The following is a 143,204-nucleotide window of genomic DNA, read 5'->3' as shown; positions in this document are numbered from 1 at the left end:
TTTAGCAAAATAAACCGTAGTCAAACACACCCATAGTAAAAGTTTATTATTAGTTTATATATTTTTGAAAGTCTAAAATGCATGATATATTTTTTGTGAGGAAGTACTATATGCATATTCCTTTTTTTTTTAAATGTCCATGCCAACCACAGGTTGAATTGCCAATTGATTATACCCACTAACAAACGCTGCAGTTTTTTTTTTTTTTTTGGCTAAATAGTACTGCAGCTAGTGTTTACTAAAATCAATTCCACTTTGACAACAGTATAATAATGATGCAAAAGAATAACATTCAAATTAAAGAGACTCATTTACAGTAGTTAGTTATTACGGTATAATGAAATTGAAAATTTTCTTCAATCAAATTTGAGTTGAATATAGTAATTTAAACCAAGTTATATATTGATCTTAAAGAAATTAATTATGTCAAGACTATTGTCTTCTCAAAAAAGAAAAAGTTAAACTATTTATAAGGAATAAGGATAAATTCAAATATAAGTACCCTAATGAAGTGACCAATCCTTTTATTGATCAACCATCTCTTTTCTCTATGATTTTTTTTTTTTTTAATAATTCAATAGTTGGAGAATGATGAATTTGAATTTTTGATGTTTTCATTAGAAATATCATAATTGAGTTACAAAATTCCTAATAGAAATAAGAAGCTAGGAAGTCATTTTTTAACTTCCCGGTGACTTTAAAAAAATTTCTTTAAGCTTTAATATAATTTCTTATATATATCTAATTTTCCAAGTAAAAAAAAAGTATATCAATTTAATTGTAAAGGTTCCCTCAAAAAAAAATTAATTGTAAAGGTATAAATTTTAAAATTAGTGAAGTATCGACGTGTGTTGGCAATGTTATTCATATTTCTCACATGTACAACACATATTTTGAAACGCAAATCGAAAAGCGAGCTAAAGCACAAGGTACACGTTGTTACAAGTGGAAAATTTTGTGGTTGAATGACCATTTGTTTAGACTTTGTGTATGTAGACAACAATCATGAAAGTTATTCATAATGTGAAACGGAAAATCAAAAAGAGATCTAACGCACACGGTATTTTTTTTTTTTTTTTTTTTTTTTGAGAAACTTTTAACTTTATTAAGATGAAGATAAATTTAATACATCATGAGTAATAATTGACTCAATCAACAATGGATTTTTTTTATCCATGTTACATAACTATCAATATTATCTATTTCTCTAGCATGTTTAACCAAGCACACAGTACATTTATTTTGTCACTTTCTAGCTATATATTCATGAACCTTGAATAAATTGTGGTATGTCCTTTTGTTTTACTTTGTGTCGCCAACCTTCATGATATTACATGTGCAATAGACAAATTAAAGAGGACTACATCAACAAAAGCACATTGTATGATGTGTGCAATGCGTACATCAAGCTACATAGCTTAATCACAATGTCTAAAATTAAAAATTAAAATACATTATAAAAATAATTGTAGATAAATAATACTCATTTTTAAGTTTTAAAAAAAATTATGAAGATTTAATCAGACTAATATATTAAACTCCTTGAAATTTCAGTAACAAAACTATACCAATAGTAACTTATCATCAAAATTTTAATGAACTTATATAAGTCACATATAGCAAAAGCACGTTGTATTACATGTGACACTTACATTAAGCTACATTGTATGACAACAACATGTAAGACCCAACTTTTAGTATGTAACATTAATTATATGGCTTTATCATCATATGTAAAGTTTTTAAAAATCCAAGAATAAAATTGGATTGAATGAGAAAATAAATAATAATAAAAATAAATTACTTCAAGTTATACAATGAAATTTCCTCAAAAAAAAATTATACAATGAAAATAGCAAAAAAAAAATTCTAATATATCATAAATAATTTAAATACATAATGAAACTTCAATTATTAATTTTAATCCAAATAATATTTTAGAATCCTTGAAAAAATAATTTTAATTAAAGTATTTTTCTTAAAGTTCTTCAATTTCATTGAAAACAATCTATGTTAATACTTGTGATGTAGTTATATACGTCACATGGCAAAAACATGTTAGACAATGTACAATACTTACTCTTTATTTTTATTTTTTCATTTACATTAAGTGAGGCAAGTGGGATTCAAATCCAAGTTTTCCTCCATGTGAGAATAAGCGGAATTATCTAAGTTCTTGTTGAGAACAAGTAATACCACTGATCAACTACAATACTCTTGACATGTTAGACAATATGTACAATACTTACTCTTTTTTTGAGACGAGCTTTTGAGTCTTGTACAATACTTACGTTAGAACATAATATATGTATTCAATGTAAATGTATGCGTGGTCGATGAACAGGCTTACAAGCATATCAACTGCACAGGGACGTCTCTAGCTTTGGCCTGGGGGCAATGGTCCCCCCCCCCCCCCCCCCCCAAATTTTTTAAAAAAATATTATTATTATTACATTGTGTGTACTAATTTTAGCAATTTTGTTCTATAAAAGTTATACTCACAAACTTTTTTACAACATTTTTACAAACTGTTTTGGTAGTAAATTCTTATTGGTTCGCACATAGACCCACCACTCGCATCATTTTTTTACTTACTAGTAACCACTTATTACATCAATAATTTATAATAAAAAAAAGTTTGTAGTGCTAATATTTTCCTCATTTTAGTGACTATAACAAAAATTTATAGATCTAAAATCTAAAACAAAATATGCAAGCCCAAAAAAATAGTTCAACAACAAAAATTACCAATAGTAAAACTTTAATAAAAAAAAATTAAGCTCAATTAACCAATTTTATTTAAAATAAACAACCCTGCCATTTAAAAAATTCTAAACAAAAATAATTTTGTTTTTACCGACACAAAAGAGAAAAAATAAATCAATCTCAACCTCTAAGTAGTAAGTACTAGCAAAGTCAAATATTGAAATAAGTGCACACGACCAACTGTAAAGCCACCTCCTCTACTCAAAACTTGGCTCTGTTCCTGCAACTACGATTAATGCGCAAAAGAACCTTTGCGAATTGGCTTTGTCATCATTACGACCTTACCAACCCCGGAGAATTATGTGGCATAATCACTTATTATATAACTCCATTGTCACACCACTTCAACGTTGTATATACACTATAGCATTGTGTCCGTTTGTCGTAGATATGGTCGGATATGAGACTTATAACTATCTTCCTTTTTTGAAGTTAATGACTCTTGCAACTCTAAGACGTTCATTTATTACTTTCTTTCTGTTTAGAAAAAAAAAAATATATATATATATATATATATATATTTTATCTATAATTTGATAGTTGGGACTTTTTTTTTTTTTTTTGTTGAGACTTGGGAGTAAGAGATTAAAACCCTAAAATCTAAGTTGGAAAAAACTCTTAACTACTTTTTTTCCTTCTAATCTTAAAAAAAAAAAAAAAAAAAAAAAAAAAAAAAAAAAAAAAAACAAAGGGTCATGTTTATGAATGCTCTTAGGACAATTGTTAATAAAATATTTTTAAAAAGTTTTGACACCATTTCCATTGAAAATATAAAAAGCTGTTAAAATAATTAATTTTTTTATTTTTCCATAAAACTTTTTTAAAAATACTTTTTAAACCAATATTCTTAGAACATCCATTAACTTTAAAAACAAAATAAGGGAACAATATTCTTTGAGTAGTTGGAAATGTATCAATTCACTATATGTGGCAGTAACCAGTTTCCACAAAATTAATTAATAACAAGTGGACATTTATTATTTCATCTCCAGCTTATATTGCAAAATTGTTGAATAACCTAATTTATAGGGTATAAGAAACTGCAGAAGTGAAAACACAAATGAACACTTCCACATTCTAGTAAATATCTTAGTCAAAAGGTTGAGACTTACTCCTTGCATCAAAGTGTTGTTGATGGCTTGATGCCCTAGATTGTATGATTGTTATGTTTAATACATCTAATTCTAGGAAAACACAAAATCAAAAACCAGAACTAGGAGGGCCGGCCCAATAATATTTTACAGCTGAGAAATTGAACCTAAAAAATGAATAGCCTAATCTATTTACATTTTTTTTTTCCCTTTTTTCTAAGGGGAAAGAACTTTCTTTAGTTATTATTTATTACAGTAAAAAATTACAGTTTACCCATACCACCCTAAGATTTTATGCCTTGAATTACCACAATTTGACTACTTTGAACCGAGACATGTGTGAATGCTAGCTTGACTAACTATATGTAGTGTAGGATATATTTTATCTTTGACGATCTGATATAGCAGGGCCATGGGTGAATTAATGATGTTGTCAGAAAACTAATTCTTTAAGAGAGTAAAGAAGAACCACTAAAACAAATAACAATGTTTGAATACTTGAGGTCGTTTCTCAAAAAAAAAAGAATACTTGAGGTCAATGACACATTGCGTAGGTGAATTCATTTATTTGGGGAGTAAGTGACTTAATGTTATAGGGTCTACAGTAGGTTACGCAATCAATGATTTAGCATATAGGAAGCGAAAAACAACACGGTCAACACGGTAGAGTGGGAGACCCGTGGCATAACTACATAAGTGACGATCGAGTACACTGTCCTTCATCGGTCACAACCCAAGAGAGTGTTTTTTGTTCTGAAAATCTTAACAAAGGATGCATTGAGACATTTGTTAAGGGACAAAATTTGGGTACAGTATTTTAGAGGGTTAATTTTTAAGTTTTTTTTATTTAAGATTCAGTTATTTGACTACTTAATTATAAAATACATTTTCATTCCATAAAAAAAAATCAACACTGTAAAATCTTAAAATGAGAACCTAAAGAACAGCATTTAAATATTGTACATAAATCTTACTCTTTGTGAGCTAATATGTGAAGTTGTGCACCCTTTTAGAGGATTGACAAAAGCGAGTGACCCCTATGGGCTCCACAAAATATGTGGAGATTATAGTCCATATATCTCCATTGCCCCCACAACAGTCTCCAGTGTGAACCCCGCTCCACATGACAATATAATTAATACCATGTATATCATCAAGACTTTGATAAAATTATTATTATAGACTCAACACATTCGTTAAAGTGTCATTGCTCGAACCACTCGATTTTAGTTAAGTATCATGTGAAGTGATACAAGAATTTCTACCACCCAGTCACACCTCATGGTGGTAAAATTGGCACATTATGTGAACCAAATTGCTTGATAATTGATACAAGTGCAACGCAAAGTTTAGCTCCTTTGTAGGTCTGCTTTGGCATGTTAAGGAGGAAACAAGCTACTACTTAGCTAAAGTTCCATGCTAGATTTCTATGAATAGCATTAGGACATTTATTGTGTTTTTTAAGGTTGAAATTGTATAAAAGAAAAATAAGGATTAAAAAAAAGGAAAATAACGATGCAAAAGTTTTAAAGAGGAAAAATACAAAAGAAAAATTGTTACTCAAAGTGTTAAAAATTCAAATTGTTGATGTAATAATTTATTGTTTTTTTATTATAAAAATGAGTGTAGGGACACAAAATCTTCAGCGGCCCATCAACGTTGTTGGGCTCGCGCAAGGAAAATCCCTCACAATGATATTTGTAGAGAGTGGGCTTAACAAAAGGCCAGCGTTGGGTCGAGGGGCGGCATCTCGGGCCGGACTACAGGCATACCGACATGAGGAAGAGCTTCGGGCTGGATATTCAGGCCCTTCAATCTTGTATCTAGGAGGATTTGGCTCCTCGGATATGATCCGAGGCGTGAGGGCGCTGTTCCCGGTCACCCATCGGTGGGATTTTAGGTGATGTCCGGCGTGTCTTATCCAGACCCTCACTTTCATCAAGTCTTTCTCCAGAAGCCAGATGGGAGTCCTCTCTTTGGTCACATAACATTCTCTTTTATACTAGCCTACGTTAGTTGTCCTTCGTCCACGTGTAGGGTCGATCTTTCCGGGACAGATATCTGTCCCATCAGTCTAGTCCCAAATTTGCTGTAGATGATCCATAAAGCCTAAGATCCCGGCTTTATTAGGGGCAGTGTTATGTCAAGGAAGGGTATTAAGGACTATTTCCATGAGATATTTTCTGACCTCTCAAGCTCGCCTGTATCCCATTTTCGTCAGTGGGGTCCTGGGCTTTCCGAGGACGGAGTGGTCCTCGGACGTGTCTTTTGGCCATATCGAGCTCACTACTTTCGGGCTTGGGACCTGGCCTCCTTTAGTTTGGGGGCCTGTGGATTCCCTATAAGTGAGCGAGCCGGGCCCGTAGATTCTTGGGCCCCCACAATAGCCCCTCGAAACCCTGCTGTCCAACGTCCTGGTTGGAGAGGTGGGTTTCGGTAATTCCGAGCCTTAACTGCGGCTCATTTAATTTCGGCCCTTGATCAACGTTGGTGACTCTTCACCTCCCCGAGGAATGCGCCGGTCTACGAGTCGTTTTTCCTAGATTTACGTACGCTGCCGTTATGCCGCGCGGTTATCCGCAACGTGCCTTTAATCCCTTGCCATTTACGAGACCTTCCAGATGTAACGGTTACTGATGGTGTGGGAGAACGAAGCGACGCGTCGTACTCTGGATTTCCTTGAGGGTCCGAATGTGTCACATACCCTCTTCTTCGTCCTCTATATAAAGAGAGAAAACAGGGGGTGACCTTTTCATATCAGAATCCCTCACGTTCTTCCCAGAGTCCATTTCCTCCTTCTGGTTGCTCCCTCTTCTATAATACTTATTTCTCAGTAATCCACCATGAACAAATCCTTCTTTTCCCAGAAACGCCATATCCCAACAAAACTCGAGATGGCTCGGTCTGGGCAAGGATGGCGGAGGCTTAAGACTGGCTTCCCTATTCTTTTAGCCAAAATCCGAAGCAGGGACTCGTCACACCCCAGTTCTGGTGTGACTGAGTCGAAAACTTCCCTTGTCATCTCCATCTGCTCTCTCACGAGCATACCTAATAAGGCTCCCCTTCTCCCTCTTTTGCTCCTTTTATTTTCTTTTCATTGCTTCACTCTTCTTCTCCTCCTTCCCGCTCATATCCTCCATTTTCTTTTGCCCTTGCATTCTTCAGTAACAAGAGCTTGCTGAAGTGCTTCCATGTGTTCCAATTCTTCTTCCTTCTCCTTCATTATTTTTGTATAAGGATCTTCCCCTGATAGGAGCAGTACCGAGGCATAGATTTCAGAAAGACTTTGAAGACGAATGCAGAAGGCACCTGATGGTTTACTTATTTGTATTACGGATATTGTTACTGTTTTAACAGTAAAAAATTTTTTATATAGGCTTGTTTGAGCCCTTCTTTGTACGTTGTAACAAATTTTCATAATAATAAAAGTTAGTGTTACTCTATTTCTTATGTCTTATTTGTATATTTTAACAAGTGTGAAAGCGCTGCTCGGCATAATAGTATAGCATTTCAATCTATAATAACTAAGGCCAAAGCAATCCTTGATAAAAAGATGCCACGATAACTTTAAAGAGATTACTATTCATCATAACAATCCAACCAGCGAAGAATGAGACTTATCTTAAAGTTAGCAGTGATGGGTGTTGAATGCTCGATAAAGTGTGAGAGGTATTTTTCCGAGGACATGTTACCCCTCGGATGAATGGCCCCCTTAGGTTGACGATCATTAGGTTGGCCTGCCATCTTCCTGACATGCGAGCCTTAACCTTTTCCAGTGTTTAAACCGAGAAATTTCTTCATTCGGGCAGTCGATTTCCCGCGAAGCCTGAGTCCGAGGACTTTGCAAGACCTGGGTTTTGTCCATGACTTATGCGTTTTATCTTATGTGCTTGATTTTTCCCTTTGGCTTGAGTCCGATACTTGTGTCTTTATCGGTACTTGGTTTTCCCTTTTAGCTTGAGTCCGAGGACCATGCAAGCCTCAGATTCTGTCCGAGACCAATGTCTGCATCAGCACTTGGTTTTCCCTTTTAGCTTGAGTCCGAGGACCATGCAAGCCTTAGGTTCTGTCCGAGACCAATGTCTGCATCAGCACTTGGTTTTCCCTTTTAGCTTGAGTCCGAGGACCATGCAAGCCTTAGGTTCTGTCCGAGACCAATGTCTGCATCAGTACTTGGTTTTCCCTTTTAGCTTGAGTCCGGGGACCATGCAAGCCTTAGGTTCTGTCCGAGACCAATGTCTGCATCAGTACTTGGTTTTCCCTTTTAGCTTGAGTCCGAGGACCATGCAAGCCTTAGGTTCTGTCCAAGACTTTGAGTTCAGATCTTCCCTTTCATTGAGCATTTCCCGAGGTGCCAAACAGGGTGTCCCTAGGCCTTCACGCCAAGAACCCGCGGATCAAGATACATTTCTGCAAACTCTGGCCACGCAGTACTTCTCTGACGCCCCAGGGATCGAGGCGCGCCTTCACGAGGCTTCTTGAGTCTCTAGACTGCAGTTGACGTTGGAAGTTGAGCCAAAGCCACTTTGTCTGTAGTGTTCCTTGGGACACCGCGTGAGTTGACTGCCATCATCTTGTCTTTTCAAATAAATAGGAGGGAGAGAGGGTTGCTTTATATATACACCCATCCTTTTATTTTTCTCTCATATCACGCTCCCCATATCCGTAGCTCTCCTTTCTTGGCATAACATGTGGAAAGCGAGGGTTGGGAAGAAAGAACCTTCTCCGCCGCAGAAGCGCCGTGTCCTCATGAGGCTTATAACAGTAAGGTATGGGCACAGGAAGCACAAGTTCAGAAGAGTACTCCATCTCCACCGAGGGGGAACGGCGTCTCTCCCTCTTTTAGTCAAAATCCGAAGCAGGCTCTGTTCATGCCAGCACTTTGGTATGTCAGAAGAAAGATTCTCCGCCATCAGCGCCTCTGCTTAGCAGCAGGCGAATATTTAGAGAAAGCCCCTCAGTTTCCCACTCCCTGCATCTTTCCTTCAACGGTGCCAGGCTCAAGTTGGGTTTCTTTGGCTGCCTGAGTTATGGGCATGTAGGAGCGCGGGGGAAGAATAAGGTCTCGGAGCTGTAGCCAACCTTTCCTCCGACATACCTCCTCGGCTTTCTCCAGCTTTCTTGTATTTTTCTTTTTCTTGCTTCTGTAGTAAGCTTTGACGTAGGCTGATTCCAGCTTTTCATTGTACTCTGTACTATTTCTTCGTTGTAATAAAAATGGAAATTGACTTACATGTTTTAAGCGTTGATCTATTGGGCAATACCACTTTGTGAACGAATGTGCTCTATGTATGCGTTGTTTTGAAAATATTTGTAACAAAGCTATTTTGAAGTATAATCTAACCAACTCTCATCTACCAGCACTATCAGGTATTACATCGATAATTTGTAATAAATCGAACTTAGGAAACTGACCGAGATATCAGTTGTGTATTCTGTGATGAGCGCATGAATATCGTCCAAGGCTGATGATTTCTAAGCAATCCATCTGAGCAATTGACTGGGACATAGGGGACTCCGATGACGCTTTCTTGTATTCGGTTTCCCCATAGGCTTCGGTCCGAGGACCATGCAAGGCCTTGGTTCTGTCCATTACTTTTAAGATGTCCTCTTTGTACTTGGTTTCCCCACAGGCTTGGGTCCGAGGACCATGCAAGGCCTTGGTTCTGTCCATTACTTATAAGAGTTCTTCGTTGTACTTGGTTTCCCCACAGGCTTGGGTCCGAGGACCATGCAAGGCCTTGGTTCTGTCCATTGCTTATAAGAGTTCTTCGTTGTACTTGGTTTCCCCACAGGCTTGGGTCCGAGGACCATGCAAGGCCTTGGTTCTGTCCATTACTTTTAAGATGTCCTCTTTGTACTTGGTTTCCCCACAGGCTTGGGTCCGAGGACCATGTAAGGCCTTGGTTCTGTCCATTACTTATAAGAGTTCTTCGTTGTACTTGGTTTCCCCACAGGCTTGGGTCCGAGGACCATGCAAGGCCTTGGTTCTGTCCATTACTTATAAGATGTCCTCTTTGTACTTGGTTTCCCCACAGGCTTGGGTCCGAGGACCATGCAAGGCCTTGGTTCTGTCCATTACTTATAAGAGTTCTTCGTTGTACTTGGTTTCCCCACAGGCTTGGGTCCGAGGACCATGCAAGGCCTTGGTTCTGTCCATTACTTATAAGATGTCCTCTTTGTACTTGGTTTCCCCACAGGCTTGGGTCCGAGGACCATGCAAGGCCTTGGTTCTGTCCATTACTTATAAGAGTTCTTCGTTGTACTTGGTTTCCCCACAGGCTTGGGTCCGAGGACCATGCAAGGCCTTGGTTCTGTCCATTAATTATAAGATGTCCTCTTTGTACTTGGTTTCCCCACAGGCTTGGGTCCGAGGACCATGCAAGGCCTTGGTTCTGTCCATTACTTGTAAGAGTTCTTCGTTGTACTTGGTTTCCCCACAGGCTTGGGTCCGAGGACCATGCAAGGCCTTGGTTCTGTCCATTACTTTTAAGATGTCCTCTTTGTACTTGGTTTCCCCACAGGCTTGGGTCCGAGGACCATGCAAGGCCTTGGTTCTGTCCATTACTTATAAGAGTTCTTCGTTGTACTTGGTTTCCCCACAGGCTTGGGTCCGAGGACCATGCAAGGCCTTGGTTCTGTCCATTACTTATAAGATGTCCTCTTTGTACTTGGTTTCCCCACAGGCTTGGGTCCGAGGACCATGCAAGGCCTTGGTTCTGTCCATTACTTATAAGAGTTCTTCGTTGTACTTGGTTTCCCCACAGGCTTGGGTCCGAGGACCATGCAAGGCCTTGGTTCTGTCCATTACTTATAAGATGTCCTCTTTGTACTTGGTTTCCCCACAGGCTTGGGTCCGAGGACCATGCAAGGCCTTGGTTCTGTCCATTACTTGTAAGAGTTCTTCGTTGTACTTGGTTTCCCCACAGGCTTGGGTCCGAGGACCATGCAAGGCCTTGGTTCTGTCCATTACTTTTAAGATGTCCTCTTTGTACTTGGTTTCCCCACAGGCTTGGGTCCGAGGACCATGCAAGGCCTTGGTTCTGTCCATTACTTATAAGAGTTCTTCGTTGTACTTGGTTTCCCCACAGGCTTGGGTCCGAGGACCATGCAAGGCCTTGGTTCTGTCCATTACTTATAAGATGTCCTCTTTGTACTTGGTTTCCCCACAGGCTTGGGTCCGAGGACCATGCAAGGCCTTGGTTCTGTCCATTACTTGTAAGAGTTCTTCGTTGTACTTGGTTTCCCCACAGGCTTGGGTCCGAGGACCATGCAAGGCCTTGGTTCTGTCCATTACTTATAAGAGTTCTTCGTTGTTGATAGTCTTTTCTCTATACTGACTTATTCCTTGAAGGTCAGCCCCTAGACCAGAGAGGGAAGAGTTGGCTCGAGGCCGCAAGCCCCTAGAGCTGTCCACTCCGTTGGCAGTGCACGGCGCAGCTCCTAGCGGTGGCTCATGGCGGAGTAACAACCGTACGTCGCCGGGAATGGGAAAAACCCGTGAGCCTCTGTTTGCTGGAGAGCTGACTCGTGCGCCACCCGTGCCAACGCGCAAGCCCTTTCCCACAGACGGCGCCAATTGTAGGGACACAAAATCTTCAGCGGCCCATCAACGTTGTTGGGCTCGCGCAAGGAAAATCCCTCACAATGATATTTGTAGAGAGTGGGCTTAACAAAAGGCCAGCGTTGGGTCGAGGGGCGGCATCTCGGGCCGGACTACAGGCATACCGACATGAGGAAGAGCTTCGGGCTGGATATTCAGGCCCTTCAATCTTGTATCTAGGAGGATTTGGCTCCTCGGATATGATCCGAGGCGTGAGGGCGCTGTTCCCGGTCACCCATCGGTGGGATTTTAGGTGATGTCCGGCGTGTCTTATCCAGACCCTCACTTTCATCAAGTCTTTCTCCAGAAGCCAGATGGGAGTCCTCTCTTTGGTCACATAACATTCTCTTTTATACTAGCCTACGTTAGTTGTCCTTCGTCCACGTGTAGGGTCGATCTTTCCGGGACAGATATCTGTCCCATCAGTCTAGTCCCAAATTTGCTGTAGATGATCCATAAAGCCTAAGATCCCGGCTTTATTAGGGGCAGTGTTATGTCAAGGAAGGGTATTAAGGACTATTTCCATGAGATATTTTCTGACCTCTCAAGCTCGCCTGTATCCCATTTTCGTCAGTGGGGTCCTGGGCTTTCCGAGGACGGAGTGGTCCTCGGACGTGTCTTTTGGCCATATCGAGCTCACTACTTTCGGGCTTGGGACCTGGCCTCCTTTAGTTTGGGGGCCTGTGGATTCCCTATAAGTGAGCGAGCCGGGCCCGTAGATTCTTGGGCCCCCACAATGAGTATATTGTAATGAAATTTGAAAATATATAATATAATATTCACAACTTGATATTGTTTTCATGTTAAACTTTAAGGTTTTAAATGATGGTTACTATAATATAACATGTGATTTTAAATTGTTTTAAATACAACAATGCTTACCCATATAAAAAAATCTCAACTAATAAACACAAAATAATGAATATGCTATATTTGTATAGGGTTTTTAACATTAAAATATTCATATAACTAGCATTTTATTGTTCTGATTGGTCTTAAGTAATTATGTACTATCTGTTTGTTTCAATAGAAAACTTTGTGTAAAGATAATTTTCCATGTGTTCCAGTATTTGGTAGTATAAGAAAAAGTAAGTCAAAGTAAAACTATTTTTGGTCAAAAGAAAAGGTATAACTTATTTTTAGAGATTGTTTTCAACCTTTTTTTTGGGGGGGGGGGGGGGGAAACAACTCTACTCACAGCAAGCTAAATAAGGGAAATTAGGAGATTTTTTTTCAACTCATAAGGTCGGTACCAAACATAGGAAAATAAGTTAGTTTTATAAATAAATAAAAAGTACTTTTAGAAAAATAACTCAATTAATTATACAATGAAAATAGCAACAAAAAAAAATCTAATATATCATAAATAATCTTGTAGGGGTGTTGGGCCCAAGAGCTCATTATCTATGTATATAAGGCCTAGGGCCCAATCCGAGGACGAAAGGTCATCCGAGGAGGAGTGAGCATTGTCAAGGGAATCCGTATTAGTAAATGAGAAAGTAGTTTTGGTCATAAGGGCCTAGAAGGGTGGGCCAAGAATGAATGCCTCTTCGGCTAACCAAAACCGAGGTCCGGAGAGATGGTCTGCTGTCCTAAGGAACGATCTAGGAAATTCTGTTGATACGGATAAGCATTATAGAAACATAGAATAGGGGGGGGAGTCATAAAATATCTAAGGAGAAAGTTGCTACCATTGCATTTAATGCTCTACAACTAATCCTCTGGCCGCATTAATGTGGAGGTGATACCTGAACAGTGGTCTTCAGCCTTACGACTACTACATAAAGACTTCAAAAGGAATTGATGGGACAAGTATCAACACCAACAATCTGGTCTGCACGTGGAGGGTAAAGATGAAAAGGGAAGACAGTATAAAAGGAGAAAGAGGCAATGAGAGAGAGAGATTAAGAAATTAAGAGAAAAACACTATAGCAATCAAGAATTGTATCTGTAATCAAACTTGAGATATATATATATATATATATATATATATGAACTGATCTCCTCGAACTGTGCCGAAGACAATTTTCTTTAGTTTAAACTTGTTTATCTTCATTCTCTTGTCATCTGAATCCACTTTAGTGGTTATCTGATTCATTAAAGCCCAGTTTTCCAACTCACTCTCTACAAATTTATTGTTTTGGGCTTTTTGGGCCTTAGTCTATCCATCTTTTGGGCTAGAAACTCAAATCTAGTCCTTACAATTAGCGTCGTTTATGGGAAATTCTGGTGTTATAGTGAGTCTGACATCCAACTATGGTAAGTTCAAATCCACACCAAACAGAATCTATGAGGTCCCAACATGAAGATCATTTTGTCAATCTCGAGTGAAGAAGGGACTAGGAGGCGAGTGTGCATACTACCCATATTAGTAGGAGCTAGTCTCGGGGTGAGAGCCGCATCTCTCATGAGAAAAATGATAAGAATATGCAGCTGGAGATTGATCATTTAAAAAGGAAGTTGCGCCACGAACGGAGAAGGTGAACTCCCTCCATTTCTGACTTCTTTTTTAATGGTGAAAAGAATGGTAGTTATAGACGCAGATTAAGGACTCCTCCTAGTGAGTCTTTCTTATATGATAAAGACTACCATCATGAGCGCAGAAACAGAAATTCATCTTCCAAAGACTTGGGAAATGATGCTATGAGTAGAGCACTCAACCAAATTTTCAAGTCACCCTTCACGCGCAGAGTTGAGGGAGAGAGACTTTTTCGACAGTTCACCCAGCCCACATTCACCATGTACAATGGTCGAACAAATCATATGAAGCACGTGAGCCACTTCAACCAGAGAATGGCTGTGCACTCCAAGAATAAGGCTTTGATATGCAAGGTGTTCCCCTCCAGTTTAGGGCTTGTGGCTATGAGGTGATTTGATAGCCTAGCTACAGATTCCATTAACTCCTTTAAGGAGCTCACCTGAGCATTTGAGTCTAGTTTTATTACGTGTAGTGGGGTTCCTCGGCCCTTAGACTCTCTATTGTCCATGTCCATGCGAGAAGGTGAAACCCTCAAAATGTACTCGGACAGGTATTGAGAGATGTTTAATGAAATTGATGGGGATTTTGATGACATGGCTATAAGGACCTTCAAGTTCTGACTGCCTACCGAGCATGATTTGAGAAAATCCTTGACCAAGAAACCGATAAGGAGTGTTTGTCGGCTTATGGATCGCATTGATGAGTACAAGCAGGTCGAAAAAGACCGATAGCAAGGCAAGGGTATAGGTAAAGTTATCCCTCAGGAGAGAAGGGATTTCAGGTTGGACAGATACAATAATAACAGACCCTGAAGGGATTTTGTGGGACAACCTAGATCTACAGCTCCTCAGGTGGTTAACACTATATTTCGAGAACTAGTGCATCAAGTCTTGGAGAAGATCAAGAACAAGCCATACTTCAAATTGCCAATCAAAATGGGAGGAAATCCCTTAAGGCGCAACCAAAGCCTCCATTGCCAATACCACCAAGTGCGGGGGCATACCACCGAGAACTACAAAACTCTATGGAACCATCTGGAGCAACTAGTTAAAAAGAGAAGGTTACAACAGTTTTTATATCGGCCTAACAGGCAAGGAGACCAATTAAGGTCAGGGGCTCAAGGGAATGCTTCTTTAAGACCCCTATTAGGCACAATTAATGTCATCTTTGCTGCACCTGAGAGAACTGGTTCTTATCTTTCTAGGGTGATGTCTGTAGCTCGGCTACCAGCCGAGGACTCTAATTCTAAGCCAAAGAAGGCTAGAGTGGAGATCCGACTGGCGTTGAGTTTTTCGGACAAAGATAAGATTGGAACCATCCAGCCACATGATGATGCTTTAGTGGTCACCCTCAGAATAGGAGGGTATGATGTAAAAAGGGCGATGGTAGACCAAGGCAGTGATATAAAGATTATGTACCCTGATTTGTATAGAGGGCTAAACTTAAAGCCTGAGGATCTGATAGCCTATGATTCACCTTTGGTAAGTTTTGATGGGAAAGTTGTCATCCCAAAGAGTTAGATTAGGTTGCTCATGCAGGCAGGTTTAGAGGTGGTTGAAGTGGACTTCATTGTGGTGGATGCATACTCTCCCTATACGGCCATTGTGGCCAGACCCTAGCTTCATGCCCTAGGGACCGTTTCTTCAACTCTACATTTGAAGATGAAGTATCCATCAGGGGACCAGATTGAGGAGCTTGTGGGGAGTCAATCCATGGCTAAGCAATGCCTCGTGGCTGCCATCATGCATTAGCCTACGACTGAGTCCTCGACCTCTGCTAAGGGGAGCTCATAGCAATCAAGGATTTCGGTCCTATCTATGGATGCGGTGTCAGGAGAGGTAAAGTGCGAGAGGTTAGAGGAAATTGCTATAGATGGCGATTCGGAGAAGTTTTTTCAGGTCAGAGTTTAGTTGCCTCCTCAAGAAAAGAAAAAACTGTTAGCGTTTCTTAGGAGGAATATTGATGTGTTCGCTTGGAATGCCTATGAGGCTCCTAGGGTAGATCCTAACTTCATTTGCCACCATTTGAATGTCAACCCAGCTGTCCTCCCTAGAAAGCAACCATCTCGGTGTTCATCCAAAGAGCATTCTAATGCTATCAAGGAAGAGGTGAACAAGCTTAAGTAGGCTAGGGCTATCAAAGAAGTATTTTATCTTGAATGGTTGGCTAATACAATGGTAGTAAAGAAGAAGAATGGGAAGTGGCGAGTGCATGTAGACTTCACAAACTTAAACAAAGCCTGTCCAAAGGACTCTTTTCCCATGTCTCGGATTGATTAGCTAGTGGACGCAACTTTAGGCCTTCCTCGGATAAGTTTTTTGGATGCCTTTCAAGGGTACCATCAAGTACCTTTAGCCCTGGATGACTAGGAAAAAACAACTTTTGTCACTTTTACTGGGAATTACCACTATAAGGTGATGCTCTTTGATCTAAAGAATGCAAGGTCTACCTATCAGAGGATGATGACTAGGATGTTTGAGCCACAGCTAGGGAAGAACATTGAGATTTATATAGACGATATGGTGGGTCAACCCTAAGCCCATTCTTTCATTAAGGGCATCTACACTCCCTAAAATTCTAAACATGTCTAGGGCACACTGGGTGGGAGCTAATCTATGAGCCTTAAGGTAGTCCCTAGCTATGGTGCCCATGGGTATTTTTATCCCACCCCTTATGAAGGCAATCATTGGGATCACTACTTCTTCCTCTTACCTTTTTTCATGCCACTCTCCCTCCTTACAGTACCTAACGAACGCTTCTAGAGGAATCCTATACAGAGCTCTAAAACTCTTTATTCCCTCCTCGAAGTCTACCAAATGAGCGAATCTACCCATTCCTAAGAAAGACTTGGATGTGCTAAGAAAATAAAGAGATGAAAGAAGAGCCGAGGAGGAAAAGACACAAAGAAAAGAAGCATGTATAGAAAAATAAAGAGTAAAGGTTTATGAAGACTTACAAAAAGAATAAAAGTGTCATTGGACAGGCTTTTGGTATTTGTAAGGGCACGAGTGAGTTGGGAAAATTTACAGGTTTAGTGTATGTGCGCTAAAAAGAAATGAATACTAAAGTGAGATGAGTGATTGATTTGAGTGGTATTTATAGAAAGAGAAAGTTACAAGCAAGAAAATTCCCGCCTAGGTTCCAACAGAATTCTTAGTTGTTGGCATTGCGCCATAGAACGTGGGGAACATGGAGCCATAAAAATTTGATAAGGGAGAGAGTCTCGAATGCCAAAGCGTCAAGAGCAGGCCTTGAGAAGTTAAAAATGGCATCTGTACTGTTAAAGGTGATGTAAAATGGGCGCGGAGGAACTATCATTACATCGAAATCCTTCTTTCTTCCCGAGGAGCCAGAAAGAAGAATCTCGAAGGGCTATTCTAGGGGTGTTGGGCCCAGGAACTCATTATCTATGTATATATTAGGCCTGGGGCCTAATTCGAGGATGAAAGGTTGTCCAAAGAGGAGTAAGGATTGTTAAGGGAATCTATGTTAGTAAATGAGAAAGTTAGTTTTGGTCATAAGGGCCCAGGAAGGTGGGCCACAGATGAATGCCTCCTTTGCTGACCAAAACCGAGGTCCGAAGAAATGGTCTACCATCCTCGGGAACGTTCCAGGAAATTCTGTTGATACAGATAAGTATTACAGAAACATAGGACAGGGAGGAGTCCTAAAATATCTAAGGAGAAAACTACTACCACCGCATTAAATGCTCTGCAGCTAACCCTCTAACTGCATTAATGTGGAGGTGATACCTGAACAGTGGTTTTCAACCTTACAGCTACTACATAAAGACTTCAGGAAGGTGCTGATAGGACAAGTATCAACACCAACCACCTGGTCTGCACATGGAGGGTAAAGATGAAAAGGGAAGAGAGTATAAAAGGAGAAAGAGGCAATGAGGAAGAGCGATCGAGAATTTAAAAGAAAAACACTGTAACAATCAAGAATTATATCTGTAATGAGAGAGAGAGAGAGAGAGAGAGAGAGAGAGAGAGAGATATATATATATATATATATAAACTGATCTCTTCAGACTATGCCGATAACGATTTTCTTTAGTTTAAACTTGTTTATCTTCATTCTCTTGTCATCTGAATCCACTTTAGTGGTTATCTAATTCATTAAAGCCCAGTTTTCCAACTCATTCTCTACAAATTCATTATTTTGGGTTTTTTGGGCCTTAGTCCATCCATCTTTTAGACTAGGAACTCAAATTTAGTCCTTACAAATGTAAATACATAATGAAACTTCAATTAATTAATTTTAATCCAAATAATATTTTAGAATCCTTTAAAATATAATTTTAATTAAAGTATTTTTCTTAAACTTCTTCAGTTTCTATGAAAACAATCTAATGTTAATACTTGTTATGTACACAATGTACAATACTTACTCTTTATTTTTTTTATTTTTTCATTTACATTAAGTGAGGCAAGTGGGATTCAAATCCAAGTTTTCCTCCATGGGAGAATATATAAGCGGAATTATCTAAGTTCTTGTTGAGAACAAGTAATACCACTGATCAACTACAATACTCTTGACATAATGTGCTTTTCTTTTATCTCTTTTTCTTTTTTTGAGATGAGCTTTTGAGTCTTGTACAATACTTACGTTAGAACATAATGTATTCAATGTAAATGTATGCGTGGTCGATGAACAGGCATACAGGCATATCAACTGCAATTAATGCCCAGATGAACCATTGCGAATTCGCTTTGTCATCATTACGACCTTACCAACCCCGGAGAATTGGATGGCATAATCACTTATTATATAATTCCATTGTCGCACCACTACAACGTTGTATCTGCACTATAGCATTGTGTCCGCTTGTCGTAGATATGGTCGGATATGAGACTTATAACTATCTTCCTTTTTTGAAGTTAATGACTCCTACAGCTCTAAGACGTTCATTTATTACTTTCTTTTTGTCTAGAAAAAAAAAATCACTAATTTTTTTTTTATCTATAATTTGATGGTAACTACTTTTTTTCCTTCTAATCTTATAAAAAAAATAAAACAAAGGGTCATATTTATGGATACTTTTAGGATAATTATTAATAAAGTATTTTTAAAAAGTTTTGACACAATTTCTATTGAAAATATAAAAAGCTGTTAAAATAATTAATTTTTTTATTTTTTCATAAAACATTTTTAAACCAATATTCTTAGAGCATCCATTAACTTAAAAAAAAAAAAAAAAAAAAAAAAACAACAACAACAACAAAATAAGGGAACAATATTCTTTGAGTAGTTGGAAATGTATCAATTCACTATATATATGTGGCAGTAACCAGTTTCCACAAAATTAATTAATAACAAGCGGACATTAATTATTTCATCTCCAACTTATATTGCAAAATTGTTGAATAACCTAATTTATAGGGTATAAGAAACTGCAGAAGTGAAAATACAAACGAACACTTCCACATTCATATGCTAACTATTGAGGCTAAATTTAAACAATTTCTTTACACAACAACATAATGGAACCATAATTTCTTAATATTTATGTGCGAGCCACAAAAAAAAAGTTTTACATAAAAACACAAAAGAACAGTTTAACTTTCAAGATGTTGCAATGGAAAAACCTCAAGAAGGTTATTTTGAACTTAATAACGATGCTACTGTAAGAATTACTGAATTAGAAGTGCTCCGTGTCTGGGTAGTCACTAGTCAATACTCTTTGAGGCTCGGCTTATCAAATTCCTAAGTGCTCCCTCGAAGTAGCAGATAGGAATGAACAATTTTTTGGTCAATATTCCTGATGGATCAAGAAGTGTGAATGATTATTTTGTTAGAGTGGAAATCACCAATACTCACACACAGAGATAGAGAGAGAGAATAAATATAATCGTACTGAATGAATGAGGAGTTTCAATATTTATAGACTCATTCATATCTCTTGGAAAGAGATACCTCTTCTCTAAAAATTTGTTTTATCTAAGAAATATAACTCTTTAGTAAATAAGTAAGATTAGCGTTTAATTTCCTACTGTAGATTGGTGAAGCAATATCATTCATCAAGTAGAAATTATTTTTTAAGTAACGAAGTACTATATTATAATGGGAGATCACCCATCACTTTTTTACACTAACAAACCTTAGAGGTAAAGGATTTGAAACATCAAACTATATGTAATAGATATAAACTCCAAAGTTTATGTGGGTTGACGCTTTACTCAAAAATCCGCATATTTTGGAAGCTGAATTACTAAGTAGAAGTCTAGTAAATATCTTAGTCAAAATGGATGAGTATTGTCAAAGTCTTGTACCTCAATTGGTTGACACCTTCAACTATCAAATTATCAAAATAATAATAATTAAAAAAAATGAGTAATTTTCTTTTGATTGGACTAATTGGGAGTCAAATTATGTAGTGCAACACTTAAGTACATGAGCATCTTATACAGGTTTCTTTGGTTTGTGGAGACTTACTCCTTGCATCAAAGAGTTGTTGATGGCTTGATGCCCTAGATTGTATGATTGTAATGTTTAATACATCTAATTCTAGGAAAACACAAAATCAAAAACCAGAACTAGGAGGGCCCAATAATATTTTAATTTACAGCTGAGAAATTGAACCTAAAAAATGAATAGCTTAATCTATTTACATTTTTTTCCTTTTTTTCTCAGGGGAAAGAACTTTCTTTAGTTATTATTACAGTAGAAAATTACAGTTTCCCCATACCACCCTAAGCTTTTATGCCTTGAATTACCACAACTTCACTACTTTAAACCGAGACATGTGTGAATGCTAGCTTGACTAACTCTATGTAGTGTAGGATATATTTTATCTTTGACGATCTAATATAGCAGGGCCATGTGTGAATTAATGGTGTTGTCAGAAAACTAATTCTTTAAGAGAGTAGAGAAGAACCACTAAAACAAATAACTATGTTTGAATATTTGAGGTAAATGACACATTGGGTAGGTGAATTAATTTATTTGGGAAGTAAATAACTTATAAATGTTATAGGGTCTATAGTAGGTTACGCAACCAATGATTTAGCATATAGGAAGCGAAAAACAACACGGTAGAGTGGTAGACCCGTGGCATAACTACATAAAGTGACGATCGAGTACACTGTCCTTCATGGATCACAACCAAGAGAGTGTTTTTTGGTCTGAAAATCTTAACAAGGGATGCATTAAGACATTTGTCGGCCAATATGTGAAGTTGTGCACCTTTCGGAGGATTGACGAAAGCGAATGAACCCTATGGGCTCCACAAACTATGTGGATCTTATAGTCTATGTATCTCCATTGCCCCCACGGCAGTCTCCAGTGTGAACCCCACTCCACATGTCGGTATAATTAATATCATATATGTCAATCGGTCAATCGGGGCTTTGATAAAGTTATTATTGTAGGTACAATACATTCGTTGAAGCATCATTGTTCGAACTGTTTGACTCCAGTCAAATATCATGTAAAGTAGTACGAGAATTTCTACCACCAAGTCACACCTCACGGTAGTAAAATTGGCTCATTATGTGAACCAAATTGCTTGATAGTTGTTACAAGTACAACACAAAGTTTAGCTAAAGTTCCATGCTCGATTTCTATGAATGGCATTGGGACATTTATTGTTTTTTGTAAGGTTGAAATTGTATATAAAAAAATAAGAATTAAAAAAAAAGGAAAATAATGATGCAAAAGTTTTAAAGAGGAAAAATACAAAAGAAAAATTATTACTCTACAAAAGTGTTAAAAATTCAAATTGTTGATGTAATAATTTTTTTTTTTTTTATAAAAATGAGTATATTGTAATGAAATTTGAAAATATATAATATAATATTCACAACTTGATAATATTTTCATGTTAAACTTTAAGGTTTTAGATGATGGTTACTATAATATAACATGTGATTTTAAACTGTTTTAAATACAACAATGCTTACTCATATAAAAAAATCTTGACTAAGAAACACAAAATAATGAATATGCTATATTTTAATAGGGTTTTTAACATTAAAATATTCATATAACTAGCATTTTATTGTTCGGATTGGTCTTAAGTAATTATGTACTCTCCATTTGTTTTGATAGAAAATCTTGTGTAAAGATAATTTTCCATGTGTTCCAGTTTTTGGTAGTATAAGAAAAAATAAGTAAAAGTAAAACTGTTTTTGGTCAAAAGAAAAGGTATAACTTATTTTTAGAAATTGTTTTCAACCTTTTTTTTTTTTTGGGGGGAAAACAACTCTACTCACAGCAAACTAAATAAGGAAAATTAGGAAATTATTTTTCAACTCATAAGGTTGAAACCAAACATAGGAAAATAAGTTAGTTTAAAAAAAAAAAAAACTTTTAGAAAAATAACTCATTTTCTAGAAAATATTATCACTAAAACAAACAAAGTAGTAGTGTAGTTGTGGGAGGACTTTCGTCTCGACCCCCAATCAGGTATTGTCCTCTTTAGAAATGGCGTTGAGCCTTAGTCCTCAAGGATTTGCTCAATCCCACATCGGGGAGAGACGCCTCCCACTCATGCCTTATAAACCTTTGGCCTAAGGATGAGTATACCACTACTACACATGAGTGGGAGGCGTCTCTCCCTGATGTGGGATTGAGCAAATCCTTAAAGACTAAGGCTCAACGCCATTTCCAAAGAGGACAATACCTGATTGGGAGCCGAGACAAAAGTCCTCCCACAGTAGTGTATAGGCATTATGTGCATACACAATATATATTGCTACATATGTCTGGGGTGTACGAAAATATATGTCTATTAGTTATAAATTTTGCTTTCTTGAAGCCAAATCTTAATATCACAACTATATCTAATCCTAGTAGAATGAGTTTGGGTTTAAATTTTAGAAATTCTATTGGGTTTGAGAAGGGTTGAATTTTATTCACTAGATAATTTGATTATGTATTTATTTAAAACATTAGAATACCTATAGGAAGGTGTCTATTCCAAAAGTACATTTGCATCTCTTTCATTCTCTTACAAAAACCTATGAAAAAAATTGGGTTTTATATTTTTATATACCATGCTCTCTCTCTCTCTCTCTCTCTCTCTCTCTCTAAAAAAAAACTCATAAAATCTATTGAGAAAATAACGTTATTAATTACTTACTTCTAGTTAACTTGATTTTTTTTATCCCTCTTTATTCTTTGATCATGACCTTTTTTCTTCTTCGCTTTTTAGGTGTATAGACTATAGACACTTACACATTGACTAAACAAAGGTGTGAACATGAGAAGTGTAGCTTTGAAAACCCCTCACGAGCAATAACACTATGTTTGGTAACTTTGGTTAAATCATAAATGAAGGGTGAAATAAGAGAAGGGAAGGGAGGTGGGGAAAGGAGAGGGAAGGGAAGAGAAATGTTTGGTTAAACTCACTATTCTTTCTCATTTTCCTCCCAATTAATAGTGGACCTAGGAAGTTCTATATCTTTCATTCCAAAAAAAAAATAGTGGGCCTAAGAAAAAAACAACTCCCTCTTTTCTTTTTCTTTTTTTCTTTTTCTTCCACCATAATTCCCTTCAACCAAAGAATAATTCCTTACCCTCCCATCATTTTCCTTCCTCCTATTTCCTTTCCATCTTTCTCCACTCAATCCAAACATAAACACGGTGTAATATGTTCCAAATGGACATGGACACAATTCTAACTCCTTTACCTAGGCTGCCATCATCCCAGCCTTTGATTTTACTAGTACAAGACAATATTATAAAATGCGTAAGTTCACTTGGCAATAATTGGAATGATTTTTGAAATATCTTATATATTTTATATTAATCTTGGAAATAAATAAATGAGAAAAATTTGGAGGTTACATTGTTACAACTCCACTCAATATTTTTATATTGAATGTGAATTTTTACAAATTTACCATTAAATTACATTTTCTTCTTCCTTCATACTTGTAAAATTTTCAGAAAATTAAAAATCAATAACTATGTTATCAATTAAATATTTAAATTTCAAGTTTATAACCAAACTTTGTCCATAAATTAAGATAGAGGAGCATGTCTTTGGGATGAGTTTGGGTTTTCAAAGATATATTGGACATGTCTTAGATAAAGTTTTTAAAATTTAATGTTTTTTCAACAGGTACAATATATAAACATTTAAATTGTTTAATATGGTTTTTCCCATCCCAAACCCTTTTAACGGGTTGAGTTTTGGTTTAAGAAATATTTTTTTTGTCCTAAAATTAACTCATTACCATTTTCTATAAATTAGGTTGTGATATGTGCTTTTGTATAACAATAGTAATGATGAGGTAGTTTTATCACTGTTTTAAAACCGAATCGGACCGGCCAGTTCAACCAAGAACCTAGCACCAAGCCGATTTGGTAAAACCAATAAAAACTAGTTAAAAAGGGATAAAACCAAGAATTGAGACCAAAAACCAATTCTTTGATCGTATCAGTTTTTAAGACCATGAGTTTTATCTAAATGAGTGACGTGATCATCTTGATTTTCATTTTAAGAGTCTATTTAGCATCAGTTTCAACTTTTAGCTTTTAACTTTTATCTTTTTAAAACCCTCATTTTTTCCCAATCTTCTCACTTTTTTTCAAGGTACAAATATACTTTAATACACTTATAGTAAAAAAATTTCAACAAAAAGTTAGATAAGTTATTCCCAAACAAACACTAAATATTACAAACGGTTCACTTGGCACCAAAAGTAAAAAAATTAAATTGTACACTAGGCACAAAAGTATTTTATTACTAAAATCTAACTTAGGTTCAACCTAAATTATGATTGTGCCTCAACTTTAATGTATTAATATAAAACGATTTTATTCAACTAATGAGAGCTTACAGCGTTCTCCAAAAAAAAAAAAAAAAAAAAAGTGAGAGCTTATAACCATTTCCAATGGTTTTTTTTCTTCTTTCTTTTTTTTTTTTTTTTTTTTTTGTGAGAATCGAGCCAAAGCTGTATTTTTTTTTTTTTTTTTAGACTCTAAGCTGTATTTATTATTGAAATAAAACTAACAAGCATCATGAATTACAAAAGGTAGAACCTCATGAGGAACATCTTCAAGCCAGACCTAAAAATAAGACCTATATCAATAAAATTAACCACTTAAAAAATAAATAAATAAACCTAAGGTGGAACTTGTACCTTAAATGTATTAAATGGACTCTATGTATGTGTATTGTTCCACATTGTTAGGAAGAAGAGAAATTGGATGATAATTGTGCAAACTTCTCAAAGCATTCACATCAATATATACAAAAATTATTATCTATTTTAAAATAAAAACCTATTTTTTATATTTTAACTAGTCATTTTTCAAAATACCCACATCTGAGTATTGTGAAACACAAAAAAAAAAAAAAAAAAAAAAAAAAAAAAAAAAATTATAAAATGGTTTTGCATAAGCTACAATGCCTCCTAAATTTGGACAAGCACTATAGCAAAATCTTATTTTGCATAACTAGTTTATGATTTGATGCAAGTGATTTTTGGGTTTCATTAGCTATATTTTGGGTTTTATGCTATTTTAGCATAATTGTTGTTCTCACTTTCCCTATTCTTCTCAATTTACTTGGCCCAAAAAAAAAAAAAAAAAAAAAAAAAAAAGAAAGAAAGAATGACACTGCTCCAATCAAAAAACTATTCTGTGATCTACTTGGGCCCAATTGTGTGTTACTATATGTTAACTTTTCTTGTTAACATAATTTGGGCGTAGTCCAAAGCTGATCCAAAACCTCACGGCCTTCATCCAACGTATCATCCTCTTTTTCCTTTTTCTTTTTTTATTTAGACGGGTAGAAATCCCTAGCTTTTGTTGAAGAAAACATCCTTCACTTTTGATCAAATGGGAAGTTAGAAGGAGAATTGAAGGGAATGGCTAGTTTACTAATTCTATCCAAAACAGAGTTTTGTGTTGTGTTTTGGGAATTTCTTTAGATGTTCTTAAATCCTCTTCTTCTTAATTCATTTCCCTTGTTTTTTTTTTTTTTTTTTTTGCTAAAAATTCATTTCCCTTGTTGTGGCTTATTGATTGTTTTCCTTGTATGAGTTAGTTTTGGGGTTCCATGGTATTCCAGTTTTGCTATTAGGTGTTGTTACTTGAACTTTCTTACTCTTTTCATTTTATGCAATACAATCTTCTCATTCATCCCAAAAAAATAAAAGACAATTAGAAATTTGTACATTAATATCAAACCCCTCCTCCTCAAACCCCCCAAGTACTTAGTGCATGGAAAAGTACCATTTCACCTACAACAAATCATCCATGAGCAATGTTAAAGACCCAAAATTTTTCATATTATTGAAGTGGTAATAAGTTATAATTTGAGTAAAATTGCTTTTAAATGGGTCCATTATTGATTCAATTTTTGTTAAACATTAATCACAACATGTCATAGGGAAGAAAAAAAAAGTATCACTAAACTTATTTGACTCCCCCACTAGAAACCCTCATTGTTTTCATATGCCTAAAATTATTTCCAGAATTACAGTCATATGTTATTATTACGCACCTAATTTTGGACCAAATGTGAAAATTTCCATAGCATATTTCTGTATACTCTATAGTTTCCTTTATTATATTTAAACCAAATTCATAATTGGTTGTAATATAATGTATAATGTTACCACATTGTTTTCATCAGTTCTATCCAAAAAATAAAAACATTGTTTTCATCTGGTGTAGTTTAATAAATCATACAACCACTGTGACATGGTTTCCACAATTCCCACGATTTAAAGTTTTGATAACTATTTAGCTTAAGGGGCCCAGGAGAAGAGACTTCTAGCCCAAAAACACAAAGAGTCAACCAAACACAAATCCAACTAGATATCGTATCATTGTTGTCGAGTGGAACTAGACGCAAACGGCAAACTGAGTGAGATAAGAACAAAAGGCAGAGAAAGGAAGAGAGAAAGAGAGACAGGGAGACAGAGAGAAACATGGAGTGGTGTGTTTCATTGCCAAAGGTAGAACTACATGCTCACCTCAATGGATCCATTAGAGACTCCACACTGTTGTAAGCTTTCCATGTCTCTTTCTTGGGGCTAAAATGTTTAACTTTTTGCTTTGTTTATTGGTTGAAGAAGAACGTTTGCTTCATTAAAGTGTTTTATTTATACTGACTGAGGTGTTCTTTTCTTACAGAGAACTTGCTCGAGTACTGGGTGAAAAGGGTGTCATAGTTTTCTCAGATGTGGAACATGTTATCTTGAAAAGTATGCCCATTACCCTTGTTTTTGTTTGGTTGCTTAGAAAAATTAGGAAAGAAATGAAATTCAACTCTTTGCTCTCATATCATTATTTGGTACTTAAATAATGGAAAGCCTCAACTTGATTGTGCTAAGTACAGCCTATTGGCTTAGTTGAGGTGGGGTTTCGATGTTTGATAAAAAAAAAGTTTGCTTCTTTTTTTTGTTTTTTTAGTTGTCTGACTTCTATGTCCCCTTTGGAAATGTAATTATAATATTATTGAATCTTCACATTGGAAACTTTACACATTCTTTGATTCAGATGACCGTTCTTTAACTGAAGTGTTCAAATTGTTTGACCTGATCCACATTCTTACTACTGACCACACAACTGTGAAAAGAATCACCCAAGAAGTATGAAACTTTCCCTATACATGAAAAAACTTTAACTCCAATTCTGTACATTGATGTAAATTTTCTTTTTCTTTTTTTGGCCAAGGACAGGTTATTGAAGATTTTGCCTCTGAAAATGTGGTATACCTGGAGTTAAGAACTACTCCAAAGGTACTTCAATGAAGTCCTAAGAGTTTTTTTTTTTTTTTTTTTGTGGGGGTGGGGGGGGGGGGTGGGGGGGGGGGGGGTGGTAATTTACTCATATTAAGACAATATGCAGATTTCATTGATTAAGTTTTTTGCAGAGAAATGATTCTATAGGAATGACCAAACGTTCTTATATGGAAGCAGTAATGGAAGGTCTAAAGGCTGTCAGTACAGTTGATGTTGCTTTTGCACCTCATAATGTGGATGCTGGAAGTCTTAGGGAATCACTACCCATAAATGATGCATGTGACGGAAAAAGAAAAAAGATATATGTTCGGCTTCTTTTGAGTATTGACCGTCGGGAGTCCACTGCAGCTGCAATGGAAACTGTATGTACGAATATTGGTCTGTCACGAATTTTTTTTTAAGGTCATATGTTTGACAGGAGAAGTGTTTAATCATCTTTCCTCACTTATTGCAGGTTAAGCTTGCACTGGAAATGAGAGATTTAGGAGTACTTGGTATTGACCTTTCTGGAAATCCTGTTGTGGGTGAATGGTACATACTCACTAGTTATTACTCCAAGTTTTTTGTAGTAGACAAGCATTTCCTTTTTATTTATTACAAAGAGGTTATAATCCCAAGTTCTCTTTGTATCTAAATCAGGATGACATATTTACCAGCATTAGAGTTTGCTAGAGAACATGGTCTTTATATAACTCTTCACTGTGGAGAGGTACGTTTGTTCTTTCAAATGCCTACAGCTATTATTGTTGAACTCACCCTGACTAACTTATTTTCCTAACTTAGTGCTTGTAGGTTCCTAATCCGAAAGAGATACAAGCAATGTTAGACTTTATTCCCCAGAGGGTTGGCCATGCTTGTTACTTTGAAGAGGATGATTGGAAGAAATTGAAACATTACAATATCCCGGTTAGATATTTGTGAAACTATTCCTTCTCTTGATGTGAACCTTCATTTCTCTAGGATGATAAGGAATGCCTACTTTTGACTTCCATAGAACAGATGTGAAGGAAAAGAGGCAAAATCCAGAATCTTTTCAATTAGTTTACCAATCCAATCTTAAAACTTTTAGTAGATGATTAATTGATGGAATTAAGTCTATCAAAGGTTGTGAAACTTATTATAGTTTGTTAAATGAGTTTGGAAGTTTCTTTTTTATACCATTTCTGGAATATTTTCATTGTGAGGAACCAAAGACATCTTTCATTTAGTCACCTGTTTATGATTGAATACCTCTCATCCATGATGTCTTTCTTTTAAGTTGATTAGCCTAGTTTCATTATTTTCTGCAAGGGCAAAACTTAGGTATAATTCCTTAGGTGTTGTACTTGTACCGTAGGTTCCCCAATTAAATTCAACCATGTTGCTGCATTGACCAATGCAACCCAAAAGGTGTTAGTTTCCCTCAAGGTACAATGAGATTCTCTTATGTGGCTCCTTGGCCAATACAGCCTCATGATTAAATTTAAAGGGGAACCTAAGGTAGAACACCTAAGGAATTGTGCAACACGGCAACACCTAAAGATTTTAAATGGCTGTAGACTAAAAATTTGTTAGTCTTTTTTTGATAGGCAAATAAAGCTCACACATCCACATGGGTTAAACCTGTGATCTCACCCTCTACCTTTTTTGGAGGGAGGAGATGCCACTTGATCCTAGAAACATTTGCAGTATTGTTGGTTTTAAATATTTGGCTGGATAACTATTTTAGCTTCTATGTCTATTCACATTTTTGCAGGTTGAAATTTGTCTGACTTCCAACGTTGTGACTGCATCAGTTTCCTCACTAGATGTTCACCATTTTGGTTAGGTCTTCTGAACAAGCCTGTGAAATATATTATCCTTAAGTGACATATCTCCTTCTTTGCTACTGATAAACTTCAAAATATCTCTAATATAACACTTTGTTTAATTATGCAGCTGATCTGTATAATGCAAAACATCCGATAGTCCTCTGCACTGATGATGCTGGCGTGTTCTCCACCAGTCTCTCCAATGAGTACAAAGTTGCTGCTTCTGCATTTGGTAGGTATTAATCTAGTGGTGCAGGTACTGGGAGTTGGATTAAAGAGCTTATCATCACTGACTGCTTGTTTCATTTGTGAACTGCCCAGGTCTTGGAAAGAGGGAAATGTTTCAGCTGGCAAAAAATGCAATTGAATTTATATTTGCAGATGATGGAGTTAAGCAGGATCTGAGAAAGATTTTCGATTTGGCCACTAAAAAGCAAGATTTATAATGACATTGCTCTTAGAGGGGCATGTTTGCAGCCTGGAGGTATGGGTAGCCATGTGTCACCTGATCAAGGAAAACTAGTCATTAGACCATGGCCATGCATTTAGATGGTCAATATTTTTATTTAATGATCTTAATTTTATTTAATCTATGCTGTGTTCATGTGTTTTGAGATGTGGGAAGTGTGAAGACAATTTAAATTTAGTTCTGTTTAATTTTTGAAATCATTTTTCTTCCCTATTGATCCATTGGATTTTATAATAATTTTTATTAGCTGATTAGGATATTAGTATTTCATATAAAATTTCCAGAAGTTAAGGGTATTTTTCTAATTCAAAAATTAGGCTTTGACCCAAGCCCAATAGGAGTAGGCTTTAGCTATAGACTTATGGAGTCTATATAAGCACACGCTATTGTACTCCAGTGAGGACAATTTGGAATTTTTCCTTCAATAGCTTGGTGCTGACTCCTAGGTTTTGTTTCCACATGCTTGTTATTGTTCCAAACAAGTTTAGGTGCTGATTCCTAAGTTCTGTTTGCCAAATTCTTTGAACATTTTGGTTTTGGTTGTCTTTCTTCATTTTGACACAAAGGAAAAGAAAAAGGATAACCTCAGTGAGATGATGATGGAGCCGTAATAGTGCCACCTTATTTTGCTCCGCTAGAAAATTAAATTTTCATTCAGAAAATAAATGCAGGAAGTCTGAATGGTAAAATTTTACTAGTGCATATGGTATTATGGGAACTCCACCTCTGATCTGTTTACAACTTTACATCCCATGTCTGTCAAATTGGGAAAAAAAGACAATGCTGTCACACGTAATAGTCCGGACATTTCAATGAATTTTTTCCATCTTACTTTGTTGGCTCTACATCAAGAACTATGATTGAGAGTTGTGAGCATATAACTCCAAATGACCTTGCCAACCACATCAGTGTGAACTTTTTCAAGGTCAGTATCATTCAAATTGATAAAAATTCTAAGTTAATGGATTGTTGTCTTTTAGTTAGTGGAGGGGAATGTGGTTATATTGAAGCAAACTTAATAGATTTATATTTTTCTCTCATTCTCTTCTTTTTTTCTTTTTTCTTTTTTGTATTTAATAAATAGTAAATAATAACTTTTTCTTATTCAATTTTTGATTCATTGCAAGTGAGGTAAAGGTTCATTGACTAATAGAATACTATGATCAGTTGCAATTCACAAAGATGAAAGTATTAGTCACTGTCCTGCCTTTAAAGTGGACCATCATACGGTTATTTCCCAGTCTTGCCTCAATATGACAGTTCATATTGACAGCAATTTTGTGCTATCAATCATTTTCCATGTTTAACAAACAAAAAGGTGAGACAATCCATTTGGTTGAGATGAATTTCCAGATCATGAGCAGTTGAATGTCTCAGCACTGTAGCTTGTCATCTAGGAAAGCAAGGATGACATTTAGATAATGGTTGTGCACTTTAAATGATCATGTCCTATTATTCGAATGTTCTTGAATAGTTTTCTTTCCTACAATTCTCATGCTTGATTCAATATGGCAGCTTTTGTTGAGCATTTGGAACTGAAATGTACAGGATGTAGATAGCTATTTTGTGCTATGATTCATGATAAATGTTTGGGGACAAAAGTGATCCGAGCCAATATTATGAGTTAGGATGCCCTTGCCTAATGGTGCTCGCTACTCAGTTCAACGCACCTAGGCTCTATCTTGCAATTAGAAGTTGATTTTCCACCCATTAGACTGAAACCCCATTCATTGTGCATTACATTTTTTTTTTTTTTTTTTTTTTTGAAAATGGACCATATATTATTCAATTAAGCAGTAGCAAAAGAGTCCGCATACAAAGCCTCAATGGCAGGGGCTGGTTGTTCTTCCAACCATACATAGTCCTCACTTAATTGTCTTGCAAACCTGGCCAAAGAATGGGCCACTCCATTCGCACTATGTTGTACACAACTAGCTGATACACTCCGAAATCTCATAGCCAAGCAACGAGCATCTTCATATATATATCCCAGCCATGAGTTGACGAGTTTGACTGCTGTCAAGCAGTTCATAACCTTGGCATTATCTCCCTCCACCACAACATCTTGGAAGCCCGCCTCCACAGCAAATTCCAAGGCCTTCCAACATGCCAAAATCTCTGCTTCACTGTTTGCAACTGGAGGGCCCTTTGCTGACAACGCCACTATCACTTCACCCATACTGTTCCTTATAACCGCGCCAAAACCCGACGACTCCGTATCCATGAAGACAGCCGCATCGAAGTTCAACTTAAATAGAGTACCTGGAGGTGGACACCACAATTGCACAACCTCCCTGGACGCATGGATAGCCAACTGATCCCGTGAAGCTTTAAAACCCTCTATCAACTCAGAAGCCCGAGTGGTGATTCTTGATGGGTCTTGGGCTTTCCCTCCATGCAGTAACATATTTCGCTGGTGCCAAATTAGCCAGCAGTGAACCCAGAAAAGCTCAAATTCTTCCACGGACAACCTGTGACACAAGTATTCAAGCAACTGCAAAAACTCCCTCTGCTCCATGCACACTTTTTGCAATCTGCCTGGAGCAACTGCCCACACGTCTTGCGCTGCACCACACTCCCAAAGCACATGAAGAACTGATTCGGAAGCTTGGTTACATCGCTCACAAAACTCATCTTGAGCCACTTTCCTACGAAACAAATTCTCACGTGTAGGTAGAATGTTTTGGCAAGCTCTCCATGCAAACACACGTATCTTATTTGGCACTTTCATCTTCCATACATATTTCCAGATATGAGAACCACCCACATCCTTTGAGCACTCCCCCAAATCCTTCTCCTGCTTTAGAATCAGCCTAGCTATCTGATACCCCGACTTCACCGTGTACTCTCCATTCTTGGTGTGAAGCCAAAATAACACATCTGACACCACCCTGTTACTCAATGGAATGCGAAGAATTGCATCAGCATCTTCCTTATGAAAGGCAGCAACAATAAGCTCCCTATCCCAAGCTTTAACCCTCCAATCAATAAGCTCGGACACTCTCCATTCCCACTCATCCACCCGGGGTGGGTGAAGCACTCTATGTGTAGGATGATTGGGAATCCAGCTATCCATGGTTACCCGAATAGAGGACCCGTTGCCTACCCTCCAACAACCTCCTTTCCTTAGGATTGGTTGGGCTGCTAATAAACTTTTCCAAACATAAGAACTATTCGGTACATCCGTAGCTTCTAGGAAGGAACCCCATGGAAAATATTTAGCTTTAAAGCACTTATACACCAAAGACTCTTGTTGTTGAAGTAATCTCCATCCTTGTTTGGCCAACATGGCTAAATTGAAGCTGTGTAGGTCTCTAAAGCCCATTCCTCCCTCCTTTTTCGGTTGAGCCAACACACTCCATTTCTTCCAATGAATTTTCCTTTCATTGTCAATCTGCCCCCACCAAAATCTAGCACACATAGCATTTAGTTCCTCACAAAGCTTCATAGGTAGTTGAAAAACCCCCATAGTGTAAGTGGGGATGGATTGAGCTACCGCTTTGATCAAAATTTCCTTACCCGCTCTTGAGAGTAATTTACCCTTCCACCCTTGGATTTTTTTCCAGACTCTATCTTTTAGAAATGAGAATGTTTGGTATTTTGCCTGGCCAACCAAAGTAGGTAACCCCAAATAGGATTCAAACCTTTTCACCTCCTTTACCTCTAACAACTCCTTAATCTGTTGTCTTCGCTCCTCCTCCACATTACTACTAAAATAGACTGAGGATTTATCCATATTAATGCATTGTCCAGAGGAATCAGCATATAATTGTAATAATTCCAGAATAGTTCTCACCTCATCATGAGTAGCTTGGCAGAACAAGAGAGAGTCATCAGCGAATAAAAGATGAGAAACGAATGGCGCCCTTCTACAAATTGAAACACCATGAAGCTTCCCCTCCTCTTCTGCTTTAGTAATCAAGGAAGTAAATCCCTCAGCACACAAAAGGAACAAGTATGGGGATAACGGGTCACCTTGGCGAAGCCCCCTAGTTGGGACAATATTTCCATAAGCTTTGCCATTTATGCGAACTGAGAAACAAGGAGTAGTTACACAACTCATTACTCTGTCAACCCATGTATCAGGAAACCCCAGTTTGGACATGATGCCCCTAAGGAAAGACTTCAACACGATCATATGCCTTACTGACATCCAGTTTTAGGGTTAAAACGCCTTTTTTCCCATTCTTCTTACAATGCATAGCATGAAGTGTTTCATATGCCACAAGGACGTTATCAGAGATGAGACGACTAGGGACAAAAGCACTTTGGGAAGTAGAAATCACATGAGGGAGAATCTGCTTCAACCTGTTAGCCAACACTTTTGAAATAATTTTGTAAATAACAGTACATAGGCTAATAGATCTATAATCTGATATATTTTCCGGTGAATTAACTTTTGGAATGAGCACAATATGAGTATAGTTTATTTCGGGTACCATAATTCTGGAATTTAGAAAATCAAGTGCAGCAACAGTGACATCATAACCAACAATATGCCAAAATTTTTTATAAAACAAAGCATTCATATCGTCGGGTCCAGGAGCCTTAGTTGGTCCCATTTGGAACAACGCTGCCTTAATTTCCTCCGCACTGTATTCTCTGGACAAAATCTCCTGCATATCCATCGTCACCTTTTGGGGAACTACACTTAGACACTCCTCCATCCGGCTACAATCACCTGCTTCAAAAATAGTCTCAAAATAATTTGTTATAACACCAGCAATATCCTCAATTTCCTCCACCAAATTGTTTTGTTGATCTCTAACTCCCTTAATAAAATTTTTCCGACGCCTTTGTGAGGCTTTGGAGTGAAAAAATTTAGTGTTTCTATCCCCGTGCTTCAGCCAATTAACCCGAGATCTTTGTGCCCAATATATCTCCTGTTTGAGTAACAGATCGTCAAGCTTTTTACTAGCAACCAAGAATTCTGCCTTGCTCTCCTCAGTCATAACCCCAACACTCAACTGCTCCACATGTTTCTGCAATCTTTTAATTTCCTTGGCATTAGGATGGGTCCTAGAAGAACCCCAGGCAAGCAATTCGGCCCCACAATGCCCAATCTTTTCCTTTGTGTTTGCCAGCGAGGTTGGTGCTCTCCAATCTTTGGACCAAGCTTCAGCAACAATCTTTTCACACTCCTCCCACAAAAGCCACTTTTCTTCAAACTTAAAGCTTTAGACCCCTCTGTTTCGCAGACACCCCCCCCCCCATCACTTGTTTGCAACAGTAAAGGACGATGATCAGAAGCATGGGAAAATAAATGAATTAAGTTGCTAGTTGGAAATTTTACCCTCCACTCCAAATTAGCCACAACCCGGTCCAACCGCTCTCTAGTGTTTGCAATACCAGGTCTTTTGTTGTTCCACGTGAATGGGTACCCATTGAACCCCATGTCAACCAAGTTACACAAATCCAAAGCTTCCCGAAAGTCGTCCATCTGTTTATAAGGAGGTGGATGACTACTCTGTTTTTCAGATGAGTGTAGGATAGCATTAAAATCCCCAATGCACATCCACGGTCCTTGAACGAAAGTAGAGAGGTGCTTCAAGAGTGCCCATGATTTTTGTTTCTGACTAGCATCAGGCCATCCATAGAAACATGTCAAATACCAAACAAACCCATCTTCTTCCACCGTCTTTGCTAAAATGTGATTGTCCGTATAATTAATAACATCCAAATTAACTTCTCTGCTCCATAGTAGTGCTAACCCTCCCCCTGAATTCGGCCTCTTCACTATCAATTTATTCTGAAAAGGCACTTCCTTACAATGTTTATCATACCCTTCCTTATCCAACCGAGTCTCCATCAAAAAACACACCTTGGGAGCTTGGACCTTCACCAATTTGCGAAGGCTGCGAACTGTCCAAGGGTTCCCAAGCCCTTGGCAGTTCCAACTTAAGAATTTCATTGCTCTCAGCAAGGGTGATCCATCACCCCCGCCGTTGTATAACATTGAGAACTGGTCTAAGACTTGCTACGTTTCCTGCTCTGTTTTTCTATGCTTTCCTCTGTTTCCGGAACATCTTGGTACATCCCTCTCTTCCCTAACACAGCCACGGGCTCCTCAATAACTAAATCCCCAGGCCCATGATCCATCCGTGCAATCCTAGTCCAAGTGGGCCTAGGCTTGGCAAAGTGAGGCCCATTATTCTTTTTGATGTCTACGTGCTCAACATTCTCTGTCCGTGTAATTGCAAAGTCGTTGGAGTTTGAATTCTCCAACTCCGTAACCGCCATATCTGTAATTGATTGCTCCGCAAAATCTGGACTGCTCCCTGATTCCATGCTCTTTCCTTTTTCGCTGTTGTCACTATCCCTAGGGTTTATTGAGCCTCTGTTATCATCCTCCGCCACCTCCCTCCCTTCGTATTATTCCGACGCCGGTCAGATTTTTCATTTCCTTAGGTCGTGTTTTTATGAGTAGTATCCTTCCTTGAAGGTGACCGAGGCCGGCCGCCGATAGACTTCAGCCATTCTCCATATTGGCATGTCACCGAACCTCCATTCTTCAATGCAGCGAAATGCAACGCACAATGCTTCAGGTCGTGACCCATTAATCCACACCAATGACAAAACATAGGGAGACGCTTGTATCTGAACGTCACCCATGTACGCTGCCCATCTGTCCCTGCAATGAATCCACCCCTATGTATTGGTTTTGATATCGGGATAGCCACGTTAACCCGCATGAACATGTTCTGAGTCTCCAACTTTTGGCGCTTCTCAACCTCCTTCACTCTCCCTAACCGACTTCCTATCTCCGCTACAACTGTTGGGGAGGCCATATCAAAAGGTGCCCCCCAAATCTGAACCCATAACGCTACTAAGTCAAACTGAACGTTCCCCGCCGTCATCCCCTGTTTCCACCGCTTCACCATGAGCACTTGGTTATCAAAAGACCACGGACCGCTTTTAATAATCCTCTCCATCTCAAACTCCGTCTTGAACTTGAACTGGAAAAAGTTTGATCCAACCTCAACCATTTGCACCCCTTTATCCAAACCCCACACTCTTCTCAATGTGCTCAGCGCCGCCCTCTTGTTGAAGGGTTTACACGTGAGAAACTTCCCAATAAGGCTCAACGAACAACTCTCAATTTCCTCCTTCCGACCTTCATCCGAGGTACCCGTTTGTACAAGGGAATGCAAGCATATTTAATGGTGATTAAAGCCTTCATGATGCAATAAAAAAGATAAATTAGAAATGAATGGGGAGCTGTAATCTTAGAGGGTTTTTTTCCCTTACAAGCGTGAAAGGGGATTTGAACTTAGGATCTCCTCCAATATCAACGAGTTACAAGAATCTGCCTCAAGTTTGTTTAGGAGTCAATAAAAAAAAGGAAATGAAATGAAATGAAATATTGTACCCAGAAAAAAAAAATATATATATATATATATATATTCCCATAATTTTACTAATATGTCCATTATATTTTATTTGTGTTGAAGTCTTGAAGATAAAAATATAAATTTTTTGGGTAACTATACTCACCTCCTATCCAAAACTCGAAGGGAAAATACACTTTTTCCCTAACAACCAATTGATCAAAATTTGTTAAATTAATATTAAAAAAATGTTGTGTACTAACTTGCCAATTGCTTAAAGGAATGTTTCCAAAATTATCTTATTTCAAAATTAAAATTCACCATTTTAAAATTTTTTATTAAAGTGTATTTTAAAATACTTCATGTGAATTTTGCTTTTTTTTTAAATTTTTTTTAAAAAAAAAAAAAAAAACACTTTTTCAATGGGTTATGGAGAGATTTGTGATTAAAACAAGTGTGGTGTCAATTTACCATTGGTTAAAATAAAATGATATAAATTTTTTTTAAAAAAAATGATAATGTACCCATCACAACTCAAAAATAAGGGTGTTTTGAAAATTTTACTAAATTTTTTTGTGTCCTTAAAATTTCTCCTACATGTATTGTAATTTTTTTTTTTTTATAGAAGACATCATAAATTATGTTAAAGACATATTTCAAGTATAAATTATATATGTACATGTATATGTATATGTAAATGTATATATATATGTATATGTATATGATGTGGTGGAGCAAAAAGGATTTCTTGAGGGTGGAGCAAGTGTTTTGATACTTGATAAATTTTCCATTTTTATTCTAAATTTATCAGTTATTTTTTTACTAATTAAGGTAAAACTTTTGTAAAGAAATTCTTATAAAAATTTAAAATATTTCATTACTAATATAAATAAAATGGGGAAGTGTTAATTTTTTCAAATCTCAGGAGAGGACAGTATTTTTTTTCCCCTTCAACTTTGGGGTGGAGTGTCATTCTCTTAAATATTAAGTGAGGGGAGTGTAGTTACCCTTATATCTTTTTACTCTTTTATCATAACATCACTGCAACACTATATAATTGAAGAAAATTCAAAAAATAAGAAGAAGAAAAAATGTCAATATATGTTAGGCCATGAAGGAAAAATCAATTTAAAAAGGGAATAATATCCTCCACTTTAACAATAAAAAATTGATTTCAAATATTAAAAAATATATTATAATTAAAATAGTATACAAAATAATTAAACATGACTTAATGAAAGACAATATTTGTCTTGAATTATATAAAACCGATTTGAATTAATATGTTAAAAATAAAACAACAACAAAAATTGAAAACATGGTTATGGAGAGATTTTAGAGTTGATTAATAGGAGTTTGTTAACAGACAACCAAAAATAAAATACAATTATATTATGGGTGTTCTATTTAACCATTATTTACTGTAGAGTGTAGAAAGCGGTTACTATACTCTCTTTTAGGGTGAGGGGACAGTATCTATATATGGATTAGTTTAACTCTTTCGTTTCAGTCGGCCATAAGCCCTCCCAAGAGAATTTGACAAGCGGACACCATAAATGGACCAATCTGTAGCAAAAATGCATGTAACGTCGGAAAAGCGATAATGGCCGATTACGATGGAGAAGGATTCTCTTATGTTATGTCGTTCTTTTGCACATGCTTCACGTCCTCCATTGTGGTTGTCTTCTTACTGATTAGCGGCCTTCCTCTGAACAACAGGGTTTGCCTAACACTATTGTCCTTATTAGCCTTAAGCTTATCAGTGAGCCTCCTCACGTTATCGTTGGCATATGCCGGTTTTCTTTACCATATTATGCCTAAAGGAGTTTATCATACCACTCATGGACTAGTTTTATGGCCTCTGTATCTTCTAATAACCCCAATAACAACAATTTTGTTCCACAATATAATATGTGCCACGATGTGGACGATGTTTCACATTGTCCAAAAAATTAAGGAAAAGGTTTTTATGTAAGCTAATTTTTATCGTAGAGCATAGAGAATGGTTATTATACTCTCTTTTAGGGTGAGGGGACAATATCTATTTATGGTATAGTATATTTGGCTTCCCACTTTATGAGCAACCCTAACATCCATGACTTCCAACTACCAAGTAAGTATGACCCTATGAATTTGTTTTTTCTAGGGAACATGACAAAATGTCATAATATTTTCACAATAAATGAGGTGTCAATTTATCATGGGTCAAAATAAAATTATATAAGAAAAAATTATATTGTATCCAATACAACTAAAAAAAATAGGGTGTTTTGAATATGTTACTAAATTTTGTTGTCCCTAAACTTTCTCCTTGCACGTATCATAAATTATGTTTATATATATATATATATATATAAGACATCATAAATTATGCTAAAGACATATTTTAAGTATAAATTGTATATGTATATGAATATGTATATGTATGTGTATGTGTATATGTGTATATATATATATATATATGTATATGTTTGTGCAGTGGTGGAGCCAAAAAATTTTCCCAAGGGTGGGCCAAGCTAAATATATATAAACAAAATTAATAAAAAGCATTATGGACTAGTTTAACCATTTCGTTTCAGTCAGCCATAAACCCTCTTAGGGGAATTTGGCAAGCGGACACCACAGAGGGATCGATCTCCAACAAAAATGCATGTGTCATCGGAAAGACGGTAATGGCAAATTACAACGGAGAAGGGTATTTGTATGTTATGTTTTCTTCTGCGTATGCTTCACCTCTTCTCTTGTAGTTGTCTTCTTATTGATTAGCAATCTTCCTCTGAACAACAAGGTTTGCCTAACATAATTGTCCTTAGGCTTATCAGTGAGCCTCCTCATGTTATCGTTTGCATACGTCGGTTGTCTTTACCATATTACGCCTGAAGGAGTTAAACATACCCAAGGATGTCAATACCGTACCGGAGGCTGTACCGGTTTGACCACCGGTACGATATATTTCGGATACCGGTCAATACCAGTGTACCGTTTCGGGTTTATCACTATTTTTTATATTTATAAATAAATAAATAAATATATATATATGTATGTATGTATGTATGTATGTGTTTGTGTATATATATATTATAATAAATATAAAAGTTTATCATAAAAAATTTCCTCAATTCAAAACTAATTATTCATGATTTTAAACTTTAGTATTAATTAAAAGGGAAAAAATAAAAAAATAAAATAAAAAGCTTAAAAGTTACCATTGTATACTAAGAAAACAAATAATACTAATAAGTTACCATTCTTTCCTAAAAAAAATTCAAAAATTACAAAACTTAAAAAAAAAAAAAAAAAAAAAAAAAAAAAAACTTTTTTCTATACCGGCCGGTATTGCCCGAAATTGGCCGGTATGACCGGTACGAGGCCGGTAAGGCCGGTATTTTTTCTGGTACAAAACAGGGAGGTTGAGTGTACCGGATTACTGGCCGATACGGTATATTTCGGTCGTATCGGCCGGTACAGTACGGAATTGACAACATTGAACATACCACTTATGGACTAGTTTTATGGCCTCTATATCTTCTAATAACCCTAAAAATAGCAATTTTGATCCACAATATAATACTTGCCATGGTGTGGACGATGTGAAACATCGTCCAAAAAATCAAGGAAAAGGTTTTTATGTAAGCTAATTTTTATTGTATTCGTAATATGTAACCTGCCCAAAGGGTATTAAATAAGGGAATTGGACCGGAGTTAAGTGGTGTATCCTTTTCCAAATCTTGGGTGCACTAAGAAGTTGGCGTTTCATGGAGTACAGGAATCATGTTTTGGGAGTTTTACCAAAGTTGCATTCAGAAAGTTTTTGTTAGCCCTCATCATGCAAATAACGTCATATGCAGCTGGCATCAAGATCGTGGCGAGAGTAGGCCCAAAAAGCATTCCAATTTTTTCAATGATATCAGCTCCTATTGCCTTGATAGGATCAATTTTAAGCTTTTTCTTTTTTAGATTCTTTAATATAAAGAAACTTCTTGCATGTGTACTTTGCCTACTCCGCATTGAACTTGGAACTGCACTGATAATTTCTTCCCCTAGTCTCAAGCCCTCAAAAATATTACTCTTTTCAATGCACATCTACACCTTCACGAGTTTCCTAGGAACCATCCTCACACTTTTTGTTGTAAAATCTTTCTCTCCTGTTTATCGGGGAATAGGTTTAGGGTTAGTATCAATTCTTAGTAGTTCTTTTATGTTGATTTGCAACCTTTTAGTCGAACTAAATGATGGTTTGGAAAACAATGATAGTCTATCGCTTGGGTGCTATGCTCTTTTTACGCTGCTTTTCTTCATCATCGTCGTTTTCTTTGTTGAAAATGTTGAAATCAGAGAGGGAGGGCTAGAAGAAGACATTGAAATTAATCCAGAAACACAAGCAGCTGAAGTGAATGAAATGAGTCAAACTCCAACTCCAACTCCACCCATTTGATTTAATCATTTGTCTATAATGATTTCATTTTGTATGCTTTTTACTAGTTTTCTCGAGAATTATTTTGTAATGAATGTTCTTATGTATTTGTTATTTCCCACTAATATATTTGTTTTGAATTATTTAGATAATTGTTTTGTTGCAATTTGTATGGGAGAGTAGCTTGATGTGTTGTGTAGTGACAATTTAACAAGTAATTCAAAAAAAAAAAAAACCTATAACATGTTTTTTTTTTTTTTAAACGTGTTTATTGTGTAGTTATTTATTTATTTTATTATTATCATATTATATGTTCATTTAATTTAACACATTACTTGGTAAATTAATTTTTATTAATGATATATATACTTGATGTAAATACTTGATTAAATGTAAGAAAATAACATATGTTTATTTTTAGGAAAAAAAAATAACATATGTTAAACCATGTTACAAACATAGTTTATGTGTATATAAATATATATAGGTCATTCTTTGAATTTCATTTTATATATATATATATATATATATAGAAATTTTCTAGCTCCACCACTGCATACATATACATATATAATTTATACTTAAAATGTGACTTTAAAATAATTTATGATGCCTTTTAAAAAAAAACATAATTTACAATATATGTAAGGAGAAAGTTTAGGGACAAAAAAAATACATAAACTTGTGATGGCAAATCTCTTCATAACCCATTAAAAAAAAAGGAGAAAAAATAATAAGCAAAATTGACATTTAATATTTTAAAATACACTTTAATTAAAAAAATTTAAAACAAAAAATTTTTAATTATGAAATAAAATAGTTTTGGAAATCTGCCTTTTTTTTTTTTTTTTTTTTTTTTTTGAGAATCTCGTTGAGCAAATTGTAGGTTAGTACACAATATTTTTAATATTAATTTAACAAAGTTTGGTTAATTGGACGTCAGGAGAAAATGTTTTTTTTTTTTTTTTTTTTTTAAGTTTAGGGTAGAGTGTCATTTCTTGGAACTTAAAGGAAGAGGGGTATAATTACCCTTAATTTATTTTTGGCAATTAATGAGGACAATGAATTTTGCCAATTTTTAGTAACATAGAGAAACCAAATTTAGCGTTCACTCTTAGTCACGGGAAATTATTGTGTACTCCCGGAGTACCATAAATGCATACTTCCTCTTCTCACATGAATTGTGGATCTCACTAATTAAATTCATGGTGGAACCTACCATTCATGTGAGAGGAAGGAGTACATATTTATAATACTCCGAGAGCACCTAATAATTTTTCATTTCTTGCAAAACTTCCAAACTAAAGAATATATAGAATATTCTTTTTTTTTTAATTAAAAAATATCTATTTTATTCTATTCAGACATTCATTTCCCCTACCCTTTCAAACAATTGAAAGGTATGACTTCACAAACCACGATGCCAAAAGATTCATATTTTATTGTCAAATTGAAGGAATGTGTCATTTTTTTTAGGAACGAATTTGTCATGTTTTATTACACGCCTCTCTCCCTCAAGACAGCAACATTATCAACACATGGAAAGCAAAACCAAATTTTTGTGTCCATTCTAGATTTAGCTTAAGAAAATAAAACATAGACGTCTAGGGATGTGTTTGTATAAGTTATTAAAAACACAGTTTTTTGAGATTAAAATAAATGTTTATAAAAAAATTTATGAGGAGTAGGAGTTGCAAAACAAAGTTTTGGGTTTTAAAAATATTATTTTAATCTCCCAAAATGCCTAACCAAATGAACCCTAGATTTGCAACCAAAAAAAAAAAATTGCATGATGAATAACATTGAATTAATTTTCTTAATTATAATCTAATTTATATGCTTGAAAATCAATTATTTAATATGATTAGACACGTTTTTCATAGTGGTAGTAAAAGATCTCGATATATCATCGTCTATAGTAGTCCATCCTTAGCTAATACTGTAATAGTATTGCCTTAGAAATTCCCAAGAAAATAAATAAATCAAGAGTTTGAGTTGGATCACATTATTGGGATCATTCCTTGGGAGTCAAATGAAAGCTCCAGCAGAAAGGTCAAGAGAATTATTCAACAATTTAGACAAAGCTGAAGCAAACAGAAAACAAAACAAAAGGCCATAGAGATTTGTTTATGTAAGTACATAGGAGTAGTTTAAAATAATGTAAATAATAACAATATATACTCCACAATCAGAGGATGATTCCACATTCTGGGTCAAATTTGTCGATAGAATGTCATTTTCAATCGCAGAGGAAGGGAAGTCATGGTCAATTCTATAAACCCCCATTTTTTTTTTTAGATTATTTTAAATACGGGTACGCCTTATAAAACTTAAATTCTTGTATGTTCCAGTTAGTTCAACTAGTAAAGTCTATAATGATTGAATAAGAGATCTGAAGTTTAATTCTTGTATATATATATATAATTGGTTGGTGTCTTAGTGTGATGATAAATGACTATCAAATGGAGTGGACGTCATAAGTTAAAACTCTAAAAAAAAAAAAACCTTAAATTCTTATGTGAGTTTAAATAAAATATGAAAGGTTCAAATCTTGACATATTTATAAAAATAAAGGAAATAAATATTCAAATTATTAGGTCCTTTTCAATAAGAAAAATCGTGGTAATAAAGGTAGTGATTCTAACTCACATCCTGTTCTTTTCAATATTTATTTCTGGGACCAATGGTATTTATTTCTTAAAATTTAATATTTTGCTTATCTAATACATTAGCAGTAGAATTTGGTTTTTTTTTTTTTTTTTTTTTTTTTTTTTTTTTTTTTTAGGTTAGAATTTGGTGTTTTATGTAGTAGTTATATTTAAAATTTTATTTTGTCCAAAAAGTTTTACAACTTCCTTTTTATGTCTTTGTCATGAAAAAAAAAATGAAAATCATTTTGTCAACTTAATGTTAAAGTACATGTTTATATTTAGTTTCTCTTTTTTAATAATATAATTTTATCATTCTTTGAGAGATTTATAACACTAAAAAATTATAAATATATAAATATATTTACATGAGAGCTACAGAAATATCAACCTTATTTTTCTAATAATTCAATAGTTAGGAGAGAGGAATTTGAACCCTAAACGTTTTCGTTGAAAATAACAGAAAGTGTTAATTAAATTACAAAACTTTTAGCAAACCCCATTTATTTTAATCCTTACATGATGTAACATAAAATCATGCCAGGGCATTTGTATATCTAAGTCCAATGACTACCAATACACGGTTTGGCTCATTTTAACCAAAAATTAAAAATAAAATCAGAACAATGGTAATGGTAGTGGTATATAATTATTCATGTCTTTGTTAAGATTTCAAGAGTAATTTAAGAGTAATGTTAATGAAAGCAACTCTCACAGCTTCCTCTCATTTAGGAGCAATATGATAATTTATCAGAGCCTTGTACCTTTTAGTATAGTTTGGTCTTTTCTATTAGGAGAACCAAAATTTGAATATCTATCCTTATTATTATAACTATCAAATTATCCAGAAATAAATTATATATGGAATTCTTTTTATAAGAAATTATATCTAGAGTTTTTTTTTTTTGTTTTTTTTTTATGGGAAATTATATCTAGAGTTAGATACACACAGAATTTCACAATTTTTTTTCATAATGGTTGAAGTGACTTTTTTTAAATAGTGTATAATAAAAGTTTGTGGTGAACCCTTGTGAAAATAATGTTATTCTAATCACAACTTAGTAAGTTGTAAAAAAAATTATGAAAAGTTGTGTCACTAGCCTTGCTAGTTATTAAAACTGTAAAAGCATATTTTATGGGTTTTAGTTAGTTTAATTGATAAAGTTTCTAATTGTTAAATAAGTGATTTGGGTTTCAATTTCCATATTCATTAAAAACCAATTGGTGTCTTGATCTGATAATAAAGAGATATCATCAAGAGTGGATGCTATAGATTAAAACTCTCTATAAAAAATAATAATAATAATAATAATAAAATTAAAAAAAAAGGAAGTAAAAGCATATTTGTTTTTTCATATAATTTGTTTTTAAATATTGATTGAAAATGATTAGATGATCTCATTGTTTGATGATCAAAAGCCTGATGTCGGAACCCAAAGAAAATAGTAGAAGCAAAAGTGAATGTGAGACGTCTCTTCCACCAATATCTGTCTTACGTGTAGAACTCTCATCCAAGACTATGCCGCTCCACAAACCCACTAGTGTATTAATTTGCTCCAGACATAAGTATTTTTTTTTTCTCTTCTTGTTCTTCATCTTTCTTTTGATGAATAAAAAATGGGTCTTCAATGTTAATTCATTGATCTCATACTACGTGATGATTAGGTAATATAATGTGCATTACTAAGGTTTTGATGTGGTTATTGTTGTGGGCATAACATATTTGTAGAAGCACCACTGCTTGAACCACTTAACTCATGCCAAATATCATGTGAAGTGATATGAAAACTTTTACCACCAAGCCACACTCATGCGTTGCTAGTCAATTTAGTTCTTATAAATTTGAAACATTTCAATGTTATTATTTTCTTCACTTCCTAATATTATTGTTATTATTTTTCGAAAAGCTCAACTTTATTTTTAAGAATTTATTTTAAAAATACAATGATTTCAACTATAATTTTTTTTAATAATTTGATAATTGGGGGAGGTGGGGGAAATTTCAACTATAATTATGATTATAAGTGATCACAAGTTGTTTAGTGTCAACCCACTAACTGGCTTAATCACATCGGGATTTGAAGGAATTAAAATCGTTGTTGGCTATGAATATGCATGTTGTCAATTGCGGTTTGATCTATTATACCTATTGGTTGTTTTGTCGATGTTAACGATTTAGGTAGCATCATTGTCAACAAATCAATAAATTGATGGATATTTAAAAATCTCTATCGAAACTCCATATAAATTGAGTATGAGATGGGGAGGGCAAGGACGGATGCTGACATGTGAAGTGGAGATGATAAGAGGATTAGCACCATGACGGTCGGTGACTAGGGAAGCAAGCAATTGCGCAAAGCTATTTTAAACAAGTGTGGTTCATTTGATTTCCATATGGGAAACCTCATAACTCGATCCAATCTCATCAAATTTTACCAGTATTAACTCTTTGCTAGAATGCTAGTTGATCTCATTGGGCATGCCAAGCTCCAACCTTTAATATCAAATTTATATCTAAGAAGATGAAAAAAGAGGTTTTTTTTTTTTTTTTTTTTTTTTTTTTTTTTTTTTTTATTTTTAGGAATAGTTTAAGGGTGAAAGAGTAATATTATCAATAATAAACGTTATAAAGTAGTACTAGCAAATAAAAAACTGTAGCAAGAAGAAGAATGTAGAAAAAAAATAAAATAGTATAACAGCTATTTCAGTTTCACATTTCTCTCTCTTCTCTGTGAACTTCAACACCGGCGTTCTCTCTGTCTCTCCCGCCATTATCAACTTCATCTTCTCTGACTCTCTCTCTCAAATCCCTAACCCTAAAAATTCCACCATTCCTTTCTCTCCAAATTCCTCTTCTCTACAATGATCATCTTCGCATTCTAATCCCAAGAAAAAAAATGCGACTCCACCGCCTCCTCAATTCCCCGCCTTCCGATCAGATCGCCTCGTCGAAACCCTAAATCTCCGATCCGTATCCGCACAATGTCTTGGGGATTAGGCTGGAAGCGACCTTCGGAGATCTTCCACCTCGCTCTGAGCTACGGCAATGAAGAACCCGTGGAGAGTCCCGGCCGCGTGTCTTCATCTTCCTCCGCTTCGTCGTCGTCGACGATGGGCCCGGCGTCGCGGTCGTCTTCGGCGTCGTCGATAGTGGCGCAAGATCAGGAGCTAGGGTTTCGGATCGAGTTGGAGTGGTCGGCTGGGGACGACGAGGAGCAGGTGGCTCTCAGGCTTCAGTCGCAGCTCATGGTGGCGCTGCCGATGCCGCAGGACACGGTGGAGGTGGTTTTGAAGGCGGAGGATGAGAATGTGGCTGTGGAGATGACGGTGGTGAAGCGGAGGGAGCCTCTGCGGGTCGTGACGATGACCAAGGTGGCCGGGTCGGGTCAGCAGAGCGACGGTACCGGCGTGTTGACGAGACTTTTGAGGGCCAATCTCCCTCCGCCGATGCCCAACGAAGCTGGCATCTCCGAATGCGGCGACCATTGGAGGACTGTCACTGTGCTCTCTCTTGGTGCCTGTGGTTTGTCTGTGAGTCTTCAAATTTTTCATTTCATTTCGTTTTCAGATAGATTTTTTCTAATGGGATAAGACTTATAATTTGGTTCTTCAATTAAATTTAAACGCATAGCTAGATTGAATTTAATTCTGCTCGAAATAATGTTTATGCTTGTATTGATCAATGCACATGTGTTTGAATTTTAGTGGGGAGCCCAATGTGTTGCATCTAAATAACTGTATCTAAGTTTCACCCTTTTGATGTGTTTGGATATTGGGAAATTCTTTTAAGTTAAATCGAGTGCTTGTGGTGAAAAATGGATTAACTTGGTATGTCTATAATTTTCTAAGAATTGAAAATGAACCTCTCAGGGACTAAAATAGAACTTGATCCAGAGTTTGGAGTTAAAACATATATATATATATATATATATATTTATATATATTTTCATAAAATTCTTTGCGAGGGAGTATTTTCTAAGAATTGAAAATTAACCTCTCAAATTTTAGGGACTAAAAATAGAACTTGATCCAGATTTAGGAGTTAAAACATATATATTTTCATAAAATTCTTTGTGAGGTGGCAAAAGAATAGATTTAGTTACTTTCTCTTGAGGTGAATAGGCAATATTGAGATGATTTAGTACTGAATTAGCAAAAAATGGGATTCTGTAGTTCTTTTAAATGCGTGACTAAGTTTGGTGTAATTGTAATGAGCTAGTGCCAGTAAGTAGAAACTGTCTGCTCCACAGTTTTGGGCAATGGTGTGGCACTAAAGCTATTGAAGTATATATAGAGCTAGCAAAAGTTGCAGAGGTCAAATAGTGTGATTTTGATCTGTGTTTGGTAGTTGGGAACGGGACTTGGTTGATTTAAGTTCAGCATTTTAGTACCTACTAGTTGTCTATTATTGACAGGCGTTGCCGGTAGAGCTAACACAGTTGCCGCATCTTGAGAAACTGTATCTCGATAACAACAAGCTTACAGTTTTGCCACCAGAGCTTGGTGAGCTGAAAAGCTTAACAGTGCTTAGGGTCGATTCCAACATGCTGGTTTCAGTACCTGGTAAGCATGGAGTTATTCTGTATTTCTAACCAGTTTGCTCTATTGAAGTTAAATTATGTCAAATTTGAATGGAACAAACAAGCTTGAACTCAGGCTAGACATTTTTTTTCATGCAACATTTCCACTTGTCTGATTTTGGTTGGAATGTAAGCAGTAGAACTGAGACAGTGCGTTGAACTGGAGGAATTATCATTGGAGCACAACAAGCTTGTCCGGCCTCTCCTTGACTTCAGGTCATCTTAGTATGAAATCAGCATATTTTGGTCTATTCTTTGTTGTATTTCCCGTTTCCAAAAATCTTGTAAAGTCTAGTACTTTTTCTGGGTCTAATTGTTTTTAATTTTATGTTAGGGCTATGGCTGAGTTACGGGTTTTGAGGCTTTTTGGTAATCCTCTCGAATTCCTTCCCGAAATTTTGCCATTGCACAAACTTCGCCATTTGTCTCTTGCAAATATCAGGATTGTAGCAGATGAAAACTTAAGATCGGTGAATGTGCAAATAGAGGTATTAATGGATACAGAACTAGTAGGAGCCTTTGGGCTTTTTTAGTGTCTTTTTAAGTGTAGATAACATATCAAATTGAATATGTGTACTGTTTTTTTTGGTAATTGCAGATGGAAAACAATTCTTATTTTGTTGCATCTAGACATAAGCTAAGCGCCTTCTTCTCTCTTATATTCCGTTTTTCTTCTTGTCATCACCCTTTACTAGCGTCGGCACTAGCGAAGATAATGCAAGACCAAGGAAACCGTGTAGTTGTTGGTAAAGATGAGAATGCGGTACGGCAGCTAATTAGTATGATAAACAGTGACAACCGTCATGTGGTATGTTTTGATAATTCTTGCTAATATGAGTAAAATTTCATTTGTTTATAAAACATAAATATTCCTCCGTTAGGCATGGTCTTAATAATTCTGTCTTCTGACAGGTTGAACAAGCATGCTCTGCTCTTTCATCTCTTTCTGCAGATGTTTCTGTTGCAATGCAGTTGATGAAAGCTGACATCATGCAACCCATTGAACTAGTGCTGAAATCTTCTGGTCAGGAAGAAGTAATATCTGTATTGCAAGTTGTGGTTAAGTTAGCCTTTGCATCGGACACTGTAGCTCAGAAGATGTTGACCAAGGATGTATTGAAATCATTAAAGATGTTATGTGCACATAAAAATCATGAGGCAAGTTCTCTACTTCCCTTCTCATAATATATTTGATTTAAGTGTTTCCCTTATATTTCGTGGTCAACTTATACTTAAGGTTTGTCTTTCATTAGGTACAAAGGTTAGCTTTGTTAGCATTCGGAAATTTGGCCTTCTGTTTAGAGAACCGCCGTATTCTGGTTACTTCTGAAAGTTTGCGGGAACTTCTCTTGCGCTTGACGGTTGCACCTGAACCACGTGTGAATAAAGCAGCAGCTCGTGCCTTGGCAATTCTGGGTCTGCATTTTGGATCAAATTTATCTGTATTTTTGAGATTGTTTAACCTGATGGGGTCTGATTTTATTTCGTGCCTTCTTAGGGGAGAATGAAAATCTACGGCGTGCCATAAGAGGGAGACCAGTAGCAAAGCAAGGACTGCGCATACTCTCAATGGATGGAGGTGGCATGAAGGGTCTGGCAACTGTACAAATTCTTAAAGAAATAGAGAAAGGAACCGGAAAGCGGATACATGAAATGTTCGACCTTATATGTGGAACATCAACAGGTGGCATGCTTGCTGTTGCTCTTGGTATTAAGCTGATGACCTTGGAACAATGTGAAGAAATATACAAAAATCTTGGTGAGTATGTTGCAGTTGGAAATGGTATATATGAAGGTTTTTATTTAATTATCAAATTATTTATCCCATTCTGAAATAATGAAAACATAGGAAAACTTGTCTTTGCTGAATCTGTGCCAAAGGACAATGAAGCTGCAACTTGGAGAGAAAAGTTGGATCAGCTATATAAAAGCTCATCACAGAGTTTTAGAGTTGTTGTACATGGATCTAAAGTATGGGTTATTCTTCTTTCATTTGTGCTTTATCTTGTTCTTCATAAGTTTCATGATATTTTTGTTATGTGGAGGTGTGACTTTTAGAAGAAAATTAGCATCTTTCACAAGATTTTTTTATTGTTTTAACAAGATTCTTTTTCTTTTGGGGTGGATAGGAGAGTAAACCTTTTTCTTATAAATTTAATCGGCCAGTTGCTAACTCTTTAATTAATTGTCGTCATGTATTTTCTGTATTATTTTTTGTGAATGATTTAGATTCTCAAAAGGTTGGAATTTTAGTAAACGAAGCAAAGTCATTAGTTCAAACTTTATTTCTACTCATTATATTTTAAAATATTTATCCATTGTGTTAAGTTTGATTATTCTTCCCTTTACTTGGAAAAAGATACTATAAGATGTTATCTTGCAGCATAGTGCAGATCAGTTTCAGAGGTTGTTACAGGAAATGTGTGCTGATGAGGATGGGGATCTTTTGATTGAGTCTGCAGTGAAAAGCATTCCTAAAGTTTTTGTTGTATCAACCTTGGTGAGCGTTATGCCAGCTCAGCCTTTCGTATTTCGCAATTATCAGGTTTGTTGCCAAGAGGTCCATTATTTCATTTGGACACATTATTACTTTTGGACACATTTAATACTAGCATTGTAGCTTCATATTCTGCTGCATAGGTGTATACAGTTTTGGTCTTTGTGAAAATTGTAGGTGGTTCTTTTTTTCGTAATTTCATTAAATCACCTTTTTCATCTTAAATTGCAGTACCCTGCTGGAACACCAGAAGTGCCTCTTCCAGTGTCAGAAAGTTCTGGAATTTCTGTGCAAGGATCACCTACTATAGGTTCTGAAGTTGGTTATAAGCGCAGTGCTTTTATTGGAAGTTGTAAGCATGAAGTATGGCAAGCTATAAGAGCATCATCTGCTGCACCATATTATCTTGATGATTACTCAGATGGTATTCCTTTCTTTTCTTTGTTTAAATGATCCATTTCACCGTTTTTTTTTTCTTGATTAAGTTGAGTGTGTTAGGCTTTTTCCCTTTTTAATGTTTTATTTTCTCTTAATTACGTAATTTTCCTTAAATTTCTGTAGATGTACACCGCTGGCAAGATGGTGCAATAGTGGCAAACAATCCTACAGTTTTTGCCATAAGAGAAGCACAACTTCTTTGGCCTGACACGAGAATTGACTGCTTAGTTTCCATTGGGTGTGGTTCTGTTCCAACAAAGGTTGCTACTGACTGCTTCTATTTTGTTTTCAAAGGGTCAATTTTGAATTATAGCTTTTTCAGTTAAATCTCAACTTTTTCAGAGTAGTCACAATAATTTTGTGAATTTGAAAAGGGGATAAAATTTTGTTCTGTGAACACCCTGTTCTTATCTAAACTATCTTTTCTTCACTTTACACATAAAAACACCAGAACATTACAGCTTTTATTAAAACTAAGAGCTTGAAATCCCAAAAGCCTATGATTGTTTTTAATAAATAATTACAGAAAAAGGGAAAAACTCTCTTTTCTTTTTGGTTTTCTGGTGTCTTTATTTTTTATGACCCTTAAAGCTAATATTTAGTCAAATTTTATAAAAATATTGTTGAAGGTTTTTTGTTGGCTAGATCTTGTGGAGAGGGCTTTTAAGGTTGGGTTTCAGATTGTATCTGGAGTTTAATTCCTACTTTTTGCCTTCCCTCTCTTCCCGAACAGAAATTTGGGGAGTTTTTATTAGTAGATCTAGATCTCCATGTTGCTTCTACTGTACCTGATATGAGAACATGAATTTAACCCCATGCTTCCCTAGCCATTCATTATCAATTTTGCATATTACTTAGGGTGATGAAGGCTGTTATACAATCTCAGATGTACAATGTTATTTTAAATATCTTCTATTGTATTAGGGGCATGACTTTTTGTTTTGGGCCTTTTGGCAAAAGACATCGAGAAAAAAATCCTATGGGCATATATTGAAAATGTACTTAAAAAATAACAGGGACTGTAAAATTGCTTCCATTTTCTGAGTTACCAATAATATTGTGAATACTAGAGTGATTCTAATTTTTCATTTTTTTTTTCTATTGCCACTGAACTTCATAAGAGTTGCTTTATTGTATGGATTCATATAAATCTTTGCTGTTCTTAGGTGCGAAAAGGTGGTTGGCGTTATCTGGATACGGGCCAAGTGTTGATTGAGAGTGCATGCTCTGTGGATCGAGTGGAGGAAGCTCTAAGTACATTGCTTCCTATGCTCCCAGAAATACAGTATTTTCGATTTAATCCTGGTAAGACTGGAGTTATATATTTTCAAATGCAGAAATCATGTCTGGAGCCTTAGTTGGCTTATTCATTGAGTTATACAGGCTAAAGCCATACATGTTTTGGCTTATAGGCATGTGAATTTCCATGTTTGGTAATTTGAAAAATTCAAACATATGTGGTGTAGATGTTTGTTTTGAGAAGCTAATGATTCAGCCATGTTATTGCTCAAATATTACTCTATTGGATTTGAATCTGCGTGATTTAAAAAAAAAAAAAAGACACGCACACACATGCCAGAGATTTTACTATAAATATAACTTTAGACTTCATGGAAAATTTAAAGCCCAGCAGCTGAGAATTGACAATTGGATTCACTGTTTTGAGCATCTCTAACTTGTTTATTGAGCACAACATAAAGGCTAATGAGTCTGGCGATTTGTAGTCTGAGCCAAACTTGAATTGGGATTTTATGGCTTTGAGTCAAGTTAGAGGTGAGCTTGAGCTCCCACAATTTTGACCGTGCTGAGCTTGAGCTGTGATATGCTCAGCTTGGCTCTTATACACCCTATGCATGGATGTAAACTACTTTCTCCGTTCTCCATCTGTTATCCTTAAATATCATTTTGACTGAAAGTTTCTGATTCTCAATCGGTGTTCTACATGGCCTGCCATTGCAGTTGATGAGCGTTGTGATATGGAACTGGATGAGACTGATCCAGCTGTCTGGCTGAAGTTGGAAGCTTCTGTCCAGGAATACATCCAAAATAATTCTCATGCCTTCAAGAATGTCTGTGAGCGACTGCTTGTTCCTTACCAAAATGATGAGAAGTGGTCAGAGAATATAAGAATTCAGCATTACCCCAAGTCAAAGGGGTCAAGTTCAGGTACAGGCACTGATTTTCTGTAATTGGTTTCAGGAGGATATTTTTTATGGCCAGTGGTTTCAGGAGGATATTATCTTTGTGTGTACTCTTTTTACCATAAAATCTTCCTTCTGCTGTGCTAGATGTGAATGGTCCTTCTCTTGGTTGGAGGCGAAATGTACTGCTTGTTGAAGCTTCACACAGTCCAGATTCAGGCAGAACAGTGCATCATGCTCGTGCACTCGAGTCATTTTGTTCTCATAATGGAATACGGTTATCCCTAATGCAAGGGATTTCAGGGATTGTGAAGACAATGCCAGCAACAACATTCCCAACGCCATTTACATCACCTCTGTTTACTGGAAGCTTCCCGTCAAGCCCACTGCTATACAGTCCTGATTTTGGCCCACAGAGCGTTGGTCGAATTGATATGGTCCCTCCTTTAAGCTTAGATGGCCAATCTGGAAAGACAGCTGTATCACCACCAAAGTCTCCTTCAGGGCCTAGACAGCTTTCTTTACCTGTACGGTCATTACATAAGAAATTACAGAACTCACCACAAGTGGGCATTATACACTTGTCCCTCCAAAATGATTCGATTGGCTCAATATTAAGGTAAACAGGGCTGCTGTTGTTTCAGTTGCAAAATATTCATGTTGACATTGCTTCAGTCTTATTCCTAACCTACTAGCTACATATATCTCTAGTTGGCAGAATGATGTATTTGTGGTTGCTGAACCTGGAGAGCTTGCAGAGAAATTTGTACAGAGTGTTAAATTGAGTTTGTTGCCAGTAATGCGAAGACATCACAGAAAGGGGGCATCAGTTCTTGCCAATATTTCAACTGTTTCTGATTTGGTTTCATTTAGACCATACTTCCAAATTGGAGGCATTGGCCATCGTTATATAGGGCGCCAAACCCAAGTATTCCTTTTTAATTCTCTTTCCTGATGATTTATTTTTTCATTAATGTGAAGTTATCAAATTAATAAGTTTGTTATGTTTTTGAAGGTCATGGAAGATGACCAAGAAATTGGGGCATATATGTTCCGTAGAACAGTCCCTTCTATGCACTTAACTCCTGATGATGTTCGTTGGATGGTATGTTCTTGGCTTTCACTTATATTTACATAGTTTTCCTTTTTCCTCTAAATTTTGTGGAGCTTTGGAAATGATTAGTACTTAGTAGTCTAATATTTATTCAACTTCTGTAACTATCTGTAGCTATCTTCCACCCCCCACCCCTCCAAAAATTAAATTTCAGTTATAATCTGATTTCCATAGGGAGTGATGATTTAGAATTCTAGAAGGGGGAAAACAAGAGCTTTTGCCTTGATGTATTAGCCCACAGCCTAAGGTTTTGACGTGTGATGCATTCCTTGAGAAAGAAACATTATTCTCTTCAACAAAAGCTTGCATTTATGTCAAAGTATTAATTTATTGCCAGGTGTTAATGGGACAAATGCATTTATTTCCTTGTGTTAATTATCAATAGGTTGTGAACTAATTGTTTATGTAAAAAGAGGTTGTATAGTTATTTTTCCTAAATTTATATCAAAGACGAATTATTTAGAATACTTCTTATCCGGGGAAAAAATATATTTGGATTTTGGCACTCTTGCTCAAGTTTAGTTACTTTGGCAACAATAGAAATTGAATAAAAAACCATCATAGAGGCAAAATCAAATCTAATTGCACATGAAATGAAGAATATAAAAAAATAATTTAATTACATCATAACTGCAAAAGCAAATTCACTCAAACAATAGGTTCATATTCTAAAATATATTAATCTTAATAATTTACATTTCTTCTGTTTCAATTGTATGTCATATAATTGAAGTTGGTACCCCAAATATTTTTTTACACATAATGACTATTGTACAGTTGTACTTGGGCCACGAAGATAAGAGCTCTTAGATTAATATAAGAGAATTGCTTCTAACTTTATTACAAATGTAGTAGAATGTCTTAACATCTGAGAGTTTTATTGCAATAAGCCCATGATTTCCTATTGTTTTGTGTTGTGTTCTGTTGTGTCAATGACATTCATTCTTAAGGAATGCCCTCTGAGCTTTTCATCACTGGCCATTAGTAGGTACGGTTAGTCCCTCCAAAAGTGGGTCCTGGGTTTGGTCCCTAGGATCATTGCATTAGCATAATTATTTGTGTCATGTTGCAAGTCCCCAAATTTTATGTGTTTTTTCTCTATTACTCTATTGGAAACAAGGTTTAAAGAATGATAACCTTGAATTAAAGGGGAAGTAATAGCAAGTTCATAGTTTGCTAGTAAGAAAAAGGCTATTAACATCTTGTCAAATCTCATGGTTTTCTTTAAGAACATTGGAATGCAATACAAAGATGTGAATATTGGTGATTTTAGAATTTAGTGATCCATAAAAGATATGAGGTTTGAGTTTCTCTTTCCAAGAGAGCATAGCTCTTTTAAGGCAGGGTTGCTTTATGTATTACTATTTCTCTTTTTCATTGATGTGGCTGATGCTTTATTTCTTGAATAATTGTAGGTTGGAGCTTGGAGGGATAGAATAATAATTTGCACAGGGACTTGTGGGCCTAACTCAGGTCTGATTAAGGCCCTTCTTGACTCTGGTGCCAAAGCTGTTATATGTTCTTCAACTGAGCCCCCTGAAACACAGATAACAACCTTCCATGGATCAGGGGAGCTCAATATTTTTGAAAATGGGAAGTTTGAGATTGGAGATGAAGAGGCAGAAGATGAAGAAGCTGAACCTGCCAGTCCGGTGAGTGATTGGGAAGACAGTGACCTTGAGAAAAGTGTTGACCATACCACTAGTTTTTGGGAAGAAGATGAGGAGGAACTGTCTCAGTTTGTCTGTGAATTGTATGACTCATTGTTCCGAGATGGTGCAAGTATAGATGTTGCTCTGCAACATGCTCTGGCTGCACATCGGAGGTTGAGGTTTTCGTGCCATCTCCCCAGTAGACAATAGTTTGCTATATAGATATCATACATAAAATTAAAATCATAGTTTAACAAAATAAGGAAAAAAAAAAAAGGGAATGAAAGCAGGAGTGGGGAATATGTTTAGAGGTATATAAGAGAATAAGAGGAAACATCCAATTTTGAGGCTTACCAAAAAAAAGAAAAAAAATTCTGTGTTTGTTATTCATTACATGAACATGAGCTTTAGCAGTCATGATGTTGCATGATACAGATATCTGGGGTATAATTGTCCCCTTCATTGATTCGTTCTTATCACTTGCTTTGAAGCAAGTCTTTGATCTATGAGTGTACTTGGACGATTACAGTGTAATTTATATTTTGAAGAAAAGAATATGACTACCATTGTAGTCTTTGACTTTTTGGCGTCCAAAAATATTAAAGTATACATTACAGGGCTGTAATTACTAATTATCCAATTAGGAGACATTCTGCAAGTGCTTAGCTCGACACATAGGCCATTGCTGATGCAAAGCTTTTGTAAGCCTTGTCTTCATACGTTTGCTATTTGAGGTTAGAAAGCAGTCAATGTCACAGAATCAGTGAGTACCTGACTGGTGATGGTGAAGAAATGAAGCGTCTATTTCGAGTACCCCTAATGGTATGTTTGGAAGGAAGGGTGATTGGGGAAGGAGAGGAGAGTAGTAAGGGGAAGGGTGGCTGGAATATAGAGTAAAAAACATACCCAATGGTCCAATAGAAATTTGACCTTTAATGAAGCCTTGAGCACAATGGAAATTATCATTATGGAGTGTTATAACACTGATCAACTCAGACGCTGACGCATAAACAGTAATTGGAAGTTTTCAGGAGAGAGTTTTACATACATACACTTAGATTATGTTAGAGTAGAATTTCTATATTAAAAAAAAAAAAAAAAAAAAAAAGAAAAGAAAAGAAAAGAAAGAAGATGATTTCTGTCACTTCACTTAATGGTTTTTTTTTTTTTGAGAAACGTTAATGGGTTTAATCAATTGTTACTTTGAAACCATATAATAAGAAAAGTAAGTCTTCACTCAAACAACTGCATAATTACACTTTTCAAATGGTATAAAAGCAGACACTGTTCAGAATTGAAAGACTAAACTAATCTTGACATTAATAATCAAAAAGCAAAAGAATGAAATAGAAATGTGAACAACACTTTGGCCCCACACCAAGAAAAAGCACTCAAAGCAAGAGGGTGAAAGCGTATGAGAAGAAGTTTTTACCCAACGAAGAAAATGAGGAAACAATCAAAAGCATGTGGAATTTTCTATTTTGTCCATATATTTTTTCGGCAAGAGTAAATATTCAGGAAAACAATGTCTTATCCGTACCATGTTCAATCATAAACAGAGAAGTCTCAAATAACAACTGATAACAAATTTAATCCGGAAAACACGCATGCTTTCATTGCAAACACAAGGATATGATTACCATGTCCTATTTAAAAGCGTCAATTATGCAAATTCTCATGCTGTGTCCACTTTAAGAAAAGTAGTTCAATGAGTACATGATAAAGAGAATAAAGTAGAGATACTTAAACCAAATTCAAAGCAATTCCCACCCAAGATAAAGACCCAGGAGCGAAGTTTCTTCATTCAGAAGCCTCCATCCATATATCTTTAAAAATGCAGTATAAAGCCACCACCACTAGCACCAAGCTCCCTGAGAAAATGGCTGCAATTGCTGCTCCAGTTGCAATAGGCACACGAGGCACCGTAGGATCGCTTGTCAGAAAGGAAATTGAGTATTTCAGCAAGGTTGAAATAGACCAATGTGGAAGCTCCCGAAAGCCTCAGGGACAAATTGTGGACATGGCTTCCACCAGTGGTCACTCCAAGCCTGGTCTTTGGTTCTTGATAATGACATGGAGAAGGAAGAAGAGGAGAAATAGTAGCGGGATCCTGCCAAGCATGTGTTCTGTTGTTGAAGTTTCAGAAAGCAATCGTCTAAACAGAATCCCCGGTTACAATTACAGAATCCTTAAGAATGACTTCAACATCTAGTTGATGCTTTTTGAGCTCTTTGAGCCAGTTTGTTCTAAGTCTGCACAATGCCTTATGCCAGTGTTTCAAGTCCAGAACTTCTACGATTGTTGATTTCTCTTGTCAGGTTCCTACATTAGGTGCAAGTATTTTTTGGAATAATGTTTTCGGAGTGAGCACAAGGATCTATTATGCAGCTTTTTGAAGGTCATGCTGTTTCTAAAGCTTCACAACTGATGGCTCATCTGATATGTTAAAAATTTTGATGTCATAGAATCAAATTCTTGTAGTAGTGGTACAGAACTATGGAAATCCTTTTTCTTGGAGATCATGGTGTACATTGAAGCTCATGAATTACATACAAAAATCATGGTAGGGAAAGCTTGCCACTCTCAATAGCCTCAAGTGTCCCTGCTGTAAAAGTTTCAATCAATGACCGACAGAATTTTCATACGGAAGAAAGGATTGAGTCAGACGTATATACCCTTCAAAGGAAAGTTTGTGATCATCTTCTTTTCTTTTCTTTTTCTTTTTTTCTTTTTTATGAATAAGTTTGTGATCATCTTATGCAGGAATGAGACTCAATTTGTATTTATTTGATTTGTAAAAGATTTACTTAGTATTAAAAATAAAAAGTCAGAAATAGATTTATAGTTTTGTTTTTTATTCTATTTTAGTTGGGCAATGTGGTTTGTGAATTAAACATTCTAGTGGCTAACCTGTTTCCCCACTATCCAAAAGATTAGAAATCCAAAAAAATTTATGTATGAATACAAAAGAAATCTGTAAAAATCCATTTATAAGTTATAACATGACACCCAATTTGTTTTAGAATGGACCGAAATTGACTGAATTGACAAAAGTGGATTGAAATTGTTTGAATGGACCTAAGTGGACCAAACTGGACCGAAATTTCAGAATTAGATGTTAATAGATAGGTAAACAAGGAAAATTTTCTGCCATACTGGGAATTAAAATGGACAGCTTATATTATAAAGAACAAAAAGCAAAAGTCACATGTAGACTTGTAGTGCATCAGGGTTGGCATTCAAACTTGAGTATTTTGGTAAATTCACAATTGCTGTTGAGACTAACAAAGGAATGCTGCACAGAGCTTTTTGCATCACATCGAAGTTTTTTTTTTTTTTTTAATAACAAATTTAATAATTCACCAAAGATCACGGATAGTTTGGTGAATTCCAGCCAAAAACAAGGAAAGATAAACAAATCCAAAGTACGTAAACAGAACCATTTGTCAGGGTACTGTTCTCTTGTTTTATTCCCAAAAATATAGAGTAAGACATTGATTTCTCAATAAAATCAACCCTTTTGATTACGTTGATTTCGGCATTTCAACTGGAGGAGATGGGATGTTCTTGAAGTGTATCTAAACAAGAATGCGGCAAAGCATACTGGACTGGACACGGACACAAAACTTCTAGAATATGTTTTAGACATTCATATTTTTGGACTAACGTGCATGTCAACATAAATGAATGTATAGTGTAGAATAGTTTTCATTTGCCATTGCAGAAGCTCCTGATAAAATTTAGAAGGAAGCATTTAATGTTTAACTGTATAAAAATTGAGAAATTAGGAGATTAGAATTTTATTTTCTTTTTTATGGGGCTTGGAATTTTACAACTCTAGGCTCCATATTTTTTTTCCTAAATTCTCAGAGAATAATGAAAATTCTGATGTTTCATGAGGCATGAATTATTGTGATAGTGATCTCAGGTTACTAAACAATACACATTTTTAGATGCTTGCATTATATGAGGTACAAGGGATGCTGACAATATGAACCTTCCCAGGAAAATGGTCTACAATGTACTCACATGTTAAATATACACATTATGATAAAATATAGAAGCTACAATTTCAGTTCCGTCTTTTTTTTTTTTTTTAAATAATGATAGGATTTATGATTTTTTTTTTTTTTTTATATGATAAGATTTGAACTTATGACGTCTACTTCATCAATTGAACTGCTAAATTAGATACAGCTACAGGGTGACATTCGTAGTAGCAGGCCTTACACTTTGAACAACTTGCATATTGTTGGACTGTGACAGAGGAGCTTATATCTTTATATATCAAATTCTAGACCATGGGTTTGTTTTCCACATTGCAGTTAGTTGCAAGAGCTTCAGTCCCTTTGATGCTACAGCTCTCTCTCTCTATTGCCACTTTCTTCTCTCACAGATTCAGCATGTGCACCACTGCATTTTGATAAATCTGAAGCAATTTTCTCATCGTCTCTTGGCATTGCCAGATGCTCAATAGCAGTTACAACATCACCCATCAAAGGTCGGGTGTCAGCTTCCTCTTGAAGACACATTGCAGCAACTGCAAGAGCTTGATAAAGACCCTTTACAGGGTAATTTCCTTTTAGCAAAGGGTCAGCCATTAATGTAAACTTCTTTCTGTCCCTAAAAAGCGGCTGTGCCTGCAGGATGAAAATAGAAATTTTTACCAAGCTCTTGATAGAAAATGAATTCCAACCTCATAATTCTAACAAATTGTAAAGATCATCATATTTAATTGAACATTAAAAAAATCTAAAGGATGAATACTCCTAGACTGTAAGTCCGTTGGAGGAATGTTTTGTCTTTTTGTGATTTATATGCTGTAAAGGGATTAGGCAAAGGTGAAAACAAGAGTATCAAAGTTATTTCAAAGAACATGGTAACTTATTTTTTAATGGAACAATCTATTCTAACCACCTAGTGGAGAAAGATTTTAGTCACCTACAAAAGTATAGTTATATTAAAGATTTGCAGAGTTAAGTGCTACTTATGAACATACCCAAGTAATTAGGTTCTGCTCCTCAGTCATTCTTGCTGAATCAATAGCTCTCCTACCTGTGATTAATTCCAGAAACACAACACCAAAACTATACACATCAGACTTTGTTGTCAGTTGTCCTGTTGAAGCATACTCTGGTGCACAATAGCCATAGGTTCCCATCACCCTTGTAGACACATGGTCCTTGCCTCCTGTTGGACCTATCTTAGCGAGTCCGAAATCAGAGAGCTTTGGAAAGAGTTCCTCATCTAATAATATGTTAGATGCTTTAAAATCACGATAAATCACTGGCGGTTTGGCAAAGTCATGCAAGTATTCTAGTCCTTTAGCTGCTCCTGCAGCTATTTTCATCCTGGTATACCAATCCAGAGGCTTCCTACCTGGAGGTAATTCTGAAGAATTAAAGAAACTAATTAGTTTTATTATCAAGACCTTCATTACAATTGATTAGACAATACTAGTAAAGAGTCCATGAAATTAATACTGTTAAGTTGAAAGAATTACTTTTTTTAGGCATACCTAGAAGATGATTTTCCAAAGATCCATTGGCCATGAATTCATAAACTAAAATTCTTTGATCACCATCTGCACAATAGCCAATCAAATCAACAAGATTTGGGTGTTCAACCAGACTTAACATCAGAACCTCTGCAAAGAATTCTCTACTTCCTTGCAATCCTTTCCTGTCAAGTTGCTTAACAGCCACAACCTGCATATAATAAACCCAAGCATGAAACTCCAAAGATAATTTAGGATGACACTCTTGTGTGTCTCAGAGAGAGAGAGAGAGAGAGAGAGACCTGATCAGTGTTCCCTATGTATCCTTTGTACACCCTCCCGAATCCACCTTCGCCGACCAGACAATCGGGATTGAAGTTGTCAGTTGCAGCAGCCAAATCATAAAATGTGAAGACCTGAGCAGAAATTCTTGCATGTCCTAATTTCAGTATCTCTTGAGCAAGATTCCTATGCTTGCTGCTTCCTGCACATTAATAACAAAGCCTATGTAAGAGTCATTTGCCGAGTTTTCACAATCATGGTTCAAAAATTCAGCTGAAACAATTCTGATCAACTGCATTAAGAATCATAAGAGATAGAATTAAAAGTTGCTTATGAATGTATACAACACTATATATAAGGTCAAACCCTCACAACTTTTATGAAAAGAAGCTTTAGTTTCAGATTTCAACTCAATCATTGTTCTAACTTCTTAGGCTTTTCAAAATAACACTACGTAATCTATACATGATCCTTTTTCAATTCACATCAATAAGCATTTTCCGTCCATGAAAATTTCTGAGAACGTTTAATCAAATGCCAAAAACAAAAGTAGTAGAACCTCATCAAAATTAAAACCAAATTCCATGAGGCATGAAAATGAAATAAAATACTTAATTTGAATTAACAAATAAATAATTTATATTTTACTGCAATCTGCAAAGTTATCAACAAATGAAAGATATATGTTATAGCCTCATAGGGAAATCTTTGCATGGATCAGTGTATAAGGATAGGGAAATCTATAGCGGTCCTCTCCCAACATGGGAATCCCACATCTAAAAAAACAGCTTTAATTCTTTGCGATACAATAAAAGGCAAAATGAAATATAAATTTTCCTCCAAAAACTCCTGATAAATTTCAAATGGGCTAAACGCATTAGCACCAAATAGAAACAATAATACTACGGACACGCTCAATTTCAAATGTGATCCACGTCCAAGGAGACAACTTTATCTTTTGGCTATACAATAAAAAGTAATAGGAATATAAATCTTCACACAAAAATAAATAAATAAAAACTCATAATAATCATTTCAAAGGTGCATTAAACACAGTACACTACATAAGAAACTAATAAAGTCTATTTTATATATGCTACCTGTTTTCATTGAGAAGGTTGAAACCATGGATGCATATGTTTGTCGGGCATCATATTCCCTTCTGCCTCTGCCACTCCTGAACCAAACCAAAGGCCGCTTCGCTCTACACTTGAAGCAGTCCATCTTCTACCAACCGGCCTTTGCTACAAACTCTATCAAAACTCTTAATCACACCCTTTTCAGGAACGGAACTCAATATCAAACTCAAAATGAAATATTATACAAAGAGCAGAGAATAAGCTCTATGTATAATGTTATGAAATTTTCTTAGAGAATAAGCTCTTTCTAAGATTTGAGAAACTGAAAAAACGACGTTACTGTGGCAGAACTGGTTTTCCTGTTTGTCGGGAGGAACAATATTAGGAGTGTTAGAACTTAGAATGTCAGTTTTGCTATGGTTATTGATTTCTATAGTTAATCCATTCACATTTCTATACATATATAGTGCTTTATTTAGTCTAGAGAGAGAGAGAGAGAGAGAGAGAGAGAAAGCTGTTAAGGCTGTTCTGTTGAATGAAACTGACGCGTACACTTTCCTGCCACTCGAGAACCAACTTTTTCTTCTCCTCTAATGGCCAATGCCAATATTTCATGCATAAAAATCTCTTGCAAACCGGTTGGGATAAATATCCTCTAAACTATGCTACAGTGTGTTAATTTACTTCTATTTTATCACATAACCCATTCAATGATTTAAATAAATTATATAACTTTCAAATAGGTCATGTAATCTTAAAGTACATGTAAAATGTCATTTTTAATGATCACACGGTATTTTATATATATATATATATATGTATGTATTTATTTATATTGATAATTCGATAGTTGAGTGAGGAAAGATTTGGACCGCAATGTCTCTACTGAAAACACTAAAAAATATCAACCATTTTTGTTACTTCTTACGTCTCAAACTTTTGGTCTTGTTTCGAAAACACAATTTTTAAAGGGAAAATTATTTATTGTCTTATCTCTTATATAAATAGATATAATTTTACTCTTAAATAAATGAGTCCAAATTTTTTGTCCCATCTTTCCTACTCCACCCCATGCTCTACCAATAAAAATTTGTCATATGTACACCTATCTAATTCAAATCTAATTTTCAATCTTTTATTGTTTCAGTTTCTTAATATAAATCAAAAACAAAAAAGTAAAAAGAAGAAAAATAAAAATAAAAAACTCAAATAATCCCCACCAGCCACCAAATTCGTCGATGCTACTAGGAGGAGATCGCCGATGACATCAACAACCATCCACCACCACCTCCTTGTCTTCAAAATCCATGTTTGATATTAGTTTTGTGACATCTTGTTGGTGGGTATCCATGACCACCATTCTTCTTCAAATCCATGGCTAGTACCTAGACATGGCGGCAGTGTGGTAGTGATGGTGTCACCATCTCTTCCTGGAGGTGCTAAACAAGAGTGGTGGACTAGTGGTGATTGGTGGGAGATGTGTTTTTTTTTTTTTTTTAATTAATTTTTGGCAATTGACAACCGGTGGTGGTGTATGGTAGGCCGACAGGGGTGAGTGGCTGTTGATGACGTTAATGACCTCCTTTAGGTGGCATCGGCGAAGGTTGGTGGTGGAGGAGCAGTGGTGGTGGCTAGTGGGGATAGTTTGAGTTTTTTTTTAAAAAAAAATTGATTTATTTTAGGAAATTAAATAATAAAATGCTGAAAATTAGATTTGAATTAAATAGATGTACATAGGGCAAATTTTTATTGGTGGACCATGGGGTAGAGTAAGAAAGATGAGACAGAAGATTTGGATTCTAAATAAATTGTTAGGCTTGTTTAGAAAACTCAAAAAATTTAAATGCTCATTAAATTAAAATAGGGACACAATAGGAACATTAGTAAATTAGTGGTTTTAATTTCAAAAATAGGACAATATTTTGGAATATCCTAAAATATAATACAAGACCAACAATTTAGGACAAAGTTACTATATTTTTATGATGACTAGTGGACCTACACCCCTTCACTCAACCTATAATCCAAATTCTAACCTAGTACCAAACAACCGCCATTTGAGTCAACAAGCTAGTGCTGTCGAGTGCAATTGTGGTTGATAAGCCTTAATATTGACTTTCTTTTTCTATTTTTTGGCAATTATTGAGATGGTATGTTGTGATTTGTGTACAATAAAAATAGTATTCATAATGGGCACTAGACAGATATAAAATGGGTCATTATTGGGTACTCCAAGAATATACTCCCTCCCTCTCACACAGGAGTGAATCCCACTCACCATGGGGTACATCCTAATGTGAGAGGGAAGGAGTATACTCTTAGACTACCTAATAATTTCACATATAAAAGTAGGAATAATAAATCGAGCCACTCATAGCTATTTTAAAACTTGGGCCCAACTTAGGAAAAAGTTTCTTCATATTTCTTTATTTATCAAAAAGGCATATTCAAATATTATAACAATGTGTTTATGTCTTTGTACTTGTAAGTATGAGGCTTAATGTAAGTACATATAATTTTTTATATGTATATTGTTACAAATATACTGTATAAAATATTAAAGTTAGATTATATACATTTGTAGTGAAGTTTATACACTTTTAAATTATTGTCTGTAATATATTGATAATATAAATAGTACATTTCAAAATAAAAATTATTAAAATTTTTTTTTATTTGATAAAGAATTTGACAAAAATTTTATATTTTATACAGAGTTTGAAAATTATACATTTTTAACAAAATAAGGTTGGTGGATCTTATTATTATAAATTCACAGCAAAATAATTTATTAAATTAACTCAAATAATGGTTCTAAAAAAAATTAAAGATTTAGCTCAAAATAATATAATTTTAACTATAATTTACGTACTAATTAATAGCATATATTTGAAATGATACAATATTTTAGTCAAGATATATATTGTAAATGAAGAAAAAATAATTTAATTAAGTACCTCTGGAGTCAATAAGAAAATAAGTTAAACTTAAACATTAATCTAATTTGATGATAAACTCAAACTCAACTCACATTTGAGATATAATTAAATGAACCAATCTTGAAAATTTAATTCATCCCGCATGAATGTGATTTAAGATCAATTATTATTTGCTTTCAAAGAAAAAAGGACAAAGTTTGGTTTCAAATCGGTATACAAATATCTTTTTTGAATACATGAATTATAAGAATATAAATGTATATCATTCAAACAGATCACATAACTCATTAAAAAAAGTAACTTGACTAAACTACACATAAACGACTTCTTCGATAGTCACATTTTGAGTCCGACTAGTTAGCGGTGAAAAAGTGGGAAGATAGAAAATGGAGAAAGAATGGAAAAATGAGGGGATAGAAAAGATTTTTGTTTTTCCTCATGTTGTTTCGTTGAATGGGTGGAAAAAAAATGGAGTGATGAAAAACTTTTTTATCTAGTTGAAATGAAAAAAAGATATGATAAAAAAATGTAAATTGCATAAATTTACTCTCTTGTCCCTAGTAAATAATTTTAATATATATATATATATATCTTATTAGGAAAAAAAAAAAAAAAAAAAAAAAACTAAAGTTAAGGTAAAAAGAATAAAGTAAAAACTGTAACTTAAATGGAAAAAGAAAAAAAAAATATCAATGTAAAAAATATTGTTGGGGGTGGGGGGAGGACTAGGGGTAAATGGGTAATTACATTGGCCCTTTCTTTTCTCCCCCATTTTCTCTCAATTTTGAGGGGATTAAATTCTGATGGGCTCAGATAGAAAATGGCCATGTCCCACCATTTCCTCACCTCTTTTTTCTCCAAACCAAATACACCCATGATCCATTTTTAGTTTTCCTTTATATTTTCTCTCCCTCACTTTTTTATTCACCTTAATTAAGCATACCAAATAAAGAAAGTGCTAAGTACACAAGGTCCACAACTCGTCATCAAGTGGTTGATTGTGATTAGCGGAAGTAAAATGTTGGATAAACCACTTGACCCCTCACACTCAACTCACAATATTGCAAGTTGTTGACTTTTTTTTTTTTTTTTTTTTTTGTATTTCTCGCATTTCTCAAATGAATAATTACAAGGATAAAGTTTAGCTACAAAATTAGTTGTAACTTAAGGTTACAACCTTACTCAATAAAATAAACATTACTACATATTTTAAAAATCTAATTGTTGAATTATATGTTCTTTACGTTCTTAATACACATGTCAAATTGTGTATCAATCAGATATTATTTGTCATATATTTTATGCATAATTTTAAACTACAAAAAATTGCAATTTAAACAATTTATTGATTACATAGCTATTGATCTTTAATTTTCTTAAAATTTTACAAGTATGAAGCATATAAGAATAAGATGTAAGGTTGTAGTATAAGGTTATAACCAATTTTTTTCTTAAGAAAAAAAAAAAAGAAAAAAAAGAAGAAGAAGAAGAAGAAGAAGATTACAACAAATTTTGTAACTCAAAACTTTATTCTAATTACGAAATGAAAACTTATGGATAAGGACCCCACCTTAAGCCATCCACGTGGGATACGACTTTGAAGCCACCTTAAGCCATCACGTGGACCTTTTAGATAAAACCCACATGTCACCCCAAAAGTCAGAGTCACTGGCTCTTCCAGCACACCTCCCTAAAACCTTGCCAACCCTAATTCCCCCACACAGTGACACAGACACAAACACACATGTAAAAAAGACAAACCAAACCCAGAAAGAATTTCCCAAATCACAAACTATAATATGTTATTACAACAACAATAATGGTGTTGTTCAGGTCTCTCAAAACCCTTATCAAAAACCCACAAAGATCAAGGTCTTTTCTCACTTCTCTCACCGCCACAGCCACAAGCCACCCCACAATCACACTCCAATACTTCCCTCTCTCTCACCCTCTCTTTCGTTTGCCTTCAACCCCATTTTCCAAATGGGTCACAACCCCATTTCGTGGTCCGCTTTTTCTCTCTTTTCCTCCGTGGAAACTCTCTCAATCCGCCACTCCTCTTTACCTCCGTGGAAACGCCGTCGTTTTCCGCCGTAAGGTGCAGGCTTTTAATCTTCACCTGCTCAGAACTACCACTGCTTTTCCCACTAAGTTTAGCCAGGCTTTGCTGGACTATAGGGTCGAGAAGAGAGAGTCAGTTGATGATGGGTTTTTGGAGAGCTTTGTCAATGTGCCCAATTTGATCTCTATGGGCCGATTGATTTCTGGTCCTGTGCTTGGTTGGTATGTTTTCTTTTGATAATTTACGTTCTGTTTGGTTGATGGGAAATTTGAGTATTTGATATGAGGGTTTTTTTTGTTTTGTTAAAAACCTGAGTTTTTTGTATTTATCAGTGAAAATGCTTGTGTGGGTAGATGAGGAAATGAGAAGATTTTTTCTGATTTTAGATGGTTTAATGTTAGATAGTTAAGGGTTATTTTGCTAAGAGCCTTGTGGCTCAATTGGCAACTTCCCATTGAATTGTAACTATAAAAAAAATTAAGGGATATTTTGCTTTGATCAATGTGTTGCTTAAAGTTGTGAATTCACATTTTTACTTAGTAACAAGTATATTGTGTGAAATGAGCCAATGACCTTTGGAATTTCCTGCTAATTCGAATGGACACTTTCAGGGTTCAAATCCCCTTTCCTCAACTTAAAATGAATAAAAAAAAATGTATATTGAGTGAGACGAGATGAACACTAAAATGGGGGATTAAATTGCACGCTATTCTTTTGATTTTACTTCAAAGAACTGCATAAGGGACCATTGTAATGGTAGCTATTCATGTATGTTTAAAGAGGGTGACTCTATCAAACATTTGGTCAGATGTTGTTCGGATACTAGGGAGTTATAGTCAGCTTGTTCTTTGATAGGAATGACTTTGGTAAGGCCTAATTAATGGTTGGATTATTAAGGTCTTGAATGAGGTCAAGCCTTCTTGCAATGGCAAGTGCCTTCGACCAAAAGTACTAGGTCATGGGTCGAGTCTATGAATCAGACTCCCCAATAAAATTGGGAGTAAGGTTGACTACCGTGACCTCTCCCAAAGCCCACAAAAATGGGAGCTCATGCACTATGTACAACCTTTTTTTTTTTTTTTTAATTAAGATCTTGAATGGGAATTTGAGAAGAGCAAGGACCATATAGGTGGTAATGTAATTTTTTCTAATAGTAATTGATATGGTTCATTTGGGAGAAAAAACAGTAGAATGTTGGAGGGTGTGGAACTGCCACAAATTGTTGTTGCTTTAATCTTGCTTCTCTTGAACGTAGGTTATCCCAGATTTTGATTCATCTTTTTACTTATTGCAACTTTTGGATGTTCTTAACTTGGACAATTGATTGTACTCTCTAGCTAGGGTCTTCCCTTGTATACTTATTGAGAAAGTCTGTGTGCACAGTTTTTGTGTCACAACAATTGCCACAACCCTAACATGTGCGATTGTGAGTGGTGGAAAAAAAGTGAAGGGTCCATGTGAATTTTGAAAGCGATAGTTCATCAATCACAGTCACACATGTAATTAAAGTGTGACAAGAGTTGTGGCAAATGGTGTGGTCCTATAAGAACTGATAATTATTATCCAAATATTTTTAGGTTTTTATTTCTCCTCCCTGTTATTCTTTATTAGATTTGCTTGAGCATTGTAATTTGAAAGATTGATTGTACTGCTCCCTGTGTACACGGCTGGTGTACATGGGTGATTATATTTTGGTTCAATAATTTTTTGTTACTTATAAAATTAAAAAAAAAAATAATAATAAAAAAAAAATAATTGCCCTTATGTCCTCAAATTTTTAATTATGCTTTAAAATGAATGTTTAAACTTTTAATCGCTTTTTACTGGAAATGTGATTAACAATCGTTATGCAGGATGATCACAAATGAGTGGTATTCATCGGCACTGGTTGGATTAGCTATCTCTGGGGCATCTGACTGGGTGTGGACACGTATATTTTATTTTTATTGGAAATATTTTAGTTAGTATGCTTACTACTTTAATTGATGGAAGCAAATCCTTGTTTTACCAAAATGAGACGTTAAATGCTTTTATTTTTCTTCATTCATCATGTAGCTAGATGGATACATGGCTAGGAAGATGAGAATTAATTCTGTAGTGGGTTCCTACCTTGATCCCCTTGCTGACAAGGTAAAAGTTCAAGCCCTTTCTTCCTTCTGAGCTCAGTATAATTGGCCAGTTGCTCGTTGCAGGTTGTTTTTGGCTCATTTAGTCTTCCCTGTAGCTGAATTATGTTTTTGTTCCCTCTTCTTGATACAGGTTCTTATTGGATCTGTTGCTTTGGCAATGGTACATATGGATCTTCTGCACCGTAAGTGGTCATAGTCCCTCCCCCTCAATTTTTTGGTAGTGAAATAGTAGTGGTTTAAGCACATAGTCTTGCTTTTGCATTTGAACATATTATATTAGGCTATGACAAGTTTCCTCTCCCCCACTAGCTATGCACACACAAGATGCTAATATTATTAATCATAAGGAGGATAGTGAAAATATAGAAGAGGATGTGCTTGAGTCCAATAAATAGGCTACATTCAAAAACGCACAGACATACAATGCTGATATTATCCAATATAAGTATAGCAGAAACATAGAATGGTTGCTTGAGTCAAGTAATGGGCTACATTTTTGGGTGATTATCACTGGACTATTTATATATATAATATATCTTTAAGCAATTTCAAATCTAATTTTAGCAAGATAAGCACTCTATACTTTTGTTCCACATTCTTATTCTTAGCACCCAATTTCTCTTTTTTAATGTAATGATGTCTGCCTGCTATGCTTATTCCACTGTTTAAAAAACTAGATGTCACTAATTTACATAGCCAATTTAAAAATTACTAAGTTTTCAAATTTGCTGCTTGAACTAGTGCCTATTTAATACAGATGAAATTTAAAATTTTGCCCTTTATGCCAATGAGTTTTAGCTTAAATGGCACTTCGTCCTCCCTTTATAATGGGATGGAAGGGTAAGGTCAAGGGTTGAAGAGCCATAGGGTGCATGTGTAACTTACCAATCAAAATGCAATATGTCCTTATCCTTCTGTTTCAAGATGCATGGCTTAACACTACAAATGAATTTAATTTGTTTAATAGATGTCACATGGCGGTAGATATTTGCATCTATAATAATTTGCTGTGGAGCACATAAGTTTGATCTGCATGCATCATCTTGTGTATATGTTTTGGGGGAAATGAATTTCATATTTGGTTTTTGCGTTGTGAAGCTGGACTTGTTGGACTCGTCGTGTTGCGAGATGTCTTCCTTGTCGGTGGTGCAGTATATCAAAGAGCTAGTGGCTTGGGTTGGGAGGTAATATAGCGTATTTTGAGATCATGTGTTATAGGAACTTTTTTTTTTTTTTTTGGGCACCTTTTTCTTCAATTTACAGTCTGTTAGTTATCAAGTTGAAATGTTGATTGGCATTGTCGAGTTTTCCCTTCTTTCAGTGGAAAAGTTGGTTTGATTTCATCAATCTTGACGGTACCCGTCCCCTAAAAGTTGAGCCTCTTTTCATTAGCAAGGTAAGCTTTGAGGTTTTTTTTTTTTTTTTTAAAAATTTAAAAAGCCTGATTATATGATGCATGCATTAGTATATTTGGTGTATCTTTGTTCAGCAATGTGGTCTAGGATTTGGGATTTTATGATGCATGCATTAATATATTTGGTGTATCTATGTTTAGCAATGTGGTCTGGGATTTGGGATTTTATGGAATAGGTTATTTAGTAAACTAGTAAAGCTTTATAATGCTCTTCCTATTTTCCGATGAATTTTTTTATGAAATATTTAGTTAGTTAGTTAAGCACAAAATTTCTAAAAAGCATTTTGATCAGCAGTGTAACTGATATCATAGACTGTAGTAAAAGATAATTAGCACAGCAAGCCTGTTGCTGATATCAGACTGTACAAAAAGATAATTAGCACAGCAAGCTTGCAATTAGGTTGATTGATTTTAAACTCTGTCAGGTTGATTAACAAGGAGTACTATTCTTGACAGGTTAATACAGTTTTCCAGTTGGTTTTAGTAGCTGCAGCTCTTCTTCAACCAGAATTTGGAACCCAGGAAACTCAGCCATACATCACATATTTGAGGTAATGCAGCCACTACTCTGTTGGTCTGAATGTTGAATCTGATAATGTTGAATAACTCAAGTCCATTTAATTCCGTGCAGTTGGTTAGTGGCATCAACGACAGTGGGTTCTAGTGCAGCATATGGAGCACGATACTTGAGGAAGAGATCTGCCTTGATTAGTGGAAAATCTTAGTTTCAATCTTTACCTTGCAGACAACTGAGATAACACCATCAGTTTTGAGATATGTACTGGGTCTCAGCATCAAAGGATTTGAAGAAGTAATGGTGGTACCAAGGTTGTGTATCTGTATACCGATCCACAAGTTAAAACTTTTCAAGGTCATCCTTTACAAGTTCCAGATATCATAGATGAGTTTTGGCCTGTTGGAATTACACACAAATACGCAGAAAATTGCAAAACTTGGTTAACTGTGAAGAGTGATAGCAGTTCTTTTTTCTTTTTCCTTGTTTCCTTATTTTTGGGAGGGGGGTGGTTAAGAGCGAAATTGTTATTGTTAATGAGTTTGTAATTTTTAAACTTTGGCAGTGCCAAATTTTGAAAAGAATGATAATAAAAGATGTAGAATTTGTTCTGTTGTATAACTTCTTGCCAATATAATTGATTTCTCATATTGTTACCTGAGGCTTTGCTATTGACAACACCTTGCAAGCCCTGCAATTCAGCATACGATTGAAACTTTAAAAAATAAAAAACCAGACTGGCAGGAAGATTTGAATTTTTGGTTTGAGATGCTGGATCTTGTTGTGAGATTATGTTCTCCACTACAGTGCTTTTGCATCCTTTTATCCTCAAAAGAATATTGCCAGGCTACCCAACCCAACTGGGATCAAATGAGAATATTGCCTATGTGCATTACATCATTTTCACCGTTTAAAATATGGTAATTTTCAGCTTATCTTTATAGGTATAGAGTAGGCATTATTTAATGCCCCAAATCTTGGATCTGGTATTTAATCAAACAATCTTGTGAATGAATGATTATCCAGCTCTCTAATTTACAAATGGGATCTTTCACTAAACCTTTCCAATAAGATTGAAGGGCCTCCAGTAAGTCTGAAATTTGAATCAGCATATGACCTGGCTAGATACAATGCACTTTAAAGTTATAACATGATCTCTTATATCGGGACATAAGTTGTGATTGGAAGTTTGGAAGCATAATCAAGCTCATCATGCTTTGTGATTGCTTCCTCCTGGCAACTCAAAATGGTTCTTGACTGGCTTTCAACATTAATGAAAATGCATAGATGAAAAATACATTCCAAGCAAAAGTAGTTGAGAAACACAAAAGATGAGGCTAAGGTTAGTTGCTAGCTTCTTTACCAACATGTCAAAGAGTCAAAGTGCCAGTGAGCAATGGCTTAAATGACCTTTCTCCTTGTAAGAACAAAATGGAAGGTGAAGTCATGGGTTCAAAACCCATCAGGCGCATGTGCAATTAATAAATACCGATTACAATACTGTTTCAATCAAAAGTCTCTCTAGCAGTTGACAAAGAGTGACTTAAGGATGTTCAGTTGCATCCAAACCAGGTTTACATCAACCGTAGAGGTTCAGAAGCAATATCAAGAGGAACTCTTGATGCTCTTCCACTAACACATCCAGCTTAGATGTCTTCATCCATGCCAAATTCCCAGAGCACATTGGAACCTGTTAGAGGGCAATAAGCTTCTTCCAAAAGTCAAGCAGCTACTACACATGTCGTCAAGGAAACAACCTTCTTCAATAACCTTATTCCAAGGGTACTAAGGGGTTCAAGATGAATCTTAATACAGCCGGTGTTTCTCTAAGCACATAAAGCATCTTGCAGATAGATAACGGTCGCAGACTCCTGCTTTTTATCAGTTATCCAATGCAAACAGTACCCAAGACTTGCTGAATCAGAATCTACGAACCTCATAACAGCAGCTCTGTTTCGAACAACAAATCTTTACATAGCATAAGAACTTATCTCACTAAGACTACACAAAGCACAAAAGCTCAGATGGTCACTTTATTTTTCAGATCAGGGCCACTTAAGTCATATCCCCATGTAGGAAATTTTCACTAGATTTTGCTCTGACAAGTTTTACTTCAGTGAATACATTGGCTAAACTGTATTCCACATTCATTATACAATGGGTAACGCCAATGACCCAGTTGGCACCTCTGTGTCCCCAATCGGGACATCCATGGTAACAATCCAAACATTCTGATATCAAACTAACTCAGTCCATGAGCATCAACATATTTCATTAATATCAACACTCAAGTTCGCATACAGCAACCAAAATGTCTAACTGGCAGCTCCCTATTCAATCACCAGGAACCCAATATTTATATAATGTCGGGACCTACTACCACTAATGTTCTGGAGTTCAACATATTCAAGGCCATTTGGCCAGTTATATTACAGGATTCTTCCTGCAATTTATCATATCCCTAGCCAAGAGATAATATTATCTTAGCTGATGCATGAAATGTTTACCCCTTTTTCTTCTTTTCAATTTTAATCTGATCTAAAGTGCACATTATTGTTGACATGCAAGCCTTGCACACGTATCACAAAAAAGTGTGTATGCACAAATGTGTATTTCAGGTATGTTACAGAGAATTGTCTAAGTCAAACCCCTTGCTCTTTTAAGTACATGATCAAGATGACATGCAAACAGAAACAAATTACTCCAAGATAAAAGAACACTGATCAAATTACAGGAACAATGATGAGCATAAGGCATTCCCTATTAATTGGCTTTGTGTGTGTGTGTGTGTGTGTGTGTGTGTGAGAGAGAGAGAGAGAGAGGGAGAGATGGATTTTTTTATTCAACATTCAGATAGATCTAGAGGGAGGAAATTTTTCACTCTACAGTCTGAATTTCCAGAACCATCGAGACGTGTTTTATCTGTTTCTACATATGTTGGGTTAACACCAAAGAAAAGTACCTGTTTATTACATTCAGAATATATAAATGTCATGTTTACAATACTTGGCAGCTTCCAATTTCCTAACCAGCCCATTAGTGCTGAAGTGCTCATTTAAAATGCATACAGGCTCAAAATAATCCTAGTCTGTGCCTTTTAAGGTTAATTTTCATAACTTGGTTCGTAAAGCATGGACATAATACCATTCATGACACACTGAGGTAATCTGGAAGTCATTGACAGACAATCTCTTAACTCAACAATATTATATACATCAACCTCTCACTAATGCAATGCTATCTTATCATCAGTGATCCAATGCCCCTTGACAGCAATTGTTTCACAGTTTCAGTGTAAGAAAATAACAAATAGAAGTAAAACTGCAAAGATGCAATTTACCACAAATGAAGTAGTTCTCTGCGTAACAAACCACCATAGCAGGATGAATAAAAAAATTTGATGAAAAGATTGAGACACTGGAAGACTATTTACATTGTTTAGACCTGAAATTGTCTGAATCAAGAAGCTTCACTATGAGTTTCTCTAGCCTCTTAGAATTTACAGTCGGTTTAACTGAATTTGGATTCCCATAAACAACACAAGGGTCTTTACCTAAAACAGAATTCCCAACGCACCAGCCACCAGGAGTAACATGGCCATCTGATTTCCGTAACAGCTCTTCATCAATTTTGTTGAGGACTGGATCATCTTTGGCAAACCTACGTGCAAAAGGAGCACCACTTTGCACCATGTCATTGAAATGTTCCAGGGTAAGAGAAATTGGGTGTTGCTTTGGAGGGTTATCCCACTTTATATAATGTAAATCATGATTTACAGTTGTGTTCTGGTAGTCCTTGTGGTTACAAACAACAGTGTGGAAGTAGCCCTCAGGGGATGAAAGGAAATTTGTATAGTACATGAGCAAAGTACGAGGGAGATTATCCCATCCCCAAACACAAAATTCAACAAACGATTTTGTCAGCACCACCCATTCAGACCCTGATCAATAAGATCATTTAAAGTTATAGATAAAGAAGTAAAATGAATCTAAAGCATCAACCATTTACCAACATACAAATCACACACACACAGAACATCTTTGTCAATTCCCAATAAATACAACCTCATCCATTTCCGTCATCTCCAAATGGAATTTCCAGTTCAAAATCATGTTTGATGTATTGAAAGTTGAAGAACTGCATAATATATTATGAACAATGCCGCTTCCTCTTTTAATGGATGAGTTACAATTGATGAAAATCAACACCATGATACAAGGATTAATCAAACTGGAAGAGGATTGCCAGAGCAATCTTAAGGATGATTGGTGAATGATGATTGGTGATTGGTGATATTTCATTCCTTCAAGAAATGATGTAAGAATTCTGTGGAAGCAATCTTAAGTATCAACTTGATCTTATAATTTCCAGGCTACACAATATTCAAAACTGCCACAAATTAAGTTAAACACAGTCTTAAGAAAGTCACTTTTCATGCTTTTGTGGTTCAAAGGAATGATTAAGACAGAAGGGTAAAAGGGGCTGTATACAAAGCCCAGAATCCAAAAAGTAAGTCCAAGGATAACCAGATGTTGTGTAAATTTTAGATAACTACAGATAATTGTTTTAAACTTTGTTTTCTGGTTCAAGAACTTCGCTAATATATTAATAGAACTGTACCATCATACCTCGCAACTCTGTTAATATTTGATAGGAATGACTTGGTAAGGGATTGTATAAATTCAGCTGAAAATATTTGCAGAGAGCACTGTTTTTCATATTTTACACTTATCATATTAAAATAGACCTGAAACAAAGGTGTACCTTTTCTGAGAGCCAGTTTTCCAGTCTCTCACAAAAGGATACTCAAATAACCGAATAAATAATTTGGTAAAAGGCTAATGTAAAGCAGTACCTGTGAATAACTTGAAAGAAGCAGGCATAGACCTTTTCTCTTTAGCCCAAAAAACACCAGATTTCTTTGATTGATACAAGGCCGGATCTATTATAAGAGGTCTTGCTCTTTGATTCCTGCAAGCAAGCATACAGTAAGTGTCATACACCATAAGCATAGAAAGAAATTATAATCCCCATATCTATAGAGACAAGATCAAGCAAGAATGGCATGCTCACTCTTTCCATCCAAAATTACTTGTGTGCTCAAGGAAGTTCAGATCCCTAGGCAAGTATGAGAAAATATGCAAGAGATCTAGAACAACAAAATATATAGAAATGTTAGCAAAGCCAATAAGATTGCAAACTAGAACAACATGTATGCCTAGAATATGATCTTCATACCACTCCAAACTCATTTTTCTTGTATAATTAAACATAACCCACATCACTAAATTACAAAAATCACTCTATTACAATCTATCATGAAAGCGAGACATCTCAATCAGCAACAAGTGCTCATAAAATTCATTACAAACTATTTGATACCGACAACTACATAACAAGCAAAATCAAATCTGAACAACATATATGCCTAGAATGTGAATCTCATACCACTCAAAACCCTTTTTTTTTTCTTGCACAATTAAACATAACCCACATCACAAAACTATGTGCATTACAAATCATATATATACACAAAAACATCAACAACTACAAAGCATAACTATCAAATTGAAATGTAAATCAAATCAAGCACTAAGCCCAAAATTACCGTCTTGCGAAACGAGAGGATAATCCGATGCACTGAGACTAATAAACCAGTCCCAATCCTTAGCCTTTTTCAACAAAATGGCAATGGCGTGAAGCGTAGAAGCCATCATAGTGGGACCCTTGTAGGTAACCAAATTGGCATTACCAACCACCATCACATTCCCAAACTCCCTAAAAACCAAACTCTCCGACTTCACATACTTCGCAAGCTCCAACCTTTCCGCATCCGAAGCATCCAGATCAAGATGCAACACGTAGTAATTCCTAGGGTGATACACTGCCTCAAGCAGCCTCTTCACGCTCGAAACGTCCCCTTTCGAACCCCATATCGAGTACGCGAAACTCGGCAGCTTCGGTAGAAGCCCTAACCGGTCGAAATTCCGGTCCAGAGCTGCGAATTTCGGCGGTGGGTCATCGATTCCTGAAGAGAACTTCGCGTGGCCTAGGCTTAGCGTAAGAACGAGGATGAGAGAGAGTACAAAAATGGTGAGCAAAGGCATGAACCATTTTCGATCTAGGTACGAAGGACTGTGATTTTTTTTCATTTGCTAAAAAATTTGGGGGTTAGGGTTTGGGGATTTAACTGTAACTGTAGGCTGTGTTGGATTTTGATTTAGGAGAGAGAAAGAGAGAGAGAGAGAGAGAGTTGTTGACAGAGAAGAGAATTGTTTATAGTAGTGGGAAGTTGGAACTAGGTTGTCTGAGTGAAGTGGTTGGAGAGGGAAACTATAACTGTTACTACTTTATTTGAATTGTCGGTTACTTTACTCTTTTTTTTAATTATAAATATAAATTTATTAAGTTTCATGTTATTCAAATTTAAGAAAGTTTTGATATCACTTTTATGGAAAATAAAAAAACATTGTCAAAACATTAATTTTTTTTCCATAAAAACTATTTTTAACTGGATTCTTAATCAGTACCCTAAAGACACTCATTAACATTTCTCATTTATTAATTATGTTATATAAATTTATTAAGTATTAATTAATGAGATAGGTTCAAGTTACATTAGGTGTAACTTGACAAGAGTTATACCATTTGTAAACCATAGATTTATAATTGATCTAATGGTTAAAAAAATAGCATTAAATACTAATTGACTTACACCTCATTCACTTAATTAATAGCAATTTTGTTTCTCTCTCCTAATTTGTTATTTAAAACATTTTACATGTATTCCCTTTTTTGCCAATGACTTTACAAATATATTTGCAATATATATATATATATTCTTTGGTTGAGTTCGTACTACTCTTTTCTTTTTATTTAAAACCTTTTAGATAAATTCATTTTTGTTATTTATTATTTAAGCCGGTCATACTCTTATAGTTTTATCAATTGTGAATATATATCCTGTCTCCTTAAAAATAAATAAATGGCTAAGTGCTGTTTAATGAGGTTTTAAATAATAAGTTTTTCAAATAATAATTAACATAAATATATATATATATATATATATTTGTTGAATGACTTTACAATTATATTTGCAATTCCATCTTCTTCTTTTTTGGATGTGCCTAAGTCTGTAATACTCATGTTATTTTCCTTTTTTGGTTTCCGGATCCCAAGTTTATTGTTTGATTATAGAAGTCAAATGCTTGAATAAATTGATTCAGTGTAAATTTATAATTGAATTAACAGTTGGACCTGATCATATATATATATATATATATATATTCAAATCTGATCAGTTGACAACATTAACAATTAAAAATAGTAATAATCTATTTATAGCTATATGATCTTTGGATAATTCAAATCCTATGTATATGTGTTTTTTATTTTATTTTAAATTCATTCAATATGAGGAAGAAAAATTCAAATCATAGGTTTAGGCTTAACAATTGACGTGATAATTCACCACCCCCAAAAAAAAAAGTAACATCATGCTTACTTTATGGATAACTCAAAACTATATATATATATACCCGGAATGACTAAGTATTGCAAATATATTTGTAAAGTCATTGGCAAAAAAAGGAATATATGTAAAAGGTTTTAAATAATAAATAAGGAGAGAGATACAAAATTGCTATTAATTAAGTAAATGAGGTGTAAGTCAATTAACATTTAATGCTATATTTTTATAAAAGGTTCAAGTTACACTAGGTTTAACTTGAACCCATCTCATTAATTAATTGTTACAAAATTTATAAGTTTGTTTCTCAAAAAAAAAAAAAACCTATGTATAGGCTACATAACATATAAAATATTTATCCTCTTAAGTCTTACTCTCTTTTTTTTCTTCTTGTTGAACTTTTTTCTATAGTCTATACATACTAGATTAAAAAAAAAAAAGTGTATTTCAAATTTGGTTCCAACCCAAAATGTTTTCAAAAAAAAAAAAAAAATGAGTTCACATATGGAATAAACATAAAAGATTATTTAATATTTTTTTTAAAACACAAGTTAATGTTTAAGCATATGTTTATGTTGAAGGTTTTTTTTTTTTTTTTTTAAATCTTTTCTAAAAAAAAAGAAGTTGTTTTGTTAAATCATTACAGATATCATTTATTGTCACTTAACAAGTTTTATCAAACATGTAATTGCTATAAACTTAAAGTTGGACCTTTGGGTTATCTTCATGTTGTTAAAACCAACAAAGATTGAGAATTTATAATTCAAAATTATAATCAAGAATCTAAGTTATCAATAGACTAACAATAGAATCTAAGTTATAATTCAAAATCATTGCTACCGTGAGGCTAATAGATGCGCTGACCTTCTTGCTAGAAAGGGTGCAGCTCAGAACGAAGATTTTTGTTTTTTTTACTATCCCCCTGTGAAGCTTCTTCCTTTTCTAAGCCATGACTTGGCTGGTCTGTATGTCAGTAGGCGCTGCCCTACTGAGTTCCTGCTTGTGTAGTTTCTCTGTTTTTATCCCCTTTACCAAAAAAAAACCGCACCTTTAGTGAGTTGGTACCTCCCTAAGGACTAAGTTCTTAAAGGTTGAAGGGGTCCTTGAGTTTGTTGGGACAACATATTAGTAAATATATTTTTAACCATCTTTAAAAAAAATGTTTATAGACTACTAAATTATATATTATTATTTTTTTAATTAGTATTCCATATATTAAACTAGTAGACTATAACTTGATAGCTTTGACAAACGTTCTTATTGAGTGGAGTAATGATGATAGCTTTGACAAACGTTCTTATTTAGTCAAAGCTATCAAACGTTCTTACCAAGTTAACATAAATCTAGCTTTGACAAACTTTTAAGGGAGGGTAGCTTTGAAAGAGGTTATGGTAACCTCTTTATTTGCTATGTTATAAACTTTCTTATTGACATAATTAATTTCTCATTTTATCACACAAAACTTTGCGATTAAGATCACCTTGCAAGCTCTGCAATTCACCATTCAGACAGTCTTCCTCCAAGCACATGAAGCATCATGTGGAGTAGATAATGGCCAAAAATTCCTGCTTCTTATCAGTTATCAAGATCAAACATAACCCAAAAGACACCTTTGCTGAATCAGAATCCACAAGAATCTCATAACAGCAGCTCTTTTTCAATCAACAAGTTTTTACATTGCATAAATACTTGTATCTGAATCAAACGACTTCTTGCTGAATCAGAGTCTTTGCTCAGGGCCAGTATAGAATTTAGACTCTACCAGAGAATTGTTGCCTTGCTCTTGAAGTACATGATTAGAATGACATGCACACAGAAACAATTTACTCCATGATCAGGTGGTCAAAAGAACTTTCTAAACAATGGAGTTTATGTCAGCATGGGAAGCTCTATCCAGGCCAAGACAAACCAGTCCCAATCCAATCCTTAGCCTTTTTCAACAAAACGGCAATGGCGTGGAGAGTAAAAGATAGCACAGTGGGACCTTCATAAGTAACCAAATAGGCATTACCAACAGTTAATTTCACTCTCCAACCACTCCACAGAGAATAGCTAATTAATACTTAAATTTATAGATTAGACAAAAATATATATATATATATATATATATATGATTCACCAAAAAGCTTTGTTAAGTGCCAAAAGTTTAGTCTTTCATTAAAAAAAATCAGATTCTATGTGCATGTGGAGGTGGAACCTTATGAAAATGGAGGTGGAAGAGCAACGGAGGAGAGAGAAACGTGTACTGAATGAGAAAGAGAGAGCAAAGAGAAAAATATACATATTTTTGGGATTAGAGATAGGTATTGAATGTTATAAATAAGGATAATAAATGAGATCTTTGTCAGAATATCAGCATTAATGAGTGTATTTTTTTGACTATTGGATCTACTTAAATCCAATGATTTAGAAAAGGAAGAGTTACACTAGGTGTAACTTGAACCCATCTCATATATATATATATATATATATATTGAGAGAGAGAGAGAGAGACGTAGATGGTGGTGGAGGGGGGATGGTGGGGTTTGAATCACAAGTAAGGGACACCATAAAGAATCTTGCTAGGCTATCACTTGAACCCCAAAAAATTAATCTAAGAGGCTAGACGTAAGGATAATAGGAATTCTAAGAAAGAATTAATCAAGTTTCTTAAGTATCTATACATAAAAATATTAATAGCATAATGATACTCTAGAGTAAATTATATTTTGTCTTATTCTCTTTTTGGCTTTTTCCTTAAAGAAGATAAACTAAACAAAGTAAAAGCTTACCAAGAAAGCTCAAATTAGCTAAAAATTTAATGGTGGAGATGCCTAATATTTGTAGTAGAATGAACAAAATAAAAATCATAAACAAATTTGAGAAAGATGCATAAGATTTCTAAAAGAAATTTTACCAAACACATGAGATGCAACTATACTAAATACTTTTTGACTTTTTGACACTCTACAAATAAGCACAAAAAATGTTCATTATCAATATGTTTCATATCAACATTAGGAATTTCCACAACAATAATAGGCCAAATAAAACTGCATTAACAATTCTAAGTCAATTAAAAATAACAAAAGTCGACATCATTGAAAAATTTGAAAAGGAAACCAACATAATCATTTCAAAAAATGCAAGAATACTAAAAAGAAAAAAGCAAATCATTTTTTATTGTGCGTTTTGTTTACCTCAATGGTCTTCCCATGGTTGCCTTAACTTTGAAAGTTTCAAACAAATATAATTGATGTCTTCTCAAAATGGTGAAAACAAAAGTTTGATTAAAAAATATGGAGAACAATTAGTATTGTGCTAATTTTTTTGTTGTAGATGATGGGTGATTGTATCTTTTTTTGATACAAGATAGAAATTTCACTCTAACTTAATCTAAGTGTATATGTTTGTGAAACTTCCTTCTGGAGGCTTGAACCTCAACTCTTGCCTCCCACACCCCATAAGCATTTATACTTGTGGACTGACCACCGCACCAATGATGCGCGGTGGTATCTAAAATGTGCATTGGTATATATAACATTGTAAAACTTAAATAAATAATCAATGTATGAGTGAGAGAGAGATAAGGTTGTGAAAAACTGAAATTTTGGAAGAGAAAACACTATAACGGTAGATAAACGAAGAGACACTTAATGCTTGATGTATTCTCAAAATTGTGAAAACTAAAACTTAATTGAAAAATATGGAAAACAATTAGTATTGTGCTAAATTTTTTGTTGTAGATGATGGGTGATTGTAAAATGTGTATTGGTATATATAACATTATAAAACTTAAAAATAAATAATCAATGTATGAGTGTGAGAGAGATAAGGTTGTGAAAAACTGAAATTTTGGAAGAGGAAACACTATAACAAAAGATAAATGAAGGGACACTTGAAATGTTAATTTTATCCACTAAAAAGATAATGACTTATTCAATTTTAAAAATTACTTGAAATTAGAAAGAAGAAAACAAAAAGTTGAAATCAATTTAGGTAGTTGAATAGTCAAATATTTGTATCCAATGAATAATAATGTTTGTCCATGATTTGTATTTAATTATTTTATATAATAAAAAAATTAATAAATCATAAAGAGAAAAATGATTTAAAAAGAAAAAGAAAAAGAGTATGATGTGGCTGATGAGGTGGCTCAACATTTCAACTTTTAGATATATAGATATAGATTAATTTCTTGTCACACGAAATTTTGCTATCCATAACACCTTGCAAGCTCTGCATTTCACCATTCAGAATGCGATTAAATCTTTAAAAATATAAAAACAAATAGGGAATTTTTTTTTTTTTTTTTTTTTTTTTTTGGGATGGTGCTTTTTCATCCTCACAATGAAATGAGTACATTGCCAAGCTACCCATCTGATTAGGGGCTTACTGAAAGATTGCCTGGTACATTACATCATTTCTGTCACCCGTTTTTACTTTTCAGCTTCTGTTTATATGTAATATTTTGATTAATTAGGCATTATTTAGACCCACAAGTCATAGAGATGGGGAGCTTCGGATACCTGGGATTTTCGCTCACAGGTAACGTTCCAGAATTTTGGGGAACTCACGGCTTGGATTTTCAGGAATGATAAATGCACAGAATTGTTTTCAATGCTTGCTTGGAGTATATGGACCCAGAGGAACCAGATTAGAACTCAAAATGAGGGTCTAGTATTCGCCTCCCTAACCCAAAGGCTAAACCAAGCATATCAGGCAGCTGAAATCGAAGCTTTGGCTGCTGTCTGAGTGCTAGAATTTGCTGCAGAAACTGGTTTGGACAGAATTGTTGTGGAGGGGGACTCGAGAGTAATCACTGATGCTTTAGGACTACAGAACCGGTCCTGGCTGGGCTGGGTTTGGCTTGCTTGTTGAGGACACGCGAGTTTTTGAAAGTAATTTTTATAGAATTATCCTATTCTCATGTAAGGAGGGATGGTATCAAAGTGGCACATTGTTTAGCCAAGTTAGCGGCTAATTTTCCTAATTGTGTTGTATGGATGGAGAATGTTCCATCATTAGTTTTTCCTTTTATTTGGGTTGATGAAGCCTCCTTTTCATATTAATAATAACTGTCTTCTTTCTTAAAAAAAAAAAAAAAAAAAAAAAGTCATAAAGATGCATTTAATCAAACGATTATAGGAATGCATTACTATCTCTCCCTTTGATTCACAAATGGGATCTTCCACTAAGCCTGTCAATTAAGGCAAAAGGGTCTGCAAGAAGTCTGAAATCTTAATCGAAATATAGGATGCGATTAAAAGCTCTCTTTTTTCTTTTCTTTTTTTGAGAAAAAATAGCTCATCAAGCTTCCTCATCCTCGAAAGAATGCCCCCCTAGCAACTCAAAATGGTTCTGCCAGGCTTCCAAACTTTTCTGAAAATATACAAAAAAAAAAAAAAAAAAAAAAAGTGAAATGCGTTCCAAGCATAAGTTTTGAAAAACACAACAGATGAAACTAAGGTTAATTGCTAGCTTCTTCATCAAAATGTTTCGATTCAAAGTGCAGCTCCATCTCAAATGACACTTCTCTCTTAGAGCAAAGTGGAGTATAAAGTCGTGAATTTCTTTCCACCCTCGAGAAGTAGAAACAAAGAAGGTAAAGTCGTGAGTTCAAAACTCAACAACTGCACTGAGTTCAAAACTCAACAACTGCACCTGCAACTGCAAATTACCAATTACGAAACTGTCATGAATCAATAGTCTCTCTAGAAGGAGATAATAATGACTTAAAATGTTCAATTGCAACCAAACAAGATTTACATCAACAGTAGAGCTTCAAAAGCAATATCAAGAGGAACTCTTGATGCACATCTACTAACATATCAAACTTGAGATGTCTTAATCTATGCCAATTTTCCAGAGATCACTGGAACCTGCTAGAGGGCAATAAGCTTCTACCAAGAAACAAGTAGCTACTATACACATCATCAAGGAAACAACCTCCTTCAAAAACCTCATTCCAGGAGGTACTAAGGGGTTCAAAATGAATCTCCATACAGTCTTCCTCCAAGTACACGAAGCACCTTGCAGATAGATAATGGCCACAAACTCCCGCTTCTTATCAGTTATCCAGATCAAGCATAACACAAAAGACAACTTGCTGAATCAGAACCCACAAGAATCTCATAACAGCAGCTCTTTTTCAATCAAAAAGTCTTTCTATAGCATAAACACTTATATCAATCAAACGAATCCTTGCTGAATCAGAGTTTTTGCTCAGTGCCGGTATAGAATTCCAGGTTGCCAAATACATTAGAAGTTTTTTTTCCCCAAAATTTTGTTCCACATTCATAATACAGTGCGTAATGCTAATGACCTTGGGTCAGTTAGCATCTCCTGAGCAGCTCCCTACTTAATTGCCAGGAATCCAAATATTTAAAATATAACATCAGGACCTACTGCCACTAAAGTTCTGGACTTAAATAAATTCAAGGCCTCCAAGTTGATACATGAAATATTTACCCTTTTTTCGTTTTTTCAATTCTAATATGATCTAAAGTGCACATTAGTGTCGTCAAGTAAGGGCTTGCCCACATTACAATGAGAAGTAAAAAGTTTAAAAGTGTGAATGCATTAATGTATGTATATTTACAAGAATATTACAGAGAATTGTTCCCTTGCTCTTGAAGTACGTGATTAGGATAACATGCACACAGAAACAAATTACTCCATGAGGTGGTCAAAAGAACTTTCTAAACAATGGAGTTGATGACATCATGGGAACCTCTATCCTGTCCAAGATATAAAAGATTGATCATGTCACAGGAGCAATGATAAAAATAGTAAATAAAACACAGTGAAAAAAAGTCACATACAATCATTCCAACTTTCGTGAAAGAAGAGTGGGCTCGCCAATGACAGAATACTACTGTACCAATGGCAAAAGACGACTAAAAGTCCATATACTCTCAAAGAGCCAAATAGAGGTACCCCAATGAAAACCTTCCCCAATTAAAAAATGAGTTTTCCTACGTAGGAAAATCATCTCAAAAACCTGATCCTATGGCTACTCATATCGACTGTAGTTCCACTAGGATAAACATCAAAGACAAAAAGGCAGAGAGTTTTTAATCATAAGAAAAATCTGATTTTCTACAAAAGATAAAACTAAACCTTTCCCACAATGGAATAACCAATGAGATAAAGTTTCCTCAACCAGGACCATCCAAACAAAACAACATCTTCACCTGATTATAACAGGTGTGGATCATAATTCAACAAACGAAATGAAAGGGAAAACAAAATAGAAACTCTATGGACTAGGGAGAGTACCGTTTCCCATGAATACATTTCGTGATCATCAAATAAATTTCCATAATCTCATTCAGCTTGCACCACCAAGCAATTCTTTTTACTGAGGCAAGCCAGCTTCAATTTCATCCCACATTTCGACATTCTTTGTGACTTTCTCCTTGACTTGTTTAATAACCTCTCGAGCCTCATCAACCTTCGAAACTCCCACAAGTCCCTCCACGAGCGACTTCATTGTCCCAAAATTCGGGACCCAACCCTTCTCCATACTCTCCTTAGCAATGGATAAGGCAGCATCGAAATCCTTTCCTTGGCACAGGAAATACACCAATGAATAATAACAATCGCTACTCGGTTGAATACCCCTACTCTTCATACTCTTCAAGAGCTTCTTACCTTCCTCCAAATCCCCTTCCTTACAAAACCCATGAATCAAATGGGAATAAGTATCCGAATTCGGCTTCATCCCCCTCGACAACATTCCATCCATCAAAGCCTTAGCCTCAGAAGACTTCTTCAACTTACACAAACTCTGAATCCTAATGTTATAAGTACCAATACCCCTATTCACTCCATGGCTCTCCATCAATTTCAAAACTTTCCCAACATCCTCAAACTTCTCCTCCTTATAAAACCCAGCAAGCAAATTCCCAAAAGTAGTGGCATTCGGCTTCACAGACTTCCTCTCCATCTCAGCCAAGACAGAGTACCCAGAACTGGTCGAACCCGATTCCGAAAACCCTTTAATCACCGTATTAAACGTATCCAAATTCGGCAGAATCTCATAAAACTTCGGAAACTCAATATAAACCCGGTTCAGCTCCTTGTAATCCTTAGACAAAAGACAAGCAAAAAGCAAAGCGTTGAGAGATTTAACGGTTCGAGGAATACCCAGATCGTGAATTCGCTTGAAAGTGTCAATGGCTTGTGGGATCATCTTGGCTTGACCGTACAGAACGATAGCGTGAGAAGCGAAACGCTCCGTTTTGAGGTCGGGGCGAGAGGTTAGGAGGTCGTCGAGGAACTGGCGGATTGTGTCGAAGTGGTTGGATTCGGAGAGCTTGGAAATGGCGACGGAGAAAGCGACGCGGTCGAGGTGGGACTCGGGGGTGAGAGAAGCGGCGTGGCAGATTTCGAGGATTTTGTGTGGGTTTTGCTCGGATTTGAGGAGGGAGAGTGCCGATCGGGTCTTGGACTTGGAGGAGAGTGGGGTGGAGGAGTTTTGGGAGAGGATGGATGAGGTGGAGTAGAAGTGATGGAGGTGGGTGGCGACGCGGTGGGAGTAGGTGAGGGAGTGGCGGAGACGAGTGGTGAGGGACATGGTTTTTTATTTTTTGGGTTCGAGAGAAATGAAGAGAGAGTAAATCAGAAATGGATTTTGATTCTGAGAGAATGATTGGGGTTTTAGTGAAGTGGGTGTGTGTGTGTGACTGAGTTAAGCAAGTGAGTTTTTTCTAGGGTTTTAGTGTTTCTGAATAGAGAAGAAGAAAAATAAAAAACAAACAAAAAAGGAAGGATCGAACAGGGGAATTGAACCCGACGTGAATCGAACACGCAACCTTCTGATCTGGAGTCAGACGCGCTACCATTGCGCCACGGATCCTTTGGTTGTCTTTAATGCTCGTATATTTTAATTAAATGATGATTAACTCTACATTATGAAAATTCAGAAAGTTAGTTATAGTTTCAAAAAATGTAAAAAATATCTTTAATCTAATTAAATAATCCTTATTCTTAAAAAATAAAAAATTGGGTTAAAATTGTAATTCAAAAAAAAAAACTACCAGAGAAACTTTTTTCCTAAAAATTAGCATACTTTCTATCTAAACTTATCTCACGTATTTTTGATATATTTTTTCCTAAAAATTAGTACACACTAAACCCAGCAATTTACTCAATCTCAAATCGTAAATTTTAGTTTTATAAAAATCCTTTCTTGTGCAACTTTACTAACAATAGACAAATTCAAATTAAAAAATTATATTAAACTCAAAATAAATAAATAAATAAGAGCCTCATCGCACGTGCTTAGTGCGTATGATGAGGCTAGTTTGTTTTAATATTTTTATTTGTGTGGAAAGTTATACTATTGGTAGGCCATATGAACCATTAAAAAAAAATTATATTCCTTTTTTTTTTTTTTTTTTTTTTAGTTAGGCCTTGTTTAGTTTGTATTGGGTGTGCATTCATTTTCTATACTCAAATCTAGTACTCTTTTTTTTTTTTTTTGGGCACCAATTTTCTATTCTAGTTTTTGTATTGTCTTCCCCTAACTTTTTTTTGACAACCCCAATGAATAAAAAACAGAAGAAACAACACAACACATCAGTTTTTCATCCCCTCCATACACACAACCCATAAATACAAACAAATTTCAGTAAACTTACCCCCTAAACACCTTAAATCCACCATCAGATACACCTTCAAACAAAAAATCACCATAACCATTTCAACAAACCAACTCCAAAACAAATACCAACCCTAGAAGGAATTCGCTGGCAATAAGCATTGGCCATAAACTGATCAAATTTTGCTTAAGAAAGAGTGACATCCTTTGATTGAGAGTGAGAGGGGTTAACACCAACATTGAAGTTGTGTGCTTTGCGGCGAAGCCACCACTACCACACACCTTCACTGATCTCCCCTTTCACACGCCAATCTGCTAGAGAGAGATTTATTGATGAGACAACTCACTATTAGTGGGACCCATGAAATTCTTTTTTTACAAATGTTATTGTATCCATTCTCACAAGAAGGAAAATGACCAAACGATGTATTCAATTTTTGTATTCAAATCAAATTTTTTTATACTAAAAATGAAAACTTAATTCAAATAACATAACCAAACCAATTTTTTAGTGGTGGGTCTTGCAAAAAACTGAAAATGAATATGAAATATAACACTTTTTTCCTCAAAGCAAACACCCTCTTAATGTGTGAAGTGGTAGGACAATTTGGAAATGTTATGAAATTATAATAATTTTTTGTTTGTATCAACTTTATTGTTACATGTGGAAACTAAATTTGGTTGCAATATTTTTAAATGTTAGGAGGAATGGTTTTTTTTTTTTTTTTTTTTTTTGAGATAGTTACAATATGTTGCTAACCCCACAACTCGAACATTTTCTCCCCCTAAACCCCCAAGCTGAGTATTTTGAATATGAAGAGATGCCAATTAAGGTACAAGTCTCTTGAAGTTGACAGGGGGAAGAAAGATGAATACATGTGTGACTATTAAACACATTGTTTACTATATTTTGTTAAATTAAGTTTTGAAATTTATACAAACTAGGTTGTATATCATGTTCACACACAAAAACATTCAATAATGATGATAATAAGGTGATCATTTGAACATTTGAATGTTTTTGTGAATGAATGAATTACTTGACACCAAATTTAAGAAAAAATAATTTGAACATTTGACTCAAAATTATATAAAAATTAGAAACAAATTTAGATTTAATTTACATTGTTATTTTACTTTATATATATATATATATATATATATGAATATGATAAGACAAGTTCTAACCAATTGAATATTTGGTTAACATCATAGCAAAAGGTGAAACTTCTTACCATTCTAAATAATTCGCTCAACAGGAGTTATCATTAGGAATAGATATCATAGGTTGAAACTATCTCTTAAAAAAATCTTTCAACAATAATTTGGTCAAATCCCCACATGAAAAAACTTTTTGAAACTTTAAAAGTAAACCAAAAAAATCTTTAAAAATAATTACTTTCAATAAGGGAGTGCTTTTTTTTTTTTTTTGTATTTTGGGTCAAATATTATGTAACCATAAGCTTTAAATGGCCCTTGTGTGTATGTTTGTTTCTAGAAAAAGAATATATATATAGTCCTCTTTTTTGTGTGCATAAAAATGGTCCAGTTCATACGGAATTCTTTGTCAATTGTTTAAAAGATTTTTTTTAAATTTAGCCTTTTATTTATCTTTTTTAGAAATACTCATACAAGGTAAACTTGAATCCACGTTATAAATTTGATTTGCATTTACTTTATCTGTCATTAATCATTATGAAATGATAAAAATTTGCTAAAATTCTACTGCACTAATAAATTATGGATACCTAACCATGGTTAAAGACCATTAAAAATATGTCTATCAATGATCAAATGGAATTTAAATTTAGAGATCTTCTTCCCATGTTTTTAACATGTGGAATTTAGAGTATAAATATTTTGGTATAGCAGTATAGGGCTTGCCGAAAATTATGTTCATGCTTCTACCAGCTCTTCAACTCTGTATCTGGGTTCAAAATACTAAAATAATAGTGGGTTGAATGGATGGTCCAACTCCAAATTTTGGTCAAAAATAAAGGATAAAAAGAGAACCACCCTGACCCTGAGCCCTGAGGCATGAGTTTCTACATTTGGCCTAACCTAAGTGGCATGATATAGGCAGTGTAACCAACTTTAAATGATAGATTGACATGAACAAAACAAAAATCTTGACTACGTACTCTACAAAATGTTAACACAGGCTTCACAATGTTCACAGGAAGAAAGGAAATAAAGAAAACAAACATAACAGATAAAACAGTAATTAGCTGTGTAGAACTATTAATTAAGAAACACACTGAAACCAAATGAGATTGAAGAAACAATTTGTAGTTACATCCTAATTTGAATTGACTGAGCAGCCTCTTAATTTTTTGTTTGTTTGTTTGTTTTTTTTTTTTTTTTTTTTTTTTTTTGGGTGATATTCGCCACTTAATTTGTTGTATTGCTTTGCCAGACTCACCAACATATAATTATTATACTTAATTGGATTTGCTGATTGCGATAAACCCCGTATCTCTATTAGGCCAGATATAAATAATAGGCCATTATGAACCAAACTGTTTCTCCATTGGTCCTGATATAAACATCCTGAATTTGTGAGAAAAAGTACCTTGCATTTTATTAGAAACAATTAGCTAAAATCCGTTAAGAGAAACAGAGTTTAAGCGCAGAGGAACATCCTCCATCCACACATTAAGACCACTAACATGTCTAATAAAGCAACAGAATTCCTTTATCTACAAATCTGAGAAAAACTAAGAAAACAAAAAGATCCTAAAAAGAGTTTAGCCTCAGCTATAAGATGTCCGAGAGAAATTCATCTTCACTATCAAGAGCTTTAATGATAATCTCAAAGTCACCTTCAACAGGTAAAGTTGAGTTCTTGGGAAAAGCTTAGAGCGCTCACTACAGCCATGGCTTCAACAGCAGCAACCAAATGTGGGATAAGAACTTTCTATGCCAAATATGCTAAAACTCAAACTATTCCCTCAGTGACGAACTAGCATGGGGCTGAGGGGGGCCATGCCCCCCAGCCTTTGAAAAAAAAATCAACTAGTGTATATATATCAACATAAAAAAATTTACTTTTGGCTCTAAAATTTATTACTTGGCCCCCCTTCTCAAAAAATTTACAAACTAACCCATGAAATCCCAAAAATGGATAACAAAAAAATCTTAAAAAAAAAAAAAAAACCATATCCGGATAATAATAAAAATCTTTGGACTAATCATAAATCTAGTCTAAGCAAAAACAATAACAACAAATCAATTACAAATCCTAGCAAAAAAAATCACAAAAACCCAATAACCTTTACCCAATTTCTCGTTCTCATTTGAAAGTTTTATGCCCCTCTCAAATGATTCCACCCCCATAGCCACATAGACAACTCCTATGCCACCGATCACTCCATCCACACACTAGTTAGTATCACCAACAACTTGGATCAATTGGTATCTTTAACTCAAACCGTGAAAAAAAATTATTTATTTTTTGAATGATAGAATTTATTGATTTTAATGTTTTATTAACTTTGGGACACACTTGATATGCATGCATAAATTGTAATACACGTGTGAAACAACAACAATTTATTGTTTTGTGCCTTACTTAAATGCCACCAAAGCATGTGTGTGATTTGTCTATTGGTAATAAAATTTGTGTCTTAGCCAAATTAATGTAATGATTGGAAAAACTTTATTATTTACTTAGTTAAAGACTCAAAGTTACCACCCGTTATCATGTAATTGTTTAATAGATTTTTTTTTTAAATACTATTTTTTCAAACTTGCAATTTTTTTAAAGGAAAAATCTCAACCTTACCAAGACACCAATAATTCTCTCACCCTTTTTTTCGCTAAATATTAATGCATTATGTTTATTAATCATTATTTTAGTTGTTATATATATAGCATTACAAAGTTATTAGTTATTGAATTATGTGAAAAGAATAATTTAAAAAAAAATTATAATGTGGATAGAATAAAAGAATCGGACTAACTTTCATCAAACCTTGAAAATATTAGGACTTGCCAATTGACTTACAAAACTCTTGTTTATAAATTTTTATTATTGATTTTTCTTCAAAAGAAAAAATACACATAATTAAAAAAATTAATACTAATAATGCATTGTTGTCATCCTCTAGTATTGATATTCCAATTTTTTAAAATCTTTAAACAAAGAACTTCAGTTCCCCTAAATTTGAATCCAGATTCCATCCTTGTAAATTGGGGATAATTACCCCAAGTCTTGCTTCACCAATCTCTTTAAAAACTGCACCCCCAAAATTAATTTTGTCGATGGGAGGGGAAGGTGGAGGAGACCATGTATGGGTTGGAGGAGTATGCGATGTCTATGGGTTGGCCTTGACAAAATCCAAGAGGAGCTGATTGGCCATTGGGATAACATCCGAGATGGGGAAAGGTTTGTCCTTGGAAAACAAGTCTGCACCGCCCATGTGCAGGTTTGTCCTGTTGGGGAAAGGTATGCGATATCAAAATTAATGTTGCTATTCCTATAATATTTCGAACTCCTCTTCCTCATAGAATTCGACCTTTAAAAAAAAAAAAAAAAAAAAAAAAAAAAAGGTAGCTAAGCTAATACTATCTATTGTTATGTTATAATAATTTACTTTCAACTAAAACTCTACTAATTTTTCATTAAAAAAAAACCTCTACTAATTGTTTAGCACCGACCTACAAAGTTCAATTTAATTATTATTTCATATTTCATAGTCCTATTTCTATTAGACTTGAGTTCAATTTAATTATTATTTCATAGTCCTATTTCTATTACAGTTCAACTATGTTAGGATAATTTACTTTCAACTAAAACTCTTCTAATTGTTCAGCACCGACTACACACTCCTATAAATAAGCACCAAACCCTACTCAGTCATTGGTGTCATCTTTCTATTCCGTAAAATCTCTAATAGGAGCAGCAAATCCATACTGAAACCTGTTCTTCTCTTTCTTGTTCTTGTTAATACCAAACGGCTGAACTTTCTCACGTTCCCTGCTGCTTCTTCTTCTTCTGTTTAAATAACTTTTCATACGTATTTGTCACAACCTAAACATATCACAGCCTTCATTTTTCTCAGTCTGCTTCTTGGTTTTTTCTTGGTTTAGGAAACTTTGCTTCATGGTTCTACGCAAGACAAAGAAAAAGGAGGAGTCTCCTACTCTTCCTAAGGATATGATCTTTGAGATTTTGAGCCGGGTAACATCAGGAGATATTGGGCGGTGCAGACTTGTTTCAAAGGATTGGAACTTGATCACGTATGACTCAAGTTTCATACAGGCACATAGTGAAAGAACCAAAACAATTGATGGTTTTTTCATTGGAAGTTTAGAATGGGGCAAACCCGTCAACAAGTTTGTATCCATCAATGAACCGGATCCTAAATCTAAACTCTCGCTCGATTTCATACCTGGTCCGGTCTCCATTATAGCTGCCACTAAACAAGGTCTTCTTCTGTGCGTGGATAATTATAGTTGTAGAAATCATAAATATTATGTTTGCAAGCCCAGTACTAAACAGTGGAAGAAGATACCAAATCCTAGAACTCGGTATTGCACTGTAAGATGTGCAATGGTTGTGCTCAAGTCAAATCCTTTGCACTATAAGATCATCAGATTTTCAACACACTCCCTGCGTACAATTATGACCTATAAGTCTATGAAGTATTCTTTTCTTTTTTGTGAGATTTTTGATTCAAAAGCGTGGGCATGGAAAAAGTTGAAAGATGTAGTAATGTTGCCCAAAGATGAGTGGTTGGGATTTCATGACCCAGTTGTATCTGTTTCTGGCTCTCTTTATTGGCTAACAAACAACAATATGGTGTTCGTTTTTCATGTCGATTCCAACACATGCACAACATTTGATCTACCTTTTCCATTATGCAAGAAAAACTATTTCGATCCCATGAAACTTGTTGACTACCAAGGGCGTGTTGGGATGCTTTGCAAGAAAGGATGTGATATACAAGTATGGATGATGGAAAATCAAGTATGGAGTAAGAAACAAACTGTGAGTATTGAACCTGCAAAACTTAGTGCTTCTTGTTATCCAGTTGCTTTCCAAAGTTCTGATATTATGTTGATGGGAGACGATACCAACATGATACACTACGACTTTAGAAGCGGAAATTCGAAAATGAGCAATGTGTGGATCCGGACCAGGCCGATGGGAATTTTCCCCTTTCATTCAGATTTTGAACTTGTTGATTTGAAGAGAATAAGAAAAAATATGTAAAGGTTTTAGCTAGATTAAGTCGACGGTTTGGTAGATATTTATCTAAGTTTTTTTGATGAAGAAAATTTTCCTACATTTAAAGAATAGAGATTTTTTTTTTTTTTTTTTTTTGTGAAGCTTATTTTAGTATTATTGTTTTATATTTGACACCAGCAAGATGTATTAGTCAAATTAATTCAACAGATTAGTAGAGATCTATTTGAGTTTTTTGGATGAAGAAAATTTTCCAACATTTAAAGTTGCAATAGGGAATTTTTTTATTTTTGTGAAGTTTTTTTTAGTATTATTGTTTTACATTTAGACACTGGCACTCTGGCAGTATGTATTACAAAACATTTTTTTTACTTTTTTTTTGTTTTGTTTTGTTTTGTATTGGTTTTGTTTTATTTTGTTCCTTAGCCACTTAAACACATGATAAATTGTGATTGGTAGAAGATAAAAGTAAAACACAAAATATGTAACAGATGATTTCTATTCCTATTTCCTTAATTAGTTTTTTTTTTTTTTAATAAGTGAGTTTTGAGTTGATAGTCTTCTATAATTGGTAGCAAGTCTTTGAGATGATCACAAATTAAACGTATGGCTATATGACTGACCTTTTGCGCTTACTAGGTTGCCTAATATGGGAACCAAGATTGATGGCTCTTGGCGGTTTGAGAAACAAAAAGGGAAAAAAAATCTACTATTTGCTCAAAAAAATGGAAAATTTTTGAAGTTGTCAACATATGTCACAATGTTAAACAAAATGTATTCTTATTTGATTCTAATGCATGTCAAAGTTGACAACAAGAATTACCACAAGCTTGATTTTATCCCATAAAAGTTTTTCTCAATCAAGTGCAGATTTTAGGGATTTTGTGAAAATTTCCAGTTCCTTCAAACCTTTCTTGGAGGATTTTGCAAATCAACAGCTTCACCTTAGCACTCCACCAACACTTACACCATCAGCTCCCCATCTAGCTACCATAATTTACAATTTAGTAATACATGCCAACATGGGTGGAACAACCTGCACAAGCATTTAATGTTATATGTTCTAAACCTAACCTGTTTTTCATGCTCAGGATTTGTTATGCCAAAGCCAACTACTACATGCTTGATAATTGCAAGTCATAAAAATTGAAGCATCAAGCTTTTGTATAGAATTAGAAATCACTCATATCATCAACCTAAAGTCCTTGTTAAATGACCACTTCTCATGCTAGGCAAGGGTATTTGCTACATTTCAAGCATCTTTACAGATGACAGAGTTGTACATCGACGTACGATACAAATATAATGAACCCATAGGTATTTAAAATTAAATTATTGAAATGGCATACTATCTACACACCCAGCACCACAACTAGATTTCTCACACATTTACTTCCTAAACATAAATACCATTTAGGGGCACATAACTGAGCTTACCTAGTATTCAGAAGAATCAACAATTAACTCTTCAGCATAAATGAGGTTGCAAGATAATTTTATTTCTCTTTTTCTGAAAGAATTTTCACCACTGTATTAAAAAGAGTTGCTTGCAAGAGCTAAGACAACTTCTTCATATAAGATGGGTATAGAGTCCTTTCATGAAAGATTAGGAAATTAAGTTCCTGGGTTGGATACTTTACTATTCTGAAAAATAATTGTTAATACTTACAAATTTCATTGCACTCACGGAATAAAAAGATAAACTACAAGTCCTCATTACAACATGAATTCTCTAATGAGGTACATCCACTTTCTTAAATCATATAGATGAATTACACTAGTACTGTTAAGTACTCAAGAGCCATAAAAACAGTCATTAAAAATTAAAAAAAATTAAAAAAAAAAATTTAGAATGGATGGAATTTTAGTTTTTTTGTCTTGAAGTTCGATGGAGACCAAAATCAAGAAAATGAGTGTCCAATAAATTAGACCTGTATCAGTAATAAGTCTTTTTAGGTATGTGGTTCACTATAAGTCAGTAGACTATTCTTGCATGTGCAAAATTAGGGAAGTATACCAAGCTAGTTAAAGCAACATCACACCAAGAATAGAGGTGTGAACTTCCATTTTTTTAAGAACCACGAATTCATTGTCAACAAATTGACAATCTCTTGAGCCATATGCAGATATTTACGAGAGAAACTTCTAGAACGGTTACTTGAATCTACTTTCTCATATGACAAGAGTAGAAAGACCTTCAGTGTCATACAGGGTACATTAGAAAGATAATTCCAACATAACAGAAGATATCAAAACAAGCATGGAATTTTGTAACAATAACAACAACAACAACAACAACATATATATATATATATAATACAAATGGAACAATAAGAAAATACTATAAACATATAACTAATGTAGAATCCTTATGTTTTGGCTGGCACATTAAAATGATTGATGATAACAACAACAACCATTATTCTTGTTGACTTGTTGCTATTATTGTAAAAATATTTACTACACTACATTATATCAAGAATGCCATATCAACAACTTATCAATTTTTTTTTTGTGCAACAAGCATAACGATACTATAGCAGGAAGAGTTTTTTCAAATCCACTTCAGCAAATGAGTTTTCACTAATAACAAAGGTGTTATGGCATAAGTCAAATTACTATGCTTCACGAACATCTGAAAAAGACTTGATAGTTGATGTTAACACAAAACATATGAAAAGGCACAAGAAAGTAATTGAGCGTATCAATGTATCTTGATCTGATGATGACAAAAAATGGCATGGTATACTGGTCCTATCTCCTTCAGCATAGAAATAAGTGCATTATGATTGGTCCATCTTGCCAAAGAACATGTAGCTGCAGCATAAACAAAAAGACATCATTAAGAGAAGTCCACACATTAAATTTAACAAACATAAAAGACAACTATAAACATGGATAGCCAGACCATCAACCAAAGGATCAGAATGTGTTGTACCCAGCTTAATTATGTCTGATTCATATGAGTCAAGAACCTTCAATGTTTCTGTTGTGGTTGCAAGGTTAGGATCACTAGCTGTGATATATGGATTCACAAATAAGCTTACTCGTTAAAGAAACACTATCTGATGGAGATTCTTGCATATTTAGCAACTACTTATAACTTATCCCAAATGACATGTAAATGAAATTATTAGTGTTCATGATTCAATGAAATGAATACATCTGATTTCACAATTTGAGAAGATGCCAAAATCTGCAGTCCAGGATCTTTGCAATTACAAGAGATATTAGAAAGCAATGCTTTAGATGATGGCAAGGGAATTGGACAAAGTTTTTTTTTTTTTTTTGCGCAGTTTAATTTTGGGGTGTAAGCCTCGAGAAGTTGGCAAAGCATTGGCCAAGTTCACATCAATACTTAAAATGAAACGCAGTTGATTTGCAACCTCTTCCCCTCTATTTTTTTTCATTGATTATTTAGTAAATGATCTTGTATGCATGAACTCACCCTCCCATTTCATTTTATGAGGGGAGGAGGTACCATTTGAGTTAGAGGTCATTGGCCAATAGCAAGACCACAACTTAAGACCTAAAACAACAAATTATCACCGAAAACTGCCGGGAGGACCAAACAAGATCCCAGTTTGTGGAATATGGTTAATAATTGAACTTAGAGTTGATAACTAATCCAGACATATGCATGTGCACTGTGTTCTATGCCTAGTCATAGACAATTACAAACTTATAGTACAATTGAAGGCACTACAATAATACCCAGAGATATTCATAAGAGAAACATGGAAATTTTGCTAAAGACCTTTACATCAAGTGGGTAACATCACCCTAAAAATTTGATTGTTCAGCTTCCCAAAACACAAAGTAATTCAACAGGTTGTTCTATGATCCATCTTCTCTTACCACATTCAAACACACACCATGAACAAAAATCCACAGGGTCCTCAACCATTTGAACAAATTAAACCCCTCACAACACAGCCTTTCATCTCCAAGACTTGAACTCACTCAACAGGAACAATTACATAAAATAGTAAACCTGCCAAGAGATACCCCACAAACCAAATCGCCCCAAGTTCCCAAATTTAAAACTATTAACTCATGCTATATTACCAAAACTATCAAGATCATAATTGCATATATAATAAGATAACTGGGAAACCATAATGAAAAGGTGTACTGCAACAAATATACCAGTAGTCCAACATTAAAGCACCCAAAACAGAGAGTGAAAGGTATGGATTTGAAATCAAAATGAAAGATGCTTGCTTGCTTACTTACTTACTTTGGCTTGGTTTTAACAGGGACATTTGCTTTGGTCAGTTGGTGCCTCCACTGCTTCAAATTCCTTAGTTAATCTCAACTGTTATTCGTTCTTGAACTCCACTCAGAGTGTCTTCAACTGTTACTCTGTTCTTAATTACCACCACGACGGCACCACCCATTGACACTGCCTCAGCCTCGGCTAATTTAATTATTCACTTTTTGAGCCAATGATCGCCCTTTTCATTCCCAAATGGGCTTTGCAACTATAGGATGCCTTTTATTTTATTTATCTATTTAATTTTATGTTTTTTCTATGACTAGGCAAAAATTTATAATAAGTAGCCAATAGCAATTTAGCCCAGCTAGTAAGGTTCGAACATTTCGTCTAATTCACCTCAATTCGAGTTTCGTTGCTAACAAAAGTTTGATGGTGGGCATCCATAAGGTTTGGCCCTTGGGTTTTAACTTTAACCCCTGTTTTGGGGGCTAACGTAACCTAGCTAACCCCTATTTTCTTTAACCAAAAAAAAAAATTTATATATTTACATTATACTTTTAATGTAAATTTAGGTTATAAACACACAAAAAAGTATATATTGTACATATTTGTAAAAAGTAGAAAATCTATTGTATACTTTTTATATGTTTACAATGTGTATAATATTTGTTACTTTTATATGTTTACAATGTTTTTAGTCTTTTAAATTGCGTAGTACCAGGTAAAATGATAATTTCTCTTCTAATAGATTCACAACGTTCTAAGTTAGTAAATCACTTCACATATGGACCATTAAAAAAAATTTTAATTGCAAATTTTAGATAGCCCATATATTAGGTGGTGGGCCAAGTTGAAAATGTGGTGAAATTCTTATGTACTTTTATTGTGTTCATAATTTTATTGTTACGTCTGGAAACTAATCGATTTGGTTGCATTATTTTTAAATATCAGGGGTAAAGGAAAATGGATACATGCGATAATTATGCATATTGTTTACTCACTTTTATTAAATTAAGTTTTGAAATTTTTACAAATTAGGTTTTGGTTTTATCTCGTGTTATGGACAAAATATTCAACAATAATAATGATAATGTGATTATCTCGTTTTTTGCACTATATATTATGAATAGATCACTTAATACTAAATTTAAGAAAAATAATATGGATTTATTCTCTTTTTCTTCTCAAAAAAAAATATATATATATATATATGGACAGGTGACTCAAAATTAGACAATAATTATAAACTAATTTAAATTCAATTTAAAACGTGAGTTTATTTGATATATATAATTAAGATAAGTTCTGAGTTCTAACTTTTGATTTTGTCAACCTCATATATAGCAAAAGACAAAAGTTGTCATCATTTTCCAAGGTACGCTCAACAATAAAAATGGTCAAATCCTCACATGAAAAAGCTTTTTGAAATCTTAAAATTTTAATTAAAAAAAAAAATCTTTCAATAAGGGAGTGCTTCTTTTCTTCTTCTTTTTTGTCACATATTGTGTAACCATAAGTTTAGGTATACCTGAACGCGCGGCTGAACCCACATGATAAGTTGATTTACAGATACTTCTTTTTCTTGAGATAGTGATTTATCTATAGATACTTTATTAGTCATTATGAAAATGAAATAATGCTTAAAAATTTGCTAAAAATTCTACTGCAACGATAAAATATGGACATCTAATCATGGTTAAAGATAATTTTAAAAACTGTCTGTCAATGATCCGTATGGCATTTTCAATTTAGTGCTATTTTCTCCATGTTTTTAACATGTGAAAGTAATTAGTTGGATGATGAGGAATAGTAAATGTGGGTAGAGAGAATATGATATGTTGTATATAGAGAAATAATATGTCTACAATATTTTCACAATATTTTTATAACAAATCCTAAGTGGCAAGTTGTTATTGGTTATTATTGTTGGAGCAAAAAAATAATCTTAGTATTAGATTCAAATTTGAATTAATAACAACTAACCACCTATGATTTATTATAAAAATATTGTAGACATAACACCTCTCATATATATGGGCTTGCAGAAAATTGTGTTCATGCTTCTACCAGCACTTCATCTTTGTAGTTTCCCACAGAGGTTCAAAATATTAAAATAATAGTTGGTTGAATGGATGGTCCAAACTTCATATTTTGGGCAAAAATCAAGGTTGAAGAAGGGACAAACGTGGCATTAGCAGTGCTTCAAAAGTAGTAATCTTTAAAGTTTGCAAAATGAACCAAATTTTTTTTTTTTTTTTGTTTACTTTTTCCAGTTTATTAGGTGGATTTCAGGTTTTGCTAGAAATTTTGGCCATTTTAAATGGCGTAGCCAGGAAATTTTCTGAGGAGAGGCTGGTGAATACATTTTTGTGTAATTTTTAGATTTATTACTAAATGTAAAAGAAAATTAAAGGAAAATTTTAAAAGTTAAGGGTGGCCATAGCCCTCCATGGCACCCCTTAACTCCGCCTATAAAACTTACTAGTTTGAAGGCATCTGCACACTTTGTGATGGCCTCCCTTTTTAGCAAAAAAAAATTCTGGAACTTCTAATCTTCACGTGGAACTTGATGCACTAATTGTGGTTTAGTTTATGAATAACTCTACTAGCAACCAAACATTTGAAGCTTTTTCCTTTTTTATATTTATATTTTTAAATTATTGAAGGAATATCTTTTAAGGACCATTCCCAACTAACAGATTGAGCATATCTTCCGTAAAACCAATTGCTTTGCGGACGCATTTGCAAGATTTGGATAGTTTATGCCTACTACTTATACTTTGTTTAACAATCCACCGTTTTGTGATGGAAGACTTATTAATTTATTAGCCCTTGATAAGGAGGGTATTTCTTGTAACAAAATCATATCTTTCTAGTTTAATGTATATGCCTTTTCTATCCAATTAAAAAAAATAAGAGAGTTTCAACCTATGTCTTCCGCTCCTAATAATAACTCTTTATCCCCAATTAAATAAATAAATAATGTATGTGTGGTTTAAAAGTTGCATGGCAACAACAACCATAGATATATTGAAAGTGTCACTTGACCATCATAGTAGTCACTATCACCACATAACATTGACATTAAGTGACTGTTTGGATAGTGATTATTTAGCGTTTGCATCTACTTTTTTATTTTTTTTGGTGAAGCGTGTTTCTATGTGGCTGTGGTGGCTTTCCAGTGGGTCCTATGCACTGTTCATAGGACCCACAAACCTCTTTTTTAAAGAAAACTTTCATTAAAAATGAGTCTCATGATACTATTCACATATTTAAAAATTATTTTGCTACAGTATTTTTAGTTTTCAGCAAAATAAACTATATCCAAACACATCCTAAATTTAAAAACTAAAATAAGAATAAGAATTTTTTCGCTTAGGTCTAATTTTTGAGAAAAATGTTGGGAAAATAAAAGTGTATATATAAAAAGGGAGAGGAGGGAGGGAGGGGGGGATGGGGGGGTTTGAGAGGAAGACAATAATCTTACATACTTTGAAACTCTAGGGAACAAATTGAAAAAAATTTAAGGATAATAAATTATCTCTAGTTTCTGTTTTTTCCTAAGCATCAGTATTGGTGGTGGTTAAACACTAAAAAGAGCCCAACATCAATGGTGCCAAAGCAAAAAAAAAAAAAAAAAATTGGGCAACTTGCTACAGTGAACTGCCAAGACTAGCAGTTTACTGTAGCAAGAAGGGATAAAAAAATATTATTTTATGTCTTTTGTTGGGTTTTGTGACGGAGAGGAAGAGAGAGAGGAAGTGAGAGAGAAATTAACAAAAAAATGAATAGTATTTGACTGATAGAAAAAATAAAAGAATTGATGGTAAAATTGTATGTTAAAATGGATAAAATAGTTTTTTAAAGTGTTAAATGCTAAAAATTTTAGCTTTATCAATATGTATGCTTTACTGGCTATTTTGACATTCTAATTTATATGAGAAGTGAAAAAAGAAAAAGTAAGCAATTATAGAGATTTTTATTTTATGTTTGAGAGGGAAATTCAAAGAGTCTGCACTATATATATATATATGTTGTTCCCACTTTTGTTTACGAACCAATCCAGACCTGCCCTTCTTATTTTCTTTTCTTTTCCTTTTTGGGTTTAATATAGACCTGCCCTTCCTGCTGGGTAAGTATAATTAGTTAATTACAAGACAAACCAAATAAGGATGATTAATTAGTCTAAAATTTATTTCTCTACTTGTCTTATTACTTACTGTTAGACTCATCATGAAGTCACGCTGATAAAATCGATTAGGTTTGAATGAATTACTGCCGACTTTGAAATTTTCTTATGCAATTTACAAATTAAGCTTTCGTAACATTTCTTGTAACAGTGATTGATATGAAGATTTGGTAAGGATAATGTCCAATGTATATAGCCAACTGCCAATTAGTCACCCATCTTTCTTTATGTGTGCGAAAGGGACCTCTCTCTCTCTCTCTCTAAAGTTTATACTTTTTTTTTTTTATAAACCTCTAAAGTTTATACTTTATAGTATTATAATAGTGCACCTCCCAATCCTACACGCATTTTCATCGTCTACCATCAATTCATCACTATCATATTTTAATTGGCTTGTTTGAGTTTAATAAATAATTATTAGGCAAAAATATAGTTTAACTGTATTTAAAAAAAAAAGGGACTTAGACTGTATTAGTGTATTAGTTGTACTAAACACGTTAAGATGTAAACATGTGTCTATATCTAATGTATTAACGCACTAAATACAAACCGTGTCATTTAAAAAGAAATTTAAAAGTTGTACACAAGCAAAAGTACAAACGCAATAAACTGTGATAAAATGCATGTAAAAGATGTATATAAAAACATGGGATTATATTTAATTAGTGCTAAAAAAAAAAAAAAACGTAAAATATTTGGTTGTTCTTATTGTTGAAGAAAACGTATGAAATAACTTCACAGATATAGATAATTTAAAAAATACGAGTAAATAAATAAATAAAAAATAGTGTGACCTCACACAGTCACACACATGAGCCCACAAAAATGTGAACGCAAACTCAAATTATAGATTCGTGTGTATAAAGTGATAAGGCATATATATTGTTAAGATTGTGAAATTGTTGTTGGAGTGGTGTTTCGGGATTGCCAAGGCCAAGTGATTGCAGCTTTGAGTCAAAAAATTCCTCTGGTTCAATCGGTGGAGCTGGCAGAGGCTATGGCTGCTCGTCGGGCCCTGTTATTTGCTAAAGAGCTGAGTTTGTTTGATGTAGAGATAGAAGGGGATTGTTCAAGGGTTCTTGCTGCCCTGAACATGGAGAGGAGCTGTAGCACTTTATTTGGTCATATGATTGATGAATGCAAAAGTCTGGGGGATTCATTCCGTTCTTGCAAGTTCAATCACGTTAGGAGGGAAGGGAATAGGTTGGCGCATGCTTTAGCTAGGAGAGCAGTTATATCTGCAGACACGGATGTATGGGTAGAATCTCTACCTAGTGATTTGGATAATGTATTCCAATCGGATTTGTTTCAATAAAATTTCCTTACCTTTTTCTCAAAAAAAAAAAAAAAAGAAGATTCTTTTTTTTTTTTTTTTTGGTAAAGAGTAAAGAAGAAGATTCGTTGAAAGATTAAGATGGAATTCAATCTAAGTGAGGATTATTTTCAGAAAAGGGAGATGACTACTCTTTATTTTTTAGATTATTAGAAAATAAATAAATAAATAAAAGTGCACAATCAATGTTTTGTGGATGAATTGATGCCCAGCACGACTGCACTGCTGGTCACGTTAGAAATGAGACATCGAATTTGACTTGCGCATAAATAATTAAATACTATATATATATATAACTTACAAAGGAGGGAAAAACCAATGATAAACCAATCATGGATTCATGAAGTGTAGGCTTGATTCATAGAGAGAGACAGAGAGTTAAGTGGCTCAGTTAAGTGTCTTTTTCTTCTTTTGTTTTTTGTATTTTGCCTTTTTTTTTTTTTCTTTTTTTTCCTTTTAAGAAACAAACACACACAAGGAAAATGGAAAATGACTCTAATATAAAAACACACCATAACTCCACTCAAAAGTCATAGTAACTTTTAAGGGAGGGTAGGACAAGTTATACTACACACAACACACTCTCTTATGCAATGTGGAACAATTACCCATTATTTTCTTTTCTTTTTTGAGAAACAAACACACACATAAAAGGGAGAGGGAAAGGGGTTCTAACACAAAGTCACACCACAACCAAGGGCAACTTGATGCATTTGGGGGCCTAAGGCAAAAATTGATTATCTTGTTTTAAATGCAAAATTACTACTAATTAACATGAATTACGTAAAAAATTTTCTTTTTTAGAAATTTTATAGACACAAAAAATTTGATAAAACTTTACGCACTTATTAATGTGACAGATTGAGAATAGTAAGTAAAAAAGTAGTGTTAGTGGAACATTCACAATATTTTCCACAACAAATCCTAGGTTTTAAATTGCTTCTTGTTTTCTATTTGAAAACACTACTATAATTTTATTTTTTTTTTTTTTTTTTTTTTGCCATCAATAATAAGTTTTAACAACTTGCTACTTAGCATTTGTTATAAAAATGTTGTGAAAAATATTGTGAATGTAACATTTTTCTCTCTTTTTTGTTTATTTTTTATTTAATAAAAAATATTATTTTATTTATTGATTATAAATAACCCTATTAGTTAAAATTTGAAAACCCTTTTTTTTTTACTTGAAGCCTTAAACTACCATTCACCAGGCACTTACTACATCTCCATTCAAAACACCATAATAACTTTTTTTGCCTTTTTTTTTGGTTGCGCGCCCTAAAATTGCTTTAAAGTTTAAATGTATTCTTTCCAAAACTTAAGAAAATTCTAGAAGGATTCTACCGACGTTCAAATTAATGCTTGGTACTATTAATAAGGCCCACCACTCCAAATTTTTTTTTTTTTTTTTTTTTCAAAAAAAAAAGTTATTATTGAGTTTTTGTTAGCTAATGACCTAATAGTTCATATGAAAAACACTACTTTACTTACAATACTTTTGAGTACACTTAACAAATCTTTTTCCATCCTCCTCTTATTGATGGAGCTCCCCTACTTTTTATAGTAACTGGGCTTCATCTCAACCCTCCACTTAGGTTGCTTTGGATCCTTGTTTGAATACTTGTCTCATCAGCTCTTGCTGGTGGTGATAGTGTAGCTTGCAAGTTGTAAAAACACTGTTCAGAGGTCATTCTTCCATTAATGCGATAGGTTGAGTTAGTACAATGCATTCAATGCGGAGGTGATGGATATTTTATCAAGAAACTTCCTCCTTCTCCTCCCTGCACATCTCTATTTTCTTCCTTGACCCCTCATATTTCTAGGTTGGAACCTAGGTCCCCCCGAGGTAAGCTTTCTCCTCGGGCTTCTTAGTTTCCACCATCTTCTCGGGTTTGGTGTTTGGTTATCTCATCTAGACTAAAGCCAATTTGATGACGAGTATGGTATAATTGATTCCTCGGAATGTACTAATGCCTAGTGCTTTTGCTCCTCGGGTTTCTCCCTCCCACAGGAACATATTGAAAATATATAAATAAAATTTTCCAAAAAAAAAATAACTATAGATACAATAAACTTTCAATTTATAGCATTCATTCTATGATGATTGGAAAAAATAACCCCCATTTTTTTTTTTTTTTTTGGAAGTGAAAGGAAGATTACATTTTAAACCAAAAAAAATGTTTCAAATTAAACTCTAAAAATTGATGAATTTTAGAGGTTTCTAATAGGTCAAGAATGTATTAACCTCTTTGGTAACTTAATCAATTAATTTAGTCAAGTGAAATTAATTAGATTCAATTACATGCAATAAGCGTGGTAGCACAAACAAATCACCAACTAAATTAAATGCAGTGGAAAATAAATTTGACACGGGTGATTTGTTTATGAATGGGAAAAACCACCGAGACAAAACTCCATCAGCTGAATTTGAAGTCACCACTCTCGAGAATCCACTATTATCAAAACAAGAGGTTACAAGTTAGTTAAAGGAATCCAGTACCTAATACCAACCTACAGTTGAATCATTTCCCCAATACCCAATTGGACTTGTAATGTAGTGACAATCTCTCCTTTCAATGCACGGCTCCCAGTACGTGACTAACCAATTGATGCACGAATCCAAGTACTAACGCACCAACTTGAGGAAGATGTTGACTGCAAAGTTCTTCAGTTCATCTAATAATGAAAATCAAGAAGCTCCTTGGTTACAAAACCCTTGGTACAAAGACGCAACAACTTCTACAAGGAATATGATGAACTAGGGCAAATTCTGTCTTCGGTCACAATTTGCATGCACAATCAATTTGCATTGAGTTGCATCCCTTTGCATCATCTTTGACGACCCTTAAAATAATCCTTATATATGTCTAGGGTTGTGAGAAAAAAAACTATACACAAACACACATGGATATGCGTGAAATCAGATCTTGAAATCTGAATTTCGTAATTCTTGATATATACAACTTCTATCGAGCATCAGTATTAAACCTCAATGGATATGGATCTGTCGAGCTTTAATGAACAATACTTCTTCACTTGTTTCTTGGACAGATTTGCATGGCTTCAATACTAAACTTGAACTCTTGTTCCTTGAAGTACTAAACTCATCTTAAATCTACCTAATTACAAGTAAAGTGCGTTTCGTCAAAAGATTAACCAATTTACATAACATATGTTTCTAACAATAACTACATATGTCCTAACAGTTTCAAATAAGAACTCTATAGTCACAAATTAAACCTTTGAGCTTTTAATACGTTTACATAGTTAGGTGAGAGATGCATGACATAAGATCCTCACTCAATATATATATATATATATATTAAAAATAAGCTTATTATCTAACAAATGGACACAAATGGTTCAATTCCTACTCACACAAAAAATATAAATAAAAAGATAAAAAAATAATTAGCATATTAACCTAATAATAAATAACAATCATCATGGAGCAAGCATCATAGCTTTGAAATACTATCTGTGGGGTACAGAAATCTAATAAGGTGATAAGGCCACCTGTCATACCTAAGGCCGATGAGGCCAATACAGTTCCGAGGAGCCCATATGCTCGGATGGTAAAGCCGGAGAGGCAAGCCATTGCCACGTCAAGGGCACATTACCAGAGGGGGGCCACACTGTAGAGGAAGAGCTTTAAAAAGGGGGTTAGCCCTGACATGATTGGAGAGATGGTAGCTGCCACCACATTGATTGCATCTCACCAAACCCTCTAGCCGCATTTATGTGGAGAAGATTTATGAATAGTACTGTCTTGGTTACCGCAACTCACAGAAGACTAGGGAAGGCGTCTAATGGGACAAGAACTCAAGTAGTGGCCTGCATAATTAACAAATGGAGGGCCAGGATTAGCGAAATTAGCATATATAATGTGAGAGATCCTCCAAGGATAAGGGGATCGGGAAATTAGAGAAAACACTGTAGTAACAAGAACCGAAATTGTATCCAAGTCTAAAAAAAATATATTCAAGAGCCACTCTCCTTAGACTTTGCTGAGGAAGGATTTCTTTGCATAGAGCTTGTCTTTCTTTGCTTTCTTACTATTTTTAATCCACTGTGCGCGTTACTTGATCCATTGAAGGCTAGTTTTTAAGCCCACTCTCTACAAGTTCATTGTGTTGGGCTCTTTGGGCCTAAGTCCTTCTGCCTTTTAGGCTCAACAACCAACACGCTGCCCTTACACTATCATATTTATAAATAAAATAATAATAATAATAATGAACATATACAACAACAATTTTGCAAGCATGTCCAAATTTTATAACTTGCTGAGTGGTTAACTTATGATGAGTCAATATATATATATATATATATTTTTTTTTTTTTTTTTTTTTGAGAAAACAACCCGCCTGGGTAATTTTATTTGATAGCTAAAAAATCACGTACAAAGCAATGAAAAAGATCTAGAGGAACATCTTCCATCGAGATCGAAACTGGAAAAGAAAGTCTTGCTCTCTAAGCTAAGGCATGTGTTAAAGTATTTCCTTGTCTATGTGTGTGAGAGAAGGAAAAACACCAAAGAGAGCTAATGTAAGACAAAGTGTCTTTTATCAAATGACCATAAGAGGTTGGCGTTGGAATACCATCTTGTAGCGCCTTGATGGATATTTATGAATCACCCTCAAAGATAGCATCTTGAAATCCAAGTTCGTGAACAAAATAGGCAGCTCTTCTAGTAGCAAGTGTCTCGAGTATCACTACCAAAGATGGTTTTGGTATTTTTTTAGATAGGGCTGGCATAATCTCCCCTTGAGGATTTCTGACAACCACTCCTATACTGGCTTCATTTAGTTCATCAAACATGGCTCTATCGAAGTTTGCTTTCACCTTACCCTCATCAGGTGGCTTCCAAATCTTCTTGGTTGGTCGGACTTGCTTTGCAGCCTTGGGACGGAGCTTTTGAAACTCAAACAAATTGCCATGAGTTGAGGAGGATATTTTGTCCAAGGGTAGCACGGGTTGTTGCACCCGGACCTTATTCCTTCCGTCCCAAATCATCCAACACGTTGTTGCAAACTGCTCCAAGTTTCTCTGTTCTTTGATCAGCACCCCAAACTACTCGGCAAAGGAACAAAAATGGTGGTTTGCAGCGGCTAACTCCTTGAACTCTGGGCTCCAAACCTGCAATAAATTAGTACAACCCCACAATGCATGAAGGATGTCCTCAGGAGCCTACAAACATGAAGCACACAAAGGAGAACTAGCACTTGTTTTTTGAACCAAATTCTTCAAAGTTAGTGATGAATCCGAGCATGCTCTCCACATGAAGGTTTTCACCTTGTTTGGGACATTCATCTTCCACAATCTGTTCCAAAAAGATCTTGAGGTAGCCCCATCAGAGACCGATGCCAGCTCACTATCCTCATCTACACATAATAGGTGGTAGCCCAATTTTACTGCATAAGTACCACAGTTGCCAAAACAGAAGATCCGGCTAAGTGAAAGAGCAGATTGGAATTGATTTAATTTTTTCTGCCTCAAAGGGATAAAAAATCTAATCAATGAGGGAGGAATTCCGCCACTTTGTGTTTTGGTCAATAAGCTGGGATACCATTGCTTCGCTGTGTAGTAAATTTGGGGCTGAGACAATTCGGCCACTGCCCTCCCCAGGCAGCCAATTGTCCTTATAAATGTGGGCAGATTTGCCATCACCCACTCGCCACTTTGCTCCTAGATTGATAACCCTTCTAGCCCGAAGGATACTCTTCCATGCATACGACCCAGATTTCATTCTCGCCTCAAAAATTGAACCATTTGGAAAATACTTAGCCTTGAACACCTTATAAAAGAGAGAATCTGTGTCATGTATAAGTCACCACACTTGCTTTCCTAGTATTGCCTCATTGAATTTTGTCAATTCTCAGAACCCCATACCACCTTTGGATTTTGGTTGGCACAAAGATTTCCAACACTTCCAATGAATTTTCCTCCTATCTCCACGTTAACCCCACCAAAATTTCCATATCATTGCTTCAATGTCATGATACAGGCCTATGGGTAATTTGAAACAGCTCATAGCAAAATTTCCATATGATGAGTCAATATTACTTTCACATAAGTTTATTATTTACTCTCATCTTATAGTTTATTAAAAAAAAAAAAAAAAAAAACTTACACTCATCTTATATGCATCAATCATAAGACTCATAACTTGACAAATTAGTTAAGTGTGAAATTGAGTATATTCCTAAAGAATTTTATGTCCTACTTTTTGTATTTCACTTTATATTCTTTTATCAGAAGTTACTATGTATTTTTTTCTTTAGAAGACTCTATTTACTTTCTTTATATATTTTTTTTGAGAAACCTTTCTTTATATAATAATAACAAAAGTTTAATTTAAAAATAAATAAATAAATACATGACATACAAGTATAACATAAAAAAAAAATGTGACTGAGTAACTCTATTTGTCCTGAACTTATTGATATAACAAACATATTAAAGACCAACACCGCCAAAACCGTTCAAGCCACGTCTTGCCGTGAAGAAACTTCGAGTCACCTTCATGTGAAAGTAGTACATCTCTGGTCGCTCTATATATATTGTCTGTGCCTCTATGGGACCAAGTGGAGGAATCTCCTACGGCATCTTCTTCTCTCCCCTGTCGCACGTGGCTGTCACATGTCCATATTGTAGGGCCCTCATGTTTTAATTTCATTGCCGCCAGTAGCCTACGCCTATCTATTATGCCAAAAAAAGGGCCTATAAATACTAGCCTTTATGTTATCATCAAAAACAAAAAAGATTTTAACCTTTATGTTTGTTTGGAAAGGCATATTCATAGGTACTCAAATTACTTTTTTTATTATTTTTTTATATATCTTCGACAATAACAAATTCAACTCCAAATTTAATATTTATCTTTAACTTTTTTTTTAATGTAAAATAATAATATTTTTCACTATAAAGTGTATACTAGTTTGTCTCTTCCATGTGCTATGTGTGCAGGAGTTTTTTTTTTGGGGGTCAAGTCACCAAATCTAGAATTCAGGGTCATTACGTTGAAATTGCCACATCCTTAAATTGGTTTATAAAAAAAAAAAAAAAAAATCCCTAAATTGGACAGTAACATTTTATTAAATTTTTTTTTTTCAATTAATAAAAAATAAAATTTGACAAAAGCTTTCAACTACTATTGGAGTTCTACCCCCACCATTTTTCTTTCTTGTTTTCTAGTTTTATTATTATGTTTTGTATTTTTAGTTTTTTGATCTCCCTTTTCAAAACATGTCTAATTTTTTTGGCATTAGTGATAGTTTGAAATCATGTAACAAGGAAAGGTGTAACCAATTTAGACATTTTTATGATTTTTTTTTGGTTTACATGGTAGTTCAAAAGAGGAGACCATTTATTTGAGTTTTAATATACGACTCATTAAATCATTTAACTAAGTTAGATAAATCATGTAAAAAAAAAAAAGTTAGATAAATCATGTGATTAAGAATAAATGAGAATACTCATTTGAGTTACTACAAAATGAGTTGGAGAAACTACTTTTCCAATTGTTTATAAAGGAAAGTTTGTTCTTCTATTATTTTTTTTCATTTAAAAATCAATCATCTCAAATAAATCTTTATGTTATTTGTCAAACTCAAAAGATAATTCAAAGCAAATTAAAAAAAAAAAAACAAAATCATCTTACTAAATATATGATTCATAATCTTGCCTTAATTAGGTGGCATCTTAATTTGATTACATTTATAAGCAATAAGTATCATGTTTCACTTTTTTTTTCTTCAATAAATGCAATAATGATAATTAAGAGAGAAAATTTAAACCATAGAGGTCTCTAGTAAAAAGTAAAAATATTAAAAAATGTTGGTTAAACTATAAAACTCTTTTTTTTTTGAGAAGGAACTATAAAACTCTTAACTAAAACACGTTAATTACAAATAATATAGAAACATCTATAACCAAATGGTGTGAATCATTCAAGAAAATTGCAAATTGTTCGTGCCCTCCTTATTCATAGACAAAATATATAGTATAGATATAATGATATACACGTGCTCACCATATTTGACGTTGCTATCTGTTTTTTTATTTTTATTTTTCAGCCAAAAAAAAACTGATATTATCTCTATCGGAAGCTTGTAATTTAAGACTAAAGACCTCTTCAAAAGAAAAAGGTTCGTACTTGAAGACAAGGGTCAAGGGCAATATCGTCAACAAAAGTACAACCCAAGGAAGCAGGTATAAGAAAAAACACGGTAAGTTTGAGACCAAAATCCAGTTCAACTACGAATTCTTAATTGACAATGGTTAAGAAACAATTTTAGGAAAAGAAATGCTAGGTTGGACAGTATTTTTATAACAAATTTTAAGTGTTAAGTTGTTATTGGCTATTTTTAGTGAGTAGAAAATAAATTTTAGTGGTGAATTCAAATTAAAACGGTAACAACTCTCCACCTAAGATTTGTTATGAAATAATTGTGAAAATATTATGAACGTAGCATAATAATATTTCTCTTCTAGAAAAATTTTGACATCACTTTAATAAAAAATATAAAAAATCGTCAAAAATTTTATTTTTTTTCTTATAAAAAATTGGTAAAAATATTTCTTAAATCAATTCCTGTATTCATTAACTTTTCCTAACGTTATATATACAAAAAATTTGACACATTTTTTTCAAATTTATCAAGTTGGCATATTTTTATTGGTTTATTATTTTGGTTTACCATTAACATATTTTAATCTTCCAACTATGTTTCTAAATTGAGGAATATTGCATGACCGAGTCTATAACATTTTTAAGATAAATCCCAAGTAGCAAGTTGTCACTTAACTAAATCCATGGTTGAAATTTCTTTCTTTAACTAACAGATTTATTATAAAAAAAGAGATTCATTACAAAAGTGTCAAGAAAATTTTGTCGGAAAACAATAGTCCTCAAGATTCTCTAAAACGATAAACCCAATTAGCCAAGTGTTAGGAACTTTACAGTTAGAGAGTGAGTTAAGATTTAAAAGGTACAACAACTGACTTCGCACATGAGCCTCCTATCCCAATCCCGTAGAAGCTTAGGTGAGACTCAGAGAGCAACCAAACCAAACCAAACCAAGCAGACTCAATCTCTCTCTCTCTCTCTCTCTCTCTCTCTGACTGTCTGGTAGACCCTCCCGCTCAGCAGTTGTGTTTCTCACACTCGGTTTTGCGCTTTTTTTTTTAATTTTTTTTGTTTGGCTCTCTCACTTTCTCTCTCTCTCTCTCTGTGAACTAAGCTTCGCTGGGGATATCAAAGAGATATTTGACTTTTTATTAATTTTTTTTGTGAGAGCGAGAGAGGGTGTCGGAGGAGGGAGCTAGCTAGCTAGCTGTAGAGCAATCGAGAATGACGAGAATGCCACTGAGCTTCACGTCCATGGCGGACATGGAAGCTCTGCTGGCTGGTTGGTGGGACGATGTCAATGGGTCCTCTCAGTGGCAAGACGGGATCTTCTACACTCTCTGTGCTGCTTATGCCCTTGTCTCCTCTATCGCTTTGGTCCCAACTCTCTCTCTCTCTTGTTCTTATTTTGTGATTCAATTTTGTGTTCTGGTTCTTTGTGAATTTTGGGAATGATAATGATGGATTGGGAAACTGTTATTATGATTATGAATGTCTGTCTTGCTTGTTGCATTTTCATTGTTATGAATCGTTGCGATTTGGGTGTGTATGATTGTGACATTTTGATAGGGCTTATTAGATTTATAAATAAGTAGTTGCAGCAGTAATTTATTGCTGGGTTTACTTTAAGTTGGGTTCTGATATCTTCTGAATGTGTGTTATGGTTTTGGATTTTTTCATTGCCTAAATGATTGATTAAATTGAAGAGAATATATATATACTCTTGATTATGTATTGAAATGATATGGAAACTTGTTTGAAGTGAGTGTTTGATGGATTTTCTGGGTTTTGTGATGTGCAGATTCAATTAATAAGGATTGAGTTGAGAGTGCCCGAATATGGTTGGACGACGCAGAAAGTTTTCCATCTTATGAACTTCATTGTTAATGGAGGTGATATTTAAGTCTTGGTGATATTTGGGGTATTGGGGATACTTAGTCATTTGGTTATAATTTGACCTTTTTTTTTGGGGTTTTTCCTTTCTTATGTTGCAGTACGTGCTATTGTGTTTGGATTTCACTCGCAAGTGTTTCTGTTGCGTCCAAGGGTTAGTTCGTTGAAGTTTCTTACAATGTCATTTCAAAATTTTAAATCTTTAACTTAGCCATGTTATGTAATGTTGCATCTGCATTGGTTTTCAAGTTTTGTGGGGAAAGAGTTCTAACATATTAGTGCAATCTGCAAAATTTTCCCTTTTTTTTCCACTGTACATTTTGCTTAGGCGTTATCAAGCACACTAGAGCTCCATATATTTTCTGAGAAGTATGAGGCAAAAGTAATGGAAATGACTAAAACTCACCTCACCTCATAAGCAGTTTTTGAGCAAATACAAGTATTCTCTTTTGCACTTTGATTTTGAGAAATACAAAGGTTTAGGAAATTGCTCCTAAAAGGCTCATGTTCTTCATTATCTAAAATTGCTAGCTTTTTAACTTAAATGTTCTTTTGTTTATATGATTAATATTCACAAAGATGGAGCATCACATCGATTTTTTTTTTTTCTCAAAATATACATGTATGGAGCATGATTGTACTCAAATAACTGCAACAAAATAAAAATGAAAAAGAGGAAGAAGGCTGAGCAATCCTTTCATGCACTTTAGAATGTAGGCTGTACTATTCTGTTGATCCTTCTGGATGGGAGTTCATATTTTCTTTTTCTTTTTTTTTTAAAGTCAGACTAGCTAGAATGAATGATGTTCTTTCCTAGTCTCCGTTCTACTATACTGACATAGAGCTTCTGCATCTTGAACTAGGTTCTATTTTTGGTGTTATTGGATCTTCCGGGCCTTCTATTTTTCTCTACATACACACTCCTTGTCCTTTTTTGGGCAGAGATATACCACCAGGCAAGTAAATGTTCTTCTATTTTCTTTTGCGCAATAGGATCTTTTGTTATCAGGATGCAAGGCCAGTTCTGCTCTCCAATGAGATGTAAAACTTGTGGATGTGGAAAAATATTAAGTTATTAACCTTCTCGTTACTATTAATGGACAGGCAAGAAGTTTACCGACCGATAAGCTTAGAATTGTTTATATTTCAGTTAATGCTGGAATATATTTAGTACAGGTATGACCCATCTCACGATATGGCTATTTATTCTTCTTCTTCTTCTCTCTCTCTCTCTCTCTCTTTTTTTTTTTTTTTTGGTGCATAATAAAAGACATATCTTTCCTTTTGTCACTAAGCACATGTCATCCACTCATCCTAGCATAAACAGTAATAAGCAGCCTCTGAGAGCCACTATAGTAATGTAATATTACTTTCATGATCTTAAGAATTTAACCAAAGTGAGGTTCTTACTTCAGGTTTGCATCTGGGTATACCTTTGGATTGATGACAACAGCATTGTAGAATTCATTGGGAAAATATTTATTGCAGGTTAGACTTCAGGTTTCCAAAGAAAAATGTTTACTTCAGATTTCCTGGAGATTGAAAATTCGTTTTTCATCTCAAAATATATATTGTACATTCTGAGCATTGCTTCTTTCATTAATCATCATACTTATTTTCCACGTTTTTTTTTTACTCCAGTTGTGTCAATCATAGCTGCATTAGGGTTCTTGCTGTATGGTGGAAGGTGAGTTTTTTGCATCATATTTGGTACTTGTTGGTGTTCCTTGTCTTTCTTTGGAGTTTTATTTGTGCACTTTCTCCTGGTGGATTGACATAGCCAATGCTTACAGATTATTTTTCATGCTGAGACGCTTTCCTATTGAATCAAAAGGAAGAAGGAAGAAGCTTCATGAGGTATGTGCCTTCCCATTAAAGCTTGTCTAGTGGATCATGATCACTAGCTTTGTTACAGTGAAATTTTCCCTTTTTAATGGATAGATATTGGGTAAATTGAATGTAAATAAATTAGGGCTGTCAATGGATCTGCACATGACTTAATTTCCGTATACATTGATTAAATTAGATAAACTTGATCTATATAGACTTGATATTGTCATTTTGGAATATGTTTTTGTGCTTGTGCATTTGCATGTCTAGGCAGCAGAAGCAACACTAACTTGTATTCTATAGCAATCAATTAATTTACTTGCAGTATGTAGAAGATATGCACTAAAATACAAATTATACACACACATATATATAGTTTTACCTAAGGTGAGTCGTAGACTCTCCTGTCATAAAGTATACCCTCATATTATAGGTCATAGGAATAGATTCCTTTTGAATCTGCGAGTACTGGATCTCAGACATAACCAATGCTTTGGGGAAGCTCATACAGTTATGGAATGAGTAGGGCTCTTAAGGAAGAGAGATAGGTTTGAAACCAGCCATCCCTAGCTGGAAGTCTCATTGAGTTCCCAGCTCAGCCTACGCTACAATTGTTTGGACTTAACCTTGTTCAGATCCTCAAGCCCAAAACCATTCTCCTTTACAACGGATACCACACTGCTTTGTACCTGGGGCAGCGTCATGGAGAATGTCGTGACACCATCGGTTTGGAGCATGAGGCTGGCAGAGCTTGCTGCAAAGGAGATAAGAAAAGACTCAGCAGAGGAGAGCTGGTAACTGTGATGAATGTGAGGGAGTGGGGCCTTTTCCTTGTTTTTTTTCCCATTGTTCAGATGCACAAATGCTGCTGGCAGAGTGCAAAATAGACCAGCTGAAGATGGAAGAGCGAACATTGTGTCCCCCCTGCTCTTTTTAGCAATGTTTTTTGCTTTTGTGCTTAGAAGTTAAGCTGTCAGCATATTTTGATTTATATATATATACCCAGAGAGAGAGTTTTTCTACTATGCTTGTATTATGATACTATCACTAGTTTGGTACTGAACAAGCTAGGGAAAAGTATACATGTTTTTTTTTTTTTTTTTTTTAGTTTTTAATTTTTAATTTTTCGCTGCAATGGACTTTATGAGGGACCTGTTAGATGATCATCTTCATGCTAAATTCTTGTTCATGTATTCTCATAAATGATTTCTTGGAAGATTAAGCTCTTCTAATGATAGCGAGCATTTAGTAAGCATATCTTTTGAAGAACCTCTGCCCCTATATAATTGGTCATCTAGAAAAAATCAGATACATCAGGTGGTTGCAAGTTTGCGATGACCCAATTGGACCAGTTTTTAACTTTTTATGCTGGAAAGTGTTAAATTTCTCCCTTGTATATTTAATGCTTTTTTTTGTTCTAGCTATGCATAATATTTGTGGCAGGCAAGTCTACTTTAAGAAGGATAATGGTGCCACAGTTAGGAATCATGGCTATTAGATCTATGTATCAGATGCATAAAATGAAATGTGATTAACAACAATTATTTGTTACAATTTAACTTTCTCATTTATGTATTCACATCAGATTAACTTCCTTGTCATAAGTAAAATAATTTGGTAAAATCTTTGGAGGATTGCCATTGGCAGTATTCCTTCTTGTCATGTTCTGGATTTTTTAGACTCTTTGAACTTTAGTTTGAACTCTTTCAGGTGTAGTTTGGACACATTTTGTGTATTCAAACTGCTTCCTCTTTCTTAATAAAATTATTTTACTTATATAAAGACAAAAATGGAATAAAACAAGTGCATAATGTTGCTGCTTTACCAAAATTTGTATGAGAAATTATTGAATTATATTGTGTGACAATTAATCTGACAAGAAAGGATAAATTTGCCTTATTTTTTATACATAAAAATAACTAAAGCAGATTTCATTATTTCATCAAATGAAATGAGCGAGACTCATGCTGGGCTTCTAGTTAGAATAATTAAAACTTTTGGTTGGCGAATGAATTAACTTTCTTGTCATGAGAAATGATTTAATTATATGGTTATGGCTGTGTTATCTGGTTCTCATTGTCACCAAAATAAATTGTTTTTCTACGACATGACTCTCTTCAAATCCAAGTAAATATAAACTGCAGATCATTTATTATATATTTGTGAATGTTTCTATGGATAAAGCCTCAGGAATCTAGAGTGAAATTTCTTTTATTGATGTAACTTGTGCTTTGTGTTTCAGGTTGGATCTGTTACAGCCATATGTTTCACCTGTTTTCTAATAAGATGCTTTGTGGTAAGTTACAGACTATGTTGCAAACTAGTTTTTTCATGGGCTTGTAGATGTATATCTGAATTTGTAGTCCTTAGAAAGATTACACTATTTCGGCCTCTCTCATGCATATTATACCATACTGTATTAGGTGCAAAATGTGAAATGGATGTCTAAGAGAAGCAAATGGTAGTAGGTGGTTTAAAATTGAGAGTTAACTTGTTAAAAAGATAAAAAAGGCGATTCACTTTTGTAACTTAAGACATGGGTATTACGTAATTAAATCTGCGTGGCCAATTTAAATTTTAGATATGAAGGTACAGGGATCTTCAATGGATCTGATCAGAATATAATTAATTGAGAGAGAGAGAGATCATAACATCTGTCTGTGATTAAGTCTGTAGGATGAGGTGAGGCTACACTTCACCTGTCAAGTTCCGAGGTCTAGTGTGAAGAAATTGACTAATAAAAATGAGGATATGAGTACACAACAGATTTTGGCTGATCCAAACTATCAATCCTATCAGCTCCCAAACTTAGATCTAATCAAATAAGAACTTGGGACATTTACATTATAATTCTTTATTTTAGTGAAAAGAAGACAATCATACAATATGACACTGTTCATATATGTTTAGAAAGTGCTGCTGCTTTCTTAAGCCTACATTGGATTTGTGGATGTGCTTCTAACTTAATTGTAAAATGCAGGTTCTTTTATCTGCTTTTGATACGGATGCATCACTTGATGTTTTGTATCATCCTGTTTTGAACGTAATCTACTACATGGTATTCTACTAAGATTGTTATTTTGTAAACCTTAATTTTGTCTCTTTCTTTTACTTCTTATTATTTTAATTTTTGGAATTTTTGTTGCTCAAATAACAGCTGGTTGAGATACTGCCTTCAGCTCTAGTCCTCTACATACTGCGTAAGTTGCCTCCCAAGAGAATATCAGCGCAATATCACCCTATCCGTTAACCATGGAGCATCTTGGATCTCAGTTTTCTTTTTTCTCCATCGAAAATGATTTTCTTAGTCTGGGAGTTAGATCCTACAGGAGTTGAGCAGGAGAGCCAAGAACAAGAAAATCCAGATGTAGTATTCTGGTATGGCTCATTAAGCCGGCAATTCTTTTTTGTCATGTATATTACACGTATATTTGCAGCTTGCTAAAGGGAAGAATTTGAATTCATTTCTTCAATTCTTCTTGGGTTATGACCACTGGTTGTGATCTTGGTCAGCATATGGGAAAAGGAAAGAGTTTTTTTTTTTTTTTTTGGTTGTAATTTAATGTTGTAGGTCTCACTTTAGACTGTTGTTAGTGTTTAAAAATCATGGTGTGTCGAACAGTTATTGAAACTATATATTTATTTTTCCCCATAAATTAACATGCCATATGATGTTTCTAGTTTGCTTTTATAGGTGTTTAGTGGTATTCATTGTAAAGGTTAAGAATGAATGTACTTTATATTTTGTTTAAATTATTGATGATTTGCTCTGAGCTTATGCTCTATTTGGTGAGTTTATGAACATACTGCTTTGAAGGGTGCCTCATGTTCTAATGTTTCATGTTTGTTTAGTTTTAATTCATCTACTTTCTGTGTCCTTGCTTCTTACCTTCCACCGCTAAGCGCGTTCAAGCTCATTGGGAATCACTAACATTTAATTTCGAATCAAATCTGATTCTGAGATTGAAACAAAGAAACCATCCTCGAGTAAGAAATTGTTTGCTAGATCTCATCTTCTTGATAAATGAGGTATAACAGGATATTTGAAGGGTCCAAAAGAATTGGAATATCCAAACTACTGTAACTGGCAAAAGCTCCACCTTGTGCCCTAAAGAAGGAAAAACTAAAAATAAAAATCCTATGGTGAAAACTAAAATGTAGTCAAATAGCTATGGCTGACTAGAAAACGTTGGAAGGGCATGCCCAAAGTCTCTCCCCCCAACCGTCGTTCAAAGATAGTGTACCATGGTAATTTTTTTAGGTCAAATGGAAGTTTATATTAGAAAAGAAGATTAAGCACAAAATATTCTACGGCTAATTAATACCCATGTTTTACAGCCGCTAAAATTTGCCACAAATTGGCTCCTCCATATTGACTAATTCTTGGGTGACTAAACTGGTCTTAAGGGTTGAAATGTCTTTGAGTGTTTTATTTATTTATTTATTTTTTGATTAAAAAAAAAAAAATACTCTTCTAATCACAATTTGTCATGTGTATGATATACATATTATATAGCACATCCCACCATGTACATTATAATGCATTCTGTCTATGTACATTCCATCATGCAATGTGGCGTATCATTCCACTATGCAATATTCTACCGGTTTACACATTCCACCAAGCAAAAATACGAAAGACAAGACATCATACCATGCAAGTAAAAGGACAAAGTTCCACTATTGGCAAGTGTTAAACATCCGAGGCCCTCCAAGTATTATAAATACTGAGCTATGCCTTGAAGATAATAAATGTCCTGTTTTGCCATGTATAGCATTTTACTTTTGTCGACTTTACCTTTTGTCTTCTTCTTCTTCTTTTATATTTATTTTTATTTTTTTAAAAGTTATATAATATTTTCTGGGACTTTTATTCTTTTTGTAGAATTCATTGGGTTCAAAATTTTTATTTTTTCTATAGTATTTTTTTATGTTTCTTAAAATGTTGTTCTTTACTCTTTTTATTTTTCGATGGTGCTATAGGTTTAAACTTCGATTATTTTATAAGGATAGACAAATGTTTTGTAATATTTTCTTGACTCTTTATTCCTTTTGTAGAATTCACTGGGTTCAAAATTTTTATTTTTTCTATAGTAAATTTTATGTTTCTTAAAATGTTGTTCTTTACGTCTTTTTTGGATGGTGCTAAACTTCGATTATTTTATAAGGAAAGAAAAATGGACTGATGAGATTGCAATTTGAAGAGTATAAACACTCAGATAGGAACAAAGGATGTTTATTCATAAAGTAATTAATTACAGGGAAGAAAAGAAATTAATACGAAACAGAAGGTTTTTGTTTCATAATGCTTACTACATAATAATGTTGCCACTCAAGTTATGTTTTTATTGTCTCATCTTGTTACGTGCCAAATTGAGGTGGGAGACTAAACATTAATGCATGTTTAACTATTTAGATTTTAGAGTACAAAACCCCAGATCATTCAAATCCTTCAGCAACTCAAATTGATGCGAAAATATGAAACAACAAAAGGAAAAAAGAAAAAAGAAAAGAAAAAAAAAATAGAGAGAGAATAAAGCATGAAATCCCACAAGCTATTATAGTTTGCAACTTTTTGCTCTTAATTTTATTCCCCTGTGATCATTCTTACAGACCAACAACCAGAAGCAAATTTGGTGAGATAACTATCACATATAATTGAACAAAAATGATGATGCTGTGACATATCAAGGCAAAATAAAAAGGATAAATCTTTGGCAATTTCAGTAAAACCTTTGATCATTCGTTTGCTAAACCTTAAATTAAACACAAATGCACAAAAAAAGCAATTAGCAAATCGGAGTATACTTTAATATAATACACAGCCAGCTGTATTTTTGTTGATGCTAGCAATTAGCAAATCGGGTTTTCCAGTGATACTAACTCCTGATTAACCTTGGAGAACATCATCTGCAGCAGGAGCAGCAAATCTCACATTCCCAGGCCGTGCCACTACAACAGGCTCATCCGCAAATAGCGCTTTAATAAATGAGGGAGTTCTCAAAGGCCGGCGACCTGTCATTCGTGGATACACATCTTCAAGAAAATAGTAGGCATGACCAGCAATCATTCCCTGAAAAAAAAGAACCAAAAAAATAAAGGTTCCAAAAGGAAAAGCGAAAAGCAATGGTACAGGAGATAAAGATGCAGATAAAGAGTTGAACAGGTCCACAAATGAGAGAGAAATTATGTGAGCCAACTCATGGGTCCACAAGGTAATCTTCCAGGTGGTCTAACCTGTCCAATATAACATTGACTTCTGTTCCACCTAAGAATTTCTAGTAAAGTGAATTTAGACTAGGATCCCACCAGATCTCAAATTCTTCAATAAGGTCTAGGCTTCTCTCATTATGATGCAGATTCATTTAGGAGAAAAGAAAATAAATGAACTAGCCATGTTATAGGAAAAGCAGGGTTCACTGAATTTTTGTTAGTGCCAGCAGATTAGAGGGCAGAGGAAACTATAAATATGATAGTGTGGAATCTCACCAATAGATCCACCCATGCACTAGCGCCAACAAGTACAGAGAATCCCAGAAGAACCTGCAGGGAGAACAAGGAAATAAGGATCACAAATTTCATTAGGTGGGGCAAAGATTAACTATAATAATAGAGGTTTTGATCAGGATAGCTTATGTCTCAGATTAATTTTGAACGAATTGAAGGACAATAAAAATTAAAAAGTAAATAACTTTCAGTGTGATACTGATTTAGCAAGATAAAATGAGAAGTCATCAAAGCTTACTCACCCATGGTAGGTAAGCGGCTGTGAAAGTAAAAAGGCCCAAAAAACTCATATGGATGAAAGGATTTTGCTTGCTCCACACATAGACCTGTAAAAATATATGAAAGGATATCAATTTTCATAGAAGAATTCTACCAGACTTTATATCTTTTGCTCAAAATTATTCTACCAGACTGATTTGAGATGGGAATTGCTTAACTTATTGAAACAGGAAGAAAGCTAATGAAAAGCATGAGTCAAGAATAACTTGGTATAACCATAACTTCATTAATTCATTATATTGCCTTTTGCTATCATACTATAATGGCTAGATGGCATTCCAATCTCCATAATATTATTCCCATCAAACAGGAGTTATTAATAGTTCTAATGATGGTAGGAACAAAACAAATTTTATATTCAAACAAAAAGGAAAGGAACAAACCATCATGAATGTCAGGGAATTGCTAAGGAATATAATTTTTGCAAATGACTCCGACAAGTACGGTATCATTCCCCCAACAAGAACAATTCCAGTTAAAACAGTGGCACCAAATAAGAGCATGTAAAAGAAATCGGCTGTCCTTCCCCTGAATGAGTTCTCTTCAAGGAGTTTGCAGTATCGAGCTAGAAAGAACATGTGAAACATAAAGTCCAAGTCTGCATTGTCAAGGTAAAAAAATATGTTAAAAATGACAAACTTGATGATTACTTAGGCTCAATCAGACTTCCAAACAATCAACATAATTAACTGTTGGAAAACACAAACGTAGAAAATGATATAAATTCATTACATCATTGTCTATGTTTATGTTGAGGATCCATAGCTAACCCCAACAAATTTGGGACTAAGGCTTTGTTGTTGTTGAAGACAATGATATAAATACATCAAGACAATGTATAATCGGATTGCAATACATTCAACAACAAGCAGACAATGGAACATAATTTGTGATTCATTAAAACATTGTGTTCAGGGACATCATTGGGGAAAGTGAAGAGAGTTCCAGAAAGGAAAAAAAAAAACCATCAAATCAAAAGGTGCAGAAGAAGACTTGATTTCAACAAGTTAGGTGGAGGAATAAAATCTCTGCTGCCAATCTATTGCTAAACCACTATTAGATAATAAAAATAACAATACTGGAACATTCCCACTCCTAGTGAAGGTTATACATAATGTTCTTAAGGAACCCTACAAAACAAACAGATATTAAGCATGGATTGGACTCAGCAAAACCAACATAAACCTCTTAATTAACACAAAAATGTACAGCAGTACAAATCCACAGGGACCAAAATCGTCCAGATAGATGACAATGGCCATTTGCCAACTACATTCCACAAGACAATGCACCACAAAGGAGGAATGAATTACCACATTCTTCTTAAGCCATGAAACTTGTTTGATGACATAACCCATTGTGGTTATCAAATTGTAAATTCCCGTGTCTGCATGTAAGTTCATATGGAAAAAATGACAACGGTAGATGAATAGCCAATGCAGACTTCTTACTTTATCTAACTACCATAATAAGTTTGTCCCACTTGAGTCCCATCATAAAAAATTAACACATCATAAAAAGCAACAGACGTTCAACTAACAAAAATTCTTTCAACTACTTTAATAGAAGAAAGCCTTGTGTGCCCCAAAAGATTTCTTCTCAACAACTTCATCATAGTGAAGATGATCACTAAACTAACAGAAAATTTCCCTACATTAAAATTGAAAAAACAGATTCCTACTGAATAAAAAAAAATGAGGCTGAAAAATATTACCCATTTTCCGGAAATACAAGAAATTGGTAACGAGACGCCATAACTGATATTGCTTGATCACTAGATTAGGGTTCAAGTACAAATTATAAGGTGATATTATCTGCAAAAATATACAGAAAATCATTAATTATGTTAACTAAGAATCAGTAAATTATTAAACCTTCCAAAGTAGCAGCTATTCTTCCTAACGTGTTAATATAAGAAATGAAAAAAAAAAAAAAAAAAAAAAAAAAACCCAATTAATTCAACCTAAGCCATTCAAACCCAGTTGCCAAAACATTAAAAACCATAATAAAATCCAATTTACACTGCTTGAGAGAGAGAGACCACCAAGTTTCTCCCAAATTTAAAGCAAACCCAATTGAAATCTAACCAAACCAAACAGCTTTAATGCTCCATTAACCCCCAAAACACAAAACCCCACAAAACTCTATACCGACAGGAAGAAAAAAAAAAAAAAAAAGGCCCCCTTTTGAGTTTTGACCCAAAAGACATTACATTCCGAAATTCGAAGAAAACCCAATTGAAATCTAACCAAAACAGACGACCCCATTAACCCAAATACACAAAACCCACAAAATCCAACACCAAAACCCCCCCCCAAAAAAAAAAAAAAAAAACCCTTTTTGACCGACACCTCAAAGCTTAGAGATACGTACATCAAGGGAGCAACCGATGGTGGTGACAATAGCAGCCGTGAGATACGAACGGGTGATGATAGGCATTTGCTTGTACCATTCTTCCACTGCCTGAGCCATTCCCTGCCAATTTTTCTTCTTTCTTTTTTCTCAAACAACTCAGCTACTGAGATTACGAGGAACACAAACACACATTCAAAACTGAGTCTTGATTATTGGTTGGAAATTTTTTGGGTCTTCGCTAAAGATAGAAGATTAAATTGTTAGAGAGGGAGAGAGAGAAGGAGACGAAGAAGTGAGGAAAGGTAAAAAAAATGGCCCAAGAAATTTGATACGAATATGGACTCTTTTATCTTTATCTCTGCGCTGTTCTAGTAATTGACGGGTTTAATGGAAGTGACATGCTTTGGCGAATCAGAGAGAGAGTGTATTACACGAACCAATTGCTTGCTTTGTAAAAACAGGCCTGGTAATTTTTCTTATAGTTTTGGGTTTTGGTCCAAGGCTTTGCTAGGCCTGATATTCCTTTCACACTAATTTTTTTTTTTTTGGGGTCGGAAGGCCCAGTGAAGATAAGGGTATGAGGGCCCAATGAAAGCTCTGATATATAGATGTATCGTGCATGTATCTTTCATCTTTAGTCCCAGTCATGAGTTGGGACTTTGGAGGGGAAGAGTGAGATTTTAGTCCTTATAAATTTTTTAGGAGAAGAATTTTCCTTTTTCAGCTTTGGAAGATAACGAATGAGTGGGTGTGGGTGGCAGACAATGGGCTTGAAGTGAAGATGCAAGGAAAATTTTGTTACTTACACTTTATTTGGAAGTTCATGAAAGAATGAAATGGAAAGAAATTTTTTTAAGTAATGAAAATAAATGAAAAAGAATGAAAGGTAATTAATACCATTTGAGATTTACATAAAGGGAAAAGAATGAAATCATTTTATAACAATATTACTATTAGAATCTTATTTTAAAATAAATAGTTGAATATATATGATGGGTTCCGTTCCTTGTTATTATCTTCATCATCTCACATTTTCTTACCCAGCAAAACATTTCTTGGTGCTACTATCAGAGCAGGAGCCGCCTTCCAAGAACATCAAGCCTTGGATGACGAGGTCTGGCCTGAACATCAAGCCTTCCAAGAGTGGCGCGACCTAGGTCGGAGCAGCGCGACCCAAGTCTTTCTCTCTCTGATTTGAATCTGATCTACTGGGTTGTTTCTCTCTCTAATTTGATGGGTTTTTATTTTATTTTATTATCTAGATTTTAGGTGGTTGTTGGGGGTAAATTTGGTTGGATGTTTTGTGCTAGCTGATCTGTGTTTGTGTTTTGTACTCCAACACTTGCTGAAATTTCATGAAATTTCAAGAACAAATCGAGCCCATGAGCGTCGATATATAAATCGAGTTTCTAACACTCGATTTCCACGTGGACAAACTGCCACCTCGGACCCGATCAGAACATGAAAACCGACCCTTAAAGACTCGATTTATAGTCCAAAATCGAGCCTCTTAGCCTCGAGATGCTAGTAAAAAATATATTTTGAAAACGTAGCCTACTAATTATAATATTTGAAAATTAAGGTTAATTTCCCATTTTGGCCCTAGACATGAGTTGATGGCCCCAAGATGTTGGTAAGAGATTTTAAATCCAAAATCCATGAATATGAGGAGGTCTTAAGAACTACTTAGCCAATCCCTTGGGTTTTTGGCCATACTTGTTAGGATTGAAATTTGGTCATAAAGTGGACAACAAAAGGGTTGAGGACTCTGTTATTTATTGTTGGGCTCTTTCTAGTTGGAAACTCGTTTTCTTATAAAGAACAGACATCATGTACCACACATTATCATAATGGTGGTGTTCCTGTTGTGTTCTTTCCAAAAATCTCTTAGAAAACCCCACCGTCAACTGTCTGTTAGCTGGATTCACCAATTTCAAAGATCATTCGAAGCATTTCAAAGAAAGTTTTTTTTTTTTTTTTTTGGTGATCTTGATTTGCAGATTCCACTTTATTTCATTCCATTCCCTCATCCCAAATAGAGTTTTAAGAGACAAGAAATATTCTTCCTCTTTTTTCCCTTTTTAGCGGGGGTATCAAAGATTAAACAAGAGTAATTTTTTTAATGCTTTTAAAGTACAATAACGTGATACTCTCCTCTCATATAAATGATAGGTCTTATCATGAATCTAGTTAATGGAACCTTCCATTCATGTCAAAGGAGGGAGTACTTCCACCTTATTGTATTTTGACTCTTTGAGGGCATTGCATAATTAGTTAATTACTATTATACGTACTACAAAAGAGAGGGAGAGGGATAAAGTTTTATTGAGGTGTAAACTCAGCTAAAGAAAATAAATTCATTCATTTTTATCAAAATTAGTTATGAATCTGGAATACAATCCACTTTTTCTTAGTGTGTCACTTTCTTGTTCATATTTCTATTGATCACGGTTTAGAATTCGTTATAAAAGCAAGAATGTACTTTACTTGATTTTCTTTTGAAACACAAGTAAAACTTACCGTAATGTGTGTGAATATTTTACTTTAAGATAATGATGGGTCTTCGAACATTTCAACAAATACTTTGCAAGATATTGTTTAAAAATATTTCAAAAACCCTACAAAACATGCTTAAACTATTATGGTTACTTTGAAACCATAATCAATTAAATTACTAATAACAGAAATATCACACAAAAATAAGGTCAGATTATCTTTAGATACTAAAACTTGTTTGGAGCTTAAAAAATATGAGTTTAAGCTTATTTCAAATAAATAATTGAAACTTGATTTGTAAGTTAAAAACAAAAGTGAGATGGATATGAATAGCCTAAAATATTAAAATGTTGACATTGAAATTTCCATATTTTCCTATGTTTCTATTTGAATGAAGATTAACATATGTTTATAGGTTCAAATAAAACAAAAAAAAATGTTTATTTTTATGTCTATGTTTATTTTTCATATTCAAAAATAAGAATTCTTAATTAAAGTATTTGTAGCCCTTTTAGATCTTTTAATTTATGTTTAAAAAATAAACAAGGTGGCATTTATTAGTTTTTTTTATATTCCTAGTTACATGCAAAGCCAGACCATAAACATACAAAGAAAAATAAAATAAAATATAATTATTTCATTGGAATTAAATTACATAATGATATTTAATGATATTTGTTTTTAGATTATAATATAATGGAGCTATGCCTTGAGGTGTTCCTTATTGTTATTGCATCTGCTTAGCATGGACCCATTTCAACACTTCTTTGTTCAATCACATTCTTTGTGATTTCACCAAGAGCGACATATAAACTTCAAGCAAGTCTTCAACAGCAATAAGACTCTTGATATTGTATTCTGTTGGAATTCTAATTTATTTTTAGTAGTAGGGTTTTTGGAATTTGGAAGGATAAGAGATCCGGGTCAAGCTTGACCTATTCTCTTGGTCCTTAGACCCGATAGTACTTATGTCCAACCCGATAAAGATAAAACCACAATTTTGCTTTTGACTCTTTTTTTTTTTTTTTTTTTTGCCCCTATTTAGAAGAACTATTCTTTTTTTGGTCTCACTCATATTATATTTAATCTAATCTAAACCTCGACTGTGTATACTGTTGAAACCCCAATTAATATCCAAAAGTAGGGGAAATTAAAGCTGACATCCCTAAATCTACTATCGTTAATAACATTGAAATGAAAAGGTGTTTTTTTTTTTTCTTCTTCTTTTGAACATATGAAATATAGACATACTTATAATTGAAAGTGTGATTCCTTGTAATATTGCCAAGTTTTCCACTAATTTAAGAGCCACAAATGATATGAGCTTATAACCCATGGGATTTTGACTAATTTGGACTATGGTTGCCGCTAGAAGCCCATATCTCAAAGCCGACTTCTTTTGAAGATTCACAAAATACCCTTAATTCTTTTTCCCCATGAAATCCATCCTGTTGGTGATACTAAAAAATTATCCATCTAATATAATAAATAAATGTAACATTATATTTAAATATTGAAACTTGTTTAATGCTTAGTAACTTTGAAACTTGAGCTTCTCACATAAATATTTAGAAATTGATTTGTATCTGAAAAACAAAGGGGAAAGGGGCATGAAAAGCCCAAAAAAAAAAATCAAACATTAAAATTGAATGTTCCATATTTTCCTATGCTTCAATTTAAATAAAGAATAACATATGTTTGTGGGCTTAGATCAAACAAATATATTTATTTTCAAGTTTATGTTTATTTTTATGATTTTCACTAGCATTATATTGAAAAAAAAGTCTTGATTAATGTATTCATACCCCTTTTAGATTTTTTTAAACTGTGTATAAAAAATGAAAAAGTAAATTGACATTAAGCTATTTATAAAAAAAAAAAAAAAAAATGTTAAGTAAAACCTTAGTGGATATGTAGATTTATTTAAGGCATAATCTTTGGTGTCTTGTAGATTTCAACTGTTTTCGAAATTTTAAAATTTACCATCTTCATCCTAGTGTGCCTCTTTCTTAAGAGTACTTTTGTTGATCATGACTTAGAGTTAGTTAAAAGAGAAAAAAAAGTGTGTTCTTAATGATGTGTTAAAGACTATGATTTTAGTTATGATTGAAATTTGATCGTAAAGTGGATAATGAAGGGGTTGAGGACTTTGTTATTCGTTGTCGTTGGGCTCTTTCTGCTTGGAAATTCATTTTCTTATGGAGAACGGACATTCTATGCTACACATTACCACAATGCCAATGCTCCTGTTGTTCTTGAAAATCCGGAGTGTTCTAGCTGGGTTCTTTCCAAAAATAAAAGAATTTGAATTGAATAGGTGTTAAGGCTTGGCTTGATACATTTATTAACTCAAATTCGAAGTCGAGCATAACAAACCCCAACTTGAATAATTAGAAGCGTTAAAAATAGTTTTGATTGGACACACTTTTCTACTGTTTTGAACTTAAAATGTTAACAGTTTAAGGACTATAATCATCTCAACATCACTTCTACCTACCCATTCTGATGGCTGAGTTTTGTCCTTGATTATCTATGCCCATTACTTTAAAAACTTAATTATTAGAATGTTGCATTTGTTAATTGCGTTCATATTTTGAGACAAATTTTAATTTATGATTTTCAAGGATGGAGCTAGTGTTAGGGTTTGTGCCCTAAAATCCAATTTATTGACATGTTATAAATAATTAAATTGTTTAATTATATGAGACTATTTATAAATGAATTAATGGGACATTATCATAGTCCTTGAGATGCATTGTATGTAATTTATGTGATTTAATTACAGAAAATATAAATCAAAAGTTCCTTGTGAACTCAAAATATAGTTCCTAGTCGGTGATGAAATTGGGTGTTTCATCTGTGAAGACTATAACGCACCAACTAAGATGGTTTGTCTTGATTATGGAAGTAGAGACTTCTAGTTGATGTGTTAATATGTCTTAAATGTATAAGATATATTGAACTAGACCGCTATAAGATTAATTATTCAATTAACAATTGTCATTTGAATAATTAATCTCATGACTTCTAATTTCATAGACTCTCAATCCTGAGAGGATAGTGAACTCGATTATAAAATGTAGGTTACTTTGATATATCAAAAGTGAGATCTAGTTTAACTGTCAAAGCCTTAGTATGTTAAGTAACCACACGTAGTGTTGAGGGAACACATATTCTCAAGATGGAATTCATAATCTCTTTCTATAGATACACAAAATATTCCCTTGAGATAAGTTTAATAGGAACTGGTTATTTAGGGCCGGCCTCTTTAGTAAAGAGTTACTAAAGTTCATATTTTATGAAATTAGATTTCATAAATATGAATAACTAAAAGATTAAATTGGGTACTCAAGGAATAAAATAGATGTTTACAAAGTGACAGTTTATTATGACTTTGTTCACTATGAATATTTCATGGAGGGGTCAAATGATATCATATTAGAGTCTTGGGAAATAATTTATTAATAAGGCCTAGAGTGCAATTATTTCTATAGTGGTACTTGTTATTCTCAAGATGGTAATTTTAGGCTTGTCAAGAGTTGACAGATAAGTCTGAGGCCCATTGGAGCTAGAGCCTTATTAGTCCCTTTGGTCCCATCCCAAGCCACACACTTAAGCCCAATTGGGCTAGCCCAAAAGGCTAACCCAATTAGATAATCAATTATTTATTCAATAAGAGTTATTAAATAAAGTAACTGCCAATGTAGTTAAAACGTACGTATAATTAAAAGGAAGAGAAAACAGTTTTTCTCTACAAGATCTTAGAAATACACTTTTCCAAAGAAAAATCAATGTACACAAGAACTGATTGAGAGACCACTCATCTTGGGCACCATGTGGAATTGAGTTGAAGATTAAAGGTATTCTCAAGTCTTGTTTTTGAATTTTATTGCACTAAGGTACGCTTTATTTTCTTTGTTTTAAAATTTAAGGTTACATGTTATCTATCATGAATGAAGTAAATTCTTATGTTGCTTTCACTGTGGGTTTTGTATGAGATGCCAAACCAGTTGTTTCCAACAGCCAGAACTTTGAGTTAGGGGGCGATTTTTTTGTTGGCTGTATGGCGGTTTCAACCTCTGATTGTGCTACTTAGTTGTTGAGATTTTATTTTATTTTATTTTTTTAAAGTGGGTAAGAGCAAATTTATTATTGTTTAGAATTTTTTAAAGGATAGAGTTGTTTATTTTGGATAAAATTAGTTAACTGAGCTTAATTTTTTTTTTTTTTTTTTTTAGTTTTATTGGTAATTTTTGTTGTTGTTTTTTGGGCTTATATATTTTGTTTTAAATTTTAGATCTATAATTTTTTTTGATAGGTCTATAAATTTTTTTGCAGTCACTAAAATGAGGAAAATGCTAGAGTTACAAGCTTTTTTTTTTTTTTATTTTATAAATTACTAATGTGATAAGTGGTAAGTAAAAAAATGATTTGAGTCATGGGTCTATACACAAGCCAATATAAATTTGCTACCAAAACAATTTGTGAAAATGTTGTAAAAGGTTTGTGAGTATAACATTACTCTTAAAAGAATCAATGATATTTTTTAAAAGAAACAAACATTAATTTTATAAAACAAAATTGCTAAAATTAGTATACATATATATATAATAATATTTTGCGAAAATTGTAAGGTAATTGTTCTATATATATATATATATAGAGAGAGAGAGAGAGAGAGAGAGAGATTTTTACTAATGTGGTGTCTACTTCTATATTTACCAATCATAGCATGACAATTTTGTAAAGTAAAAAATCACTTAGAAGTCCCTTACTTACATGAACCTAAAAGTGTGGGCCAATTTTCAATGACAGCTCCTTAGCATAATTTCTCCTACTTGATTCAACAAGCAAGCAAACAAAGGGAAAAAAAAAAAATTAAATCAAGGTGAGCACACATAAAAAAAAAATACATGTAGCTAGTTTATTTGGAGTCCAAATCTTCTATTTCATTCTTCCTGCTTCACCCTTTGTTTCACAAGTAAAATCATGCCACATGTCCACTTATTTAATCAAATGCTAAATTCTTGCCTTCTATTATTTCAATAAACTAAAATAAATAAAAAGTTAAGATACACATCAAATTCTCACTGCCCCCACCACCACCTTCACCAGCAGCCACCATCAAGATTTCGGCAAAGCCATCAAAGTCAGCACCAGTCACCACCAAAACCCATAACTCTTCAACTAACCCACCCAGCTTAGCTACCCTTACTAACAAATGGGTATCAACCACCACTATCCCATCTCTGTTCATATACCAAAAGAATTCCAAACATTTTTTTTTTTGTTTAATAGGCGTAATACTAGCCTGATTGTTATCTCCCCTTTTATCCTTAACCAAAATGTATATCTTGAAATCTGAAGCTTGAAAGATTATTTTGGTTTTTGAAATGGAGAGAGGTGAAGGAAGGGTGGTAGTGTGGTGGTGTTGGGTTGGTTTTTCATGGGTTTGAGAGGGAAGAAAGTGGAAGAGTTATGAGTTTCATCTGAAGTGGTGAGCTTGGTGGCAGTGGTTCACCGGAATTTTGATAGTGGCTGCTAGTGAAGGTTGTGGTGGCAATGCAGTGAAAACATTATGAGTTTTTAAAATTTTTATTTTATTTAAGTAATTAAAATAATAAAAGGCATAAATTTAGCATTTAATCAAATAAGTGGACATGTGGCATTCTTTTATTTGTGGAGCATAAAGTGAAGTAGAAAGAATGAGATAGAAGATTTGGACTCGTTTATTTGAAATCCTTGGGGCACCATAACTGATAATGCTTGGCCTTGGCCACTACATAAGGTTAAAGTAAAAATTGTAGGATTCCTAATTTTTAGAGTTTCTAGAGTACTCTACCCCTATATAGTTCTCTTAATCTCGACATTTCATTTTAAAATCAATGGTTATATTTATTCCATGTCATTAATTCATTAATAAAAATCTTAAAATAGATGTCATGTCAATTATTAAAATAGACAGTTCATATTTTAAATTTATTTTAGTTTTTAAAAAATTAAACAACATAGATCTGAACCCACAATTACCGTTGTGCCAATACTGATGGCACTAGACTTGTCTCCAGGGAAGTTTTGGCCCATGAACTACAAAAAACCTTGGCAGTGCATTCTATTAGGGTGTGTTTGTTAGAGTGGATTTTAGGAAGGATGGAAAAAAATGAGAGAAAATGAAGAGGGAAGACTTTTTGGATGGTATTTGGTTGGGAGGGGGGAGGGAAAATGTGTGGTGGGGCCCAAGTGTTTTCTCTCCAAACCCACCAGAATGTTTTCTCCCCAAAATGGGGGGAGAGAAAACTATGCACGAGCTTACCAAAATTCTCATGTGCATAGTGCACATGGGCGTTGTTCTGGCCCTTTTTTTTCTTTGTCCAATTGATCTTTTTTTTTTTTTTTTTTTTTTTTTTTTTTTTTTTTTTTTTTTTCTACTTACACACACAATTATTTTTGCTAAAAAAATGTGTTACTTTTTTGTTTTCACATACATAATTTTTTGCTATGAAAATGTTTTTTTTGTTTTATTTAATGGGGATATAATTGTAAATTTATACGAACTGCACTTTTCTGTTCTCTCATTTTTTTTTCTTCTCAATTAAACAAATAAATTTTCTATCTCTCCACTTTTCTATCCTCCCAACCAAACATAAATAGGAGAAAACTTAATTTCTTCTATCTTCCCACTTTTCCATTATCTTCCCATTTTCTATTCCCCTACTTTTTCACTGCTCCAACCAAACGGCTTAAAAAATTCTTCCTATGGCTGAAAGTAATATCTCCATTTAATAAAATTATTAAAAAAAAAAAAAAAAACTCCATTCATCCTAGAACACATCACCCAATCCACCAATCAATTGTTTTTTTTGTTCATATCTTAGTAGCAATGCTAATGATTTGAGCTCTCACAGTTGGGAAGGGTTCTCATTTTTTTTGTATGACCAATAGAATGAAAGGTTCAAAGAGGGAAAATCATATTTAAAGAATGGTAAGTAAGATGGTAAAAAAGGATGTTGGAGAAAGTGGATTTGATTGCCACTGCTAAATATGGTCTTCGACACCTATGCTTTAACCTTTTCTCCATATTTGTGATGGGGAAGATGGTCATCAGTGTTGGCACGAATATGAAATTAGGGTTCAGAATTTAGATATGTGATGCTTTTTTTTTTTTTTTTTTTTTAAATTAAGATAAATTTAAAATCAGAGCAGTCCATTTTAATAACTGACATGACATCTATTTTAAGGTTTTTGTTAATGAATTAATGACATGGAATGATCTTAGAATAATGTTATAGACACAGACTAATTTACAACATTTTTACGAACTGTCGATGTGACTTTAGTAATTTTCAAATAATCATTGATAAACATAAATGTGATGTTAGTATTGGACTCATATTAGAACTAAAAAGAATTTGTCACATCAATAGTTTGTAAAAATGCTATAAAATAGTTTGTACCTGTACCATTACTCATGATCTTAACCATTTATTTTAGAACAATGGTTGAGATTAAGAGAATTTTATGTTGTAGAGTACTCTAGGAACTTTTGAGGATTTAAATCCCAAATTATATAGTAATATTATCTGCAAAAAGAAACAGAACATCATTAGTTATATTAACTAAGAATCAGTAAAGTATTAACCTTCCAAAGCTGCAGCTGCCCTTCCTAAAACATGTTAAACATTGGGGGGGGGGGGGGGGGGGAATAGTAACCACCCAATTAAATTTTGAGAAGGAAGAGTCAAACTTTCCCAAATAAAAAAACCCAATTAAAGTCAACCTAAGCCATTCAAAATTTCAAACCCAGCTGCCAAAAGATTAAAAAAAAAAAAAAAAAAACTATAGTAAAATCCAATTTACACTACTTTCAGACTTTCAATTAATCATTGAGAGAGAGAGAGAGAGACAACTATGTGTATGTCCCATGTTTAAAGCAAACCCAATTGAAATCTAACCAAACCAAACAACCCAAAACACAAATGGGTTGTTTGGTACATCATTTTAAACACATGTTTTCAATTTTTAAACAATATTATACGTATTTTTACATACTTTTTCACCTACACTTATTTCCCTAAAAACTGAAAACTGTTATTTAAACACACGTACTAAACAAGCCGAAAACCCACGAAGTTCTAAACACTAGGGAAAAAGAGTCACATTTTTTAAACCCACAAAGTTAAATTTTTTACGTACCAACTGCCAGCTTTGTAAAAACAGGCCTAGTAATTTCTTTCTTAGAATTTTGGGTTTAGTCCAAGGCTGTATAGGCCTGAAATTTGAAATTTCTTTCACTCTAGTTTTTTTTTTGGGTTAGCGGGTTCGGGCCCAGTGATGGCTCAGATATGTAGATATATCTTTCAATCTTTATCCTAGTCATGATACGAACTGATGATGATTGTTTTTAATCTCAACTCAAACTCTCAGTCTCAGGTTCTTCATCGTATCTCTCCTTTTATCTCTCAAACTCTTCCAAAATCAGTAAAAGCTCTAACCTTTTAAGCATTGGGTACTCTCAATTTTTCGAATTTTATGTTTCGCTCTATATCTGTATGTTGTGTTGTGTTGCTTCTGTTTTTCTTTCTGGATACTATGTTGTTTGTTCGTTGTTGTGTTTAGCTGTATTTTCATATAACATAACATGCTTGCTGGAACACCACATAACATAAAAGTTTAAGCCCATGAGGTCAAGTTCCTAGCATTTTTCTTTTTAATCATCAAAAGTTACGAATATAAAATATATAGTCAGTTGAATACATGTGTGTATACTTGCTTTTCTTCAACCGTTTTAACAACTGTCAATACATGTTTACGAACTTGTTAGGTTCAAAGTTTGATCACAATTAAAGTGGACAATGGAAGGGTTAAGGACCCTGTTTTTAGGTGTTGTTGTTGGGCTCTTTCTGCTTGGAAACTCGTTTTCTTATGGAGAAAGGACAATATGTGCCACATATTATCAAAAGGGTGGTGTTCCTGCTGTTCTTCAAAATCCAGAGTGTTCTAGCTGGGTTCTTTCCAATAATTTCTACCGAAACCACACAGTCAACTGTTTGTTGGCTGGATTCACCAATTTCGAAGATGGCGAGAAGCATTTCAAAGAAAGATTTTTTTGTGATCTTGATTTGCAGATTCCATTTCTAGGTATTATCATGACTTTTAACTAATCTTGCTTGGTTCTCAGTTCAATATTTGGCTTGCTTCAAATTGATTCACAATATTTTGACACTTTTAAAGCTTGGATTTTGCTTGACTTGACACATTTATTAGCTCAAATTCCAAGTTGAGCATAACAAACACCAACTCAAATAATCAGAAAACGTTAAACATAGTTAATAGTTTTGATTTGACGCTAATTTCTACTAAAACCCAAAATATTACTATAATCATCTGGACATTACTTCTACTTATCCAAGACCCAGTCTGATGGCTGAGTTCTTTCCTTGATCATCTATGCTCATTACTTTGAAATCTTATTAGAATGCTACATTTGTAAATTGAGTTCATGTTTGGCGCCAATTTTTAATTTATGAATTTTTTCCAATTCTTGCAAGGTAAAAATATTATTATATTTGATATGTTGCAGGTGAAAATGGGTCTATTGAAGATGTTAAAGTTGGTATGGTCGCAGTATTTGACCATAATGGTGTGGAGGACTCCGCTAAGATGGCTACAAATCTTCTTAAAAATTATTTTTTAGTTCACACATACTTTCTTCGTGATGAGACGTATGCATTTAACAAATTGATGGGACCGTTATCTTACAAGGAGGACCATGATATGGTATTTCCAGAGCTAAACCAAGTTAATGAAGTAGACCAACTTATTAGAAGGTAATCGTTCTTCCCTAGGTTATAAATTTTAATGGAGAAGAGCTCAATGGAAAGATCTATATTGGACTTACTCGCTGTGCCTTTATCTTATGCATCTTATATATATTAATTTTCTCATGTATGAAATTTAATTATATTCTTGTGAAATAATCGCAATATATGACCCTGTTTTATTTGCTATATATTCATGTATGGATGTGTTTGCTTATGTTATTAAATTTAGAATCTGTATAATGACCAGGATATTCTTTGTGAAATCTTTGAGTGCAATATATGCTCCAGCTCAGCCCCTCCCCCCCTCCAATATTTGCTTCTGTTATGCCAATGAGTTCTAGCTCAAATGGCATTTTCTCTTCTTGTAAGTTCAAGGTGGAGGGTGAGATTGTAGGTTCAACACCCATTGGGTGCATTTGTGTTTGTTTATGCACATGCACTCTGTATCTACAATTTCTGTATTTGTGTTGTTTTAGCTTGTGGTTTGTGCTCCTATTATATCTGGTATATATGTGTCTTTTCATGTATCTTTTTCTTGCTGTTCATGATATGAAATTAAGGATCTATATATTGTAGGGGATGATATTTGCTCTCTGCAATTTGCACCCCTATTTTATTAGCTTTTTGCATGCTTGTGTGCTTGAGTGAGGTGGCTGTGTCTTCTGCGATTTGTTTGAGTTATTTACTTTACTATTCTATATTATAAATAAAAAATGGTTTTTACTTATTTGGTGTCTACTTTAACTCTGTATCTGCCAACCATAGCATGATAATTTTGTAAAGTTAAAAATCACTTAGCAGTCCCTCACTTAAATGAACCTAAAAGTCTGGGCCAATTTTCAGTGACAATTCCCTGGTATAATCTCTCCTACTCGATTCAACAAGTTAACAAAGGGTAAAAAAAAAGATTAAAGCAAGGAGAACACACATAAAAGAATACATGTGGCTGACCCTGATTAGTTTGTTGAGGATATCTTGAGCCCTAAGTTTTGGGACTAAGGCTTGATTGTTGTTGTTGTAGGGACATGTGCAACTGTCAAATAATTAAAGCATAAAGGTTTTGCAAATTCAATAACTAAGGTGCTAACACCTAGGAGAAAACCTGAATCATTTAATGCCAATCACTAGTGCCTCATCCTAACATGCATGCTTAATATCCCAATGCATCAAGCAATATGTCATAGTATGCTCTGAGATTCTTCCTAAGGCCATGATGTACATTTAAAAAAAAAAAAAAAAAAACCTGAATCATTTAATGCCAATCACTAGTGCCTCATCCTAACATGCATGCTTAATATCCCAATGCATCAAGCAATATGTCATAGTATGCTCTGAGATTCTTCCTAAGGCCATGATGTACATTAAAAAAAAAAAAAAAAAAAAAAAAAAAAAAAAAAAAACCTTCGTGCTATCCCAAACTTAAACTTGAGTAAATATCTAGCATGCGAAAGATGTCTGCTTCTCAAAGATTTTTTTTTAAGAGTACAGAAAGGGAACAAGAAAAAGTTCAAGCTGATTTTTGGTTTTAAACTTTTGATTACCTTTTATCTGGGGGCATGTCAGATGGGTTATGATCCTTTTGCTGCACTTTGCATGAATTTCTTTGAAACTGGAAAGCACGGACGCGGCACTAGAGGAGCCACACCTGCGTCCGATGCGTGAGGGACGCCGTTGCCCGCGCGTCCGGCCGCATCCTGCCAAGTGTTTTTTTTTTTTTTTTTTTTTTTTTTAGCCGACTCGTGCCGACGCGGCTTAGACTTGGGCCAATTCGTGCTGAATCGGGCCGACTCTGGTCGTATTGACCCTATCGGGCAAAACTGGCCGATTCAGGCCGAAATTCAAAAAAAAAAAAAAAAAAAGGTGCAAGACGCACCGTTTGAGCTTAATAACATACCATACTTTAGCAGTTCAGCTCAATTCATCCAAACACCAAGCTCTCTGACTCTCTCTCACTCCGTCACTCGTCTCTCAGTCTCTCTGTGCTCTCGCCTCTCTGCCTTTGTCTCTGCTCTTCGTCTCCCCTGTGGTTGTGAGACACTCGGCCAGACAACCACTCAGTCACTCCAAACACCAAAGTTCAGGTCTCTTTCAATCTTGTGGGTTGTATTTAATTTATGAACATCATGTTTTGGTTATTATCTACTATTGCTCTTAAATTTGGTATATGTTTATATAATGTGAAAAAGTATACTTAGCAATATATTAAAAATATAAATAAAAATATTTTTAATAATTTTTAATCGCCGAGTCCCGCCGCAGCCGCACCGACCTTTTTCAAAAATTTCCAAGTCCCGCACCCGCACCCGAGTCCCGAAACACACCTATGCTTCATAGCTTTGAACCCTATCTATTTTGAGAATACACATTAGAGAGGAACAAGTTTTAAGAATTTCATGGAGGATAATGTTGCAATTCATAGGGCTTTGGATTGCAGTTCTTTGTGAATGTTACCAAGAGGAGTCGATGGAACAATAAATGCAAAAATTTTGAAGGAAGCATTGTCGAGGACCATCCATGATATTGATTTAACTTTTTCTGAGGTAAGTTTTGCTAGCAACACTTTTTTTTCCCTCCTTTTCCTTTTTTATTTTTTTTTATACCTGTTTGTTTCCTAAATTTTTGAGCTAGTCTTCTAATTTTACTTTGTGATGTTTTCTCAGGTTGCTTCTAAACAAAATCATGTTCCTGGATGCGTTGCCACTGTTGTTCTTATGATAGAAGGGCAAATATTAGTTGCCAATGGTTGCAACTCAAAGGCCTTTTTGTGTAATTGGCACTATGTGGAGGATGAAGGTCAGATATGAATCTCTCTCTCTCTCTCTCTCTGAGGGTCATAAATGGTTAGAGTCCATTTTATGCTAAGATGTTAAATTCCTAGGGAATCCTAGTTTTTTCAACCAGAATGTTTGCGTTGAAAAGGAAGACAATGAAGAGCAAACAGTTATGTTTTGCGTAAAAGGAAAATAGATCAAAATCAAACAACATCCTTACCTCACCTTGTGTTTATGTACAGTACAGATTAGTGCAGTTAATTGTATGTAGCCCACAAACAATGGCATTTGCTTAAATAGTGCACGAGTTCACATAAGTTTGGAAGAGAATAAACACATGTTAATTGTGGATTAGATTAGTGCAATTAGTTGTAAAAGATTGAAAAGTAGTTAGCACTGTGTGATGGCTCTATTTGTTAGGTTAGTTTTGTTTCTCTTTGAATTAAGCTTGGGATCTCAGTATGATAACAGAGCATAGGCCTAATGTAATTATTCTTTTTAGAGAGACCGTTTTAACATACTATGGGTACCAAGTTGATGTGTTGTTGCTCCTCATTTGAAAACACCAGATGTATGGATTGATCTGTCTGTTAAATTGGCAAGAAGGTATCATTCAAGAAGTCTCAGTGAAAGAACTGAAGATGGAACTACTTGTGTACTAGTAGGAAGGTGAGTTTTTGTCTTATAAAAAGGAAAAAGAAATGAATGTTTATAGCTTTTGATTTTCTTATATGGATCCTAAATCTTATTTTCAAATAAATTATGAATTTTGGTCGATAAAATTATTTCTGGGGTTGAATTTTTCTTTCTAATTTTATTACTCTAGATCATTGGCAGGTATGGCAATTTGGCACCTAAGGTGACCGATTGGAAACCTTTAAGTGCTGTCAATAGTCATTTGGTGCTTGCATCTGATGAAATATTTAAAACCCTAAATGAACCTGATATCTGTGCTCTATTACATCAAAAATGTTATAAAAGCTATTGGATGTTAACCCCCATTCCATGTTATTTCATGACACCAAGTGATTCTGATTGCATAGTACATACTGCATTTCTTAAAGCCAGCAAAGAGGGGGTATTCCATATGATAATAGTAGGAGTGGCTATAACTTGTCAGTTGCTGTGGTTTGTCTGAGATCTGTTGGGGGCTTTATCATACATTAAATTATGGATTCCTTTACATGTTATTTTGCTTAACTTAGAGCTTGTTTAGCTTAGCTTATTATTTGGGTTGTATAGCCTATTTTGTTTAGTGGATTATTTTAATAAATTTTTTCCTCTTATTTTAGAGAGTGCTTCAGGAATGTTTCCAATAGAATATATATATATATATATATATATATATTTTTTTTTTTTTTAATAACATAAGAGTAAAACGAGGAGAATGAAAGGCAACACTCCAATCTAACAAGGCATGAAGAAAAAAAAAAGTTTAAAATCAAGGATAGTCTGTTCACAAACCTCAAAACTTCTAGAATTTTCTTTTTTTCCAAAGACGCTACAT

At 34.4% G+C, this 143,204-nt stretch overlaps 14 protein-coding genes and 1 non-coding gene across 16 annotated transcripts; 9 read left to right on the top strand and 6 right to left on the bottom strand.

The window, feature by feature from the left end:
* The first annotated feature begins 14,874 nt into the window (after positions 1-14,874).
* LOC126728723 (uncharacterized) lies at positions 14,875-15,459 on the top strand. Its single transcript, XM_050434511.1, has one exon. It carries the CDS (start codon positions 14,875-14,877, stop codon positions 15,457-15,459), a length of 585 nt encoding a protein of 194 aa, XP_050290468.1.
* Positions 15,460-26,683: 11,224 nt separating this feature from the next.
* On the top strand, positions 26,684-30,119 carry LOC126727129 (N6-mAMP deaminase). The gene is made up of 11 exons (XM_050432640.1): positions 26,684-26,906; positions 27,035-27,105; positions 27,401-27,492; positions 27,583-27,642; positions 27,777-28,007; positions 28,100-28,176; positions 28,285-28,354; positions 28,438-28,551; positions 29,381-29,447; positions 29,563-29,667; positions 29,757-30,119. The coding sequence occupies exons 1-11, from the start codon at positions 26,830-26,832 to the stop codon at positions 29,879-29,881; spliced, it is 1,089 nt and encodes a 362-aa protein (XP_050288597.1). The 5' UTR covers positions 26,684-26,829; the 3' UTR covers positions 29,882-30,119.
* Positions 30,120-36,308: 6,189 nt separating this feature from the next.
* On the bottom strand, positions 36,309-36,890 carry LOC126728722 (uncharacterized). The gene has a single exon (XM_050434510.1). The coding sequence runs from the start codon at positions 36,888-36,890 to the stop codon at positions 36,309-36,311; it is 582 nt and encodes a 193-aa protein (XP_050290467.1).
* A 10,074-nt stretch (positions 36,891-46,964) lies between these two features.
* On the top strand, positions 46,965-57,297 carry LOC126727128 (phospholipase A I). Its single transcript, XM_050432639.1, has 18 exons — positions 46,965-47,825; positions 48,710-48,857; positions 49,012-49,090; positions 49,209-49,362; positions 49,473-49,682; positions 49,787-50,032; positions 50,128-50,290; positions 50,373-50,633; positions 50,724-50,845; positions 51,258-51,419; positions 51,603-51,795; positions 51,933-52,069; positions 52,976-53,114; positions 53,769-53,975; positions 54,098-54,569; positions 54,662-54,878; positions 54,966-55,055; positions 56,480-57,297. Exons 1-18 carry the CDS (start codon positions 47,277-47,279, stop codon positions 56,924-56,926), a joined length of 3,996 nt encoding a protein of 1,331 aa, XP_050288596.1. The 5' UTR covers positions 46,965-47,276; the 3' UTR covers positions 56,927-57,297.
* Positions 57,298-58,329: 1,032 nt separating this feature from the next.
* On the top strand, positions 58,330-59,564 carry LOC126727127 (uncharacterized). The gene has a single exon (XM_050432638.1). The coding sequence runs from the start codon at positions 58,551-58,553 to the stop codon at positions 58,926-58,928; it is 378 nt and encodes a 125-aa protein (XP_050288595.1). The 5' UTR covers positions 58,330-58,550; the 3' UTR covers positions 58,929-59,564.
* A 1,227-nt stretch (positions 59,565-60,791) lies between these two features.
* LOC126727126 (probable serine/threonine-protein kinase PBL23) lies at positions 60,792-62,704 on the bottom strand (the record flags this gene model as incomplete). The annotated part of the gene is made up of 4 exons (XM_050432636.1): positions 60,792-61,356; positions 61,716-62,107; positions 62,235-62,424; positions 62,516-62,704. Coding segments are annotated over 4 exons (1,056 nt in total), but the record flags the coding sequence as incomplete, so codon positions are not given.
* A 5,470-nt stretch (positions 62,705-68,174) lies between these two features.
* Positions 68,175-73,293, top strand: LOC126727125 (cardiolipin synthase (CMP-forming), mitochondrial). The gene is made up of 8 exons (XM_050432635.1): positions 68,175-68,796; positions 70,429-70,495; positions 70,631-70,705; positions 70,835-70,886; positions 71,803-71,888; positions 72,026-72,100; positions 72,575-72,669; positions 72,750-73,293. The coding sequence occupies exons 1-8, from the start codon at positions 68,333-68,335 to the stop codon at positions 72,841-72,843; spliced, it is 1,008 nt and encodes a 335-aa protein (XP_050288592.1). The 5' UTR covers positions 68,175-68,332; the 3' UTR covers positions 72,844-73,293.
* Positions 73,294-75,795: 2,502 nt separating this feature from the next.
* LOC126727124 (beta-glucuronosyltransferase GlcAT14C) lies at positions 75,796-78,953 on the bottom strand. The gene is made up of 4 exons (XM_050432634.1): positions 78,241-78,953; positions 77,706-77,781; positions 77,488-77,603; positions 75,796-76,572 (listed from the first exon to the last, which is right to left on the bottom strand). Exons 1-4 carry the CDS (start codon positions 78,782-78,784, stop codon positions 76,058-76,060), a joined length of 1,251 nt encoding a protein of 416 aa, XP_050288591.1. The 5' UTR covers positions 78,785-78,953; the 3' UTR covers positions 75,796-76,057.
* Positions 78,954-85,781: 6,828 nt separating this feature from the next.
* On the bottom strand, positions 85,782-88,823 carry LOC126727123 (pentatricopeptide repeat-containing protein At1g61870, mitochondrial-like). 2 transcript variants are annotated; one of them, XM_050432632.1, is made up of 2 exons: positions 87,361-88,823; positions 85,782-86,819 (listed from the first exon to the last, which is right to left on the bottom strand). In XM_050432632.1, exon 1 carries the CDS (start codon positions 88,658-88,660, stop codon positions 87,440-87,442), a length of 1,221 nt encoding a protein of 406 aa, XP_050288589.1. In that variant the 5' UTR covers positions 88,661-88,823; the 3' UTR covers positions 85,782-86,819; positions 87,361-87,439. The 2 variants fall into 2 exon arrangements, with proteins under 2 accessions (XP_050288589.1, XP_050288590.1); XM_050432633.1 differs by having other exon boundaries at positions 85,782-86,814.
* Positions 88,824-88,870: 47 nt separating this feature from the next.
* Positions 88,871-88,942, bottom strand: TRNAW-CCA (transfer RNA tryptophan (anticodon CCA)). The gene has a single exon. It is a non-coding gene; the product is annotated as a tRNA-Trp (tRNA).
* Positions 88,943-93,993: 5,051 nt separating this feature from the next.
* LOC126728721 (F-box protein At5g49610-like) lies at positions 93,994-95,903 on the top strand. The gene is made up of 2 exons (XM_050434509.1): positions 93,994-94,133; positions 94,778-95,903. The coding sequence occupies exons 1-2, from the start codon at positions 93,994-93,996 to the stop codon at positions 95,901-95,903; spliced, it is 1,266 nt and encodes a 421-aa protein (XP_050290466.1).
* An 18,720-nt stretch (positions 95,904-114,623) lies between these two features.
* On the top strand, positions 114,624-121,253 carry LOC126727122 (tobamovirus multiplication protein 1). The gene is made up of 11 exons (XM_050432631.1): positions 114,624-115,122; positions 115,547-115,637; positions 115,740-115,792; positions 116,502-116,594; positions 116,743-116,814; positions 117,054-117,126; positions 117,280-117,325; positions 117,432-117,495; positions 119,711-119,764; positions 120,449-120,526; positions 120,626-121,253. Exons 1-11 carry the CDS (start codon positions 114,970-114,972, stop codon positions 120,716-120,718), a joined length of 870 nt encoding a protein of 289 aa, XP_050288588.1. The 5' UTR covers positions 114,624-114,969; the 3' UTR covers positions 120,719-121,253.
* Positions 121,254-123,163: 1,910 nt separating this feature from the next.
* LOC126727121 (derlin-2.2) lies at positions 123,164-126,929 on the bottom strand. The gene is made up of 6 exons (XM_050432630.1): positions 126,628-126,929; positions 125,969-126,068; positions 124,638-124,852; positions 124,218-124,301; positions 123,958-124,011; positions 123,164-123,541 (listed from the first exon to the last, which is right to left on the bottom strand). The coding sequence occupies exons 1-6, from the start codon at positions 126,724-126,726 to the stop codon at positions 123,359-123,361; spliced, it is 735 nt and encodes a 244-aa protein (XP_050288587.1). The 5' UTR covers positions 126,727-126,929; the 3' UTR covers positions 123,164-123,358.
* A 10,585-nt stretch (positions 126,930-137,514) lies between these two features.
* Positions 137,515-138,999, top strand: LOC126729184 (probable protein phosphatase 2C 51). The gene is made up of 2 exons (XM_050434873.1): positions 137,515-138,243; positions 138,686-138,999. The coding sequence occupies exons 1-2, from the start codon at positions 137,958-137,960 to the stop codon at positions 138,934-138,936; spliced, it is 537 nt and encodes a 178-aa protein (XP_050290830.1). The 5' UTR covers positions 137,515-137,957; the 3' UTR covers positions 138,937-138,999.
* Positions 139,000-141,370: 2,371 nt separating this feature from the next.
* Positions 141,371-142,835, top strand: LOC126728720 (putative protein phosphatase 2C 50). The gene is made up of 4 exons (XM_050434507.1): positions 141,371-141,466; positions 141,587-141,719; positions 142,267-142,366; positions 142,535-142,835. The coding sequence occupies exons 1-4, from the start codon at positions 141,371-141,373 to the stop codon at positions 142,833-142,835; spliced, it is 630 nt and encodes a 209-aa protein (XP_050290464.1).
* The last annotated feature ends 369 nt before the right edge of the window (positions 142,836-143,204 follow it).

The sequence above is a fragment of the Quercus robur genome, chromosome 5 (genome assembly GCF_932294415.1).
Source record: "Quercus robur chromosome 5, dhQueRobu3.1, whole genome shotgun sequence".
In the NCBI taxonomy this organism is placed as follows: Eukaryota; Viridiplantae; Streptophyta; class Magnoliopsida; order Fagales; family Fagaceae; genus Quercus; species Quercus robur.
This window is presented reverse-complemented; position numbering and strand designations above follow the sequence as displayed.

Bases quoted from the DNA above. Each gene is read 5' to 3' on its own strand.
- LOC126727127 (XM_050432638.1), top strand. From the start codon at position 58,551: ATGCAGTATAAAGCCACCACCACTAGCACCAAGCTCCCTGAGAAAATG.
- LOC126727125 (XM_050432635.1), top strand. From the start codon at position 68,333: ATGGTGTTGTTCAGGTCTCTCAAAACCCTTATCAAAAACCCACAAAGA. The intron at 71,889-72,025 runs GTAATATAGCGT...CCCTTCTTTCAG, and splicing joins CTAGTGGCTTGGGTTGGGAG to TGGAAAAGTTGGTTTGATTT. The intron at 72,101-72,574 runs GTAAGCTTTGAG...TATTCTTGACAG, and splicing joins AGCCTCTTTTCATTAGCAAG to GTTAATACAGTTTTCCAGTT.
- LOC126728720 (XM_050434507.1), top strand. From the start codon at position 141,371: ATGTTACCAAGAGGAGTCGATGGAACAATAAATGCAAAAATTTTGAAG. The intron at 141,467-141,586 runs GTAAGTTTTGCT...ATGTTTTCTCAG, and splicing joins TTGATTTAACTTTTTCTGAG to GTTGCTTCTAAACAAAATCA. The intron at 141,720-142,266 runs GTCAGATATGAA...TGAAAACACCAG, and splicing joins GCACTATGTGGAGGATGAAG to ATGTATGGATTGATCTGTCT.
- LOC126729184 (XM_050434873.1), top strand. From the start codon at position 137,958: ATGGAAGGGTTAAGGACCCTGTTTTTAGGTGTTGTTGTTGGGCTCTTT. The intron at 138,244-138,685 runs GTATTATCATGA...GATATGTTGCAG, and splicing joins TTTGCAGATTCCATTTCTAG to GTGAAAATGGGTCTATTGAA.
- LOC126728722 (XM_050434510.1), bottom strand. From the start codon at position 36,890: ATGGTTGAGGTTGGATCAAACTTTTTCCAGTTCAAGTTCAAGACGGAG.
- LOC126727128 (XM_050432639.1), top strand. From the start codon at position 47,277: ATGTCTTGGGGATTAGGCTGGAAGCGACCTTCGGAGATCTTCCACCTC. The intron at 47,826-48,709 runs GTGAGTCTTCAA...TATTATTGACAG, and splicing joins TTGGTGCCTGTGGTTTGTCT to GCGTTGCCGGTAGAGCTAAC. The intron at 48,858-49,011 runs GTAAGCATGGAG...GAATGTAAGCAG, and splicing joins CATGCTGGTTTCAGTACCTG to TAGAACTGAGACAGTGCGTT.
- LOC126728723 (XM_050434511.1), top strand. From the start codon at position 14,875: ATGGGAGGAAATCCCTTAAGGCGCAACCAAAGCCTCCATTGCCAATAC.
- LOC126727124 (XM_050432634.1), bottom strand. From the start codon at position 78,784: ATGAAAAAAAATCACAGTCCTTCGTACCTAGATCGAAAATGGTTCATG. The intron at 77,782-78,240 runs GTAATTTTGGGC...TTGTTGTTCTAG, and splicing joins TCCTCTCGTTTCGCAAGACG to ATCTCTTGCATATTTTCTCA. The intron at 77,604-77,705 runs GTGAGCATGCCA...GCTTGCTTGCAG, and splicing joins AGTAATTTTGGATGGAAAGA to GAATCAAAGAGCAAGACCTC.
- LOC126727121 (XM_050432630.1), bottom strand. From the start codon at position 126,726: ATGGCTCAGGCAGTGGAAGAATGGTACAAGCAAATGCCTATCATCACC. The intron at 126,069-126,627 runs GTACGTATCTCT...ATATTTTTGCAG, and splicing joins CCATCGGTTGCTCCCTTGAT to ATAATATCACCTTATAATTT. The intron at 124,302-124,637 runs GTTTGTTCCTTT...ATATTTTTACAG, and splicing joins ATTCCCTGACATTCATGATG to GTCTATGTGTGGAGCAAGCA.
- LOC126727122 (XM_050432631.1), top strand. From the start codon at position 114,970: ATGACGAGAATGCCACTGAGCTTCACGTCCATGGCGGACATGGAAGCT. The intron at 116,595-116,742 runs GCAAGTAAATGT...ATTAATGGACAG, and splicing joins GGGCAGAGATATACCACCAG to GCAAGAAGTTTACCGACCGA. The intron at 117,326-117,431 runs GTGAGTTTTTTG...CAATGCTTACAG, and splicing joins TTCTTGCTGTATGGTGGAAG to ATTATTTTTCATGCTGAGAC.
- LOC126728721 (XM_050434509.1), top strand. From the start codon at position 93,994: ATGCGATGTCTATGGGTTGGCCTTGACAAAATCCAAGAGGAGCTGATT. The intron at 94,134-94,777 runs GTATGCGATATC...TTCTTGGTTTAG, and splicing joins GTTTGTCCTGTTGGGGAAAG to GAAACTTTGCTTCATGGTTC.
- LOC126727123 (XM_050432632.1), bottom strand. From the start codon at position 88,660: ATGTCCCTCACCACTCGTCTCCGCCACTCCCTCACCTACTCCCACCGC.
- LOC126727129 (XM_050432640.1), top strand. From the start codon at position 26,830: ATGGAGTGGTGTGTTTCATTGCCAAAGGTAGAACTACATGCTCACCTC. The intron at 28,355-28,437 runs GTACGTTTGTTC...TAGTGCTTGTAG, and splicing joins TAACTCTTCACTGTGGAGAG to GTTCCTAATCCGAAAGAGAT. The intron at 29,448-29,562 runs GTTAGGTCTTCT...TTAATTATGCAG, and splicing joins ACTAGATGTTCACCATTTTG to CTGATCTGTATAATGCAAAA.